This window comes from Ascidiella aspersa, chromosome 3 (assembly GCF_963924565.1).
Source record: "Ascidiella aspersa chromosome 3, kaAscAspe10.2, whole genome shotgun sequence".
Lineage (NCBI taxonomy): Eukaryota > Metazoa > Chordata > Ascidiacea > Phlebobranchia > Ascidiidae > Ascidiella > Ascidiella aspersa.
This window is the reverse complement of record NC_139449.1, coordinates 27280446-27405039: the sequence shown is the minus strand read 5'-3', so window position 1 is coordinate 27405039 and position 124594 is coordinate 27280446. Positions and strand designations below refer to the sequence as shown.

The 124594-nt window shown below is 37.8% G+C and overlaps 11 protein-coding genes across 15 annotated transcripts; 5 read left to right on the top strand and 6 right to left on the bottom strand.

Annotated features, from left to right (window-relative positions):
* Positions 1-672: 672 nt before the first annotated feature.
* On the bottom strand, positions 673-10399 carry LOC146161275 (retinol dehydrogenase 12-like). Its single transcript, XM_083384723.1, has 6 exons — positions 10140-10399; positions 8505-8643; positions 7736-7845; positions 4165-4336; positions 2336-2561; positions 673-2112 (listed from the first exon to the last, which is right to left on the bottom strand). Exons 1-6 carry the CDS (start codon positions 10347-10349, stop codon positions 1992-1994), a joined length of 978 nt encoding a protein of 325 aa, XP_083240849.1. The 5' UTR covers positions 10350-10399; the 3' UTR covers positions 673-1991.
* A 6908-nt stretch (positions 10400-17307) lies between these two features.
* On the top strand, positions 17308-26576 carry LOC146161274 (MFS-type transporter SLC18B1-like). Of its 2 annotated transcripts, XM_083384275.1 has the most exons (11): positions 17308-17823; positions 17887-18033; positions 18107-18202; positions 18289-18362; positions 18522-18735; positions 18837-18927; positions 19063-19202; positions 19531-19628; positions 21124-21324; positions 23212-23383; positions 24662-26576. In XM_083384275.1, the coding sequence occupies exons 1-11, from the start codon at positions 17419-17421 to the stop codon at positions 24779-24781; spliced, it is 1758 nt and encodes a 585-aa protein (XP_083240401.1). In that variant the 5' UTR covers positions 17308-17418; the 3' UTR covers positions 24782-26576. The 2 variants fall into 2 exon arrangements, with proteins under 2 accessions (XP_083240401.1, XP_083240402.1); XM_083384276.1 differs by lacking the exon at positions 23212-23383 and having other exon boundaries at positions 21124-21190.
* A 2436-nt stretch (positions 26577-29012) lies between these two features.
* LOC146161273 (uncharacterized) lies at positions 29013-38850 on the top strand. Its single transcript, XM_083384711.1, has 17 exons — positions 29013-29182; positions 29908-30017; positions 30324-30516; positions 30732-30937; positions 31605-31821; positions 32401-32570; positions 32814-32923; positions 33044-33161; positions 33337-33473; positions 33636-33752; positions 34230-34375; positions 35212-35332; positions 36192-36444; positions 36638-36731; positions 36814-36899; positions 36964-37053; positions 38643-38850. The coding sequence occupies exons 1-17, from the start codon at positions 29029-29031 to the stop codon at positions 38751-38753; spliced, it is 2433 nt and encodes an 810-aa protein (XP_083240837.1). The 5' UTR covers positions 29013-29028; the 3' UTR covers positions 38754-38850.
* Positions 38851-41950: 3100 nt separating this feature from the next.
* Positions 41951-42686, top strand: LOC146161272 (large ribosomal subunit protein uL11m-like). Its single transcript, XM_083384234.1, has one exon. It carries the CDS (start codon positions 42025-42027, stop codon positions 42604-42606), a length of 582 nt encoding a protein of 193 aa, XP_083240360.1. The 5' UTR covers positions 41951-42024; the 3' UTR covers positions 42607-42686.
* A 547-nt stretch (positions 42687-43233) lies between these two features.
* On the bottom strand, positions 43234-48766 carry LOC146161271 (uncharacterized). The gene is made up of 4 exons (XM_083385122.1): positions 48599-48766; positions 46777-47078; positions 45832-46020; positions 43234-44845 (listed from the first exon to the last, which is right to left on the bottom strand). The coding sequence occupies exons 1-4, from the start codon at positions 48764-48766 to the stop codon at positions 43234-43236; spliced, it is 2271 nt and encodes a 756-aa protein (XP_083241248.1).
* A 1633-nt stretch (positions 48767-50399) lies between these two features.
* Positions 50400-59089, bottom strand: LOC146161270 (sodium-dependent neutral amino acid transporter B(0)AT3-like). The gene is made up of 11 exons (XM_083385121.1): positions 58957-59089; positions 58006-58140; positions 57014-57111; positions 56050-56280; positions 54490-54600; positions 53768-54009; positions 53502-53661; positions 52191-52392; positions 51472-51631; positions 51042-51222; positions 50400-50693 (listed from the first exon to the last, which is right to left on the bottom strand). The coding sequence occupies exons 1-11, from the start codon at positions 59087-59089 to the stop codon at positions 50400-50402; spliced, it is 1947 nt and encodes a 648-aa protein (XP_083241247.1).
* A 2627-nt stretch (positions 59090-61716) lies between these two features.
* On the bottom strand, positions 61717-70917 carry LOC146161269 (sodium- and chloride-dependent transporter XTRP3-like). Its single transcript, XM_083385120.1, has 10 exons — positions 70755-70917; positions 69984-70216; positions 68835-69062; positions 68213-68327; positions 65332-65569; positions 64155-64326; positions 63700-63895; positions 63209-63368; positions 62635-62815; positions 61717-61929 (listed from the first exon to the last, which is right to left on the bottom strand). The coding sequence occupies exons 1-10, from the start codon at positions 70894-70896 to the stop codon at positions 61717-61719; spliced, it is 1878 nt and encodes a 625-aa protein (XP_083241246.1). The 5' UTR covers positions 70897-70917.
* A 2067-nt stretch (positions 70918-72984) lies between these two features.
* On the bottom strand, positions 72985-84846 carry LOC146161268 (uncharacterized). 2 transcript variants are annotated; one of them, XM_083384281.1, is made up of 13 exons: positions 84596-84846; positions 84421-84486; positions 83702-83822; positions 83498-83586; positions 83210-83341; positions 82302-82518; positions 80941-81086; positions 80727-80840; positions 80196-80306; positions 77751-77867; positions 77096-77265; positions 75917-76150; positions 72985-75053 (listed from the first exon to the last, which is right to left on the bottom strand). In XM_083384281.1, exons 1-13 carry the CDS (start codon positions 84639-84641, stop codon positions 74139-74141), a joined length of 2478 nt encoding a protein of 825 aa, XP_083240407.1. In that variant the 5' UTR covers positions 84642-84846; the 3' UTR covers positions 72985-74138. The 2 variants fall into 2 exon arrangements, with proteins under 2 accessions (XP_083240407.1, XP_083240408.1); XM_083384282.1 differs by having other exon boundaries at positions 72985-75050.
* A 512-nt stretch (positions 84847-85358) lies between these two features.
* Positions 85359-95009, top strand: LOC146161267 (zinc finger MYND domain-containing protein 11-like). Of its 3 annotated transcripts, none has more exons than XM_083384414.1 (17): positions 85359-85552; positions 86755-86914; positions 87217-87375; positions 88011-88100; positions 88444-88527; positions 88639-88767; positions 88926-89021; positions 89102-89220; positions 89584-89710; positions 90174-90260; positions 90389-90460; positions 90527-90599; positions 91870-91937; positions 92115-92183; positions 92534-92689; positions 93368-93484; positions 94491-95009. In XM_083384414.1, the coding sequence occupies exons 1-17, from the start codon at positions 85434-85436 to the stop codon at positions 94647-94649; spliced, it is 1884 nt and encodes a 627-aa protein (XP_083240540.1). In that variant the 5' UTR covers positions 85359-85433; the 3' UTR covers positions 94650-95009. The 3 variants fall into 3 exon arrangements, with proteins under 3 accessions (XP_083240540.1, XP_083240539.1, XP_083240541.1); XM_083384413.1 differs by having other exon boundaries at positions 91855-91937; XM_083384415.1 differs by lacking the exon at positions 91870-91937 and having other exon boundaries at positions 94491-94632.
* Positions 95010-95058: 49 nt separating this feature from the next.
* LOC146161266 (uncharacterized) lies at positions 95059-98937 on the bottom strand. Its single transcript, XM_083384412.1, has 5 exons — positions 98621-98937; positions 98106-98351; positions 97185-97370; positions 96836-96943; positions 95059-96251 (listed from the first exon to the last, which is right to left on the bottom strand). The coding sequence occupies exons 1-5, from the start codon at positions 98750-98752 to the stop codon at positions 96027-96029; spliced, it is 897 nt and encodes a 298-aa protein (XP_083240538.1). The 5' UTR covers positions 98753-98937; the 3' UTR covers positions 95059-96026.
* A 1602-nt stretch (positions 98938-100539) lies between these two features.
* LOC146161265 (chromosome transmission fidelity protein 18 homolog) lies at positions 100540-123871 on the top strand. The gene is made up of 22 exons (XM_083384498.1): positions 100540-100659; positions 103143-103316; positions 103394-103481; positions 104200-104353; positions 104703-104825; positions 104991-105083; positions 105683-105916; positions 106721-106891; positions 107395-107525; positions 107855-107978; positions 108300-108421; positions 108789-108882; positions 109249-109373; positions 109911-110015; positions 110461-110593; positions 112230-112454; positions 113132-113281; positions 114048-114178; positions 115633-115777; positions 116401-116535; positions 118841-118907; positions 123390-123871. The coding sequence occupies exons 1-22, from the start codon at positions 100578-100580 to the stop codon at positions 123509-123511; spliced, it is 2928 nt and encodes a 975-aa protein (XP_083240624.1). The 5' UTR covers positions 100540-100577; the 3' UTR covers positions 123512-123871.
* The last annotated feature ends 723 nt before the right edge of the window (positions 123872-124594 follow it).

The following is a 124594-nucleotide window of genomic DNA, read 5'->3' as shown; positions in this document are numbered from 1 at the left end:
GTGAGACGCGTTGTACTGCGCTGTAATTTGTTTTATTGAAAGCGGAGCTATGTTGAATTTTAGAATGTACAATATATCTATAAGAGACCTGACAAGATGCACTTCGAAATGCAATGGCAGTTTGTTTAGTTTTGATTTAGTGGAGTTCAGATAGCACGGTGGCCCTGTTCCTCTTTTGAAATACACGAGCATCAATAAATAGGCTACTAACCAATTAAAAGAGTTTTTTGGGGGCCGCTTATGAGCAGTGTGCCCTCTAAGAAAATTTTCTCCTGCGCAAATATTTTTTGTAGTGCGCAAGAATATTTTCCTGCTGCGCTTGCAGGGGCACGCGCCAAATCATTGTTTTTTGTATTGGGGCGAGGCGTGAAAATTCTAAAGATGACGTCATGAAACAAATATTTTCAACAAACTTGCACGTGCCACTGCAATGAAGTTATAAATGCGCAAAGGTAATGTCAACAATTTTCGTCCTAAAAGATGCACTTCGGTTTCATGATCCCAATTATTGTCAAACACTCCACTGCTGTGTTCGGCACTGTTCTAAACTTATTTTTTCTTTAATTTTCTGAGTAGACATTTAATTCTACGTGAGATAAAAAAATATACACAGCCGATTAGACAAAGTAATTTATTATGTCACAATCGTCAATGCGGATTTGATTTGTTTATTTGCTTTTAGCTATAAACATCAACGAAAAAATGACCAATGCGAAATGCTCAAACTGTTGTGACAAAATAGTAAACATATTTGAGTTTTAATTTGAGAACGATGTAAGTGCGCAAAAGCAAATTTTACGCACCTTAGAGGGAGCATTGCTTATGAGGCTTTGGCGGTTGGAAGGCCGCAGGTTTAACGCCCCCGATTTATAAATTTATGTAACGATAAATATTTCGTATCGTGACTGACAAGTTGCCTGTCTATTTTCTCCGCTTTTGATAATTTCCAAAACATTGTTATTTGCTCCAGGCATAAATAAAATCACTTTTCGCCATTGGGTATTTTTTGATTTGCTATTGCCAGCGTTAAGGGAAAACCAGTTTGTATTTGGACGAGATTTAGAAAGCTTTACAGTTTATGGAACTCAAAAACACGCCCTTCTTTTACACCAGTCGTTCTCAACCTGTTCCTCGCGGTATAAGTGCATACATAAACATAAATGTATCTACATTTGAGCCACTTATTTCTTGCTGGTTTACTTAACTCATTTTTACGTCATTAGCGCATAATACATTTTTGTTTATTGTGGCAACATAGAGTCGTAATAACGCAAATGGAGGCTTAAGCCATAGTGCTCTATGCTTAAACCTTAATTTTGATAAATAGTGCGTATTTTTTGGTGCAAAAATGCTGCAAAACAAATTATTAGGAGTACGATATTTATAAATTTTTGGTGGGAACCATGGCCCCTGTGCGCCCCATCCCTGGCTACACCTATGGTCGCCTAAGTTTTCGAATGCTGAAAACGGGGTCGCGAGAATATAAGGTTAAACACCCACCGTTTTGCTGACGTAGTTTGCCAAAGATATCCCATTACCGCAAGATGTCGATCATGGGTTTGGAAATATGCACTTTGTTGGTTTATCCTTGGCCTAACATAATATTTTCATGGCAAAAAAGAGGACAATTTTTATAAACAATTTTAGCAAAAACGAGGAAGAGTTATTTGGCAATTGTACATCATAAATTATGTCGTTTGAATAATTTTTGATAGCAAAACTTTAATCAGAACAAAATGAATGGAACTCATTCTGTCGCCAAATTAAAAACATTCCATTCAAATGAATTTGAGTGCCATACCAAAAAGTTACATAAAAATATAATTCTGGTAAAATGATAGACACGAAAGGTGAAATGTTAAAAGAAAGACATTTCGTAATTTTTCAGTGTCCCCGGAGAATTTGTTTTGAAAAAAGGACATATGGTAGCCCTAGTTTTAAAGTACGTTAGAGTCGTCAGAGTTTTTTAAGTTTTTGGGTAAACAGAAACGTTAGCTATTTATCGAACGCAGTCGTTCGTCTAGTTTGGTCAATTCTTCGCTGATTTCCCACAGGCGTTGAGCAGATTTGTCACTTTGCGCAGCCCTGCTTGGTCGGCTCACTTTGCAATTGCTGAAATTAGATAAAAAGATACGGTTACAGAATGAAGACAAAAATACAAATTATTGTGCTCAAGTATACACAAGCTCACGTATTTTCCATCGACTCAAATAAAGACCTAAATCAATCTGGTCCGTTTAATACTTCATCGTGCATTGTGATTTTGTTGTCCATTACAAAACCATACACATGTACCAGCATATTTTTTTTTAAGTTTTATACTACAGCCGCTTACCTGAAGTACTCTCCCGACTGATCTTCGACCTCGGGCGCAATCGAACAATAAATGCTGGTCTGCGCCCCGCGAGTACTGTCCCACCAGGTCAGTCGGCGAACGAGAGGCAAGTCAGAAAAGAGAACGATGAACTTCCACAGCAGGTTACCAGTGGGTGATTCGATATGTCGCGTCAGGTTGGTCTTCACTATTCCTGGGTGCACGCTGAAAACTGTCACGCCGCTTCCTGTGACGCCAAAAACCCAAATTTATTGAGTGTTTTAAGCCAGTGTTTCTTAATCAGGTGAGTACAATTTTTGCAGGGGTGAACCAACCAAAAGGGGTGTATAAGAGTAAACGAAAGTTCAAGAGCGTCACTAGTAAACAATTTTCTGCACTAAATCGACTACTGAACTTGTTTTTGGTGTTTTTTTTTTCCTATTGTAAAGATGAAGTTGGTTTGCAGTGAGTGTATAAGTACAAAAATTTGGTGACTGTGTTTTTTGCTTTTGTAGCTTTATATCTCTGGACTCGAGAAAATGTGCATTTGCAATGGAAAACTTGCTTTAGTTGTCAAAAAAATCAAGAAATTCCTTTAGTTGTCAAGAAAATCAAGAAATTGCTTGCCAAGAAATCAAGAATTATTTGGCTTGACGTGTATAGTCTTCCGGTATTCTGGTTAGGGATGTACGATAATATTGAATCGGCGCCGAAACCCGATATTATGTGGTAGTATCGGTACTTGTCCGATACTAGAGTGGTATCGATGGCCATCCGATACCAAATTAATTTGAACATTTTAGCTATGATTTACGATCTAAACCAGTGGTTCTCAACCGGGGGTCCGCAAAACGTTTTCAGAGGGTCCACGAAAACTTATAAATATACCATTATTAAATTAATTAACGCTAGGAAATAACTAACGCTTGATAACATGCCTAATCACAATCTTGGTAAGGGATAAAATCACAGTGAAATATGCTGTAAATCACATCGAGTGTGACAGAATACTTCCATTGTGATGTAACACAATAGATTGTAAAATGGAAGGTAAAATTAACAGTTCATATGTAGGCCTACTGGACTTTGGTTTATGCTATCATTGTAAAAGATGACGTCTAGCATTGTCAAAAACACAGCCAACATTTTAAGACTTGCTTCGGCGATTCAGCAGTAGAAATCACTTAAACGTGTCACAAAATAAATTGGTGTTGTGTTGTGTGTTACTTTACTCAACACAAGGTGCACTAGCCAGACACACTGATTTACTAAAAAGAATTAAACGCAGATATGACACAAGAAATATGTTAGGGGTCCGCGACCATTTGAAATCATCATAAAGGGGTCACCGGTACATAAAGGTTGAGAACCACTGATCTAAACAATTGTTTTTCACATTTTTTTAAATTGCATAATAACTATAATTGTAACTAAGTTGTTTACTAAAGCAATGTTTTCCCAATTTGTTGCCTAACAATGCGGAAAACCTCACAATTTGACCAGTTTGGGCTGGTGTGACCATTATAATAACGTCATTTTGGTTGCCCCAAATATCGGGTATCAGAATGAAATACAAGGTTTGGTAATTAAAAGGTTTTAACATATCGCGTTGCTAAACCCGGGCCACATAAAAATTCAGTTTATTTAGCGCCCCAAAGTTAAATGCTGTGCTCGCCTAACGAATGTATAAACCTTGTCAGGTTAAATAAGAATAAACAAGGAAATAATTAACCAATAATCATACAAGAATTAAAAACGACTTGAATAACTGATAACGCATTACCAAGAAAAATAGTAGTCTAAGAGTTAAAAGATTCTCAAAATGTCATCGCGAAGCAAGCGCATCCCACCTCGCAACACTTCCGCCAGCTGTCGCGTGAATAAAATATTCATGAGCTTGCTCTGGTAGTAGGCACTCGTCTGGTCGAAGTCTCGCCGCAGGTTGATGTCGTCCCAGCACACGTCGCCAACGCCCCAGTGCAGAACAGACGACAGCACCACGATGCGGCTCGGTGCGCTGCGCTACAATTTGTAAAAGTGGACGCTTTTGTAGCTGTTACGATATTTTAGTTCGAAAATATAATTTTGTTTTTTTTGTACAACAAACAATTTACCCATTTTTTGATAAAAAAAATTGGGCTTTAGGATCATGCCAAGTTAATATGCAAAATAATAGTTTATAATTGATTAATAAAGGTATATAAACTAAAATGTCATTGAAATGTTTATAAAATGTTGTTGTTGAAATGCATTATAAAATGTTGGATTTTATTTTTAATTTTTCGAGTTTTGAACATTTCCCAGTTATATAAACAAATCGGTATCGCTATCGGTTATCGGTTGACAAAATTGTAAACAATAAGGTGTCGATATCGGTCAAAAAATTGATATCGGTCGATCTCTACCATTGTTATAATTGTTGTGTTTTGATTTGTTTTTTTCGCAGTATATATTATACAGTCTATCGTGTTTTAAAGGGTGGCTGACATTGTAACCTTCAGGTCTTTCGTCACCCTACACGTTAAGTTCTACGTTTCGTTGCGTTTTCCTTTCAAACCTTTACAAACGTGAAAATAAAATATCGATCTACTCTACACGTACAAGTGGAAGTCTTATATGTTGGCCAGTGCAGTTGTTCGTTTTTCACACTGCGTATACTGGATGATTTCGGGGTCGGCCTTTTGACAAACATATATAACAGGGGTGTTCAAATGATTTGTTCCATGATCCACCACAGCCAAACCTGACAACATGATGATCCACCAAATACGAATAGTAAACATATTGGACACGCTTTAATTTTTGTGGTGCTTGATTTATGTAAACGCGTTAAGTTTAATAGTTAATCTTGTTTAGTGTTTGTTTAACGTGTGTAAGTCAGGGCGCACGTGGCGAGCGAAACGAGCGCGATTTTTTAGGTATACCGGCATTTCTTTTAAATTTCTTGCAAGTTTTTATTACATTGCCGAAAAAACAAAATGTTAAAAAATATATGTCCAACATTTTTTAACGCGTTTTCCGTTAACGGTAACAAAGCGCTGATCTAGTTCAAAAGACCGCATCTAAAAACGTAAACAAGCCGGACGTAGAAAGATGATTCGCGCGAAGCGGGAAAAGGTTTCGCACTTACGAGTTAAAATAGTCAAAAAGCATTTGAAATGGACTCGTATCTAGTTTGTCAAAGAGGCGGCGGGCCGAATGAATTACATTGGCGTGGCGTATCCGGCCAGCGGGCCGTGGGTTACCGATCCCTGTTTTTAGACATTAGGTCAGGTCTTACAATAGCATCGAATTGGGGCTTTCTGTCGCTGACTGATATCCTCAAACACTCACAAAGATTAGCATTTGGGAGTCTCGTTCTATGCTTGATTTTTTACAAATTTATTAACACTGACAATTGGTATTCACATGAAAACACTGTAGAAAGTTTATTTTTTTAAGACTACATTAGAAGATCCGCACAAAACGCTGAAAGATCCGGATCCGGATCGCGATCCGCCATTTGAACATGACCGTTATATAACCTCCTAATCGATACATCATTAGTTGATTTTTGTTCCGATTTGCCACCTTTCCAACGAGTTTTTCTGTAAACTGAAGGCACGCCGATATCTGACGCTTTTTTCTGCATGTTTCCCAAACTTATAGAGCATCGGATGTAAGGAGTTTCTCGGGTTTAAAATTGTAGGCCCTAATCGGATGTTTAAAGTTACCCAGAAGCCTTATGAACCCCGAAAATAATTTATTGAAATGAACTTTTGTCAGGCTGCCTACATAAAGTTTTATTAAATGCGCGGCTCGATAAAAATATGACCAACGAATGAATAAAAAATCATTTAAGTTGAAGATTTTATTTGAAAAAAACATTATTATATATTAGCAACGCGACTTTCACACATTGGCAACCAATTTCTAGGCAGCCTATGCGTGTGATATGACGAAGGAAGTGGGCTATAGACGCGCTGATAACATAACAGTTCTCCAGGGAAAACGATTGCCACAGACGTGTGGAAGCCATAAGCCTGCGTGGAAACAAAAAGCTAACAAGCGAATGCATTTGGTAGCCCTTAAGGCAGGGGTGACCAACACTCGGCTCATGCGGCTGTTCACCTAGTTATATGCGGCTCTTACGTTTATGTTGCACTTGCGATTTGGTTGCCATTTCCTTTGGTTAAGTTATGGGTTATTGTCGGTTTCGACTCAGACTGTTTGCCATTGTATTTGAAACGAGATAAAAAAATATATGCCCAAAATATATTGATGTACGATATTACATCGAGAAATGTGTATTTTTTCAATCAATGCGTCGCGTCTCCTTCTTCTAAATTGAAATTTTTATCTATTTAACGAAATAATGGCACTTTTTAAGCGCTTTGCGCGATTGCTTTGTGGAGTGAATAAGAAATGGAGTGTTAGGCCCATTCATTTCGTTCCAGTTGTGTAAGTAAGGTGTGGCTCTTAGCGGTTAACTAAATAACAAATGCGGCTCTTGGCATCTGATTGGTTGGCCACCCCTGCCTTAAGGCATCTACATAAAATAGGTTAAGGCTATTTTAGACAATACGTTAAATTAATTAGATAGAGACAATTGTTCTCCTTCCAGCAGCTTCTTCTATTTTATGTTGATCAACAAGATCTGTTGTTTAACGGCCCAGTATGGTGTGGTGTTGTTAGCAATGTTACCGATCCTAATTTTATCCGTCGGGTCATTGCGCGACAACCAGGTAACGCGCGTGAATCGTAAAACTTTGAAAAGAGAAAGAAAACTGTTTTTGTTTCTGTTTTTAACCAAATGCAACCTGAAAGCAGCTGCATTGTGAACAATATTCCAAACACGGTACCAACGACAAAAGGTTAGACTGCGCCTTAAACACCTAATTAAAACAATTAATTGGAATGAAATGGAATTTTGTCGTAAGCTACGGTCGCATACGATTAGTTCGCTAACTTAAATTATTGCGAAAAATGTTTTACTTTAAACAGTTATTCTTGAATCTAGTCCTCTATTACCGTTAGCATATAACCGTTTGGCTTTCGCGAGGTTTCACAGGCCACCATCACCAGGATAAAATTCTAAGGATATTTTACTTCTTTATATAGAACCTAATATTGTTTTCTCTATACCGGAAAAACGCCTAATAAACCCTTTGTATTCTGTAAAAAAAGCACCAATGATTTTCCCACGACAAAAATTAAGTGTTGCAGAGGATCCGTTGTGTTAAAACCATTGTATTGATCTAGTAAACTAAACAATGCTAACAAATAATCCTTAAACACCGCTAACGAATTGCAAATTATAGTAAATTTTCTAGTTATTATCCTTTTAAACATAATATATGTGGACTACTTTCCCATTATAATTTCAACAATAAAAACCATTATCGCACCATTACCGCTCATATATATTATTTTACAACTGACCTTTAGTAAACCTAAGAGCAGATTAGTGAGGAGAAAGGGCGCGAGATGATTGACTTGCAAATGCGTTTCAAATCCGTCTTCTGTGTCCGACTGGGCGCACATCATCACACCTGAAATTTAATATCTGTTAGAAAATGTTTGGTGAATGGGTGATTTTAAGGAGCGTCGCTTCAATGGAGGCGTATTAAATTCATTTTAATGCTTAAATCTAGGGCCGTGAAGGCCGTTTAAAGCAACTGGAGTCCGACTCAACCGAGAAAATAACACCGGAAAGCAATTCAAGCTAATAAACCGACCTAATTGCTAATTAAGTCTCGAGTTTAGAGTAAGGCTGCGACTCTACATCCTTCGTTGATCGTTGAATGGTAGCAGTTGTGATATATCACAGTTCAACGAGAATCACATTTTAAATAAACCGCCCTAATTGAGTCTCGAGTTCAGAGTACGACTGCTACTCCACATCCTTTGTTGATTTGCAGCAGTTGTGAATTTAGCCTACTTGTATTGACATTTGTTTTGCTATAACAGAGCGCAATAGTGTTTACCAACTAGCAAAGTATTATTATAAACCTTAGACCGACGCGGTTATATCTTGATTTCACTTCCTTGTTTTAAAAACAGCCTGAGAGGGAAATATAGGTACCCGGAACAACCCTTCTAAAGTGGTTTACACAGGTGAATGCACAGGCTCTAAACGTAAATTTACCCACAAACAAACGCACAAGTCCAGGCACTGGCATATATCCCAACATTATGCACATTTTGTAACCTGCGTTGTTCACCAGGACGTCCAACCTTTCCTCCGTATCGGTTACTTGCCTCGCAAACTCTGTAACACTCGCGAAAGACGAGAGATCCAAGCAGCGCACTAACAGCCCTTCCTCTTCGCACCCAGTTGCATCTATAATCTAAAAGTGGTATTGGTTATTAGTACGATTTTGCCTAACATAGAATCACCCGCCAAGGCAGGGGTTCGCAAACTTTTAGGCAGCGTAATTTTCGACTTATCTACATGTATGACGTACCACTTAAAAATAATGAAATCGAAAGACAAAACACGTTTTTTTTTAGTTGAGAGGCATAACTTTACTATATTTTTCCATACAAGTATGCAGCTAAAATCAGGGAGTCGAACCGTAACCGAACCGGAACTTTATGAATCGGTTTTGGGTCAATTTTATCCGAACCGTAACCGAACCTGAACCGGTTTTTATAAGATTTTAGGGAGCCGAACCGGAACTGAAACTAATAATTTGAAAGTAGCTGAACCTTAACCGAACCCGAACCTGTAAATAAAAGCGGTTCGCTCCTGTATGACGTCACAACTTCTATTTTACAGAGTCAAGTTACGCCATATTCGAAATTTTATGAAAAATATATGAATATTAAATAAAAAAATCGTTGATTTTCTATTTTTTTTAGATATTTCAATAATAAGTTGCTGTTTTTTTAATACGTCACGTAACTTAGATTAAATGACTTACAATTCAAACATTATTCTCTACATTTATCGACCCACATTTTGAGATTTAACGCAAATTATATTGTATCTGAACCGGAACTTTATGAACCGGTTTTGAAATAGCGATGGTCGAACCGGAGCTGAACCGGAACTTTTAAATTCCTCCGGACCGAAACCGGAACTGAACCGGATTCCGAAAAAATCCTTGAACCCGAACCGAACCTGAACCGGAAAAGTCAAACGGTTCGACTCCCTGGCTCAAATACCTTTTTGGGTCAACAAGCGCGTGTAAGCATGCCAGTAGATAAAATAAGAAAGACTACAGTAAGTGTAGTTGCAGCCAGTAAAGACACAAAAGCAATGTAAAATTCATTTGTTACGAAATAAACAATAATGTACGGAAAAATTGTCACAGTGCTAGTAAAATGAACTTGCTCTCGTCAAATTTATTTCGATGATTTCGCGGTTTCAAGTCTGCTAGTGGTGTGAGTTTTTGTTTGTTTGTTTGTTTAAGTACAGTAAATCGCTTAGTTTTACCAAATAAGTTGAAACAGACTAAAATGATTGTGGTAAAAATCTTTAGAGACCAGCCATTAAGAATATACCACGCAAAAAAATAAATTTCCTTCGTAGTGAAGTGCAGGCATTTCAAAAAAAAAAAAAAACTAAAGTGCCCTTTGGCTCATTTAAAAAGATTCAGACAAGTGGCCGAGATGAAACACGCCAAGCAAACACGTTTACAATGTTTTTATCAGCTTGGCAATTATAAAATAAATTCATGACGTATAGCGAGTCATGTCGTGCACCGGAAGTGCTTAATGATATCTCGTCCGCCGTTTATCTGTGAAGGCTCAAACTGCTGAGTACAGCTTAAACTGAAAACTGTTTATACATATTTTCAGCAGAAACTCAAGAATTAACAGTGCACAGTTGTTTTCTAACCGTTCTTTTGGCATCTTCCGCTCTCGTTTCAGATCTGCAGGCCAGAATCACTCTTGCACCTCGTCGAGCAAAATCCAGGGCGGTCTCATAACCGATGCCTGAATTACAGCCCGTAACTATAGCAGTCTTCCCTGTCATGGATATTTCTTTCGTCACCCAGCCATTGTGAGTGCTTATAGTGCTTTCGCCTGCCACAACTTGGCCACACATTTGCTAATGATGTATAGTTACACCCTAATAGTCAACCGGATGTTTTAATTGGAGTTATACATCAAACTTTTCTAAAAACAAAAATAGTATACAAAGTTTTTAACGATGTTTTCGTCGTACCATCAAACAGAGTGCTGCACAAAAACTATATACCGCCAGTTGACACTAAATATAAATCAAATTCACAATAACAAAACGATACATTAAATTCCTAGAATTAAAAAAATATATATATTAAATTCCTAGAAATATACTCACTAAAAAATCTCCATATCCTGAGACCGGGTAACCTAATCAAATGCTCAGGTGGCGGACAAAATGCTGTTCAAGTATAGGCGACTTGCTTGGCAAACTCGTTAATGTTGTAAGCGTGGCGCATTTCGATGAGTTGCTTTCAATTTTGCAAGTTAAACAAGTTGCTTACCCTAAGCTGGAATCATTTCTTGTGAATTTAACTTCGTTATACTTGCTGTATCTTTACATTGCAAAGTTCAGAAAAACGCTACCTAAAAATGATAACTTTTGTCTCAAAAATATATATGGCATATCGTTATGTAAAATGCTAGGCCTTAAAACAGCCAAAAAAATAGTATGATTTTACCTGTGAGCAAAATTTCATTTAAACGCAATGGTGGCTCATTTGAAACTATTACTAAAGTTTATGCCAATGAATCTCGTAAAAAGCTAACTGCTATTGCTTAACTTAACATCTCGAAATTGTTCAGTACGATGCGTGGGTAGCAGTCTGCCTTGGCCTACGCTTCTTTCTACAGCTGTATAGTATTTGTTGGATCCTAAAAAATGTGGTCGGGTACTGTTTATAACATCAGTTTAAAAAAGATTCCTGCAAAAGGTTTTAGCATAAATACAATATCTTTCGAATTTGCTTGCCGCTGAACTACCTTAAACTACATGGGTAAAATAACTGATGCACAATAACAAAATAAAAAAGTTGCCTGGGAGTATTTACTGCGCTTAGCTTGTGCGCATCCAAACTGATTATATTCTTGATGCTAGGCCTTTTTTCTGCTAACGCTTATATACCTTAACGTTGTAGGACTTAATGAGGAAATGAAATGCGCACTTATAACTACAAACGTCGGCATTTCTTACTGCTGGCTGTGCGTCACAATGGCTTTATGCGTTCAGGTTATCTCTTACTTCAATATGACAAACCAAATTGTAGGAAGAATGCTTTGTTTCTAGGTGTAGTCTGTTTGAAATTTGAATGTCCCATGGGAAGGTTCAAATGACAATCGCGTGTTGTTTTCAATAGTTGTTCAATGTTGAGTCAGTCTTTACCCTATACTGCGGGTCAAACAAGGGCCACCAGTAACGCTTGTCTCGATTCGAGTGGGCTACTTCAATGCGCGATGCAAAGGGCGGCATTTCTGCCTGCTGTTTTTTTAGTTGTGTATTTTTTTAATCCTTTTTGGTTGGTAATCGATTTCACAAGGGAAGTAGCACTGATGACAATTTATTTGACCTTTTCTGTAATATAGCTAAGTTTTTTAATTGATGTTTTTTTAAGGTGGTCCAAACACCCTAATGGTAAATTGACAATCAAGTATATTTTTCTATTTCTGTTAAATCGTTACTATAACTTTCACTAACGAAAATTGAAGTTGCTGTACGCTGATTGCGTGTCAACAACAGTGAAGTATCAAAATTTTTACTTTAAATTGGGTATTTAATAAAAGTTGTGCTGAAGCAGGGAATATGACGGAGGCTGTCGAAAAATAACATATTGAGGTTGTGCAGTACAGCCGTTGGGCGGTTTTGCAACAAAACAATAACAATTATTTTCGGCTGTGAGCACAACAGGGGACGTGGCGTTGTTTTGCACAATGTGCGCAAAAGTGTTCGCACATTGAAAAATGCTTTAAAACAAATACGCACTTTTTCCAGAATGTGCCCTCATTTTGGAATGAGGAGGAGGAGTTGAGTATTAATTAAAAGAAGAGTTTAGAATTTAGATAGAGGAAGAAGTTAGAGGGGAAGAGTTGGAAGCGGGAAGAGTTAGAGAAGAAGAGTAAGAAGAGAATAATTAGAGAATAGGTAGGCCTAATGGAAAAAGGTAGATGAGTAGAATGAAAAGACAAGAGTGAGAGGAGAAGATTAGGAGAACAAGAAGTAGGAAAGTAGAGTTAGTGGGGAAGAGTTAGAGTTAAAGGTTGAAGAGTAAGAGGAAAACAGTTAGAAGAAGCTTCATCAAATTGTGCCCGCATTACCTATCTTAAAATGTGATCACATTCTAAAAAAACTGCGCACATTTTTGAAGGCATCTTAAATTTCGCGCACATTTTTTGCGCATTTCCGCTGTTAGGGTGACGTATATGATTTCCAGGTAATCAATACAGAGGTCAAACCATTTTATTATATCTCGGAAACGTGTGCTACTCAAACTCGTATTTTTTGTATATCATGCTCGACAAAAATTCGGAATCATTTAACGTAGTTACGTAATTTTATAAAGCTAGTAGATATACAGTTTTCTCTGGATCTAAATATAACAAATCAACAGTTATGTTATTCCTAAAACAATCTAAGAAGTAATTTGTAAAACGACTTTTGAAAATTTCTAGAACAACTTTTAACAAGCAGCAAGTCAAGTTCAAGTAAAGTCATTATAGCTACCCAAGAAAGGTCCCAATCCAATTCATTGTCATAATAAACATACATACAAGTCACGTCACGGTCCTCAAACAAATAGTAGCCTATCTATAAAATAATAACACTCTATAATACACAGATTTAGGACATTGCGATTTACAAGGTTTTACGACTATTATAGTTAGGGAAGCGAAACGGAGCCTATACACTTTTCTCGTTAACGAAAATTGCCAGAGTCAATATTTTCTAACTGAACGGTGAAGGCCGAAAAACGTTTGAGGCCAAAAACTAGGCAGAGTTGATTTTGCACAAACCACCAGGGGGAGGAGAAAATGTTTTTAGGGGGCTAGATATAGGGATAGCACAGTAAAACTATGTGTTTGTTACGTAAAGGCGAAGTTACTTTTTTGCTAAATAATTTGTGGTTAAGGACCTGTTTAATAATCTGAGACAGCTGGACTTTTTAAGTTTATAAATTAAAAAAAAATTAGGGTTTCATGCGATACAAAGTGTTGTGGCAAAACGGACCCTTGAACGGGGCAAAACGGGCCCCTCACAAGGTAGTCCGTTATTACTAGTGTAACTCAACTTAGTCCGTTATTACTACTGTAACTCAACTTAAAACCTTAACTGTTTGTCTTTTAATTAGCCTTTTAGTAAGACATTTTGGAACTGGTATAAAATTACCCAATATATCACTATTTTACGTTTAGGTCATTTTTGCAGGAAGGTCACCCAATCAGGAATTTTAACAAGAACTGTTGTAAAAAAAAAGGTCGATTGATGTTGATTTTAATACATATGAGTTGGACTGTTATGTACGGCCTATTTATAAGCATAAACTCTTATATTGATGCAGTGCTATACTTACGTATACAGTGCTTTTTTGGTTTTCTTGTGTGATTCGGCCTACTTTTTTTAAATTTTTAAATTTATAAGAAAATTAGCATTTATCCCTAAAGATTAACGTTTTGCCCCGCCTTCTCCCTAAGTCGTATTTTGGATTTATTCCGAACTGCGCTTTATTTTGACGTTGATGTTATTCTTATTTCGATCTCATGGCTGAAGTCCGTTTAAAACTAAAGCTTTAGTGACAAATATTTTTTAGGGGAAGTAATAATTAAGTGTTGTTGTAAAGTTACGTAATTAAAGCCCGCGGACATACCACGTAAATTGTAACCCAGTATTCGCCTAATTCCGCGCAAAATTGTAGAATCTACGTTGGTTTTCGATGTCAACCAGTGGCTAACTTACAAAATACAACCAAAACAAATAGTTCAAATTCGCTAGAGAAAGCTGAGCTTTATGACAAAATAAAAATCTACATTTCCCAAAACGCAAATTGCTTTACAAGGGCTTTGATTAACGCAATTTCCCAGAAATACCTTTTTCTCCTTAAACGTAATTTTGATTTCTGCAGGTTGTGCAATTTTTATGCTGATTTCTATGTTGTGAACGACGCTGTTAAAATCCGTAATCCAACTCCAACGGAATTTTATTTTTTATATCTATTACAATGTTTCCAAATATAATTTCTAAGTAATAAAAGCCATTCTTCTAATTAATGAATGACATTTTGCATTTAAACATGATTTATGTCGGTTGGTCCAGGATTAAGTTATATACCAGATAAATTCGTACATTCAGCCTGATATTCCAAATAAAAAAGTTGTCATGTTTTAAAACCATTTTTTTATAAGGTGGTGTAGAGCAGTAAGCCAATAGGTAAACTATCATACACATTAAACATAAAAAATGCATGAAAAGAAATAGACTTTTACTGACTATCACAAAATAAATGTCAGCGCTAAAACTTATTTCACACTACGAATAAAACAAGCCTAACTTTTCTCTTTACCTTTAATTTAATAACCTCATTATTTTAAGTCAAAATGCTATTCGGCCCAGCTGATATTGCCCTTTGGCTTAAAAATATACACAATTATTTAACGATTAAGCAGCATGTATATAGTGGTATATATCAATTATTGTATTGGGTGGTATTGAATACCGAAAGTTAACAGCCTAAATGATACCAAATGGTATACTACCAAAGTCGAATTTATCGCGAAGATATTCCGCGACAATAAGGTCGTGTACATAATTGAAAATGAGAATCTTTAAATACCGACTTTAGAGCCAGGGTTAATTATAGCTCTCTTGTCGTTTGACCCAGAGATAATTTTACGTGAATATATCTTACCAATTGCTACAGCGTGTTATGAGGAAAAAAATATATGTATTTATTTTCTGAGAAAAACATTTTGTTTCATTCTGACTATGCCACAATGTATCCGTTAGTAAGATCGATTCATCTTTGAAATGCGCACATTTTATTCAACGCCTTGAAAAGTTTATATCGGTCTGATAAGTTTTTAAATTTGTTTCTTTTTTTTCTTCAGTTATAAAACGGTTAGGTCGGTTCGAATTTTAACGGCGACATTTTTATGTGCGGAAACCACGCCCGTGAAACAGCTTAAATATTCGACTATACATAGCCTACTTTGGCTTCTAGCATAACCGAACGATACGTTGTTTATTTTGTGATTTTTTTGTTCAGGGTGGTATAATACCGATTCAAGACCAATACGGTATGTAAATATCGGAATTCGCAAAAATTTAAATTTGTTTGTGGCTGTTTTAGGCTTTTCTACTAGCTAGGGCCTGGGTAAAATACGTCCCTAGTAGAAAACCAAAAGTTCCATCCGGGGTCATAGGTAGTAAGCGTTGCTGACGGCTCCACTGTTGGCTGACCAGGTTTCGCAGTCATTGGGGAAGCAATCAATATTTTTCAGGGAGTCGAACAGTAACCGAACCTGAACCGTTTTTTGTAAGATTTCAAGAACCCGAACCGGAACCTAACCGAATAATTTAAATGAATATGAACCTTAACCGAACCTGTAATAAAAGCGGTTTACTCTGCAGACGTCACAACTTGTATTTTACAGAGTTAAGTTACGCCATGTTTGAAAGCCAAAACTTATAAATTTCCCCGAACCGAAACCGGAACTGAACCGGATTCCGAAAAAATGGTTGAACCCGAACCGAACCTGAACCGGAAAAGTCAAACGGTTCGACTGCCTGATATTTTTCAAATTACTGCTATTTTTTAAAACAATTCGGTATTCAATAATGGTTTCACGAGTTTCACTCGGTACGTTTTGGTTTCATTTGGTACCATTTGATATGCGTCTCTTCTATTTATACAATAATTCATAGAAAATTGTTCAAAATTCTTACTTCATTTTCACAGGACGAACAAAGTAATTGTTTATGCACACTTTATGTGGTATTCGTTTTAATGTTTTTATTTAGAATTGTAAAACTTTTATCAAAATTTAATTTATAAAAACCTTTGCAAAATAATAAGTTAACACTTACACTGTGGGTTGCAGACGCACTAAGTGTTTATTACAAGTAAGGCAAACCAGCTGTGTCTTGAATAGTTTCAGACTGACTCACGACGGAGATATTAACCATGTTGTTTTGGAAGCATAGTAATGGCTTTAATTTCGTTTCTATTCAGATTTAAGCGAACAATATAGGGCGCTCTTTCACTATTGTACGTAAAAATTAATAAAAAAATTTTTTTCTTTAAATACCGCTTACCACAACCCATATTGTTTGGGTTAGGGTGCGGGTTAGCGTTTGGTTGAGGGTGGTTCAAGTTATTATTAATAATAAACATAATATTAATTGACCCACCCTCACCTAAACGCTAACCTGCACCCTAACCCAAACAATATGCGTTGTGGTATGCGGAATTATTATTTTTTTTTTTGCATAACTTTTCACGTACAATAGTGAAAGAGCGCCCAATATAGTTACGTTTAAAGAATATTCACGACCTAAAATTTCTGTTGACCAAAATTTGGTATTTTTAGTTTATATTTTGGTTTGATATACATACCAGATTTACTTAAAGAGTATGTACTATGTAGTAGTTTATATCGTTAACATTTCAGTGATAAATCTTCATCAACAATTAAATGCTAATATGGCTGAAAAATAGTAATACACGTTTCAGAATTTTGATATATTTGCGTGTGTGCACTGGATAACTAAAGTCAATACAAGATTTGTGCGAACATTTCAGTTTAGTAACAACATATCTCCTGTAGATACTACACTCTGAAAATTTTATAGTGGGGCAGCCGGGGCTTACCTGGAGGCCTGACTGCATTCCATAATTTGTAGCCATAAGTTTTTCGGCTGAAATCCTACGCCAAGATAGGGCGATAAATTTGCCAAAAACGACAATTTTTTGGTAACTTCACTAGACCGTATCTTAAAATAGAAATTATTAAAAACTGAACAGAATTATTTAAATGCAGGAAAAGGAATCTGTGCATTTCTGATAATTACTGGATTGTGTTAAATGAATATTATTAAATTTGCTCAAATCTTTATCTAAAAGCCATAGCACCATTTTATAATTCCAAGTTTGTTAAAAAACATGGATGTAATAAACAAAGATTATGATTTGGCTGAACCTCTTTTACAAAATTCAGAGGATAACAAAAACGGCGAATCTGCGGATGTATTTCCCGATGACATTTCAAAATCAGTAACTATTAGTATCCCAAAGCAGAAAAAGAAGCGTAACAGTTCTTTAAGTGCATCAGTCGAAAAGATTGCACCTGTATTTCGGCGTTCAAACTCCATCTCGTTGCGTAAAAATTATCAAAGTCAACAAAGAGACCATGATAATTTTTCACAGAGTTATCCTACACATAGCTGCCTTCAAGCTTCTTCAGAGGGATATGGAAGCGTTGGTTCAATAAACATAAATGGTGAAGGTTGCCAACAGTACCAACAAATAAGCGAAACAGTAAAGCCAAATGATGACTGTGCACATACGGTAAAGTACATTTTATATATATGCGAAACCCATGGTTGTTATTTTCCATCTTGAAATTTTCAGGTTTATGATGAAGATTTACCTGAAAAGAAAGAAAAACTCATCTGTGGATATACAAAAAGACAATTTAAAGTATTTTTGTCTTTGGTTTTGCTATCACTTAATGATATCATGGGATATTCAGCTATCGCTCCTTTTTATCCTGTTGTGGTAGGTAGTACACATGCAAAATTATAGTAACAACACTTGATTGGCTTGAATAATAATAATTGTTTATATTCAGGCTGCTGACAAAGGCCTTACCCCAATGCAAATTGGATTAATTTTTTCTTCATTTTCAATTAGCGGAATCGTGGCATCATTAGTTATTGGAAGTGTGGTGAGTTAAGATTGATTTAATTTGCTGATGTAACATAAAATGTAAAACATTTATAAAGGTGGTGAAAATATTAAATATTTCTTTAGCTTGTTCGCGTTGGAGCAAAGTTTTGTGTGCTTGCTGGTATGTTTTGGAATGCAGGGTCTCTCATATGTTTTGGGTAAGATATTATATAAAACTGTAAAAGTACAATATGGATGTTATATCATTGCTATATAAAACAAAACTGAATGCATTTGACTAGAATTGATGATAAGTCATAAATTTTATTTCCATAAAATTTTATATCTAATCAAAAATGTATATCTTATGTGTATAGATTTCTTGATAAAATGGCTCCAACACCGTTTTTCGTGCTGAGTATCGCTTCACGGTCCCTGATGGGATTTGGCAGTAACACTGCCTTTACTGCAATGTTTGCAATTGTTTTCCAAGAGTTTAACGATCGTGCAATCACAGTGCTAAGTCTTTCGGAGGCCCTTGTTGGTGTAGGGGGTATGGTTGGTCCTTTAATTGGAGGTACTTTGTATGAAGTAAGTGTTGTTTTTTAACAAACATTTACATCAAAAAATTTTGAGTTATTTCTAAAATTTAACAGACATTTTCTCAACGAACTGTTTTCTTTTTACTCCAGGCTGGTGGTTATATCACCCCATTTATGGTACTAGGTGCTGTACAAGTACTCCTGTTGATAATGTGCTGGAAATTTCTTCCACATGTTCCTGGTACATATAAATTTATATGATTTAAATATGTGTATTTTTTTATAATTTTTTATTTGTTTTAATTTATTCACAACCGCTTGTACATATGTTTAACTCCCCATTTGTTAATCTTTGTTATAATTTCTCTTTTAATAGTGGAAAATTCATCAGCATCAGTTTGGCCAATCTATTTGTTGCGTCACTCCAGTGCCTGCATTGCGTTTTTGATTATTGTAGCTGTGTTCACTGTGAACAGCTTTATCACTGCTAACATGTCCGAATACTTGTTTGAAGAGGTAAGTGTTTCATAAATAAAGGTGACCAGGCCAAAAATAAAATCTTAGCTTGACCATGCATCCTATGAAAACCTGTTGCCAAGTGGCTCTTTTAAGAAATTTATTATTGGTATTGTATTTATCGTCTGGTTAATTTTAGTTTCATGTTTATACCACTGGGACTTAAGGCTAGTTGCCTCATTTTAATATACTGTTATTTTGTAACAAGCCATAAGTGGTGATGTAAAAACGTATACTTTCTGCAAGGGTGGAGAGTTTTTTTATAATAGTTAGATCATTATGAATGGTAACTTGAAAAAATAAAAACTCATATTTTGTTTTAATTAAGTTTCAATTGGATCCAGTGATGATTGGTGTTGTGTTCCTTGTAAGCAGTGTATTTTACGCTGGAATGACCCCTATCTGGGGATTTGTAGCTGACAAATGGTAAGGGTAGTTATAAGTATGACCTTTAAAAATAAAAAATATCTCGTTGTTTTTAAGGTCCTTAAAACTTTTAGGTGAACACACAATTCAGACTTTTATCACATCTGTTACAAAGGCCAATAACTTAGAAGTTATGAGACAATAATATATCGACAAACTGACCAAGTTTAGAACAATTACAGATTTTATTTTTATACATATTTTTGTGCATGTTGGCCGCTTTTGCAATGTGTTATAAATCTGATTAAACCATTCCGAATAAACAATTGCGTTTAACTGGTTCTCTTTTAATGAACTTTTTCTTAAGTAGAGCGATAATCTCACAGGGAAAAGTTCAAGTATGGGAAGTTATCAAAAGCAAATGCGACCACATTGGGCCCGTACGTTCTAGCACATCAGTGGCGTATCCAGCCCCCCTCTCGTTAGTGATATTATCGTTTTTGTCTCATCGTCCTAAGCGGCAATGTTTTTAATGTAATTAGGTCACGCGTCGCTAATGCGAAACCGAAATCAAATGCAAAACGCCGTTTTTCGTTTCTTGTCTGGTCGACAGTAAACGCAGGATTTTTTCTCTATCTTTATTTGTTCTGGTTGGCTGTTTAGCAAGTGTGTTTGACAGTTAAAAACAATAAATCAAGCGGTTTTCGTAATTTCTCGCTAAAAACGTTGAGTTGGGCGCAGCTGATGTTCCTTTGCAGGTGGCGACAGACGTTCTTGTAATTTAGCTAGTCCCGTACATGGATCTACCGAAATAAATCACACATATTTCAAGGTCTAGGTCTACTTTCTCGCCTAAAGTTAACGATTGCATGGAGCGGTTTTGCAGCTGCCACCTGGCAGTATTGTTGACGACGCACGTGTTCGCTTTGCGTCTAAAATTTCGCTTTTGCTGGACGTTAATGGACGGTTTTTGATTTGCGTTTTATTTAATTATGGCGTCATTACAATCACCATTTTATGACTTCATACCCGTGACTATTTTATGACGCTATTAACGTCAGACGGAAAAACGGGGAGTCCACTAAGTTAAAAATTCGTACCCCCGCCCTTTTTAGATTTCTGGATACGCCCTTGTAGCACAATTAAAAAAAATAGACTAATTTAGATTCGATTTTACCCTCGTTATGACACCTAGACCTAATTTAGTTCAGCATTTTCTGTTCACCTTAGAACAGTGTTTCTCAACCAGTGGGTCGCGACCCAAATTGGGTTGCTGTTTAATTTTTTGGGTCGCCCACTGCAGTATATTATTTCGTTAGAATAATTGAGATTGGTCCTAAATCAGATTTGAACCAAATTAGTTCTGCTAGTGACTTATTTTTAGTCGATTGAAAAGTTTAACGAAGAGAATTGGTTCGCCAAAGCTTTGCTGTTATACCTCACTTAATACTTGTGTCGCCGCGAAAAAAGTTTGAGAAACACTGCCTTAGACCGACAGATATAAAGCCCAAACATAACACGAAAGCGATGTTGTTTAAGTTTGATTGTTTGGCAGGCGCAACTCTTACCTGATGGAAGCGGGAATGGCCGGGATGGCGGTCGGAATGGCACTTGTCGGCCCGGTACAGTTCTTCAAAACGCTGCTTGGCTGGGGCCACCAAAAGCTCTGGCTGCTCTTCGTTGCCGCGATAGTGAACGGATCGTTTTGCGGCGCTGCTCTGATGCCGACCTACAATGAGATGCTGCTCGCGGCAAAGTAAGGGCCCGTTAAGCTCGTTTAACGAACAGCGACCAAGACCGGGCGTATTCCTGAGTGCCCTTCTAAATCGAGGGTCGCCGTAATTTTTTTCATATAAACGGATGCATAATTGTAAAGATTGAAAATCGCGGAACGGATGTGAAATTTTGTGTCCAGCTTCGTTATCTTAATTATTATTAAACGAAGAAAACAAAAAATAGTTTCCAAAAATCTTTATAAATTTGTTTTTCAAGTTTATCGTTGATTTGCATCTGACAAACACTGTTAATAAAGTGCTAATAATATTAACCGATTGCCGTAGTTTGGTGAGACCGTGCCCCAAATGAAGCACTTGCTTCAATTTTAGTGACATAAACTCGTTTAGAAAGTTCATTTAAAAAATAAATTAACGATAAAATGCCGTTAAGTAACAAGTGTGGCGTTTTTGTCGTCGGCTGGTATACGACGTCATCGCAAAATCTCGAATGAATTCATGAGATAAACTATATAGATTCATTCGAATTAGGAGAAACTGATTGTGCCATTTATTTATATGGCGAAATGCATATTTACATTAAAAGTTTAAGACCTTGCTGACTGATTTTTGTTCGAAGCGGTGCGCTTCTTAAGCTATTATTAAATTTTGGAACTTTTATCAGTGGCATTATGTGTTCTGATGGAGGGCAAGATTCTGTTGTGGAAACACATACCAAGCTCATTTATTTCTCTATTGCGAAACATACCCCAATGCCTCTTGAAAATTCCAATAATCGTGGTACGCTTTCGAAATAGTCGTATTCACGTTTCGCAATCGTGTTCACCTTCGCCCCACCCAAGCACGCCGCGTCACAGTTTTAATTTCAGATTCTACCTTGTGCAAGTTTTGCTGACGGAACAAATCGCCAGTTACGAAATCGAGCGTGTCAGTTGCACCGCGCGTGCGCACATCGTACCGCTGATCGAGCAAATTTTCCCGCACTGGTACATCAAAGCACCGTGTGTGTTAATGAGTCTCCGTTATAGCTTGATAATAACTAAACCGTGTCCGTGGGTGGCGGCCTCGCGGGCGGACATCCGTGTGAAATCTTTTATTGCTTTATTGCTCGGCCCAAGCATTGTGCTAGAATGCGACATGGCTATACTTGTTGCCAAAACATATGCGACATACAGCACACTACTTAATGGGTTGTCCTTGTTTACCGACTGCATTTGTTAGTTATGACTTTGTCCTCCATTCAACCCATGACCAGTTGACACTGGCCTGCTTTATTTTCCCGATGAATATATTATATGTGCAACTTGCGATTTGGAAATAATAAGTGGTAGAAAAAAAGCGGGTTTATTTGGAGTATTTTGCATCGTCCAAATGCAGTCCATTATTTTATATTAAATTATCATTGCTGGACTGTAGCGAGAATGCAGTGCTCTTATCATGACTGGGCCCTTTGTCACAAATCCGCTGCTCTCGTTTGCGGCTTGCAAAGTTCTTGAAACGCATGTGAATGGCATGTTTCTCGTTGCGTTTTTGTTTGAACAAGAGCGAATCTCTCGCCTGTCAATAAGTTGCAAATCGACCAACACATATTTGGGTAATATTTCGCTCGAAGCAGGTTATGCATTTATAAAACTACTTTAAATCTTAGTTTGTATTGCAAGATTTATGTTGAAAATAGTGGTCTCGTGCCATTCAATGTGCCTAACAGAACCAATCCATCTTATCCTAATTATGGGGGCCTTTACCGCAACACATTTTCAGTAAATTCGGCTTGCCACAAACATTTACCTGAAACAACATGACCACGTTTAGTAAAATGGGTAAAATACAAGTGTGTTTTAAGAAGTTGCCTTCGATAATTGCTACAATTTCCGGCCTGTGTATATGAACCTTTGCTTTCTCGATTTCAGTGAACTTAAGCTGCATGAATCGGTGCTTGCCCAGTACGGCCTGGTATCTGGCCTGTGGAACATGGCCTTCTCGGTGGGCGACATTGCTGGGCCGACGCTTGGAGGGGTGCTGGTCGAGTCCATGTCCTTTCAGGGCGCTTGCAGTGCTTGTTCGGTTCTCTGCCTAACCCTGGTAATTTTTTTCTTCTTTTTTTCCGCTCTTTTTTCTGAAAATATGTGGTAGAAATAAAAGCGCTTACGCCTGTCAAAAGTTTACAAAAATAGCACAACATCTAAGCATATAAGGTAAACTGCCATGGTGATGTACGTATTTTTTTGACTAGTTTAGTGCTGGAAAATTTTCACTAGCACACGGTGTTTTAGGGGTTCGGACTCTCCTATTTGTAAGTGATTTTGTCGATTTGTCAGGATTTAGCTTTTTTTGATGCAATTGGGTCTCGCGTCTTATGCTAATGCGAAACCACAAGCACAAACCGGCGTTTTTCGTCTCTTGTTTGCACAGCGGTCGACCGTTAACGCAGGATAATTTTTGTTTTTAGTTATACGTTCAGGTCCGCTAATAGCAACTGTGTGTTCGAGGAAAATTGATAACGCCAAGTCAAACCTTTATTTTTTCTCTCTAAAAACGTGAGGTTAGGCGCAGCTAATGTTCCTCGCGGTTCGCTGTCTGCAGAAATATTTGATGGAATGGCATTTTTTAACTGAAGCAGATATGTCTGTCGTGCGCGTTTAAAAGTCGCCATTTTTTCCTCGAAATGCACATTTTAAGAGCGCTTGTTTAGTGTGCAATTGACACAACTTATTTTCCATCAACCGCAGCTTATATTTTAGCTGACTTGGCACACAGTCCGCGCAGATGTTGCTCTAATCGTGGCATAATAACACCTGGGAAAAACAATCTTCGTTAAGTATTGCAGTTGGCGAAAGATGTGCTTGTAATTTAGCGTAGTCCTTTGCATGAAACTTAGCAAACTGCGCTTCTGAAAGTCGAATTATGATTCTACTAAAATTATTCACACATATTTTACTGTCGTGGTTTAGTTTTTCGCCTAAAGGTAACGATTACACACTAAGCGGTTTCGCAGCTGGCACCCGCCAGAAGTGTCGAGTACGCACGTGTTCTCTTTGCATCATAAGGTTCGCTTTTTCTGAATGTTCATTGGCTCTTTCTGATTATAGTTTTTTCCTATTTTTAACGTCATTAAAATAAATGTTTTTATGACGTCATACCCGTCACTATTTTATGACGTCATTATATATTAACGTGACGGAAAATAAGGGAATTTCCTTTGTTGACAATTCGGGACACCCCCTTTTTGGATTTCTGACCCCTGTCGTCACTGCAACTCCTCGTGTCTCCTAAAAAGGCCTTTAAAATGGATTCTTTAACTGTCGCAGAGGACAAACAAGCTGTCCCTAGTTAACGCCCGACGTTATATTTTGCCTTTAGCTGGGCCTGCGACTGCTGCAGAGGCTATGGAGGCACTGTACACGCAAGTCAAGGAGCGAAGATTCGGAAAGCGACGAACGAAAGCCTTTAATGGACCACTCGACGCCGGCGACGCAATAACGTACCCGGATGAAACCGCTTTGAGGGTTTGCCTAACCTGCCCCAACCAATAAGAGTAGTCGAATCCCGAAATGTGTTTTTCGTCATTCTGTGTGTTATGGCGCGTCTGCAATCTGCCAATATCACTGATCGGTCGCTTGGATTGCATTGCTGCGTCGCCGGCGATAATCACGGCATGCGGTAAAGCCTGTAAACTCTAGCGTCCAATACGCTTTCTGTAATTTACTTTTCGATTCAGATACCATTGGTACTCGAACTTTATGAGCGTACGGCCCCTATATAAACTATGCTTAGTTCGTGGCACCCTTGGTAGCATTTTTGCCATGTGCTTTAGTAAAATGTCACAATAGACCGAATAAAAATCACATTACTGAATATCAAAAAGCTTACAAAAAGCTAAACTAGAAATCCAGGTAAATTTTTATAGTATCTTGGCACCCCAGCGTACCACGGCTCCCGTCGGGAACCACTGCTCTACACTAATACACCTTTTGTGTAAAGGGAATGTGTGCCGGTGTGAGGCATGGAATAGCGACCGTGAGTACCTTTCATCCAATTTAAGACTGTAAAGATTTTTCAAAATGAATGAGGACTATTATTGTAACTGCGTTTACCGTAGCCATGTCATATTGTTATCTTGTAATTTGTGTTACGTTCAAATGTACCTTAAACTGTTGACTTTGCAGTGTTACATTGTGCCTCGCCATGACATGACGTATATAGGGATTTCCTTTTATAATTTACGTGATTTCTCAACATGCCTTATCTCATGCACTTAGGCTTTAGATAAGTATTTTTTGTTAGACTCTATTTTATGCTCACATTCGTGATTTTCATAATTTGTAACTTTTATAATATCTTTTTTATTAATTTTCTCTTCAATTTAATATATAGTTTCTTACATGACCAGAAAAAGATTTTACATTTGCTTGTACATGAAAGAGTGTTATTTTAATAACGAATAGTATACTTAGATCCAATTACGCTAGTCGAACACCTAATTTTAAATCTTTAGTGAAGTATTATGCTCTTCCAAGTATTTTTTTAAATATGTTGTTCGACAATTTTGCAAGTGTTATTATGCGCATTTTACACTGTAAGGACAAAGCCTAATTAACCGTTAGGGCAAAGCCTGAAAATTAACGTTTCTAAGAAAATGAAATAAATTATTTTAAATCAAATCATTTTTTTTTTAATTTAAGGTTTGGAAATGAAAATATATTATTCAATAAATAGAGAGAATAACTGTTTCGCCAACTGGTGCATTTTAACTCTTATTCCCCGCCTGAAACTCGCAATTTTTTAAAGCGGATTACTATGATTCACTTCAAAGCTGTTTGCGTTATAATTGTTTCCTTTTTTGGTGTTATGCTGTTCAAGGTCCACGATTTTAGATTGCATTACTGTAATTTAAATCAGCTGGACCAAAGGCTTGCTTAAGTCATTCAGACAAAACTTGGCTTGTGATGGTTATGACCTTAGACTGAAATGGAGCTTGACTTGGTGCTGATATATTACTTTGTATTTGTAAAACGAATTTGTACTTAGATGATTTATCAAATAACAAACCTACCTGTTAACACTGCTACTTTATGCAAAGCTAAAATTTCACGCGATTGATCAAACATCCATATTGCAATTGTACATTACTGTCCCTTTTTATGGCCATAAGGGTTCTTAAGTGTTTTGACGACCTTACTTCATGCAAGCACAATATATCTTGATTTCTTTTCGCTTTTTCGTATTTGTAAATCTGTATTTTCGTTACAATCGAGTATCATTCTTTATGACAGTACAACCGACTTGTAAAATTATTACGAATAAACATATTTAACTGTGCATCACATGTTGTGATCTAGAATTACAGCTTATGGAAAAATATTAAACACAGAGCAGACCTTTTCCAAAACGTTCGAAAATGAAAGACCAACATTCGAACGACAAATTCGATACCCAGTAAGCGCATCATTACATCAACACAACTTAAATTTATGGTTGCAAGCGACTCAAGCCCGACTCTCTCCAAATTTATCAAAAACGTCGTGTCCCGAGTGCGGCTCCAAAGCAAAAGCGTTGTATTTCACCCATCAATGCAACTAAAATAGAATAAATATAGAGCGACATGCCCATAGAGTTGTCATCGGTGTTCCCTCAATTTTGGTACCACGTACGCAGTTTTTTAAATGTTGTGCTTGAGCTAAAAAGTAGTCCACACGTGCTCCCAAACGGCCGCAGTTTGGACAAATGTGATTTTACGAAGTAACTTTAAAACGTCACGTCACAAAATTATGTTTCGATGCGGCGCCGTACAAAAGTAATTAAGAACACCACGCAATTTCGTTTATTATTTCATCCCTCAAAAAGAAGACAAAAAGTACAATACAATTGGAGATCAGCGTTTAAAGAATTGTACCTCTTTATCCATGATTATATATACCTATTTGGCAAAGTAACATCAAAAAAGACATTCAACAGATAGTTAAATTTATTTGGAAGATTCAAACCTGTTTTGTGCGCCTCTGTTCTAAGCGCATTTGAGCTATAAAAATGACACCCAGTTGGAAACTACTGATATAAGTGAATGATGTTGGTTTTACCAATTTTCTGAAATTTCGTCTAAACTTAATGTTAAAAAACACGATTGGTAGACTGGCTCACACAGGCGTTCACAAATTTAACACAAAATGATCTTTATATTACTATATAATAAAATATAAATTGCCGCATGAAGTTTTAATAGGTGAAACGCAGCGCAGAATAAAAGGTTTTGGAATGGTTAATAGTAAAGACGTGACACGATTTTTTGTTTATAAGATACACTGTTACAGCGGGTTTAAATGGGTTATTTTCAATCCTGTCTTACCTATATTAATATTAACCTTTGAATTTAATAAAACCAACGACAATAGTGAGAGTAATTTATTCGAACAGCGTCGCCTACTGGTTGTATAAAGTCACGCTCTGCTACAGTGAATGATAAATACAGTTTTTCATAGAAACGTTAAGTTGTTTTTTAATTTATAAGCTCGTCAAATTGTATTATTGTAAATGTATTACACAACTTATAGTTTTAACACGCAATATTTGGGTTAGGGTGTCGGTTTTCAGGTAAGCGTTGGTCAAATATTATTAATTAGTAATATTGCTTAACCTACCCAACTCCAAATGCTAACCTGCACCCTAACCCAAATAAAGTTCGTTATGTGTTGAAACAATTATTATATCAACGCACAATATTTGGGTTAGGGTGCAGGTTTGCGTGGGTGGGTCAAGTATTGTTATATTTATTATTTAATAGTAATACTTGACCTACCCCAATTCAAAAGCTAACCAGCACCATAACCCAAATAATGTGCGTTGTGGTAAGATTCTAGACCAGCGCCCCCTTTTTATACAACATATAAATATAAAACAAGTAAAATGCATATTGCATGGGTTCTTATAGAACAACTTTTTTAATTGTGTAATCATTGTTTGACACCCTTGGAAGTTAAATCAGGGCAAGTTGCTATGTCAGCTGAATGAGGCAGTTAATCATGGCAATAATACTAAACTCAGGCAATTGAATTTAATGATTCCACCACATCAACCCAAATGCTTACCTCAACCCTAAACCCAATCAATGTATAATTTCCAATGGTTGTATGCATATACTCAAGCGAACCGGCAAATGGCCACTTCCTTGAAATCCAGGCTGCATTCAGTAGCAGGTACACACCACTGGAAAGTATGGCAAGTGCACCAAGATTTTTTTTCAACTTTTTAGAAGTGCAACCCAAATATCTAATACCCTTGTGCAGCATACGTTTGCAGTGGAAAATATGCAATACAGAGTGCATCAGAAAATCATAAAGTCCACCAGAAATTTGAAGTGCATTTTTTTTACCTTTGTTGCACCCGGTCACCCTTATATTTTCAGCCATACACCCGTGAGATCCGTCATACTTACCAGACTGGGGTACACACCCATTCTTTATTAAAATAATTATTTTACACAACTAAATTATGGTATGCAACTATGCATATTATGCATACACCCATTAGTGTTTATACTGTGAACTAAACTGTTTGGTTAGTCGGGTAGATAGCCTCTTTTCAATCTTGAAAATAAGATTTCACTATTCATCCTAGATTAATAAACAGGATTGCTTTCTCGAACACTAAACATTACCAAGTGTGTGGAGTGTTTTATACGAAATATATATGGTCCACAGCTACAATAGTGCATTAATGACTCATCTAAAGTGATGGAATTTACAAATGATGAATCCAGAACAGACCTAATTGTTGCCACTCCTGTGATTAGTCAAAATGACCTAATTTCTGGAGATCTAAAGGTGGTCAACAATCTTCAACAAGGATCATCTATTGATCATGTATACAGCAACATTACAGCATCTGGTAAGTTTTTTAGTACTATGTAAATAAAATAATATGTTAAACTATATATAACCCTTACTATGGTCAGGTTTGGGATGACTAAAAGTGTTTTAGTTTTATGTTGGTTTGCATATAAAACATAAAAATAATGCAAAACTGGAAATTAAATAACATCACTACCTGAAATCAAACTCTATCCTGAACAATGTATAATTATATGGATGTATGTCATCCAAGCGATTCAGGCAAATAGCCATGTCCTTTATTTACTTGAAACAATGATTGTACCCACTACCCAAGCCTGGATGGAAATGGCTAGGTTGTTAGCTGCTTCACAAGCTACCTTTACTTGTTGGGTACAAAACCAAATATGGTTGAAATGTCTGCAGAAACATAAAACCTTTAACAAAATACTTTAAGTAAAATAATCACAAATAGTTAAAAAACTGTGCTCCTGTGTAATAGCGCAGCACGCTGTTAAATCACAATTGCAATCTGTGAAAAACACAAATAATCAGTGATATGTTAACAAAAAATGAATGAAAAATCAAGATACCAAGTTAACGGGTTTAGACATCAACATTTGAATGCATTTATATACATTTGTACTATACAAAGAGTTTTAAAATAAGCATATCTTAATATTTTACTGAACACATTTAAATACAGGCACTAACATTCACCAATCAACAATGAACAAAAATAAATAGCATTTTAGATCTTAAAATCTTGGTCTAATGTTTTAGACTCTTTAAAAAGTTCTGTTGAAGGATCTGATGTTTCTGTTGTGCCAACAAGCATTCCATTATATTTGTTTTCTTCATCCTCCAATGTTGCAGATGGGGAAAATATTGAAGTAAGTATTTAGGCTTTAGTTTTTGGGTTATAGTCTAACTAATATAGGTAAGTCATTGTCTCCCCATACATTTTGGCATGTTGTATTCAAGGGGCACCAGCTTGGAGTTATACATTTAAATCTATTTAACTATGCAAGTTAAAAAACATTTTTAAATATTGTGCATCTTACTTGAATATTGCAACTATGTGTAACTGAAACATTCAGAAGCCTTTTTAAGTCATCCACTGAACTGCACCCTGCAACTATATGTATCAGAGTTTTATCATTATTCTTTGACAGCCAATATTTACTTTTTGTTTTCAGGTTACTTCCGTTCCACAAGAAGTTGTCAAAGAAGGGCCAGATGGGGGATCCACACTTCACTCGCTGGACAGGTGTATTAATTTGCAAATTCCATACTTTGATGATACCCAGGGACAAAGCTTAATTTCAATTGCTCCTGTTACGACCATTTCAAGTGAACTGAACCATGCTTCTAACATGAAAGTGGTTAATGGTAAGCTTTATGTAACAAAACTCGGGCCTTTTTTTTGGTTCAGATCGTACAAATTAAAAATGACCAAGCATTTTTTTCTCTCAATTTTATTTGTGTAAGTTATATGGTCAAAAATAACAACTTTGCTAATTCATTACCTTAGATGTGTCACATTACTATTGTTTTGAGTATCATGGCAATTTAATTTTTTATGGAACATTTGACATTTGATGTAGACACACCTACTGAGCTGTCAGAAGAGATGATACGAAGTTTTGTTGTTGGTGGCTCAAGCCTACCAAAGAGAATATCTGGCTCGCCACAACAAAATACAGATGAAGCATTAGAAAAGACTAAAAACAGCCTGCCAATTACAGCAATTATCTCCACTGGGGACATTCATCCTACAGATGATGAGGAAAGCATTCCAGAGAAGCAAGTTGTAAGTATTAAACAACCTTGTAAGCTGTGGCTGTTTTAATAATAATTTCAGTTTGTGGTTTTCAACCTTGGGTTTACAAGTGTTATGCTATCCTTACCATTTTTATTATTTGGTTCGGTTGATATTCTGTCGTAACTCTGGGTTACTTGTTAAGAAAGAGTGCTAAACCTGATCTGAGGATTACATTTAGTTCATTTGAGAATTTTTTAGTTACTTTACTTATGACAGGCATACTTTACCAAAATAATTGTGTCATTATACTGTGAAAGCACTTATTTTGCGATGAGTTTTAATACTTTATTAAATGAGATGTGTTTTTATCCCAATGATTCGATTAAAAAAAATGTTTTTTTTAAACTGGAAGATATATGGACCTAGGCCAACTTCACTTTCCATTGTAAAAAATTGTCAACGTATAGTTAATGAAAAATTTACCTGAAAAGCCTACCTTTTTCTAAAACCTGAAATATCTCATTTTTTAGTTGGTATTTATTAAGTTAAATATGATAACTAATTTAGTGCAACAATAATAAAAACATTGTAGTGGAAAGTTAAAATTTCACAATATCACAAAAATGAGTTCTCAGTTTAATGCTAATTCATTAAGAATATTAATTGCGGATTACATAGCAAGCAACTTTTTGAACCATTTCTTGTACCTTTAAAGATCATATTAACTGAAGATGGTGGAGAGATAGGAGACGATGGTGACGGTGATGATGACATGGTTGCTGCTGATAGGGATTCAGTTGACAATGACAATGTTATCATGATTAATGGCAGTGAAGACAATGAAATTTTAGTGACCCTTATCAACAACAAATCTGATGTCGGAGTTGGCCACAGGACAGATTTTATGGAATCCAATGTGTTTCCTATGACAAGTATGTCCACTTTTAAAGGATTGGGTTAAATTAAATAAAAACAATTTTCTAAACATGATGTTTCTCGGTATTGCGCAACAAAAGTGGTCTCCCAAATAGGTTTGGCATGTAAAAGTACTAGGTTTAATTTTTTTGTGTAACATACTTTTAAAGCGGTAGACTGTGATCAAAAGTATCGTTAAAGGGACACTTAGATCAAGTAGGATAGAAAATCAAATGTGATTAGCATGAATATATGCCAATTCGGTTGGCCTCACCATTATCAGATCTATGGAAAATAACTGTTTGTGTGTTTTTATAGATCTTTTAATAGCAATCTCAAAATTAAAACCATTAATTAAAATGCGCCAAACCATATAAAGTTTGGACAGTAACAGTGTTTGTTTACATGATTGGTTTTAAATTCTTGATCAAATATTTTATAAATGTGGAACAGTTCTGGCCTAAAAGCTATGTAACAGTTAAAATTCCACATTGTCTGAACCTCTATAAATTAAATCCCAACTATAGTTCTCATCCCATCAAACTACCAGATTATCGCGGCAAATATAATCCTAGCTTTAAATCATTTTTATTTAGCACTTCCAAGTGCAGAAGAGATCCTGCAAAACCAACCTGTCCTTGACATGAGCTTTGAGATAGTGAAGGAAGTTTTGGATTTACATGGTGCAATTAAGAGTCGAGAAATTACAACACAAACTAAACCAATCAGAGGGCATTCAAGAAAAAGAAAGGCTAGCATGCAAAAAGTTAGTGCTAGTATTCTAGTAACATTTTTATGCCTAATTTGTTTTTAGAAGTTTATATAAAAAATGCTAAATAATATAAGACAAAAATGTGACTTGTGAGCGCAAATCACTTTCATCAATTTATTTGTGGCAACACTTACACTATTTTTGTATATATGCCCCTTACTGGAATAAATAAGAAATAATTGAGTTACGGTAAGCATAATTTTGTATTTGATTTAGTAAAGAATACGTTTTGTTTAGGTGGTTGATGTTTCCAATTTCTGTATTAACATTGACAACAACGAAATGGAACAAAATCTTGCATTAGATTCACCCGAGTCTGATGCTTACAAAACTCACAGATGTCCAAGGTTGGTTATTTTGCTTTTCATACCTCTACAAGAAACACTTTATTTGTTGTAACTTACTGCATTGTTTTAAACACATATTTTGAAAATATTTTTCTAACAAAATTTTTAAATATATCTTAGATGTGGCTTGAAATTTATCAATTTGGATACCTTGTTTATTCACACAAAGTGCCATACCATATTGGACAAAGAGTATAAATGTTATCAATGTGAATTCACCGCACCACATTGGGTTAAGGTGAGATTTTCTTGTGCTAAGCAAAACATAGAAACTTAAGTAAAGTAGGGCTTTGTAATATAAATCAACATTCGATTCAGGAAATTATCTGATATTGATACACCACCCATAAAGTAATTTTCAAATTAGTCATTTTACTTTTCCTTGCTTTTGTTTGAAATCTGTTTTTTGTTAGATGTATCACCACCTATTCACACATGGAATTGAAAAGCCCTACAAATGTTCTCAATGTGTATTTTCTTGTGTTAACAAAAGCGATCTTACTGCCCATATGTTTGTCCACAGCAAGACCAAAGACTGGATATGTGATAAGTAAGTTGTTGATATGATACAGAAGTAGTTTAACAAAATTAATAAGAACTAAAATATGAATTAATAAGAACTAATATTACGCCTCTGCAATATGATAGAGTTTAAATTTGAACAGTTGGTTTAGTATTCCTCTAAAATGTAAGTACTTTGTATTCGATTTAGGTGTAACCGCTACTTCAAGCACAGGAGAAACATGGTAGCACACTATCGAGTTTGCCCTGGTGTTGACTCATCTGGGAACTTGAAGAAGAATGTCAGCTCACCTGTATTTCCATGCCAGTATGCGATTTTTGTTATATAGAAATACTTGATGTAACCAAATTGAAAACAAAATTACTATTGGGTGATCAATATATACCTAAACCCCAACAACATTGCGAAAAAAACATGAATGTAATCTAGCCTTTAAGAAGTCAAATTCTTTGGGTTATCGGTAAATGCACTCATATCTCATTACACCAAATCAGTCAGTTAATTAGCAAAGCCAGTCTAAGAAGAAAACTAACCTGTGGTGGGGTTCAAATCATAATTTCGGCCATAATGGGAGCGTTGCTTTACCAACTGATCTACGCAGACTGAGAGGAAGGCGGGTTGGGTAACAAATTAATAACCATGGCACCAAAGCCTAGTGCGTCCTATTAATACCAACCACTTCATACTGATAAGTTGATAACAAAATAGTTTGACAGAGCGAAAAACTATGTTAATTAAAAGTAAATACTTATCAGTTATCACTTGATTATGTATCTTCCTCAGAGTGTGCAATAAACAACTTTCCAACAAACGCAACCTGGAAAAGCACATGGAAATCCATAGAGATATAAAACCTTTTGTATGTGACCTGTGTGGCCATTCAACCAGACTAAAGGAGTCCCTGAATATGCACAAGCGACTTCACACAGGTTTGTATCTTGAAACTTGCATGAGGCATTTCAAAAAAATGAAGGCACAGTTCAGGTGTAGTAACGTAAAATTTGCGGGAGAGGGACACGACTACAGCCATTCACACAAATTAAAGCACCTAAATAATATTTATTCTGTGATAACTAGGGTGATTATTTTTTTACCAAAATTTTGACCTATTACAAAAACATAAAACAAAAAAAATATTGATTAAAAACATATTGTTGTTTAAAGTGCTGCATTAGTGTCTTGGTGTCGTCAACCACACGTTTTTGATGTTTTATTGACTACCGGTCGCACACAAATCAGTAGTTTTTGCGGGTTATACAAAACTAAAGAAAATGCTTAGTTAATCTTTTTGTCATTTCAAAAAGACAAACAACTATAAAAATGCCAAAGAAAAACAAGACGCTAGTTATTTTAGAATGTTGTGTAAACAGAAAACGAATGCAAAAAAAGCAAGAAAGGACATTAAATTTGTCCAAACCAGAGATAAAAACTATATAATGCAAAAACGAAGTTCAAGCTGAACCTAATGCGATTAATCAGGCCTATGTGGTGAATTTTGACAGCTCGCGTATACCAATACTTTTAAAATGTTGTTGAATGTAACTCAAAACTTTTTTTTTGAGCGACATTTTCAAAAAGCTGACTATAGTTTTTTTTAGTTTGTAAACGATTTAGGTACATTTTTAATCGATTTTGACTTTAACTAATTTTGACAAATTTTTTTTTTTTTGACAAGTCAAAAAATAATTGCCATAGTGATAAACATCCTTTGATATAACTTTTGCTTTGCCAGATGTTGGTTGACGCCTCTTTTTGTTTCACACAGGGGAAAAGCCATTTAAATGTGATCTATGCGAGTATTCCACACCAGACAAATCATCACTAAGAAGACATAAAAGGCGTCACACCAACGAAAAACCTTACTGCTGTCCATATTGTGATTATAAGTGAGTGACATCTGATGAGCTTAATATACTTTTAATTTAATACACTTACTTGAATGTGCAGTGTGCACTATATAAAAGATAACTAAATATAATCCAGTAGTTGTATTGGATTTGTCTTAAAATATTTGAAACAAAAGTGTCTTCCTTTTACTTCAAACGGATTGTTGAATTACTAAGTAGTACATTGAGTGGCAAGAATATGTCCTTTGAGCCTAACTTTAATTAAACTGGCAGAGATAGATTCTGACTTTAATCTTCCACAGTGGTGCCAAAATTTGCACTAGTTACGACGTAACAAAAACCATCGGTATGGTGATTTTATATAAGCAGTAAAATACGTTTAACTTTTATTGATACCTAAAAGGTGGCTAGCCTTATAAATTTTCAGTGAGCTTTGAAAATTGTTGGCAAGCGCCTATTAATGTTAAGCGAGGGATATTAATGTTAAGTGAGAAAAATACATGGTAAGTGAGGGTCGCTGTACTACAGCTATATGTAAATTGCTAGATGGCATGCAAATAATACAGTAACGCTTCTGATTTCTGGTGGCTGAGCTGAACGTATAGGAGTAGTGCTAAAGTTGAAATGTCTTGTTAGTCATGGAAAATAATATTTAATAGATAGTTTACTAATTCTGTCGTAATTTACTCAGTTATAACAGTCAAAATCATATGCATTAAGGTAAATTCATGTACTTCACAAAAAATTATCTTTGTTTAAGGGAGGCTGATCACCCCAAGTTTCTGTTAGGCGTGCTCAGAGCACCCTAGGCACCTCAAATTCGTCTTCCATGCCGACATATTTGTTTTTGTAATTCTGTTTGAAAAAATATTGAGCCATTTATGTTAATCTGTTGTAGGTCAATTCAAAAGCATTGCTTAGACACGCATGTGCGGCGAAAACACACTGGCGAGCAATTTGTGTGTGGACTTTGTCACTTCACCACCCCAGACCGGTATGCCCTCAACCAGCATTTCAAGCAGCATCAAACGAATATTATTGATGATTTACAACAACCGAACGTTTTCACGAATTTGCAACAATCAAATACCATTGTGTCTCTGTGTAACAATGTTTTTAGGTCGCTGCCTAAAGCTACTATTCTGCCAACAGTAAGTTCTTGCTTGTCTTTTTATTTTTCCACCAAAATAAGATCTATTTTTTATGTGTAAATTGTAGATGTATAATAGTGTTCTGAATTAGACTTAAATTTTCATCATTTGCATTTGTTATACTGTATTTGATCTGTAACAAATTTCTTGTAGACTCAAAATAAAAGTTTCAACATTTGATCATATTTTTTAGCATGCAGAAGGCGAAGAAAACACAACAGTTGAAGAGGAAAGCAATATTTATTCTGAAAAAGCTGCTCCAGTTGTCAAAAATTCAAATAAGCAAGGTTGTTGTGTAAATTTAAATAAGCAAGGTTGTTGTGTGTACACTGTACAACTAATGTTTATTAATATTAATTGTATTCTCAGACCTTGAGGTTGGCGCACAGGCCGTTGTAAACAAAGCAGAAGAGGAACAAAGCTTATCTCGCGAGTTACATTCAGAGAATGTGGCTGTAAGTTTCCTTCAAACTCATCTATAAATCAAAAAGTACTAGTGCTTAACTATTTCTTCTGCAGGGTACTGAGAATCGCACAATTGAATTAGGCACACAAGAATCCCTAATTCTTCAACAAATCCAGGAGCCTGGTGATTTTGTCTTTTTGCAGGTAATATTTTGATGAACCCTTTTAGTGCAATGCTTTAGTATGTTGTTAGACTTGATGCAAGTCACTATTTTTAAGTGACTAGACCTTAACTTAACAGTTGTGTTTCACTGCATTGTAAAATTATGTTGCTTACATAAGTTACTGGATGTATAAATACTAATTTGCTTTTTATTTTGTTTTTCAAGGTTTAATAGATAAATTATTTCTGTGGCTTTGACTGGTACTTAAGTCATGTCTTACTTTTGGGTAAAAATAAATGGGGTGTGAACCTGCAGCTTTTAATGCTAAAATATGTTGCCTGCAACATATTTGGCCCATTAAATAAAACGTGTTGATTGCAAATTTACCAGGAATAAGAGCACTAATTCTGTTTGATATGTTGGCGTTTACTTTTTTGCTTTACAGTACATTTGTCCAACTCCAGTGTCTTTAAGTTGGCATTTGTGTAAGGTACTTGGGTGAACATTTTTAGCAAACTAGATTTGTGGAATTTCTTATCAATTAGTACTGCCACCTGGACGATAAACTTTAGGACTCTCCAACTAGGGTTGGTAAGCCTGTCTATTGACCGGTCAAATACGGTCAATTGACCGCACTTTACTTAACCGGTCAAATACTCATATTGGATTCAAATATGTAAAGTTTTTAAGGGTTGTTTTTAGTGATTTGAGTTTTTAATAATCTTGATTGTAACTTTTTTAAAGAATTCAAACATGAAATGGTAGGGTTTACCTGATTCAAACACATGTTCTGTGGTAATAACAAAGTGTTTGTAATAGCAAAGTACATTTATTTTGTTAAGAATAAATGCATGTATATGATGAATTGCATTTGTCATAAAAGGAAACACTAGTTGGGGTATACCACAATATTAGGCTACCTAGAAATTTAGAAGAACCAAATCCCTTGCTTCCAGGGGACCCTGGTGATGATTTAGAAAATTCAGAGTTGTGTTGGAGTAAAATTATTTTTTTTACTGATGCATTTACTTGTTGTTAAATTTTGGTAATAAACTTGATTGCTTACAAGATGGGCATGTTCTTGCAAAAATTCTTATTGTTAGTCCAAAAATAATTGTTTTGGTTTTACAAACCATTGTACTTGACCCAAAAAGCTCATATATTTATTTAATGGTAAAATTACGGTTTAGTTTTATTTTCAATTGCATTGTGATAGTGCGTATAGTATTTGACCAATATTTGACCGGATTTTATTTGACTGGTCAAATGCCCAACCCTACCTGCAACATCAGACAACCTAAATCTGTCAACAGAAAATGCATTTAGGCCATGGATATAAATTTTTGGGCCACAGCTGCAGAACAATCTGCATACAGAGTTTTGCCTGTCAGTAAAAAAGGTGGCACACTTTCGACTTTAAAATTGTAAGTCAAAACTGGAAATCAATATAATCATGATTTAGGGCTGCAGTAATTGGTAAAAATTGATTTACTTCCACAATTATGTTTGGCAATAAAATTTGTTGCCCAACGAAGACCTAATGTATTAGACTTTTGTCATTTTGATGATTCCAAGTAAATAAAACCTCAAATGTTTAGGAATTGTTATTCAATGCAGCTATTTTTTTAGGAAAGTGGAGAAATTGTTATTAAAAAGCAGGACGGAAGAATTCTTATTATTCAACAGGAAGAAGAATCTGAAACGCCGCAGAAATCTTTAAATTCAGACATAATTTTGTAGTATTTTTTATTGTTCTGTTTTTCGAACTCGTTATTCATTTATTGTTGTGTTTTGGCCGGGCAACTCTTGGATATTGGTCAGTGCTTTTTGGAAATAATTTATTTTGCAATATTTGTTTCAGGTATACTGTGAAATTAATTAAATTATGAAAGCAAGTTTTCTCTATTTGGCTAACATTGCACTGGCATCAGTTTATTAAAGTTTGTGGGTTGTAAGCTAAATTTATGTTCTTCAGTAAACTGTGATGCCAGTTCTGCATTTCATGGCACTTTGGGCTGACATATCTGGTGTGCAGTACCAAGTTTTGAGGTGGTAGGTGTGCAATTATGTTTTTGCACACCTTGGGTTGGAAATCCTACCACAATTTGGCTTTTTTTCGTAGTTTAAGCGTTTACCAAATTCAATTTACCAATTCAGATGTGCACAACTTCTTTGGAAAAAAAGCGTGTGCACTGCCACAGAATGCAAACTGGTTGTTATGCTGTGATGGACATCCTCCCTTAAATTAAATTCCTTTGATTAGTGTTGGCGGGAAAAAGAACAAAAGTATCTTCTTATCTGCTGACTGTTTAGTTGGTTTACCTGAGTTTGTTTTCTTACACTGTGCCTAATTTTAAACTGAGTTTCTGTTTTTGTATAAAAAAGGTTTATGGCGCTAATGGAAAAGTGTGCTGCAAATATACTAATTGAAAAAGTTGCCTAGTAAGCCAAACACCACTCAACGCATTATATGCTTGCTGTTCTTGCACACTTGATTTCAAATATTTATTATTTTGTTTGCAATGTTTAAGCGTTTCAAATACAAAACCCTTCAATGAATAATGCCTAAAGTCGGTGGCGCGACAACCAGACGCTTGGGATAAATACGTTATTTCTCAAAAGATTTCAAGTAGCGGTCCCAGTGCCGCGGTGCTCCATACTTTTTGTCAAAAGGATCAAGCCATCGAAAAGCATACGGTCTGTGAAAACGCTGGTTGCTGCGGTCAAAGTTTTGCTGCAGCTGGTTGTGCCTTGGGTGGGTTTCGCACACGTTGGCCAAGCGTCCTTTAATCCGGGTTATCCGGCAATCGGGGCAACGTCGGTGCACCGCACTGTGCCGCTTCAAACCTGCCGAGGGAAGGATTGTCAACGCGGCGCCGTAAGGCTCCAAAATTCTCGTCTGAGTGGCTTTAGCCATCCTGGGAATAGGCATGGATTTAAGCCAACTTTGACGAATGGTGGTTAACAGTCGTCCAACGATCATATTTGGATTTAAAGAATAAAAGTATTTCTAACAAAATACTTTTGTACTTTAATCGGAATCACAGCACAAACACAATAGTCATTATACAATAACCGACTGGCCTGCTGAATTTCAGAGAAGAGTAAAGTGCATTTGGTGGCGCTGGTCTAGAATCCTACCACTTTTTTACTGTCACGAAACGAGTTTGTCAAAAATGAAAGTGAGAAATGATGTGGGACAATAAATATAATGATAATAATAATTTGACTACCCAAACACTAACTCGTACCCTAACCCAATTCCCAAATAATGTTAGCAATAGAAACCCTCGGACGAAAATGTTGTAGGGTTCTTGACCAGCGCTTATTTGGTTACTAATTAGATATGTTAGACGTTTCATACCAAATCATAACAATTTCTTACTAAAAACGAACCGCTTTAACGTAAGTTTATACGAGAAAACATTGCTTATAAAAATATAATAATCCGCACCAAAGGAATCGGTTTTAAAAATTTTTCTGTAATACAATGGAAAACTATTTGCCTATTGAAATATAAATTAATTTTTTTAGCATTTAACAAAATCATTTAAAACGATTTATTCATAAAAATATAAGGTTTGAAACATTATTGAAAAATATTCAACTGCTGATTTCAAACACATGCGACAAAGTTTCTATAGAAAATTTCTATGGACTTTGACATGCGATATTTTGACGATGATACGTCAACTGTAGGAGGCAAAACGTACCCAGAAAAATGTACACGGTAAATATTTACAACGATATTTGAAAGAATATGGTTATGGCCATAGTGAATATAACTTTTTAGTTTCCAGAGTGTTGGTACGTAATTGATTAACCGACGTGATAAGACCACCTGCGTTAAAACAGGTTGTACATTTAAGTTGAAGTTGTAATTTAATGCATAGCGTGTAGCTTTTAATTAGTTTGTTTATAAGTTACGGGTTACGGCCAACTATGCTCGAAGAATGTGCACGGAGTGTGCAAATATTATTAAATATTAATAATTGACCCACCTTCACTAAAAAACTAAGCGACAAGCCGACACCTAACCCACACACTGTGCATTATTGAATAACTCTTTCAACACTGTGAGCTAAGGCGTAGTGCAAGAAGGAGCTTCTTAGTTGCAAGCTCATTCTATAGCTGTTTGCCGAACTTTAAATTTTAGACTTCAGAGACGGGCTCATTCTTCCATATATTGGAAATGGATCAGTTACCGAACTTCAAAAAAACGAGTTGCTGGGCAAATTGTCTCTTCCAAAATGTACTACTGAATTCTAAGGTGGATATTTTGCCCTAGTTCACGTTATGCGCACAATGTGCACCAAAGCTTTTGGTTTTCAGTCCTGTAGCAACCATGGGCCTTTGGTACATCATTTCGGCCTCAATGAACTGCATATATATAAAAATGTCTATCCAATAATTAAGTAGTAGGTCTTTTGTGCAAAATCTATAAAAAAAATTGCCTAAATTAATCTATATTTGGTTATTTTCCTTAGACCCAATCTTTGTGTATTGTTTGGTCCTCTAAAATCTATAGAAAAATGTCTCTTCATTTACATCAGCCATGATCTATTTTTTTAAGCCTTACCTGACCAAAATTGAACCAACAATATTAACTGCAATTTATAAAACGTTTGTTTTACACTTTTGAAACCCCTGGTGTTTATGACAAACTTGTTAGTCTGTTAATTGTAGTTTAAAGTTATTTTTTTGTAAATTTAATATGTAACTTACCATGCTATTTATAATGCAATACATGAGTTGATGGTTTATTGCATCTCACTCATAACTATTAATACTTAGCCGACAGTTTTTATGCATGAATTATTTAGGGGATTTACATCATTTTCTGATTAAAACATATAGTGTTTGTGGTACTGGTAAAGATAAAAAACAACTCTGAGTTGCAGTAGTCAATGAAACAATGTTTTGTTCATTTAGGTATATTCTAGACATGTAGAAAACTGGTTCTAACTTATTGTCTTTCACTGCTTATTCTTATTAACAGCCAAATTTGACAATGTCTAAGCTTAGCAAGACTACCCAACAAGTCAAGAAAATATTTCACCCCAATATCATCAGGGCAATCATACCCAGTGGTGGCGCAACAACTGGGCCCCCACTTGGAAGTACCTTAGGTTCCTATGGCTTGCCTGCTGCCAAGTTTGTTGAGGAATTTAACAATTTAACCAAAGACTACAAGCCTGGCATTCCTATACCTGTGCGAATACATGTGCAGGGCAAGCGCTTTCAGATTGAATTGCGTGAGCCGAGTCAGTCTTATTTGATTCTCCAGGCAGCTGGCCTTGCGAAGGGTGGCTTCCGATCTTATTATGTCAGTGGCAAAATTACTTACAAACATGTTTACGAAATAGCCAAGGTGAAAATGCAGGAGGACAATTTAAAATATCGCAGTATTTCAATGAAAGAAATGTGCGAGCTTATTACTCACCAATGTTGGACAATGGGGGTTCATGTGGTGCGGGACATAAACCCTGTTAAATATGAAAAGTATTTAAAACAACAACAAGAAAAAGCGGAAATCCAAAAGGAATTAAAAAAACAGAAAATGCTTGAGGAAAGTCAACTGAAAAAGAAGTAGCTGTTTTACCATTTGTGGTTATTATTTGTTTGTGAGCATTTTATAGTTGCTTTTGCAACTAATAAATGAATATTGTGATATTTCCCTTGGTTTTGTTTAGTGAAAAGAAACTCTATAATTTTTCAAACCACCCATTTTACCATAACTATTTTGGAAAATGAATTTTTTTTATGTACATATAGCGGTTTACCATAACGTATTATTACGTGTTGTAAACTAGTCGTAAGTCCTAGTCAAGCGTTTGTAAAATAACTTAAATCCAAGTCAAGTCTCCTTGCATAAATAACAAATAAAGTCCCAGTTATGTCGTAATTAGAGCAAGTCAATTCCAAAAGCCTGTAACAAATCTTAGAAAAGACGTTAAGGAAAAACTGATGACGTCGCCATCCGTAAGATATATTCGTAAAAAAGTTGAAAAAGTATCGTCCATAAGGAATGCTTCAATTCGATGAAACTTTCGTTTGCATTTTAATGACGATTCGCCGATATTAACCACGCTATGGTAGATGTCCTGAAAGAAATTATAATAAAAATAAATTGTTTATCCGAAACGAGACAGGAACAGCTTACAATAACAATAATAAAAGACAGTGTGAATTGTGTAATTGTTTATTTGAAAAATTATTACTAAATACTTGGATCAGTAGTAACTGTACAGCCATCATCGTACAACATCTTTGCAATATCTTTTCTTGCTTGCAACACCCTTCTTCTTCGAGCCCACGTTGCAGCAAAAGCCCAGCTGGCTGCGTCGGCTGTGGAAAGGACTGGTTGCAACACGAGAACTAACAAGACTATATACAGAAATATAAGAGAGTCTGAGTTCGGCAAGAAAAAGCGCTGGTAAATCGCAAATCCAACGCCACCGAAGGAGATCACTAGTCCTAGAAGTGCCACCAAACCTGCCAGCATTGTTGGAAGGCCTGAAAAGAGAACTTGGCCAGGCGGGGCGTGCTCTTCTTCGTTTACGTAGTTCTGAATGGCCCCAGTTATAACCGTCTCATGGTTTTTGCTGAAGCAGCAGCCCGCCGGAAAGATGGTACAATCGTACCGTTCCAAAAGGGCTCTGTGATGTTCATCGCCGCCTACTGTGCTTTGGACCCAGACCTTAAACTGATCGTCCCAATTCGGAGCGGTCTCGTACACATCCGCTGGTCTTCTTATCAAGTCGAGCTCGGCCTCGGTCTTGGCAGATCGAGTGGTTATCTCCTGATCAGACTCGCCCTCAGAAAGGGAGTCGTACTCGTGCATTTCCCCACGATCTAATTTGTTGGACGCGTCGCCGCCCGATTTCGACCCTTCCCCAGCCAAGTTTGAACGATCGCCGCCGGACACCCTCGATTCAAGCGAGGTTGAAGAATCGACGCGAGCCGACACCGACGGGACCACGTTGTTCAACCTTTGAACCTTCCTGGTTTTGGGCGGTTTCCTCGCGGAGAACTTGCGTAGCCGCTGTGAAGGGAGCGGCGCGTTGCTGTTGGTTTGCTCAACATCATTGGCCGGGTCTTCGTGCGACTCGTTGGGCTCAGCCATCGCGATGCTTCCCAACGTTTTGTTCCACAAATCCTTCATTCCGACCTGTATGCTGTATCTATAGCCGCGATCCTGCTCTGGCGGCGACGCACTTGATTCTGTGTCAGAATCAGTAGAAGCGCCGTTCGCATCCTTGTTCTGCTCCAAATTTTCTTCAAGGACCTGATCAGCAGGCGCTTCGCTCTCGGAGCTCGTTGGCACAACTGGGCGCTCCGTCCGAAAGGCGCACGACTTCTCCGGCGGGCACTCGGGCCTGTTCAGCATGTCCTTTCCATGGCAGGCCTCCTCCCCGCAGCGCGTGATCTCGTGCAGGACGCGTATCTGGCGCGGCGTGAGCCGGTACCGCGCGTCACAATCTTCGTTGACGACCGGTGCGCGCACTACAGCGCCGTCCGCGTACTGTAGTCCTTCCATTAGGTGCGCGAAGTCGTCCTTGTCGTCCACGCGCGTCCACTTTGTGCCCCCGGCCGCCAGACGCGCCGCAATGCGCAGAACCGCCCCGGTCAGGACGCCGCCCGCCGCGGCCGCCAGACCTGCGGCCACCACCTGGTTGGCGTTGAAGATGGGCGTTGCCACTTTGCCCTCGGTGATGTTGAAGAGCTTCTCCGGGTTGTAGGACATGAAATGCGCGATGGTCAGTGCCGCGTTGGTCGCCGTCCAGTGGATGACCACTCGCTGGAAGCACGTGAACGACGAGCCCAGGGCTCTGTGGACGCAAACACGCTGGTTTAGGTCGAAATAAATGCCTTGGCAGGGGTTATCAAACACTTTTTTCTTAGCATTGTTAAGCAATATTTTCCTTGTATTTTCACCATACTGTAAAGTGTTGTTGGAAATGTATATATAGATATTTAGAACGACATATGGTATAAAAACTCCACAAATCAAAGTTCAGGTTAGAGGTACAAATATCTAAAAACATTTTAACGCCTGCATAATGTTGTTAACAAAGGCCATGCAACTGATTTGATTGCTTTTAATCGTTTTGTGTGCAGGTTGAACTTAAGCTTGTTTTTAAAAACAACGCTTCGATTTTTTACGTTATAAAGGAAATGTCAATTAAGGAACGAAAGTTTTGTTTTCGTAATAGCGCTAACATATTTTTGTCCAGTAGGCCTAAAGTGTATTCAAACTGTAGGTAAGTTTTGAATCAGGGCTGCGGAGTTGGAATCGAGACTTTCCGGAGTTGGTTTGTTTTGCTGGAGTCGGATTCGGAACTCGAGAAAGACTACCCGAATCCCGAGTCCGACATGCGCAGTACCAAATTTAAAACTATGAAGGCCCCACACGGTAAATTGTAAAGATCGAATAGCAAAAGGGAAATGTTTTCCACCCATGTATTGTATGTACATGAGTTGTTTGATTCCCTAGGGGTGGATTGCTGAATATCTACCTTGGTTTAGTTACCGTACGTAAATGGGTGAAATACAGGCAGTATAGTAGGAGCCGTAATCGGGACTCGGCGAAATCGAACATTTGGCCGGAGTCGGACTCGAAGCTCGGGAGTCGGACTTGACGCCGCAGCACTGTTTTAAATATCGAAAATATATTTCACGTCATTATACCTTACGGAAAAAAGGTTTTATTACCAAATTTAGTTTTTTTGGTTTAAAAGCATCAGAAAACGTACGTCCAAGCCTTATCGACCCTTTAGAGTTTGTAATCCCGCGCAAAAGTTTTTTGCCGACTTACCTGTACCAAGGAAACAGCCAGTTGTGGTTCTGCTGTATAACCTTAACGAGGTAGTTTCTGGTGCTCAGCGCGCCGATCATGTCTGCCCTAATGCGGTAGGGCGTCTTGTCTCCACGCAACCAGGCGCCCACCCTGCTCTTCCAGCACTTACGGTTGTCGAGGCACATTACTCGAATGCTGCGCAGAAACCTGCGAAAAAGACGGAGTACGATGCGTCAGTACGACAAAGCGGCTTTTTGAATACGTCAGGGGTGATCAAACTATTTTTATGCCTTTTACCGGCCCGGCGTTCCTCAAACAACCGTGTTCATTTTTCTTTCCTGAAACAACCGTGCTCATATTTGGCTTATACCCTTACGCTTTATATAAATATCATTTTGCCGATACAAAATACGAAGTGGGCTAATACATTTATTCGATTTATAGCGAAAAATGTTATGATTTCCATTTGCAAACTGAGTGTTGCGATTTCATTTTGCTGTCTGAATTGTCAGTTATCGAAATGTCTTGAGTCGAACAATTTTTCACTGTTTAAACAGGGTCACAACGGCCAAAGCGTGGGCCTACACAACGACAAATTTAAACCAGTACCAGAAATGCATGCTGCCTTATCCGAAAACGTATAAACCTATACAACATCGATCTTGTGTGCAAACTGACACATATCTTAAAAATTAAACCTACGATAGGTGGGAGCAGTGTTGTAATGAATTAAGTCAACCACATGACTTAAGTCACTGTTCTCAAATGACTTGACTAGACGCTGTTTTTCAAGTGACTTGACTTAGTCTTTTGGGAAAAGTAACTTGAATTGACTTCCGGCCAAATGGCTTAACTCGACTTAAATCTTTATGACCAATGACTTTGTTTGAAATGATTTTTGTTACTGAGCAATTGGTTTTATAAATTAGTTTATTTATCTTGAGTTTTGCCTTATTGACTTACCAGGGTGGGCATTCGCCGCGACGGTCGTTCACCACTTCAAAGGCCTCGATCGAGCCGAGGTAGTGCGGCAGCGCGACAATGAACAGGTCCTTGTTGTTGCTGCCGAACAGTCGTCGACTGCCGCCCTTGCGGTCTTCGCTGGTGCAGGTTAGTGTGAATGCCGGTGACGTAGTCAGCTTGCCGCACATGCGCAGAAAGACGCGTGACGTTGTGCCGCCCGCCGGACTCGCGCCCGTCTCCAGTAGAATGGCGTAGAGCCGGAAGCCACGCGGCGGCCGCTTGGGTAGGAACGCTGGCTGACACTGGAACAAAAATATTGCGTTTACAAGTGAGCGGACAGATTTTACAAGTGTCCGGGCGGATTTAAAAGTGGCCAAGGCCCATAACTGTATTTTTTGCCTATTTTAAACAAAAATGCCAAAAATTTTCGCGCTCCGCGAGAATCTATTTAATATATCTATTTTATTTCCCTCCAAAATCAGGTGGCACTATATATTATTATATCCTGCCACCTGATCACTTTATTTAGAATTAGACGAATTTATTTTCAATATATAAGTTTGGACAACTTAAACGATATAAGGAGGTTTTGTGTCATGTCAGAAATGAGAATCTATAACATCGTTGTAGCTTCTGTATTGAAGGTAACATCTGTCCAATCTTCAATTTAGCAAAATAAACCAACTGTGTGGTGTTCATGACGTAACTTTTTTATGACGTCACGTTTAGATATAATTTTATGACGTCACATTTTGAACGAACTTCTTGGCGTCACCCCATTAAAAAAATTGTCATGCCCCCCCAAACAAGCGCTAGACAAGTGATCTTTAAACCTTTTCACCTGACGGACACCTTTCGTTTCATAAATCTTAAGGACCCATATGCTGGTAAAACAAGAAAAAAAAATACGGTTTTAAAATTGCCCCAACCTACAAATCGGTAGTCATATGCATAACATTTACTGCTCACAATTAACTGTTAAATGATTTATCATCGTTGTATGTTGCCACATGATGGGGGACATTGGGGCACGACTAACTGCCTCGACGACTCAACGTGCAGATTGCCAGTTTGCCGGATTTAATATACATTTCGTTAATTCAGCATAACTATGCTTTCAACGACTTTAGTTTGCAGCGCAAAAATCGGTTATCATCACATTAGAGAGATCTGTATGTTCCGGTGCGTTTTCAATGCAAATGTATGTCTTTGTCTGGCTTCTATATAATTTATTAGTTATTGAACTTAAAATAAGTTTCGTGGATTCCTGGAAAATCATTTATGGACGGTAGTTTAAGGATCATAAAATTAACTTGACAATTACGTTTTTGAACAGCTTTTTTAGTGTGATTCGTATATTCAAGAAAAATATGTATGAGTTATTTTAACGTGTAGCACAATCTGGCCAATCAAAACGGTCAAATTAACCTAACAAACTGCGTTGGGAAATAGATGACAAAACTAAGACATGTACACTACAGTCTGACAGGTAACATTTTACCTTTTCTAAAATAATTCAACCAACCTGCTTTTGAGTGTTTTTCAATTCAACGTAATACCACCAGTTTGTTTCCGTAATATTTTTTGGTGTTTGGCACAATGGCCATTATTTTTCTTTTTAAATAAATATTAGTACCTGATTCATACTAGAACTCTTTTAAAACAATTTGTAGGATCTTACAAAAAAGTTTTCAGGTACCAACATTGATAAACATTTTTTTAAATATCTTAATTCTGTGAATTAATTAAAATTACAAACCAAACATTATACTGTTTATAATGCTGTTATTTCAACGACTTAATAGAAAAAAATTAAACAAACCTCTATGTTCCATTTTATGTCTTTGACGACAGCTAAAAACGACATAATAACGTAAATCATCATGACGTCGAACACGGTAAATATGGTGACGAGTTGCCCCCATATGTCCACGTTCAGCTGGTCTTCTTCGTTGAAAAATATACGCGCAGATATATTCAGGTCTCTCATTATATTTTTGCTGAATTTCGTATTTTACAAAAATTAAACTCAGGCAAACATTCCTTATTGTTATGTCATACCAAGCAACAACAATGGGCAATACAAGGCTTAAAATGTCAATTTTTATTTATGATAAGCTGATAGTCAAATGTCGAAGTTGTATGTTAACATGGGGGGGGGGGGGGGGGGGGGGGGGGCCAAGGAATTCTAAGGGGGCGCGAGCTCGACTTCAATATTTTAACTTTTTGCAGTGATTTTAATGGTTTCGTTTGGGTTAGGCATAATTCCTACATACAAACTCTGTTTTTTGCCAACTTTAACATTAAAACTGCAAAAACTATATTGTTTTTGCAATATTGCCGTTGTATTGTGTGTCGTTACATCTTTTGAAACACGGTAACGCAATGTTTAATATTTGCGCTTGACATTTTTTGCGCTCGACATCATAACTCTTACAACTGTGGAGTTAATGCCCTCGCAACACGTTTGTCAAAATCAGCTCGATAAAATCAATGTGTCGAGCTCGCGCAATTTGTTGAGTGCCCAATGTGAAACGCCTCTTCGGTTGCAGTTTAGCCAATTCGACCAAATAAAACTCAAAGTATTTCGCGCTTCGCGCGACCAACGACACCCTTCACTATTTTCCTGTTTTCTCAGTGATATTTAATTGCAAAATGTCGAAATATTTTCATAGGGGGGCGCAAGGCATGAGAAAATTACCAAAGGGGGGCGCGGCTGAAAAAAGGTTAAGAACCACTGATCTACAGCGTAAAAATCCGAATTGTATTGATTGAAAAGTGATATAATGTTTGTCTAAAATTCTCTATTGGTCTGAATGCGGCATTGGAATGAGTTTGAATCTTGAAGACGTAAGGTTATACATTTAAAATGACGTGCAAGATTCATACTTTATTTAAATAATAACTGTTGAATCACATCTACATACAAAGTAGCACATAAGTAAACAAAGAACTATAGTTACAATATACAATGAAACATATGTCAACACATATGAGTGTTAACAACTGAGATCTAGCTATGCAGGCTCAGAAGGGAACGAGTCGAGAAACAACCATGAAGTTGCTTGTACTAACAGAGTGAGTAAGCATTGGCGTATGGTTGTTTCTCGACTCGTTCCCTTCTGAGCCTGCATAGCTCAGTTGGTAGAGCGACGGTCCCGGCTTGACCGGAGGTCCTGAGTTCGAAGTTTTTCTAGTCTGCCCTGCTTGCATGGTCTACAGATTCGGTGAATCTGCGATGGCTTTCAGTGTACTATATTTACAATATGAAGATTCTGTATATTACGTAAACACAAGGCCAACGTCACAAAACAAAGGGCACAAAGAAAGATATCATAAGCTGAGGGACATGTTGTTGTATTTCTTAAACCGAATGTTGGGAACCTTATCAGAAGCAACAAACCCTAACCGAGAAGTATTAAGTCACAAGTTGATCTACAACTTTACAAAACGCAAATCGAAATTATGTAATGATCTATTTCACGAGTTCCATCACAACAATGAAACTGAAAAAGGGTTCGTAAAAACAGCTGACTCGTTTTGTACGCTATAGAAAATGCCTTCTGTCGTCTTTGGTTTGCTGAGAAAAACATGATGTGGGCTTTGCAAGTTGGCCCGTTACCCTACTGGTCAATGTAGGGTATGTCTTTTTCGTTCGACTGAAAGCTGGTCTGCGGTTTGGTGCTTGCCCTGCCCTGGAAGCTTTCGTTGTAGATTCCGACGTCTTTACTCTGAACTTCGGCTGGCTGTCCGTTGTTTGCGTCCATCCGTAATGCACTGGTCGGGTTTTTGCGACGCATTAGATACTTTACCAGCTCGTACAGGGCGCCGATCGGAATCCAAATCGTGCAGACCAGAGTAATTAGGGCGCTGACGCCGACCACGAACTCGGGAAAAGGCTTGACCACGTTCATTCCCTGTTAAAAATAACTCGGTGTTTGAATAAAAAACATGTAAGTTTTGCGGTTTGAAAAAGTCTGCGTAACATTGTTCTGAGACAACACAATGAAAGATTAGATGCAGTTAGCCTATACTTATAACTTATAATGCCAAATATTATCAGCTAAAAGTCAATCAGGTAAGCGAGTTTACTATCGATATTGATTTTTATTTCTGATGCAGCATTTGTTTAATTTGATACAGAACTAGTAGCCGCCCTGAAAATACAATGTATTGTATAGAAAATTAGACTCGAGACACTATTATTCAATCGAAATAGTGCTTTAATTACTAATTTGAATTGTAAATAACTATTTACGACATACCTCGGGTTGCCACGCTGAATAAGATGAAGGCTTCGTGGCAATGTCGTAAAGATAATAGATAAACACAGCCAAGAGTAGCAATGGGCTGATGATCGGAATTGTCGCCCACCAGAACCAACCCAATGCTTTACGAACTATTCCGGTTCGTGGTGGTAAGATAGCGCGCAGTTCCCTTTCAAAACTAAAAAAGGTGATTGGTAAAAAAAATTTTCTTTTAAATCCCTGTGATAATGCAAATTTGTCAAAGTTAAAGGAAAACTGCTCAGTCGAATTTAATCATGAGCGCCCAGTGAAGTCAACGTAAGTTAAAGCCCTGCACGGCATTTTTGTCAAAAAACAAGCAACATACGTAAAAAATGAAACGTCCAAATTTTGTTGCAATAATTATGTTTATTTATAGCATAGCCTGTTCTAAATGCGTTTGGCTTACTTGCTGTATCTGTAAATCCATCCGACCGTAATCAGCTCGAAGAAGGCAATGATAAGGAGTGGCAACGAACCAGCGTATTCGTTGAAAATATCCAGCCAGTAGTTGCCGGATTGTATGATAAACGTCAAAGACACCAGGAAGGAAAAAATTATAATTCCAACTACAAATATAGGCTGAATTTTAAAACAAAAAATTAAAACCAGTATAAAATGTGGTAAAATCAAAATTAAATGCACGATCAAAATTATTTGTTTTGTTAAAGGATAAATGTTTAAATATTTTTTTATAAAAAAGATAAACGATTTCACTAGAGCGAATTATATATTTTTAAATATTTGATCTTGTATTATTTTTTGAATCAAAAATTTATTTTGAAAATACCACTTTAAAATGCCAGTACACTACAAAGATAATGACTAATCTAAACGCTATATAGGCTGCATGTTTGAAAACCCGGGTATCAGGCATGAAAATAGATTAAAAGGCAAGAAGGGGTTTTAAAAATAGTTTCTTCACCATCACGACAAATACGGACGATAACCAATTCATTCAATTACCACCACGTACATAAATACAAGTTTCCCACAGGCAAAATTTTAATATTGTCTCAGTGAGACATTTTAAATGGTTGCGAAACTCTGCTCTAAGCAATTGTATGACATATGTGCTACGCGTTATTGGAGCACCAATCGACAAGCTAAAATATTGCGAAAACTTACTGACGACGTATTCATTCCTGAACCTTTTGGTGAGACCGAGATCATTAAGAGGAGTGAGGACGCCCTCAATATTGCCGAACATGGAGTCGAGACCCAGCGTAAGCAGCATCAGGAAGAAGAGAATCGCCCAGAACGGCGACCCCGGCATTTCCAAGATGGCGTCGGCGAAAACAATGAAAGCCAACCCGGTTCCCGACGCACCCTGAAAAGGGTTTATATTAGCTTTACGGCTTTGAATAAGATGGAGCCATTTCTATTTTGCGGTGTTTTTCTATTCTGTGCGAGGAATTCTTACTTGGTTAATCGGCCAAAGGTCATCAAACAAAAGAGGATATATCAATGGTTCCCAATCTTTTTGTTGTCGCGACACTCTTTCCAGTTTTTGATGACATACGTGACCCTCCAATTTTGGCGTATAACACGTAAATCAGAATAAATCTTTTTACCTTTTGCAAAATGTTTAAATTTCTGAACAGGTATTAAATATTGGAAAGAATTACCGAAATTACGCTATATAAGTAACTAAGTAAAAGGCTTAAGGTTTATTTCTGTCATAAGAATCTTTTATCCTCAAAACCAAAAATGTGGTTACGTGATAGCAACAAAAAATTGGCTGCCGTAATCTTGTAAAATACCTTAACAAACCAATAAGAATTCATACAAGGTTTTAAAGTCTAAAATTAAAGTCATCTTACTCAAGATTAAATGATTTTTATAGCAGTAATTTTTATATTGTGTTTTTATATAATATCGTTTTCCTCTGAATCATTTAAATAGGGAAATATGTTACTTAGTCAGGAATGCCAAAGTCAAAAACGTTAAGTAAATCGAATCATCTTAAAACGGACGTTTCGATACACACTTTTAACATAACTGAAGATGATGTTGATTAATTCGCCATTTTGACTTTGACATTGACAGATCCGTGCATAGACTATAGGGAAAAATATTGTTATAGAGGATTCAATTGTGTATAAATGCCATGGCTGGAGGTGGCATTGCTCTTCAACTGCTAAATTTTTAGTTTACATTGTATTTCGTTTTGTTGTAAATTTTTTTTATCAGTAGACGGCGACCCCCTGAAAACCGCTTGCGACCCCTATGGAGGGCGACCCCTAGGCTGGAAACCACAAGTTAAGTCATTGACTTGAGTCATTACAATTCTGGCTAACTGGCACAAAACTAAAAAAGCCTTACTTTCGCGCATTGTAGAAGACACGCCTAAATTTGTGAATTGAAACCTTTTTTGTACGCTAAGTCTAGAGTATTTTAGGACTCTAGAGTCTAGACTCTAAGAGCATTGGTTCTTACGTTATCCAAATTTTTGGTGACACTGCACTCGGGCATATCTAGCAGGGTGTGCACCCCGTCGACGATCGTTATATTGTTGTCGTCAAGAAACTGCTGGTAGGTGTCAAGCGTAATGTTTCCCTCCGGTAAATCGTAGTGGTCAAGCATGGTCTGAATGTTTCTGAAAAAACAACAACACGGGTGGTATTATTACCTCTATGAGACCAATAAACAGCCGGCACTTATGTTTTACTTCATTGTGTGGTATAAAAACCTGCCAAACTCACTGGTTGGCGCATTCCTCGAAGTCGACGGTCGCCTTGAAGCCGAGTACAGAGAATATGACGACACTGGCCAGCAAGCTTGTGACGCTGTTCGTGACGCACACGATGGCAGTATCCAGCTCCACGTCACTGTCCTTGCTGTTGTAGCTCGAAAAGGCGATCATGCCGCCGAAGGCCAGACTCAGCGAGAAGAATATCTGCGTAGCCGCCGTTAGCCAAATTTGCGGATCGGACAGGACGCTCAGCTGGTGAAAAAGCGGATAGGTTACTCGTTGCTGATGTGCCTAACATTTTTAAACGCCTGTGTTAAACGCCACAGAAATAAAGAGATCTGACACGTTTTTCATTCTTTACGGTAATTGGCAGTTTGTAGCCTGCTGGCTGCTTTTGTTTGGGCGTGCATGAAAGAAACGTCTATCAGAAATGAAAATGCATGTTTTAGATTATGTTTTTACTTCGGTGTCACTTAACCAGGCCTTGATAAGCTCATAACCGACTTTAACCAAATTGATCGGCCTTCTTGGTTTTATTGCAGTAAATGTGTTATTCCCTACAACAGGCTAATTAGGGGGTGGTAATCTCGCAATGTACTAGCAATTTAAATGTCTTGGCTTCGAGTGTTTTTTTAACGTTTAACTAAGCGTAGTAAATGGCAAGGTTTTTTTATCGTTAAACAGCGAACCCAATACATATTTTTTGTCGCTAGGTGGAGACATAGCACTTACGTCCGGATTAAATAGGTAGGAGAGTCCGGTGCTGGACCCAGGAAGGGTTAGTCCGCGAATCAGAAAACAAAACATCACCACGTATGGAAATGTTGCCGTAAAGTACACCACCTAAACATGACAAAAAAGTACTATTAAATTTATGCCTCAATTTGTTTAGGGTGTAATGTTTAATGTTTTTTGAAGATGTTTGTTATAGTGCTATTCCACCAAATTTCACATTGCACGACTCTATTTATAAGAATCAGTATACGTATTTATGGCCATGTTTCCAATATTTAATTAGGTTTTACGCCAGCTGCTTTGCCAATTCAGGGGAGCAAGTTTGGGAAATAAAAGTCAACTTCCAGATACGTTTGTCAAAACCTACCATTTGTTATGGTATATTTTAAAAAAATTTTAAAAAGATAAATAAAGTCTATCATCAATTTGGACAACATGACTGTTTTGAAATAATTTGCTTGTTTGAAAAAATGGCCAAATTGGTTTAACAGCTATTGGTAAATAAACATCACCTAAAGAAATAGCTTCAGAGGTCCAACGTTATTTTCCTAAAATAAAAACATAAATGTGACGAGCCCCGGGAAATGTTGTCCAATTGAAGGCGAAAACTAAATAAATCCAGACTATCGCCGGATGACGTTAAACGAAAAGGGTTGTTTACAGTGGTAATAAACACTAAAAATGTTATCGGTGATCTCCTGCCAAACTGTTCCTTAAGGTAAGCTCCTAAAAATGGAAACCTCCTTTCTCTTTCTATTATCCCAACTGCTTTGTCATCTGTGGCAGGGCAGTTTTCGTTTAATAATTAACCTAAATTTTTGTGCTTTTTGTGTGCGTTGTCATCACAGTACTTTTATGGTTCAAACCTGTCATAATAGTTTTCTAAGTTTTTAATAAATTTTTCCACACCTTTGTTGACTTTCGTGTGAGCCAACGCTCAAAACGATTTTTTCAACGGTCGCTTTTTTCTGCTGTTGGTCATTGGTCGCAACGTAAATTGCTTTTAAAAATAGGCCGAGAAGGATTTTACGCTTTTGGAGTTATTCATTGCATATATCCTTAATAGACATTATAGAGCACTGAAAACATATTAAAGCACGATATGTGGATAATACAAATACAGGAATGGCGTTAAAAATTCAAAAAAAAAATTCGGGATGCAGTAAATCACAATTACTTCGAAATGCTCATTCACACTACCAGCCTAACTTGAAATACCTGATATGCTTTTAAGAGGGCTGCCTGCCAATTTTTTCAGGGCCTAGAACCTTTGGGGGTGTGTTGCCAATGAGGCAGTACCGGGTTGTGGAGCAAAAATTCAATTTTATTATTTCGTGTCGCATATGATGCGAAACACAAAGAAGGCTTAAGCCAGAAAAGGGCCGGATGCCGTGTTTTTCAGTCCGACGGGAGCACCGCGCCTTGGCAGCGTCAGGGCGACAATAAACCTTCTATATATTTTCGCTGCTGATTTATAGCCTGCCGAAATCGTGCGATGCGCCGTGCAAACACTACGGCAAGAATAGGCGCATGGTCGGACAAAGCGGGTTCACTCACCTTTCCCGATGACGCGATGCCCTTAATGACGCAGAGGCACACGATGAGCCAGGCGAGGACCTGTGCTGCGAGTAGATGAAGCTGGACTTCACCGGCCTCGGCTATGTCGGGCGAGATGTTGAGGGAGACGCGGTACCAGTAGTACTCGGTGTTGGACGATGCACTGCACTCGGCCACGTACGATGTGTTGTCGGTCGCGTTCACCGGGCACCGGCTCCACGGAAGCGGCTCCTGTCAAAAGTTAAAGGAGTTTTTTCCTCTGTGATTGGAGGTTGCCTATCAGCGTTGAGAGGCGCGGGATCTACAATTTTTGGTTGTGAGGGGTGCGATTTAAATTTTTTTTAATATGGCGTCACATATTTACGTTTTTTATGTAAAAACATGACGTCGCAAAAGTAACGTCACAATGTTACGTCAAAACGTGTCGTCACAAAGGTACAACTAAACGTGGCGCCGCCATAAGAAAGTAATCTTAAGAACACACAGTTTGTTTATTTTTTGTATTAGGTTGGAAAAGTGTTACTTTCGAAACAAAGGCTATATTACAAAGTTATAGATTCGCACAAAGCGAAAAAACGCCTTTATATACTATAAGTCGGCCAAACTTTTATTTTGAATGGTACGATGAGATGCATGACACCTTTGGGCTGAAAAAGGACATCAGAAATGTAGGCTAGCCACATAAGCGCTGACGCTAAACATTTTGCATTTACGTAGTTAAAAAGGCCAGAAATTCCAAGGCACCTGTGTTCCCCTCTGATAGTGGGTTGATTTTATTTTATGTATAATTAAGGGCCTGTTTAAATAAATGTGCTCTTTAAAGAGTTTAACATGCAGTTTCCAAAGTAATGGCAATTTTTTATTGCGCCAATTTACTGCTTTATATTGGGAGGTTCATTGCTCTCGTAAATTCAGCGTCCCTTTTTACTGCGCCATGAATTCGTTGTTCGCGTTTTGCCTTTACCTGGAAGGAATTGCAGAGGTACCAAATGCACCAGGCGATGATCGTATTGTAGAACATGCCGACCAGCAACGACACGAACAAACTGCAAACACCGACACCTGCGCAAACGCATATAAAGCACACTTAAACTTCTTTGTGTAAATATACGGAAAGGTACAAGGAATGTCGCGTAATATCGGATCGAAGCTGATACCGGGTATCATCAGGTGTTGGCATTGCTATTCGTTTGAAACTAAGTTGGTATTGGTAGAAATCCGACACTAAATTATTGTGTGAATTTCATTTAATTATAGTAGTCCAATGCAACGATTTTTAGACACCATAAAATATAATTGCACTTCTTAAGTCACCATTTAAGGCCTAATATTGTAGTTCACATGGCCTCTGCAGGTTTCAGCCTGAAGATTTGTTTATTTCACCTTTCGTGGTACTGACGTAATTGATTTTGGATAGAATAGCAGTCAATTTTGCTTACTTTATACAGTTTAACAAATGTCGATATGTCGTCAATAAGGTGGTAGTTTTAAGTGCTAAGTATTCAATGAACAGCAAAGCTAGCATCCAACACTACCATTAAATTTATTTATTCAAATAGCTGTATTGCCAGCACGAGCGACGCTTTTTGACAGAAATATGTTACTGTGCACGTATGTATCGACATTACCCCTGACATGTGTCGATACACCTCCAGGTGGGCTAGGTTGACAAATAAACGCAATGTTCAAAAATATATGATCTGTTGTTCGAATAAGATATATACAAGATGTTTCGTTCAAATAGAAAGATCAGTTTCTTCACTGGAACAACTTTCAATGCAAGTTTGGCTTGTTTTATAATAGGCCTCAACAGGGACGCTATTGGCAGAGGCAAACCTACTAAGATAACGGTATTCAGCCATCCCAGCATGTTAACGAACATCGATGTATTTTGTCAACCGACTCACCCTGACAGTGTTATCGGCTGCAAAAAAGGCGTTATTGATGGCAACTTACCGACCATGTATCGGCTCAGCTTTTTCCAGGCGCCAACGCTTCCCTGTCTCAGCCATTGACCGACTGCCAGCTCAAGGTACAATAGTGGGAAGCCCTCGAATACCAACATGATCAGATATGGAATTAGAAAGGCACCTGTCAGATGAAAGTTTTAGTTCTTCCTCACTGAATTAGAAAAAAGTAAAAGTCATAATTGAGAAACGTAACATGCTGTAATTTCTAGTTGCCTAAATATGGCGTCTATTGAGAACTTATACCTAAAAACGTTAACGGTCTCGTCTCTTAAACAAAACGTTCCTTTTATATAAAAAACGGCGACTAGAAAAATGGTTAGCATGAGGGGCATTGGTGTTTAAATTGGTTTTTGCAAATGTTTCTTTTGTCTCACTTTAATACAAGTTATCTTGTCGACTTCAAAGGATCAAAGCAATATCAGTTGTATAGATTTCAACACGGCCGATATTTTTTCAATGGATATCCGTTTTATTGGAAAACTGCCATGTTGTGCGCAAGGTACTTAACAGGCGACAAGTGCTTAGCCACCTCGAATTTAACTATAAAAATTCCTTATCACATTCTAACTCAGGGATGGGTTCTTATTTGGTTTTGAAAATATTATGTGGCTTACTTTATAAAGTTCTGCTTAAATTGGTTACATAACTGTAATGTGTAAGAAATTAAGAATAACTTCACAATGTGAAAAAAGAAGAATATTTAAACTAACCTACACATAACGCAATTATTAATGCGAACCTTTGAGGAGTTGAGAATGTACTGTAAAATGAACTAAAGAATTCAACGAATAACACTATAATGTTCACCAACTTTACAATTTTCCAAATGCTTTGTGGTCCACCTTTAAACGCTCATGTGGTCCAACAGGGGCCTTGACCCACAGACTAAGAACCCATGTTCTAACTGCTGTTTAAAAATGAAAACAGCACTTCTTACCTCCACCATTGCTCTGCAGTTGATAGGGAAATCGCCATACGTTCCCGAGGCCCACCGCAAATCCGATGCAGGTGAGCAAAAACTGGGCCTTGTTGTCCCACTGAGGGCGCTCCTCCTCTTGCGATGCAGTCATGACGTAGCGGTGACGTATATTCTCTCCGTATACTTTAATCCGTCGCTGATGCTTTTACCAAGATCTGATGCACCGACCCTATTTGATTAGGTAACGGGTAAAGACTCTATACAGTTTAAACAAAACCACATTAGTGAGGAATGCGTTATGGGTGTTAAGAGCAAATGACGTAAGGTTGTACGACAACATGTTTTTTCGAACTCGTTGCGATGTCTCGCCAATGTTGCGCCGTTTCGGATCCGAAACCAGGCGAAAACACTTTCAAGCCAATATACTAACGTTCAAGGCGGATCTATATAGGAGCATTAGGTCGTGCCCTAAAAACTATATTTTTTCTAACTTTCACTATATAAATGGAAAAAAAAAAATCTATTCATCCCTAAGACGCCATGTATACTACAGTATGTTACACGCCGTGTTAACGTAAAAAACATAAAGTGCAATTTTCGTTAAATTAAACTACGAATGCTGTAATTTCTTGCATCACGTGCCTTTTTATATTAAAAGTTTTGCCAACTTAGACCTTTGTGATATTAGACTTAATTCTGCTGCCATTAACGTACGACTTCGCTGAAAAACCTCTAGTGCTTTTGATATTAGTTGTTTTATGACGTTATATTACGACGTAGCTTTTGTGACGTTATAACAAAAAAAAATTCATGCCACGCCCAAATAAAAATCCCGGACCCGCCTTGATAACTATCCGCCCTTGGTTACTGTTATATTCGTAATCTATTACAAAAGTTTAAGGGCCGTGTGTCGTTAGGTGTGTGGCCACATCCAGACGACAATCTATAACGATGTCCTATGAACAGCCAAAAAATATATAGCACCATAATCCCGGTGTCGATACATTGCAGTGATTTGTACTAATTTTAAAACTACGATACCTTCAAGCTGACTTCTTTAGTGTTTTTAGGCGGATTTTTTAGTGTGCTGTTTCACGCATAAAAGACTGTCACATATTGGAAATAACTCAAATGTACTTTTGTCTCCTTCCATAAATTTCGTAATCAAATGTTCACCTGGAAATTGTAAAACGGCTTTCTATTTATTTCCGACACATGTTAAATCTATAATACCTATAAACAAGACGATACCGTTTATCGGAACAATCATCTGAAAACAAAATTGTGTTCGCATATTAACGTTGTTTAAGCTGATTTAACTTGTGTTTGGACCAGTACAAAGTATTTTTTGTTAAAGCTGAGTTTGTTATACCATGGCCTAAATTTTTGGGAGTATATAGTTATCTATTTTAAAGTATCGTACTGACAGCTGGTTCTCGTATCGGTTGTGATTTGACGTTGTCGGACATTACAAACATGTACCTTATTATTTAATGGTTTTAATTTATTTGTAAACCAAACTGAAATATAAAGCAAATACAGTTTTTAATCCAAAAGACCCGTTTTCTTTGCAAGTGTTGAACTGACGACTAACAGTCTCTTATTCCATAGTAAAAATTTCACCATATATATTACCCAACTGTGCAAATTTGACGTAAACGCGATAAAATTTAAACCAACAACAACCTGTATCAAATTAGAGTATATTCGCAAGCTGCTGACAACTAGCTCTAAGGTGGGTTGCGATACGGCAGCACGAATATAAACATCTCGGCTGTTTGCCTAAACACCATAGTTAGGCATCGGGAATTTTTTATGATGTTGGCACAGCGAGGTTTTGTGAGAAGTTTGGGAAAACTTTTCTTTTGTCCTGTTTGACTCGAAAAGAAGACGAATGATCTGGGAGTGGTTTTGGCGAGGAGCGCGCGCAGAAAAACAGGACATTTTCGTTTGACGGCCTGCAGTTCAGGGCACACTACATCGTAAACTTGTTGACCGACGGATCCCGTCGCAATTTACAACGTTTTATTGTCGCATTTCACGTGATGGAATCTAATATCCATTCGCAGTTGGCACGCTGACACCGATATGAGGTACAGTAAAATAAAGTTAGACTCGAACGTCGGACAAATATGTACAAGGGCGCCCGCAGAAGTTTGATAACCGGTATGAATCATCTTTAAACGCTTCATATGGACGTTATTGTTTCCAAAAAAATTCAAATCAAAATTGGATATATTTTAATGCGTTAGTTGTCAAACAGTTGACTTCTACTGGCGCCCATGGCTTTCATCTTCTACAAGTAAAAGCAGGGCAACGTAATGAAAATGGATATCTAAACAACATAGTCGCAGTAATATTTTTACTTTAATACTCATTTCAAAACAATAGAAAGTGCGAGAAAACACCAATATACCCCTACCTAGGCCAATAATGCAACCGAAGCGTAAAACTAAATAAATGAAAAATAAACTTATTTCACAATAGCTAATTAAATGTTGTCAGAGGATCATCCAACAAACATGTCGCAAACAACAACCCGACCCAGTTAATGTGTAGCGAAATGCTCGTGAGACAGTAAGAGGCTTACACGAGGAATGAATAACTAATTTCCGATGGCAGACGGCCAGATTTCCAAACACGGTTGTACTGCGTTCGTCATCCTGATGAGTGCAGTTTGAGTCATGAGATTGGCAGCCGCAGCGGACAGAAAAAAGAGAAGACAATCTCTTTGCCGCGCGACGCGTCCAATCAGAAGCGCACATGTGATCATGCGCTTTATTCGGGCTTGTATTTCCAGAAGGCCATGTGGCCCCAGAACTTCTTCCAGTCCTTGTCGACTAGAAGGCCCTTGGGCTCTTCCCCTCCGAAGTAGCGGCACTTTATCCAGCTGTAGATCCATTTGATGGGAATGAAGATGCAGGGCAGCACGATAAGCAGTACGATGACCAAGATGGCGAACCAAGGATAGGGCAAGGTCGTCGTGGATCCCTGCACACAAAAAATAGAGTAAACGTAAATGGATGACAAACTTAATATTTATAAATAAGATATCGCCCTTCAAGAAAAATGAACACATTCTGTAAACTGTTTCTGTCCTAATTTTTTTATTTTAATTTATTCGATTTAAGAGACTGAAGATGATCTTTTTAGCGAAAATATATCTTTTTGGCGAAATATATTTATCTTAGTACTTATAATATGAATTAGTTTGATTAAGACCGAAAGGTATATGAGCTTGACGGAGTTAAGAAAAATGCGGCGGAAAAATGCGGCAAGACCTATTGACCTTTATAATTCGATTTGGCGTGCCTAAGCTAAACACATATGGTCATATGCATTTCGGTAGCTGAAATACATTTCACCACTCCCAACAAACCGCAATTTGTCCGCGCACGGATCATCAAAATTATTCAGAGAAACGTAGACGGAAGCAAACAGAAGGCCACATGTAACAAAGGGGCCAAACCTTATTATGTCAACATATAGGCTTGGGCCAGGAAAATCCAATTTGTCAACTGTGTGGCGTTAAACACCAAATTGAAACGCAGGGCAATTCAATGGCGAGATTCCAGATGCCAAATCGCTTTTCACCTGTGCATACTGCAGATAGACCTATACCGTGCAACATACCAACCAATACTTATTTTTTAATATATATTTTTCCTTTCTATTTGAAACTCCGCGAATACTTACATCGCCGTCCCAGCCGGGATACTCGAAAACCCCAACGATGGTGGTGTAGAGGTATGCACCGGTCACCGCAATGAGAATGGCTGGCGAGATAATTAGCCAACAAAGCCGGAAGTACCAGTAAAGGATGTGACCCATAATCGACTTGGGAGGTCCGATCATCCAGGTTAGGTCTTCCTCGAAACTAATAAACACAATATACGGTGTTTGATGGCGAAACTGTTTTCAAACTGTCGTAGTGTAACAGCACGAAGTTTTAAAGAACAAAATCACAAACTGTTTGCATCAGTGATAATATAGAAAGGTAAACCCTTGAAGTCCCTCAAATAAACAAAAACCGACTTCGTTCTTTGGGTTTTTGGTGTGTACTGAATACTAATGTTTTTTGTTTTTTTCTTTGGACGGTGTTAGAACACAAACACATTTTAACAGAAAAAATAAATTTGTTACTACAAAAGTAGGACAAATAGACATAAAGTATTAACACGATGTATCTGTATAACAAGTATGGATAATATCACTTGACCTCTTAAACATATAATAATACAGGAGTAGGACAACATTTCAGGTCGTTTACTTTTTTAATCCGTATCCCCACGCCACGACCGTGATCTCAAAGAAAGCGATCACCAGCAAAGGAATCGACCCGGCGTAGTTGTTGAAGATGTCCACCCAGTAGTTTCCAGCTCGCGTGCAGAAAATAATTCCGATCGCACAGGACACGAGACAAACCATTCCTAAATAAAATAAAATAAATGGAATTTATTAAGCCTACATGTCACTTTCACATTTTTTAGAGCGAACGCAGCATATTTGTGAGGTCTATTTGTAATGTGACGTCAATTTATGACGTCATTTTAGTTTAATTCTTGCTTACCGTGGTCCAAGCGAAACAACACGAAATATTAGAGGTCCGCGGTAACAAAAGTTAAGAATCCCTGTTTTATATAAAGTACAAAGTTGTTACGATAATATTTTTCGCCATTCCCAATTTTCACTAATACACCACATTATTCTGTCAATGGTTTGCGGAAGCTCGAGGTCAATGTTGCGCAACTTTAACGTTACCTGTTAATACAGGCTTGGGCACTTTAAGACCGAGATCGAAGAGTGGCGTTACGACTCCCTCCACGGTGCCAAACATAGAGCCAAGTCCCAGTGAGAGCAGCATAAGGAAGAAGAGAACCGACCAGACCGGGCTGCCAGGCATGTTAATGATGGCCTCGGTGAAAACAATGAACGCCAAACCAGTTCCTTGCGACGCCTGAGTTAAAATTTGTAATTTTACGCCCTGAATAAACACAAGTAAGGGCGCATCTTAGTAATCTTTTATTTCTATGTGAATGATTCTGTATTAAATTTGTTTCCAGAGATCCGTAAAGGATTTAAACACTACCAAAATTAAAAACTATAAATCACAGACATTTTGTTATTACTAAAACTAGCGGCTCAAAGCAAACGACAACTTTCTATAGGATAAATATTGATAACATATTCTGTATTAAGAGAACACGTAAAGTAACCTCGCTGAGAATTTCCTGCACATCGCATGTCGTTAAATTGAGAGACTCGATGGTAATACTCTTGCCTTCCCAGTTTGATGTGTTATTTAAGTCGACTAGTTGCTGATCGTAGTTTTCATACGTGATGCTTCCCTCGGGAAGTTCGTACGTTCCGAGAAGTATGTTTATGTTTCTACATAAAACGCCGCAAAAAACGATTATTTTCATGATTGGTTGAAATGTTCTGATGCCAGAATTCGTGTAGGGAATACTTAATAAAACCTACAACAACAATATCTATATAGGAATTTTGTATAGTAACATATTTATAGGACTAACACCATATTAAAATAACACCAAAATTAGATATAGGCCTACACATAGCGCAGCACTACCGACAGGCATAAATCACCAAACTACAACCTGTGGGGACGCGGTATTGGACGGCTTAGTAATTTGTTGAAGTTGGAGGTGTCACGAATGGCAACTTAAGAGTTTAATTAACAGTTAAGTTATAAGTGAAGATATAGGGATAAATTATAAGCAAAATAGAAAAGACAACACTTTATGTTTAGTTACTTTATCTTTGTGACCGAAGAATATTTTTATTAATAGGTCCGGCCTAAATCGAGATAATCATGTGAGCCTTATGCCGCTGTTTCAATGACACTCTGAGTTTCAATGCTTTTTAGTAAATGGTGAGGGTGCAGCATCGTGTTCATTTCATAAGTAACTCAAGTCCAAGTCAAGTCGTTTTTAACTTATAACAAAGTTCAAGTCTGGGTAAAAGTTGTACCCAAGTGCCATTTCAGTTATTGTCACAAAAAACAAATGTAACTTTGGAACATAATGATTGGGGGTTGTAGTAAGAAGTAATAAGAATATAAAGCCCATACAGAAGTAGATATCATTTTAAATGAACGAAAAACTCTTTATTCATTTTCAACATCAATAAATGCAACCTATTGAATTGGTAAACTTTTTCCGTTCAAAGCAGTATTTTGTATAGGCTACATCGAAATTTAAATAAACAACTAACAACTGGTAAACATATACGAAATTGGGGGAAATAACTGTACAGTATTCGAATAATTTGCCGAAATGACTAAAGTTAAATTCAGTTGTGTTAAAATAGTCACCTAAACGAGTCTAAGTAGGGCCGTTGACTTAATTAATTGCAACACTGCGGGGAACTCACGTGTCAAGACAGCCCTCGTACTGGACGTTGGCCTTGTAGCCGAGCACAGCAAAAATAACGATCGAAGCGAAGACGGAGGTCAAGGAGTTGGTTAGAGCAATAATGAGAGCGTCACGTTGGCAGTCCTGCTTTTTTGGGTTGTAACTGGCAAAGGCGATCACGCCGCCGAACCCAAGGCCGAGAGAGAAGAAGATTTGCGTGGCCGCGTCCAGCCAGACTCGAGGATCGGCCAGGATGGCTAACTGCGCGTAAAATACGGTTGTAAATCGTGTGTTTAATGTATTTGTATAGAAAAATTATTATGCCGGATAGACCCGTTTACTTACGGCTTCAAGACCTATAATGTGTTTCTAAAACGGTATACACGTGCTGCTGCGGGCAGGCGTATTACCTTATTTGATATAAGCCAGTCGTTACCTAACCGTGAGGGCAACTCGTAGTTTCAGAGCACTTAACAATGGTGGTTCATACAGGGTTAAAAATTTGTACGATAAATCTGGTCAAAAAGCAAATGACAAAGAAAACTTTCGCATAACAATCTGCGCCCACCTTAAAGAGGAGAAAAAATCAGATCCCAAATAATGCATTGTCATATAAGAAATGAAGAAAACGCACCGCTGTACAGACTTCAAAGGTCAGATACACAAGTGAATGTTTGGGTTGTGGCGGCGCTCTATTTAGCTCTGTCCACTGGAGGTAAATAAAGTCGGCTTGGCCTGAATTTATAAGTCGTACCAACCGCGCCCGAAATCGCGACCGTCAAATATTGACCGCCGGACGGTAAAGTACACATCGACCGCGGATGCACCAGCAACTTTTATGCACCACCGGGGATGGTTTGACGATAATAAATGGTCGTCGGCAAACGGCATTGCTCCGACCGAATCAACAGCAGACTTTTCGCCCCAAGTGTTATATAACCGTGGCTAACTTTTACAAAGGATATTGAGTGAGGGTGGCTTTAAACCTGAATACTTGGTCAAACTTATCGCGATTTTATATTATAACTTTGGAGATAATAGTTCTATTATTAAAACTTAGACAGAACGAATCCCAAAAAAGTAATTCAAAACTTCCGGTTCTTTCATGCTTTTGGTAATTCAAGCTTAATTAAGCCATTCATTGGAATGACAAAACAGTTCGGTGGTGTGCGAAAAGCGGAAAGGTTTCACTTACTTATAGCTGTATCAGACATTTCATTACACAGTGCTTTGTGTTACAAACAATTCTACGCATTATTGGCTCTTGGAACGCACCCTAAGATAAGAGCCAGTGTGAGTCATGACGAAGACGACGATTATTAACAGCACAATTACCATATAAAAAGGCGTGTAAATTGCGGCGTAAATTCGACGAACTAGGCTTTAAAAACACTTCAGCAAAGGCCAAAACAAAGGTCCAGCTTGCATGCATTCTGCCAAACACTCGAACCGCCGCAACATGCTATTACTGTGTAACGGGGACGGTAAACACTTATACGTGAGCAACTGGTTAAACTAATGGCGAAAATATTTTGTTTTCCGTAAAGGGTTGCCAGTGTCACAATAAGCGTCTAACTTATCTTGTGTGCACACATAACTGGGTGTAATGACACGACAGTTTTCGTTCCGAATTTTAATAGTATAGTGTGATTATTTTTACTTTGCAGTCCAGAACACAGAGCATTGGCAATTTAACCGGGGTCATGACCTGAAATTCCACACATATCTTTCTGAAGCCCAACTGTGATATCCGCAAACTGTATCTTCCTTGTTGAAGTCATCAAGAAAACTACTATGCAGAAATCAACAAGTTTGCACAGCCACATTAAAGTTAGCCGACTGGATTCCAAACTATATGGAAAGTTGTTAAAAGTGTGGGGCTTCATGTAGACGCCATTGGTATTAATGTCTTACTTACCAAAATCGAGATTCTCAACTTGTTTCGACACCCCCAAAACTAGAACTTGCTTATTAAAGGGCAGGGGAAACCAGTTCACAGCCGTGTGAAACAGTTTGACAAATGCAAACAACGACGACATGGAAAAGTACAACATTCTATGGAACTGTTGTGGAAATTTTTACGAGGCCACCGCGACGAGCCAAGTTGGTTAATTAATAACGTTGGCGGCTGACGTAGTAAAACAGCCGCAGGACAGCTAACGAAATATTATATTTCCTATTAAAACGTCGCGTGATGTGACAGTTTGTTGCTCTTTGGCGACACTGGCGGCAGAAGTTAACCCGCTTTGATTTTGTTTTTGTTCAATTGATACCGATATAACTTCAAGGTTTATGATTAGGAAGTAATACTGCAATTGTATATGCGGAGGAGAACAGTGCTGGATAATTCTACTCAAAATAATTACAAGAAAATTTCAACCAAGTATACAACCATAAAATGAAACACATTTGTACAAAACAAATTGCAGACCTATGTAAGTAAAGTGTGTCATGTTTTAATGCATCTGATCACGTTCGGGAAAATGGCAAGTTGCATCATGCAATCGTTGTTTGCATTAGAACGAATTTTCTTGCATTAATGCCTCCATTGTTCGACCATGTAGACAGCCCTTTTGTAAATGACGCATTTTGTTGAATGACCACGCCTAGCACTTTGATCAGAATTTTAGCCAAATACAAAAGTCGGTGGCAAGATAAGAGAATGGGAGCTTGTATTTGGCAAGAGTTCGGCTTGAGAATCAATGTAAAATGCTCTTACTGCCCTAGTTTACTTAAAAGCGAAAGGCCACTCGGTAACTAAATACACCTAACTTTCTCTTATACGAAATTTAAAAGGAGCTAAAAGTGCAAATAGTTTTTGTGAATTAAGCTTTAAAATCAACGAACGAATCATTCAATCACGCACGCAGCAAATTCTAAAGCAATATCTATAAATATACTTACGTCGGGTGTGAATAGGTAGGTGACACCCACTCCTGATCCTGGCAACGTTAATCCGCGAACGAGGAAAATAAAAAGAACCAAATATGGAAAGGTAGCAGTGACGTACATCGCCTAGAAATGAAAATTGTTTATCTAATTCACGGCACATGTTAAACCCAAACTAGTTTGCTTACAATCAGTTGGTTTCCCAAGGAAAACCAACACTAAAATCTATCTAAAAAGCTTTAACAAAAACGAAGGTTACGTAGATTCAGAGTACATTTTTAGTCGACATAATTTTGTTTAAAAGGCGTTTTTAATGGTCGATTTTATTTCGAACGTTCTGTTTGTTTGTTAAGCAAAAAACTACCCTGTTTAAAATGAGTTTAATCCAGAAGAAAAACGGAAATTTATAGATTTTATGTACGTTGTTTACGCGGCAGATTAATTATATTATAGGTCGATAGAAGTCTACATCAGTTCAACCTTATTCTGAACATTTGGATATTGTCACTTATACAGAGCTAAATCCATGGCTCATACACACTACCGCAAATTCTGAACGGCAAAGTTGTCAAGTTTTTACAAGAAGCTGGAATAGCGATTAGACGCCCGCTGTCTTACAAAAACGCCACTGACCTTTCCAGAACTTTCGATGCCCTTGATCATGGCCACCCAGACGACGGTCCAGGCCAGGATGAGGCAGAGTAGGATCCACCACACGATGCCCCCCGTTTCGTCAATACTCGGGGTTATGTCGAGGGTTTCGCGGTACCAGAAGTAGTCCGTAACACCGCTCGCCTCACACTCTTGAACGTAGCCCGTCGAATCGTTGTTTATTGGGCAGTTGGCGTAAGGCAGCGGATCCTAAGGGTAAATGACCAAGTGTGGGCGGGCTTATTACTTTATTTGATTGAAGCCAGTCGTTACCCAAATGTGAGAGCTCACGTGGCGATTCCCAAATATTTTTTTAATGCTTCACGACCCCTTTACAAATCACTTGAAAGGGAATATCGTTACTATACGTAAAGCAATACAAAATGAAAAAAATATAAAAGCAACTAATTTAGCATAGGGTTACCATAATTTTACTTTATAACTTTTACAAAAAATAAGTTTGATGGTGTTTAGGAATAATCCCCCTAAAACAGCTTTACCTATTTGGCTCGCAAAACCAACGTCAAAAACGGCCAATCAACATTTCCGAGTTTTGCGTAAAGTGTTGTATAAAATACGTCATTCTATTTCGTTTTTATTTTTTGAATTTGTCTGACTCAGTATTTGACCGCATAAACGGTTCTACACAAACAAAATATAATCTAACAAGCGTTGTTTTAAGGAAGCAGAAAGCCAAAACGAAACTGATTTTCTGGCATATTTACATTTGAAATTAGGTTGTTCGTCCGTAATGCATGGCCAAATAGAGCGCCTTGTATTATTTGACTTGAAAAAGAGCCTAACAAATGTTTGGCTTCAAAAGAGCCTAACAAATATGTTTTAGTTAAAAAGTTCTTTAAAAAAACCTACATCTGAATTGTACGGTCTGTGAAACAACCTGTCCAAAATTTCAGCAATCGCAATACCTAAAATACCTTAATTGTTGACTACACTATGCACGGATCTGTATTGAAGCTTGATAATGAATTTCAATCTACTAGACCTTTTTGGCTTTGAAATTCATTATCAAACAACCCCAATTGTTTATCTGCAACTAACCGTACGCAATGCTTAGCCGGCACACCTACAATCTCGCAAATCACTTCACCTTACACTTCGGCTCAAACTTACCGTGAAGGAATTGCAAATGTACCAGAAGCACCAGGCGATGATGGTGTTGTAGTAGAGGCCCACCATAAAAGACACAATCATGCTGCCGATTCCGATTCCGCCCAGGTACGGGTGGAACCGCATCCAGGCTCCGATGGAACCCTGGCGGAGCCGCTGGCCAACCGCCAGCTCGAGAAGGAACAGGGGAACCCCCTCGAAAACCAGCATAAGAATGTAGGGGATAAGGAAGGCCCCTGTAAGGAACAGAACAAACTTGTAGAATACAAACCAGCTTATCCATTGTTAGACATTAAAAACTTAAATAACTCATGCGTCATAACGATTTATGCATGGTAAATTGAGTGCTTTACACTTTTCGGGATGCCATATTTTGTTTAGACAGCAAACAAATTGCAGATAAGGTGCTACATCACGCAACAGTTTGCCTGTGTTTTTTTAATTTTGAACTGTACGTTGGAGAAAAAAAAACATTTATAGCACTCTATTGGCTCGATTATGGAGAATTGCCCGAATATTGTTTCAGCTCTTAGCATGGTATTATCTTTTACATTGCCTATAAATTCTAGAATGTTTTCTCTTAAATAAATTGTGGTAGCCTACATTTTCAAAAGGTATAAACTGAAACTGGGCAGTATTTTCTACTAATACCCAATCGATGCGACGTAGAAAATGCACATCCTTGTCGGAACTGATTTGCTTTTCCACCAGTTCAGTATATATGCCATACAAATACATATAAATGCCATACAAATAAACAAGCGATTCGCCCACCTCCGCCATAAGTCTGCGCCAGATAGGGGAAGCGCCAGATGTTGCCCAGGCCGACTGCGTAGGCGATGCAGGCCAGCAAGAACTGGACCTGGTTGTCCCAGGCGGGCCGGCCGCCCTTTTCCTCGGCCACATGGGCGCCCATGCCGATGTCGCGCCCGTCCAAAACGTCGACGCTCGACCCTGCCTCGCTGTCATCGTCACTTCCCCGCCTCGTCTTGTTCGTTTTGATCACGACGTCGTCCGGAGCACCCTGGAAGCCGGCGTTATCGTAAATTCCCAGCTCGGTTTTCTCGCCGTTCATCTTCGGCTCGGTCATCTTGCTTTCCAGCAGCAAAGTTTAAAGGTTAACAATACAAAGGCTGCGTAACAAAAGTACAAGAAAAAAGAGTAACGCGGCGAGGCATTAGTGGCTTTTCTTTAGTGTCATTTTTATTTATAGTTGAGAGTACCCTTTAGCTGAGGATCCACCTTAGTTTTTTTTTTGCCATATTGGTAACATGCTCTTTATTTGTGACAATTCGAGCAAAAAAATCACGTTTTTTTTAACATTTATTATTTATATCGACGGGGTAGCGTCGGTAGGTCAATGTTGCAACTTTTAAACTAAGTTTTTTTCGTACGTTTGCGAAATTGCTTTAAACTGATTTTCAATTGATCCACCTAAGGCGGTAAGCCGGTAATAAGTACGAAGTTTTCTGAATTTCTTTATCCTACTTTATGTGTCTGTACATATTTAATAACTCCCATGTTGGGATCTAGTTTAATAATCAAATTACCTTACTTGTGATGGAAAATAAACAACTTCTCTGTATAAAAGAAATCACCTGTTCATCATCGAAATTTAGGGTGGCACTCAATAATAGCAACCAAAAGAAACTGATTGATTTTACTTCCTTTGTTCTAAATAAAATTTTACTTTCAACCCGTATTATATCGCTTTAAAACATGTTTTTGTTTACCTATATATTTTCACGTGTTAGTTTAGGCAAGCAACACCCGTATCGCTAATCTGAGTTACCAAAAGCGGCCACTTTCTGAAAGTGCGCCGACACTAATTGCCAATTACGGAGACTGCATGAGCCGGCGAATACGGACAGCGGATAAACTTCGCGGGTGATTATTTCATTTTTTCGCTCGGCGCAGAGCACACAGAGTAAAATGTCGTGTTTCGCAACCCGGGCGCTGTTTGCTTTTCACTTCTGCGGCCAGCGCGATATGACACGCATTAAGGCGACTGCACGACCCGAGTTGGAGGTTAACGCATTAAACTGCACCTTTTTACGAGGCTAAAGTCTACGGTTTAGGTCAAGGTAACACGCGACCGGTCGACGCTTCCATACACCAAGTTGGCTTGATTTTAAACAGCCAAAAATGTCGTACAATAACAACAACAGCCTTACGTTTTCCTGCAGCCAGGCCTAATCAAAGTCAAACTAGTGGTTAAGAAAAGGTTTTCGCTTTCACAAAAGTAACAATAAAACAAGCAATATATTAAAAGTTTTTTTAATTAAAAAAAATGTTTTTGCTGTTTTTCTAAATTTAATTTCTGTTGTAAAAAAGGTTGGCTTTACTCATTGCGAATCTTTGATTGACAGTCGCGTATTCGGTGATAGTTGATCACAATATAATGCATGGTTCTAAAAAAATAAATTTGAAAAATTATTTCATACTTTTACGAAATTCCAGCGTCATGTAACGCTGCCCACGTAAAGTATAGTGTGAATTAGTTTTACAACGCAGTTTTCAAGTGTCTGTGCAAATATTTTCAAGTTGAATGACCCGCCAGATATTGTGTCATACTTTAACTTTTCCAGACGTGATGTGTGTAATAAGTAATACAACCAACATGTGTGTCATAAGCGCGTACGAATTTTCTTCCGTCACGGTTACTAATATTTTAAACAACACAAAGCGATGTTTTTCTGTTTATAATTCCAAGCGGATTTGCAGTCCACTGGTAACTAGAATTGCACGATAAACTGTTTCCTTCTATCCTTTGTCAGTTAAGGTATGATATTTGTCCAATGTTGAAGATTTTTATTTTAAATTTCTAACCATTTTCGGTTTTACATCTCTGTAACCATTCAGTAACTCATTTAAAAATCGACTAGTCACCGAAATCAGGCATTGCGAGCAGTAGCAGTAGCATGGTTTTCATTGCACTAAAAGGCTCAAAAAAACAAGACGATCTTCTTTTTCGATTTTTCTTTGATCAGTGAGAAACGGCTGACGCAATACTGACATGATAGATACGCTAACGAAGAGATGACTGGAGCAAAAAACACAGGACAAGCGATAAATCTCAGCGGTGAATTTGCGCCCACTAATTATCACTAACAGGCTATATAATGTATCATTTTAACGCAAAATCAGAAAGAGGCGAAATAAACCTAGTGTCATTTTTTACCGTCGAAAAATCGACAACGCTGTAAAAAACACGCTCGCTCTATTTTAACGTTTTTTTTTCAATATTCCGTTATATTAAGGATATCGGCCGTTTCGTATTTGATAATTTGATAATTTGAGCCATTCAACCACACTACGAAGTGCAACAAACAAACTTGGTAAAAAAGGGAAACGGGAAACTTTATGGGCCGTTTCGTTCGATTGCACAATGTGGCGGTGCTTACACTCTTCATTCTTATAAAAAGGGGGTAACAACATATAAAACACCAGCCTTGTTGATTAACTTACAGTAAAGGTGTTTAGTGAAAACAGGATTCGCCCGACACAGATCAGGAATAAACGCTTGAAATGAAAAGTGCGAAAAAATCACAATTTTACAGTTTTTTTTTATGATATAGGTTGCCCTTACAATAAGTAACAGGTGTCTATTTCTAGATCTTGGTAAAAACAGAAGGAAAAATTGTACGACAGGAGTTGAGTGGCATCTTTCGAACGATTTACGGCGATTTTGAGCGGGTAAAAGTATATATTTTAAAATCGCCAATCGTGCGAGGCAAGAACTGAAGGGTACAGGTGCTTTTTTACAAGCCCATCCGCTTTTAACTCAGAGACATATGCTTTACATCAACAAACCAAAGACTTTACAACTACTACTAGTAAAGTGGTTATGTTTATTTTGAAACAGAAAAAGCTAAAATCTAACACAGATGAAGATTTTGGTTTTAGTAGCGCGAAAACTAAATCTGTCTTGGTTCTAATTTTAAAAGTCTACGACAAAAACAGTCACAGGATAACATAATTGAGTTGTGAGACTAGTGCCACAGCCTAGCTAAAAAGTGATAGAATAAACGTCGTTTTCATAAAAAAAGACGCACAACGTTTACATAAAAACTTTGCGTAAGAAACTGTGTCACGAGTGCCGGGGAAGCAAACAAGCAACGAAACAACGCGACAGAATAAAAGAATAGAAAAGGAAAATCAGGACTGCGAGGTTTGCATATTAAAAGCGGAATCGTCGGTTTGCGAGCTCATTCCGATTCGAAAAGCGAGCGACGAAGTACTGGAAGAGTGCGCGTTGTTCCGATGCGAGTTCGCCTCCCTTCGTTGGATGTTGGTCATCTCAAAAGGATGACGTAAGTTGGTCGGATGCGGGAGATGGTGGTCGAAGGAGTCCTCTTCGTCATCGCTCACTGTAAGATCCACAAGAGGAGGATGATGATGGATCTTGCTCCCGGATGGCTCGCTGTGAAACGGAGGGGAGACGCGTGACGTGGACGGGGGTGAATTCACCGCCACTGACGTCATCATGGACATGGAGAGCACGCTGTCGCTCTCCGCGCTCACAGAGTCCGCTTGCTGCTCGAGTTCGTGGAAGGGACGGTAGGCGTTCGATCTTCCGAAGAGACTCCCCCAGAATCCGGGAGACTTGTTCGGACTCAAGCGATACACGAGACGCTGGAGAAGATTCCGCGGCTGGTGGCTGCGCTCCTCAAGGATCGCGTTCTCCTGGAAATTTTCCGCGGGAGGATCCCCGTCCCCCATGCTCCGGGCATCCGTGATATCCGAATAAGCTGGAGGATTCGGGTAGACACAGTTGGGAATATCCTCCACCATCTGGTCATTGCAAGGAGCTTCGACAAGAACCGGTCGGATTCTTCTTTTCTTTGGAAGAGGAGGAGCTTGCTCGGTTTCGGGGGGATTTGCGTTACCGCCGCTTTGAGGTTCGGCGCTCGATGACCCTTCGCTTGTTTGAGGTGGATTGGTTGCGGAAGAGGTTGTTGTCGTGGGAGAGTTGTGCTGAGGGAGCGGGGGAGGGTCGGGAGCGCTTCTTGGAATGGGAGGAGGGACGGTGGGAGGAGCCTGGACCACGTTGTCTGTGCGACTGTCGCTCTGCTGAGTAAAAAAGGTAGTTTTATGTAATTGATGTGTAGCGTTGGTGAATGAAGCGTCCTATAGATGTCGATTAAATAAAACGTTATACTTCAAACGGTTAGGGCAGTGGTTCTTAAACTTTTATTACGACGGACCCCTACAATCTATTTTTGGTTTGCACGGACCAGGGTAGGCAAGAAATTTTATATGTTACGCCATAAATCGACGTTACATTATCAATAGACGTTAGAAATCTGCTATTTCCAGACCAAAACATGTGAAAGTGAAACACAACAAAAATACATTCAGTGCAGAAACGTTTTATTTTAAACTATTTCTTTGAAAAATTGATTACTTTTCAAATATACACTAATATTTCAATTAGGCCTTCATGGACCCCTAAAACTAGTTCACGAACCCCCAAGGGGTCCATTGACCCCATTTTAAGAACCCCTGGTTTAGGGTCACGAGAAACTGTTTGTAATTAATAAAATATATCCTAAACTATTTTGCCTGATGCGCTAGGTACTTTACGTTTGCTGAGTGCTACAACATACCCGTAGTTCCGCGCCCTAACCAATAAAGTCGAGCGGTGTTTCGGGCATTAAGTATGCACAGATTTGTTTTGAAGTGTTAATATCCGTTGCAAAACGGACATAATATTACCAGCCAGATTTATATTTTAGAATTAAATTTTAATGAATTAGGCGATTTAAATCGGCCTTAGGTTAACCGTAACCCTTAATTACTAGTTTTCTCAGGAATTTTTAGTGGGAAAAACAAGACTTTAACCAGATAAAAACAAAGGTTAATCGTTAATAACCGAAGGTTCTCTATCAAAAGCTCATTTACAAAACCACCAAAAACAACAAAACGCGACAAACCTCGCGAGACGGCTCCACGGCGCCACCGTGCGGGGGTGATGGCACGACGTCGGGCCGGGCGCGCCTGATCTGCGGGTCGCGGTTCCGGTTGCGCCGCCGGCTCCGTCGCTCCCTGTTCCCGCGACGCCGCTGGCGTGAGCCCGAGCTCCTTCTCAGCGAGGAGTCGGGACTGTCGCTGTCCACTCCGTCCACCGTCATTGAGTAGGAAGGCGGTGCTTCACGCTGTAGAAGTTGCTGTTGTCGGGAAGAGAGGGTGGACGTTAAGCTGCTGCTGTTTTGTTGCTTTTTTATTGATTTAACAACAATCAGGTGGCAGTCTTGCGACTGAAGAAAACCTTTTGTCGTGGCACCAATAACAACAAACGGTTTTCAGGAACAACACGCAATAACTCAATATTGGACACTGGGAAGAATTTACATCAAAATCTACGAGAAGCTATCAAAAAGTCACGCACAGCGTTAAATAAAGTGAGAAATTCCGAGAATTAAATCGATGTCCGAACAGAATGTATATCAACAAAGTAGCATGAGATGGACTTTGTCTCGATGCGGTTTAGAGAAAAACCGGATCGGGCCGTTAAAGCTGACGACAAGCTATTCATTGTAAAGGTTTCTGTTGTACAGTGTTGCCACACACTTTTATAAAATAAACACATTCAAAGTCTTTTCAATTAAAATTGGTAATTTTTTAAGACCTTCAAGTGGATCGCTCGACGTAAAAAAACCTAAACGCATTTTCAAAAACAAATAGCTTAGGCAGGACATAAAATAAAAATACAAAGAATATTCGAGTACTTTTGGTAAAATATAAAAGGTTTTCAAAGACTTTTCAATACATAAACCAATTCAATGACATCCAAAGGCTTTGTGGCAAACCTGTAGAGGTCTTGTTTTTGAACTTTGGTTTTAAGTTATTACCTGGTCGTTTCGCTTTTAGTGTTAAAATACCTTTGAATTTAGTGTTAAGTTACCGTGGATTTTCTGAAAAATCGATAAAAATGTGTACGAGTTGGAAAAATCTTACCTATAGCAACCCCTGTTTCACAAATTTGCCCAGAACTACGTTTCGTTTACATGGCAATATTTAAAACTTCAAAGACTTTGAGGCAACCCTTATATTATTTTGCAAATAATCGGGGGAACGTAGTGCTCCGAAATAAACCGACATCTCTATCTCACCCGGGCAATACGTCCCAGTGGCGTGGGCACCACTTGTCTGGTCCTCCGGTTCCGCGTGGCGCTTCGTAACGTGTAAAGCTTGCAGGAGCAGCCGAGAGCTACAGCCAACAGTAGACCGCATACCAACGATCCGACGATGGCCGCGGTCACCACTTGGCGACTTGCCGAGTCTGTGAGCAACACAAAGGGTTATTTGGGGTTATAACGCAACTACAGGAATATCAATAGTTTCGTAGCTGAATTTGCGGAACAATCTAGATATCGTAAAAGTGTTGTCCACAGTATGGCTCAATCTCAATAATATCATTTTAGCCTAAGGCGTAGACTTGTTGTTTCTTGTCGAAAACAATTTGGTTGGAAACATTACCTTTTTAGGCAAGGTAATGTTGCCTTGATAATTAAATGAACCAGGATGGGACATTTACTAAGCCAATGCTAGTACTACAAACCAGGTTCAGAGCATCACACCGGAAAAATTGCAGAGCACCCCGAATCAGAATTTTACGCAGGTTAGTTCGGCGCATTATTTAACTTCAGGGTATTTAAAATATTCTATACCAAACAGTCAAAATAAGCCCCAACGCTCAATAAGGGTTTGCGAAGTATGCTATGAATTGGCAATTTCAGTGTGTATTCGACTTCCAAGTAAACTTACAAACGCATCCTTCTTCGTCCGACTCGTCCAAGCAGTCGGGCGTTCCGTCGCAGGTCCACCGCTCGAAGATACAGTTCTTGTTGGTGCGGCACTGAAAGGCGCCCGGTGCGCAGTGTTCTTTAAAAGACGGGGAAAGTTTACAAAGTGGACTCGGTTCGGCAAATGTTTCTACTCGTTTGATGGGACGTAATAGATAAAAATAAGTAGCGGTCAACGAACACGGGACCCGGCCGCAGGTCACTATTGACTCGTGGGGGTAAGACTTAGGGCCCGCGTCTTAATGCCATAACAAATTATTAACGGAAAAGTTGACAGTATGCAAATCAAAACAAAAGGCTGATGTAATCAATTATTATGTTCTTTTTGTAATCTAGTACAGGGGTGGGCAACTTTTCAGCAACGCGAGCGGTATTTTTAAATTCAAGTGTTTTAAGGGTTACATGCAATGGTAAAATAAAAGAAAGTTTATTTTTGTACCATTACGTGAGAGTGGGCTTTGGAAACCACGACTGATATTTCAAAACATAGAAATAAATGATAAACACTGTCATTTTTTTATATAGTTTTGTTCTTTAAGGCAGTTAAACTATACATTGTTACATCACAGTGTAAACTAGTGTTATAATGGGTTCTATAAAAAAAAATACTATTTTGCCACAATGAAATTATTACTAATAATAAACGAAAACATACAGTTAAGTATGCGATACACTTGTCTATAATTTTTTTAGATATCCTTTTTTTAAAGTAAAACAGCCACAAAAACATATAAAAGAACGGAATGCGGCTCGCAAGCCGCAGTTTGCCCACGTCTGTATACAACTGTACGTAGTCTATAGAATTCGGAACAAAATTTTGTTTCTGGACCGCAATATCTCGCCTCTGTGAAAAGTTTTGTGATCCCTGGTGCAAATCAATATATCATTATTCCCCATGGAGCAATAGGGTGTTCTCCGGGGGGCCAAGAAACATGGCCAATTTTAAACGTCTTCTCAAGGCAAGCAACAAGCATGTTTTGAACTATCGTGTTGTTCATATTTGAATCGGATTTTGTCTGGCTAATTTTCTTTGACAATACAGACTGGAGAAACAGAAATACATGGTTTTCGCTGATGATAAGGAACCACAACGGGTTATGTGATTTTTTGTAAGGTGTCACTCTATCAGTTAAAAAACATTAGTGTTGATAGCATTTGTAAATATTGCCTACTTTCCTTTTTTTCGCCTCGTTTTGCCACCTTGTTTTTTCGTCGTTTTTTCTTCACTGTATATATACCTCTGCAAGGTTACAAGTTTATATGCCCTGATGAAGATTACCTGGATACGTTATCGAAACGTCGGTACAGAATAAATAATTGTCGGAAGAACCCTCTTTATAATTGCATAGTTTATCAACAACAACGCACAACTGAAACCGCCTTTTATTGCGTTTTGACGTTACGGGTTTTATAAGTGCTTATGTTATTTCCTGCAATAGCGTTTATTGTGTTTTTTTAACCGTTTTCGTCAGGCTCCTTACAACAACAAACATGCATATTGTATGTGCCCAAAGTACTTGCTTCGCGGTACGATGCTACTGGGCGTCTTTTTATTCGCTTGTCGCTTTTACAACGGGGCGCCATGTACGTGTTACATTTACACGTGAATTAACGCATTTGGATGCTGACGGCGGTGCGACTGAAACGCTTATTCACTTTGTTGTCTCACTGACAAGCGCCTTCCGTTTAAACCGTAAAGCAATGGCGCGTGAGTGATTGAAGTGTTTACGACTACTGGCCTAGATGATGTATTTCTCCGCTTTGGCTTTCCAACGCGTTAGCACAAACGGCCAGCGACACACATTGTAAAATATAAGTGCATATCAACGGCAAACAGTGCACTATTTCGGTGTCTATAGAGATCGTCAAAGACAGTTACACAAGTTGTAGCTACATTTGTTCGACTTGGCTATTCGTTGTAAAGATAGGGCGCAACGCGTTATTCGTCGAGCCGCGTCACGCAAAAGCGTCATCGACATTTATGTTGTGAACCACGACGCATTAACAACGACGATGTGTCGGGTAAAGCAAGCCTACGTCACTGTCAGTCAAATCAATAGAAGGACATAACACTGCCACAGGCGCGGTCCAGTGCCAGCCTTGAGCCTATATGTATTTGGTTTTCGTTAAATCAACTTTTATGTTGTTAAGACTTCAAAACGCGGCAAGCCGTTTTTTTTATATCACGTCGAAAAAAAAAATTATGCACTCATTTCGGGTTGAAATAAACATACATCAAGCGCATTTTAAATTATCCTTTATCAAATAAGAATATTTAAAACAAAAGACGCCAACACCATTTAAGAAACGCTTTTGTTGGTCAACTGCTTCAGTACTATTAGTACAAGGGGCACAAACAAAACTCTAAAGTGGGACACATTTTCGACAAGTATCCTGCGGTACTCACTGCAATGTGCTTCGTCGGCTCGGTTGCTGCAGTGCGCCTTGCCGTCGCAGTACTGCTGGGTAGAATAGCAGTTTCCATCCCCGCAATTGAACAGTCCTTCTGCGCAGTCACCTGGAAATTGGAGTTGGTGAAGCTACAAAATTTTTATCGACCGCTAACTGACAGAAAAGGATTTTGGTTTTGTAATGGCTCAAGTCGCCATAATACATTATTTTACCAAAGTGGCGTGTCTAGCGGGCGCAAAAACAGGTTGTACTCTTCCGCAAATTGTCTTGAATCAATACACATGAGAATGATGTAAACCTTCTATTTACAAATGTTTAATTATATTTTGAAGAATTAAAAAAGTCAAATGCGTTTTAATCTTTGAAGAAAATTGATCTTTAAACAAATACCATGTAAAAGAGAGACCAATCCAGTGCATTAGGCAAGTTTATTTTCTAAACCTTTCAATTATTTACCTTAGAAAGAAGAAAACGTGTAGAGGAACCTAATTTTTTTGCCAGATTTAATTGGCAAATTACAACATACCACATTTTAATTCGTCGAAACCAGAAGGACAGTCACGATTGCCATTGCATTTCTGCTCTGCAGTGTAACAAGATTCCTGATCGCCACAAGAAAATGTCCCTGGCAGGCAATAACCTAAAATAATACCATTTAATGACAAAAGCATTTTACAAAAAGCAAACACTGTATTTAAAATGCTTGAATTAGAATTGATACACATTAAAAAAAAACTTACCTTTAGCTTTGACTGTGGCATTAAATCCTTTGAATGGCCAACCACCACCGCTTATAAACTGAACAAACATATGGGGACCTGTAGTGGTAACACTGCCCAAGCTATCACCAAGTGTGCGCTGGGATACATCGATGCAGTTGCTGCTCCTAAATATCATTAGTTTGTACATAAGCAATTAAGCATCTAGTCATTGGTCAAGTGCTACAAACATATATATAAAAAAAAAATATATTAACATGGCCAGAAGAACATAAAAAGCTTCTTTAATTTTTGTTATTGGGGTCTGAATATAAACATACTTTAAAATCATTGACTTACAAAATACATTTAGTTTGTGCATATTTTTTTTTATTAAGTTTTAATAAGAATTTTAGAGCTTGTACAGAGTAAGTAGTTTATATGAGTACAGATTTGTATGGGGGTCCACCAAGTGAACAACGAGCATTCAAACTACATGACAAAACAGAAACCAATAATTTTTTTTTGCAAATGGCTGTTAAAAATATATGGGCATTGTGTATGAAATAAATGTTTATTTACAAGATTAAACACCAACTTTTAAAATTAAAGTTTTTTTTTTGTCAAACATGTACAAACATTGTGTACATCACAAAAATAATGTCACAGTCTAGTAGCAGTTTACTTGGCTCATACTAAAGAAACATCCCTGGGCACTTTGTCTGTGGTTGAACAATGAAGTACCCCTGATACACAATTATTTTTTCACAGAATCACAATATCAAATTGAAATCATTTAAACAACTTATTTGTAAAAATATCAGTCTTGTGGTTGCTTGAACCAATTGTAGTTTAAATATTAGCAAGGAAAGTTAATGACTTTGCTAACACTTGTCACAACTTTTGTCTCTTCTAAGTTTCTAAGTAGCCTCAGATTGTGGTATACCCCAACTAGTGTTTTCTTTTATGGCAAACGCGATTTATCATTTACCTGGATTTATTCTAAACAAAATAAATCTATTTTGCTATTACAAACACTTCGATTTTATATTTTAACTCTTTAAAAAAGTATTATTAAAAACTTATATCACAAAAACAACCCTTGAAAAATTTACAACATTGGAATCCAATATGAGTATTTGACCAGTTAAATAAAGTGCGGTCGTATTTGACCGGTCAATTGACAGGCTTGCCAACCCTAATTTTACGTTACAAAATTTTTAATGCCTTGCTTTAAAAATGTTTTGTACACCTACACTCCTACAGGCAGCACCTACGTGCAAAAATATTATTAAACATTAGGCATTTTTTTCGGAAAACGAAGTCATTATGAAGGGTTGACAGTATTGCTAATCATCTGTTTACAATTATAATACAACATTTAAATAAACTCACAAACCTACCACAAAAGCTGACTTGAACTGTTTAAACCATCGTAAATGTAAATCCAACTGGTGCCAAGCAGTTGGCAGTCAGTGAGTTCAAATTCCAATGGCAAAGTCCCAGCGTCAGGATCCAAGGAAATAGTCCAGGCACAGTCAGCCTGCACAGAATTGGGATACCCAACACTGGTTATGAAAGTGTAGGACTGGATCTCCTGATGCATTGCACAAATGTCATCTGCAAGTGTTAATCAAATAAAGTGAATCCAAAAAGCTTGCGCCACATTACACTTAGGAAAATAGGGTGAAAGGACTTTTTGTTACCCCCTCTATATTAAAAAATAATTTTAAACAAAGGAATACCATCTAAATCAGACCTGGGCAACATATGGCCCGTGGGTCGGATCCGGCCCGCCAAACACTTTATTCCGGGCCCCCAGCTTATTTTTTTTGTATACACAAGCTAAACGAAAACAAGGGTGAGTTGCTACATATTTGAACTTAAACCCTCTAAAGCAAAAAATACATTGTAAGTTTTGTGCAATTTTTTTTTACAAATTTTAACCCTAATTTTGAGGATCGTGCCTAATAACTTGATAAACGGGTCACGTCTCCCTGTAAGTCCACATTAATGTTTACATTTTAAAACAAATGCAATGCATTTTTTTTCTTTAAATTCGACTTAAACTGAACATTCGCACACAATTCAGGTATCAAAAAGTTTGTTAGTTTATTTGTTTTATAGCGTCATATTGCGTGTATTTGAGATCCTATTTTTAATCCGGCCCGCCACAACATTTTAAGTTTCTCATCCTGCTGTGTAAAAAATAATTGCCCACCCCTGATCTAAATGTATCTATGCATTTTGGCAACGGAAATACAAATTATTACTCTTTAACAAACACCCGTACAAAATATATCATACATACCAACTTTGTAGTTCAGCGTAAACATTGGTGCACTGTACTGTATATCTTTAACAACCAATTCTATTAGGACCCTTTCAGACCAGAAAACAGCTACACCAGGTAAACTGTTTCCGCACCAGTAACGCACATGAACTAGAAATGCAAAAAATATATATTAAAAAACCTTTGTTTACAGAATATTATTATTGATAAATTTTGAAACAAAATACTAATTACAGTTTTTTTTGTCAAAAAACGAATAAAATAAAAAATAAAATAAATATCAACTAAACAAAAAATAGAACTTACCATTGCCATTATACTGTGAGTTTCCTTGAATACGCAAATAATTACTGCAGTCTCTAGCGTTTTGATGTTCTATATGAAGATAAGATGCCCTGAAAAATGAAAGATAGTCATTAAGGCACAAGACAATAGTGTTGATGTTAACAATATTTCCTTTAAATTATTAAAACTATATATTGTTCATAGAGTGATTTCCAACATGCATACCTTATTGTTACATATTGAATTTGTGGCAGTTTGATAATCCAGCATACATGGCCGACTGTATTGTTAGATTGATACGCAATGACACCTTCAGTTTTGTACAGTAGCTGTGATGAAGTGCAACCTGAAAACAAATGGAATAAAAATAGCTTGAAGTCCAATCTTAACTGTAATTTGAATTTCCCAATATACAAAAACCCAAAGGCAGGTTTACCATTGTAAATAAAAAAGGGGACACTTGAATTTCTTTTACAGGTCTAATGAATAAGTTTGATAAAAGTGCATTTGAATAACGTCATTTGATATCCGGGGTTATTCGGCAGCTTTTTTATTTTGCACTTGACGGAATTTGATTTGCAGAATTTATTATATGATTTTAGGTTTTAATCTATATCTGCAAAGCAGTGGTTTTACATGTGGTACAGATAATACTAGTGGTCTAAAAAACTTTTGAGGTGGTAATTAATGTAGGGCAAACCCATTGAATGGAAAAAGCTATCTAAATAAAGTGGTACATAGTAAAGATAAAGAATGAGATATAGATTTCTACTTCACAGTTGAATTGTTTGGCCTGCACCATGGAATAATCCCTTGGATACTCAGTTTTTTTAAGCCTAAAAATTGTGCAGCTGTAATGAAGCCAAGTTTTTAGATTTGGGTCCAATTTTTCCGTTTGTACAATTTATTTCACATTCGAGTTCATGTAAGTGTAAATAAATTACCACTTTGGCCGGTAGTAACGCCATACTGAGAAATTGAAGGTAGAAATAGAGAACATTCAGTGTAAACTGCAACAAAAACAAATAATGGGTTAAATATGTTAAAATAAACGTAAGTATACAATATTAAAATTACAACGTATATAGATGTCTAAGCCACATTTACAAAGTTACTTACCAATAAAAATCCCAATCCACACAGAAACCAACTTTAAATTCGCCATGTAAAGAATTAAAAGAAATCAGGGCCAACTTGGCAGTTAGCCAGGAAAAATCGTATTTACAGCACACAGAGATGTTGGTCCAGTAGTTTGTCGTGGGAGAAATAAAATTAGTGCGACACGCTTTTCTTTAATCGTTATTCTACGGAACTATATATTATACCGGTTTTCCATTGTCAAGGGCTTCAGGCATTCTCTTGTGCAGTAACCTCACACTTATTGAAATAAACAATTAGCAGTTTCCTGGAAAAATATCTGAATACGAGTGTCTTTGTAAGATCAGCTGGCTATTCGGGTAATAACCTTAGTCTCGACGCAGAAGTATTTGATTTGCGTTGTTGTTAAAAATATGAAATTGTAGAAAATGCCAATGGAATCTTTTTAAAAATTAACCCTGCGAACCATTTATAAAAACCTAAACATTGAATAACATTACATGTGACGATAAATGGGCTTATAAAACTTTTTTTAAAGGTGTGATTCGAAAATTAAAATGTTTCACACTAGTGTATACAAATCTAATTTTAACTAGCTGACTAATGTAGGTTTTATCAAAATCTATAGTTTCTATAAACTTTGGGTTTTTATTATTTACAAAACATATTATACAATAATTATTATTATCATCATATTACCATTTCAAAGAAACATAACCAACCTTAAAATTCGCTGTAACGAGCATCAATACACGTTGTTGATTTGTTTTGATTTCTACTTCACCATCGTACGTAAAGTGGGACGCTTCTGTTATTTTGCTAGATTTATTGCTGTGAAAGCCAAACTGTGTAAGACACAATGATACTGGAAGAAAATAGAAGACGGTCTTCAAAACCAAATGTAGTCCTGGAACTTTATCACGCCATTGAAATGATTCGCAAACAGCGACAGATTGCGAACTTGCACCGAATTGTGAAGTAAGCGTATATCCTTACTAATGTTAATTATCTAATCGTTATTGCAATTACGTTATGTACTGCACAAAAATCACCAAAAATATTGCATTTCAATAATCTGTGAAGAAAGATTGTATATATAAACTACAATGACATATTTATGACATCAATCAACTCAAGAAATAAAATGTCTTGGAGTTATAGTATTTTGTCAAATCACATCACTTTCATATGAAAATATATTGTATGTATAATAAATTGAGTCAACCATTTTGTTATTTATTCTAAACTTTGATTGATAATCTCATTGACTTATACTAGGACTGCCTATTGTAACTATGGTTTGGTAATTGGGTCACAGTCTCCTCTGAGTCTGCATTTCATTGCACATTTCACCAATATTTCAGGTGTACAGTGCCAAACTTAAATTTTATTCAAAATTTAGGAGAACAATTTACTAATACAAATGGGCAAACCAATTGCTTAAAAAAATCTAAGGTGGACAAATGCTAAGCTTTTACAGAATGCAGACTGGGTCTCAAGTGTGCCAGATCTCGAAACTTTTAGGGGTGCAGGTTTAGTTAAAAAACTTTCAAGTGGACTTCACATTTAACAGCTAGGTCACTGTCATTTAACAAGTTTATGTAGTAACTTGTTTACTAGTTTGGTGTACACTAGGGTTCCTCTTTTCCCAGATTTTTTCACTCTCGAAAACGGGATTGAAAAATTAAAATTCCCGGGAATCGTGACGAAAAAATTATACCTAATTACGTCATTTTGATGTTTAAAATTATTTTATATTAGCTCCAAACTTTTAATTCAGCTCATTTATGTTCTGGAGTGTTGCTTCTGCAATCTTACTAGGCCTTTTTGTATTAAATGCTGCACCCTTATTTGTTTTTATTTAAAAAAAATCGCATGCAGGGCGCATTTTTGTTTGTAGAATAAATTTAATTAAGTTTTTCCACTGGTAAGCGCAAATAATGCAACTCAGGCAACCACTTTAATAGGTTTAGTAATATTTTTTTCTTTATATCAGTCAAAAACGACAAGTTTTGCTATGTTGCTGAGTAACCGAGATTATAAAAGAATTTCCCGAGATTCGGGATCGTTAATTCGCGGGAAATCCCTGGAATTTCCCGTTGAAACATTCCCGGAGAGGAACCCAAGTGTAAACTACTATGCATGGTAAAACAACTTTTTATTGTTTTTAATTTATTTAGATTTACTGACAGAGAATATGGCCTCTCGGCCAAGGAATGTCTCATCAACCTTCACAAAGCTATTACCGACAATCTAATAGTTGAAACTGTTACTATTGGCTGCAAAGGTGCAAAAGCTGGTGTTGAACAAGAAGGATATTGGATACCCGAAAAAGAAAATGTATAACACTTTTTTTATTTTTGTTTTCAATTTTAGTATGATTGTTGTAGTTGTTCCAGAAATATTTTGTAACGACCACAGAACTGTCTTTTCAAACACTTCAGTGTTTATTTGAAAAACAAATATATAACCCTGGTTTTACAATAAAACTGTTTTTTCCAAAACTAACAAACGTTTTTAGTAAGATGTTAAACATTCTATAAGAAGACGGACTTGCCTTAAATGTTAATTTTAACTTGTTTAAACTACTCACACGATTTTTTGTGCACATATAACAATTTCTTTTGGCCATTTGGTTACAGTTTATTAATGCAATCAAAGAAGAGAGCCATGATTGGTACTGCTTTGACTGTCATAAGCCCGGAGAGGTGGTCGGATGTTCAGCATGCTTTCGAGTTTACCACAAAGATTGCTTGCCAGATGTGAAAGCTTTTAACAAATTCACATGCTCTTGGTGTAAGGTATGTTTTTTTAACATGACGTATATATAAATCGATTAAAAAGCCATCGTTTAATTAAATAATTTGTATACACATCTGGTCTGAAGACTGTTTATTTATTAAAACAGATAAATAAACAGTCTTCAGATCTTTGGATACGAAGACAAGAGTCTTTCTTTTACATTTTATTGTCCGCGGGAGATCCTTACTTTTCTAAAGTGTTTCATCTTTGTATACACATGTGTGTTTCTATTTTTTTTTTCACTTTTAAAAATGTGATGCCCAGATGTTGACTCTATCAGTAGTAAAATATTTAAAGGTCATTAAATGCACAACCAATATGCATTCTAGGGAATGATGTCTATTTCCAGAATGCACATAATTTACTTGCCACACTCAATTACTTGGTCTATTCCTAAAGAAAATAAAACTTTCGCTATACACTTTGTCTACTTTCTCATGCATACATATCATCAATTACTCATCATAAATTTGGTGTTCCGTTATGCAAGACTAGTTTTAATACAGTATTATATAGTTTAGATGAATATATCTACCCTGACATAGCTAAGTTTACTGGGTTGAGTCTCACTAAATTAATTGCCCACTAACAATAAGCAATGTGCTAACTTTTTTTCTTATTTTATGTGTTTTAGGCCAGCAGCTGCTCTGCAAATGCAGGTGATCAGGAAACATTGGCACTTGGTAAATGCCTGCATTTTGTGGTCACTCAACAAAAGGAGCATGTAAGAAAGTTTGAAATGCAGCCATAAATATAGAAAACTTATTTAAACGTTATTGTCCAACTCAGTAAGCCCCCCTTGATTTTGTCTATAAGGTTATATGTGCAAAAACTGGATACAGAATGCAATTCTAACTGTGAAAATGATGACATGTTGTATCATATGTAAACCTGTTTATCTTAGCTGTTTGACCAGTTGACCTGGTATTGCCAAGGTGTATAAATTATTTTCTTATACTATTTAAGACGAACTACATAACAAAATACCTTAAAGCACAACCATACATGTTACATTCTATTTGCATCCAAATTTTATAACAGTACACATTCTAAAACCAAATTTTTAGTGGAAAGAACTGTCAACTGCAAAGGATTTTCCTTTTTATGACTACTTTGTTCACTCTCCCTACGATCTAGAAAAGCTGCAAATGGTGAGTAAGAATTTATCAGCAAGTATTCGTTTTTAAATAAACCAACATATCGGAGCTTTTCACTTAAAAGTGCACAGCAAACTGTAATTTTTTACGTTTATATTTTTTAAGGACTGCCACAATTGTATCTTCAAATGCACTGAGGAGTTCCAAGCCAAAGCACTTCAAATTCATCACAACTGCGTGGTAGCGTTGGGTTTCGATCATGCATTAGCAAAGTTGGCCCAGCAATTTATTGAGGTTATTGATTTAAAATCCTTGCCTAATTTAAATAGGTTTCATATTTACTGATTACTTTTTTAGACATTTTTATAAAGCACCACTGCTATTTAAATCCTACATATATCACCAGCCACCTTTTTCTTATTTTGTATTTTAGAATAGTATAATTTTTGCAGGATTGTTCCTATGAACTACAAGAGCTCAAGTTGTGCAGGAACTGCTTTTATCTTTCCAACACTAAACCTATGAAGGATTGGTTTTGCAAGCCTTGTGTAAGCCAATAAAAAGTTATCTTAGATGGTACAGGTATCGTCCTTTTTCTTTTCAATGTTGTATGTTTTGTTCTATGCAGGACCCACCACATCAAGTCGTATGGGCAAAGCAAAAGGGCTTTGAGTATTGGCCAGCGAAAATCATTCAAGTAGAAAAAGACAGAGTCGATGTTCGTTTCTTTGGCAGACATCACCCAAGGTAAAGAAGGCATCATTGTTTATAATATTGAAATAATTGCAGTAGATACACAATTTAAATACATTTAGGAAAGACTATCAGATTGCCAATTGGCTAAGGTTGGAAATTTGCAGCAGATTTGGGATTAAAACTTTTATTTTAACCTATTTTAACGACTCTCCTTTAACTTGCAAGTAATTTCCTGCTGCCATAAATTCCTATCCCTTGTAAAGCTGTTTTAACAAATACCCAAGCGGTTCATACTCCAGTTAAGGCTTCCCAGCCAGAGAAACTGTAACTCACCGGCAAAAAATCCGGCTTACCAACTTTACGGTTTCTTTGGCTGAAACGTAAACGATTTACGACTTAGATTGTTTTTTCCAGGGCTTGGATTCCAATCGATGCAGTACGCGCTATCTCGGTGAGCCCCACTGAGCTTAAGGTAAAACGCAAACAACAGTGGAAGCAGGCCAGTGATGAAATGAAGGAGTACATTCGGCAGTGCGAATGTGTAAGTAAAAAATCTTCGTTAGATGCTTGAGATGCGGCCTATGTTATCGTGGAATACTGCGCAACAAAATCTAGCTTGTTAAAGATTGAACCAGAGATAGCCAACCTGTTAGTTATTAGAAGGTTGAAGCTAATACGGGCAACAAAATATTTGATTTGACCAGGGATGGCCAACCAATGGTGTTGAATAAATATAAACGGCCTATTATTATTCAAAAAGAGTTCATGATCGTGCTTAAGCAAAAACAACTTAGTTTTTATAGTGATGAATTGTATGCCCGGAGAAGTAAAACTGTGTAGGCCCTAACTGTCAACATTTCTATTACTAAACTACGGCTAAGTAAAATTATGTACAACATGCATCATGTTCTCCTGGATTATAAAACTTATCGTCAATAGGCAAACTTAAACCTCTGACCGAATTTGTAACGCTTCCTGTGATATTTATTTGTTTTAAATTACAGGTGTTGGGAAAAGACGAAGCATCCAAAATAATCCTGTACGATTCGCCGTATGGCATTGGCAAAAATTCTGAACTGGTATCTGCAATGGTAAGTTTCAAAATAGGTTTAGTCATAGGACGACTGTTAAGTACGCAACTTCACTTGTGCAACTATTAACTTCAAATGTACTTCCGGTCAAAGTCGTTATCTGATTTACAGCAAATTTGACTTTTTAGGAAGATAGAAATGATTCTGTCAGTTCTCCCCAACCTGGAAGTGCAAAGAGCTCTCCCGCTAAAGAATCTAAGGTAGCGTTATCTTACATGGTTAAACAGGTGTTTTATTTAAAGTATAACTCCTGCTTTGTATTTTAGAAAAACGACTCCATTGAAGAAAGTCCGACTGTTTGTATGGAAAACGAATCGATGAAAGTTACGGTGCTTGACGGTAAGGAAATCACATCATGATTATACTGCACCGGTGGCTTAATGTAGCACAATGGTTCATAACCTTTTTGTTGCCGCGACCCCCTTTCCAGTTTTCACTAACCTACGCAACCCCCCAATTTTGGTGTATTGCCATATTAAACCATGTACAATTTGGCAAAAAATCACATTTCTTGACAGATGGTTTTAAAATTTAGCAAAAATGCCCGGATAGTTGAATTTACGGTTTAAAGGTTTTTTTTGTCTGATACCAATTTTTTTTTAACTAAAGGTCCTTAATATAGATTAAGAAAGTATTTAATAGGAAAAATGACGTAACAGAGAATTCAGTTGTATTTAAAAGTTGTTCCAAGGTTTGATCAAATGTCAAAAAACGAGTGGTCAAATGGCCACTGTTCCTTTTTTATTGGAATGGCGATTAAATTGGAGCAATAATTCAATCAATAATTAACAACAAGATTTATGGTGACATCATTAACCCAACTGATCACTGAAACAAATGTCATAAACAGAATTATAATGACGGCGGTTTTTGTTGCTCTTACTGCAGGGGTTCTTTAATTGGGGTCCGTGAACCCATTGGGGACAAGAGGGCTAGTTTGAGGGGGCCCTTAAACGCTTCATTTAAAAAAAGATGTTTTCAAAAGAAAGTTCAATTGCATTGGTTGGACCGAAAACAGCAGGTTTCCTAAGTCTACTTGATCAGGTGAAACCAAAAAATTTAAGGTGTCCACGTTACAAAAAGTTCAAAAACCACTGTTCTACTAGTTTTTAGTTTTTTTTTGTTGTTTTTTAGTTTATATCCTTGTCAATTTTTTTGTTAAAATAATAGTAAAAATGCTGCGTTTCACCATTTTTAGAAATCTTACTAAAAATTCCGTTTCCTTTGAGCTATGACTTTTAAAGTAGATTGCTAAATGGAAACTTTTTCATTTAGAGCAGTGGTGCAAACTGAGGGGCGCGCCCCCCTAGAGGGACGTGTGAGGTTCACAGGGGGGGTCGCGAGAAATTGACAAACTCTGTATGAATTATGACTAAACGTTAAGGCGAAGTGAGATTTTCCTGCTACTAATCCTCGAGCCTTCGTGGGGCGCGAGTTTTGGTAAAATTGTAAAAGGGGGCGTGTCTCAAAAAGTTTAAGAACCACTGATTTGCGTGTGTCCATGTCATATCAATTTTACATTTGCTCCCCATTAAAGCCTTATAGAAACGTGACTATATAGTAGCATCCTGGTTTACGCCGCATAATTGTTCAGATTCGGTTAACATAGAATCTTCGCCGGAGACAAAAGGTCCCGTTGCATTGGCAAAGAGAACCCTGGACAATGATAACGAATCGGTAAGCATGTGTGACCAACCTTTGTCTGGCCAGGTTTACCTGTTGTTTTTTGTGATTGCTTCGGCTCAAGAGCTTTTTAACCGCATTTACTTCGAAGTAGTTAAATTATCTGTAAACTTTACCCAGAACGAAGAGAACATTGGAGCCAGATTTTAAGTTATGGCGTTGTTTTTGCAGGATGCGATTCCTGCAAAGCGAATAAAGCTGGAAAACTCGTCGCCGGAGAAAGAAAATGCTCCAAGCAACGTAATTTTCCTGGTTTTGAACTACATAGGCACCTCTAAATCTAGGCGTAGCCTATATCCTTGGTTATTGCCTATCACCCTGCTATTTCTGTTAAAGATGAAAACTTAATCTAATAACGCTATTTGTCGAACCATTAAAAACAGTAAACGTTACAATTTCCGGACTGTAGTTTTTGTATATCATCGAAAAGCTTTATGTTTTCGGTATGTACAACAAAATTTATTTGCAATGTAACAAAAGTTGAAATTTTATTCCGTAAGAGAAACTGTTGTTTTTATCATTATACGCGCGTGACTCGGGTTCGATTCCCGGACTCTTATCCCTAATTGCCTCAAAATTTATATCGGTAGCTCGACTCGCGCGAAAACTCGATTTTGTCCGAGTTGAACACCACCGACTGCGGCTGCAAGAAGCGCTACGAGTCTATTCTGATGAAATTCAAGGACTACGTCATCGAATCAAACCGCCTCGACAAATCCAAGCTGATGAGGGCAGCCGCAATCAAGGTATTAGGTTTAATCTGCTGTGTGGAAAGCCAAATATTCCTATATTAACGGGTTTGCAATATTATAGAGCAGTAATTCCCAAACTAGTGTGCCTCGAGAGATTGTCAAGTGTGCTGCGAAACTTTTTGTAATTTCCGAAAATAAGTTATTTGTACTGCCAATAGACATACACGCAAGCATTTTCGACTTAAATACGCTCTATCCATTACGAATTATTAATATTGAGACTTTTACATATAGTTCGTCGTGTGTTAAGTGCGATTGTTAAATGACTCTATTCTTTTCTGTTAAAAGTATGCCGCGAGCCAAAAAAGTTTTGGAACCACTGTTATAGAGGGTTGTTTTGTTTGAAAACTATTGTGTTACCTCGGTTTATAAGTATTACTCGACTTACTAATTTAATAAATATAATGTCAATAAATGGCCATGTAGGACGGTAACATACAGCTTTTGATAAACTATACGTTTCTGTGGACATTACTACAGCCGACTTAGAGCAATATACCATTTTTTTCAATAGTTAATTTGATTTTGTGCGGGATTCTGCAAGTTTAGTGCCGACAGACCGTAAAAATCGCCACTTTACCCACCGCTATGCAAAGTCGTTAAGTTAAAGTGTTATAAACAGACGTTAAATAAACACTTTGCTTCTAAACGCGTGATTTCATTTAAACGCAGTCGGATTTCGAGCGCGACGAAGCCACCGCCAAAGTGACTGCGGAGTACGAGGAAAAGTTGAAGGATCTGCGGGAAAGCCACGAAAAGGAACTAGCTGAAGCTAAAATGCAACGATGGGTAATTTGCATGCGACCAAACAAACTGCGACGAAACCGTTAAAAACTAATTGGGGGCGTATCATCTCGCATATACAATTGCAATAAAATTTCGTTCCTAAATAACTGTAAAAAAAGTAAAATCCATAAAATGGTTTTAACTGATTGTTATGTTCTTTAAATCAAGGAAAAAAATGTGTTTGTGCTTCTATTGTAAAAATAGCGCTAGCTTATCTTAGACTTAAACGGTTGTTATGTTTAATTAAAAACGTTGAAATAAGATGGGTGTTTACTGTTCAGCGTACACGCCACGAGAAATTTTACCTAAATCAAACGGCAAAATCAGGTTAATATCGCGGACTCACGAATTTCGACCAAACATGGCCTCGCTGTTCGACTGAGCCAATGTGAGCTCGCCGAGAAACGATTAATTAATTATTATATAGGACAATTTTCCGCTGTATCCTGTTCGACCATTCAAAGGAGATCCACAGCCCGCATTAAGCAACTGAAAATTCATAAACAACATGTGTATGTTCTGTAACCAAGCCCTTCTGGAGTCGTACTGACCAACTATAACGACACACATTAAAATTCTGACAAGGCCGACTAATTTTGGTTAGCCTTTCCAAAGGCATTCGTTGTACTATATAATGCTGGTCGTTAACCAACGAAAACGGCACACATTATAGTACACCTGACCGACTTTGCGAAGGTATCAGTTCGATCCGTTTCGCATGCAAAAGTTTTCCAGCCTTGCCTTGGTTGCAGGAGAATCCTGATAAGGCCGCCTGAACTTGGTTAACCTTTTCAAAGGCATTCTTTGTACTATATAGTGTTGGTCGTTGTGCTATATAACGTTGGCCGTTATTGTTGGTCAGTACGACTTCAGAAGGGCTTGACCACAGGACATACCCAATTGTATTCGTATGTTTCAGTTATATGAGGGTACTTGCAGTTTCCCATTGACGAGCTTTCCCAAAACAACCGCGCTACTTTATATATGAATTATTTCTTATTTCGCGCAGTGCCAGACCTGTTTAGTCCCAGCGACCAACCCTTGCTGCAAGAACTCGAGCTACTGCGACGAATGCTCGAAAAAGGTTAGGCCGGGAAGCGGGGACGATTGTGCGACCCCTGATACCCCTACAGCGCGCGGACGCCGCCCCAAAAGATCCCGATCGTGAACCCCAAGTGACCCTCTTTATTTTCTTGCTTGACTTATTTTCTTTTTCGCTGTATTACTGCCATTCGTTTGAGATGTGCCAACTTCTGTTGTTTGTGTTTTCATTCGCATTCAGGCCTATTTGCGGTATAGTGCTATGGTATAGGTCATATTTTGTTATTGATATGACTCGCCAAATACATTTAGCTCGATTAAGTCGAAAATGGTTCTAAATCACATCTCAGCAAAACCCTTTAAAAAAATACCTGACTCAGCTCAGCATATCTGTCGTGTATACTAGCAGTCCTGCCTGATCGAAATTTCCTGCTAAGCAAAATCGTTCTTCCCTTTAAAATATATACAGCGCAAGTATTAGTGCCAAAGTGTCAAAAGTATCCTTATGACACTAATATAAAACATCTGTCCGGCTACATATCTTTGTTTAATCGAGCTTGCTTAAACTGTTTTTTTTTGCGTAACAAGTCCGGCATAATTTTGATATCAAAAATTTAATTACCACCCATTTTAAAATTCGGCGTTTTTCGCGTGCTATTTTACAACGTGTACTTTTTTTCTCGCACAAGACTGTATTTTGATTGCGTTTTTATAATAAACGCTTTCGTGCGTGCTTTTTTCAAAACTACCCACTCGTGTTTCTAGTTACACATAAAATAAACATTTTGTAAATTCGTTTAAGATAAAAGTCGTTTTTGTTTTTAACATTAACAACATGCCGTCTGGCCAATGACGGGTACAAGCGCGAAATTGGATTTACGACATAAAGAGAAAATATAAGTGCTCGTCAGAAACAAAACGATAAAGTTGCGTTGAACGCTGACATACGACAAATCGATGTAATTAAAGTTTGCATGAACGGAGATTAGACGGGTTCAAAACAATCTTGCAGCGAGTGCACAATATAGCATTTGACTCTTATATTTCATAAAAGCATTGGTTCGTCAACTTTTCGGAATCATTAACCTTGCCAAGGACAGTTTTGATTTAAATTACCACTTTTTAATTTAAAAATGAATAACCGTTATCAGCTAATAAATAAACACAACCAAATTGCCATATTAACTTAGATTTAAATAAACTGTTAACAGTTGGAAGCACTTTGGTATTAGTAAAAGATAAGCGCCTCTTATCATGGTCAAAATACCTCTTGGGGATAATTTGCCTCATTGAATGAATGGGGCATTGCTTAGATAAAATAAACAAAAAGTGCTCTAAAAATGGCACGGATGCCTGCGTATGCGTTTTCATATGAGCAAAGGCACGCATATATGTCACAAGAAAAAACAATACGCCGTTAAACGGAAAAAAACTTTGCCTTGCAATCAGTCGAGCCAATAACGTTTCGGTCAACGCGCGAATTCAATTCTTAGTCAAAGGAAGCTCATCGAAACTTCTTGAAGAGTCCGGTCAGAATATGATCGTGTTCAGCCGAGCTGAGTTCCACGACAAGCTGCTGCTGAGTAGCGCGCAATTCCTCGCACCTTGACTCGACATGCTCGAACAACTGCGAGAGGCCAGCCTGACCCGAGGCGTTGGTTCTCTCAAGGAAGTCGACCGCTCTGTAGGCCTTGGGTGGCTCCAGATTGCCGTCCTTTCCCTTCCACTCCTGCAAATTAGAAAACATCCACTTAAAAGCGAGTTTAGGTACATAAAAATTGCGAATTAATTTCTTTAGCATTTGATCTAAAACTGTTTATATAAACATATGACACATAAAATCATTTCTCAACATTTACAAAAATACAGTATATATTTCGCCTATAAGGCATCGTCATGTTTCTGTAAATTTCTGTAAATTTTAAGAAATTATTTTATGTTTTATCTTTTTATAAACAGTCTTAGATCATCTGATACGAAAACAAGAATCTTTCTTTTACATTTTATTGTCTGCGGAAGATTCCTTTCTTCCTAAAGTGTTTCAGCTTTAGCATTTAATGTCCAACTAATATCCTTGTTTATATAAGCTTTGTCTTCTTTTTATTTACGAGGAGTTTAGTTTTAAACTTAGAACCACGAAGGGGAAATTTACTGGGTGAAAAATCGAAGGTAAACGCACATTACAGTTTGCTCTGTAGCGGAATTTTACAACAACACAAACTATTGTTTAAAATTTACCACCTGAGCAATATTTGCACAGAATGCCTATTACGCTTTTATGTCATTCTTCCTAAAGTAAACTTTTTCGCCAACCTCCATGACGAACTGCAGTCGGGCAAAGTGAGTAAGGAAGAGTTTAAATTCGCCAGGAAACTCGTGGTTGACAACCAAGTGCGCGTTTTCACAGATCAGCTGTTGTGCCTAAGACAAAAAAATGTTTAAGTACGGGTGGTAATTATTAGTTAAAATGTAATAAATTCAGTAAATTTGATAGATTTATCAGATTTCGTTACAGTTGTAGGCCTAAAGCAGTATTAAATTTTGTATGGGCATTTTCAGCCAAAAATATTTTTTATTGTGAAACAAATCCTATAAAAGCATTGTCCTCCAATCAAGACAAATAGCCTGGTCGCAAATTGGCAATCGTACAAGTCATATATACCTCCTTGTCCAGTGGGTAGAGAACGTTCCAGACGAAGGACCTCCATTTCTGGATCATTTCCGCGTTCTTCTCTTCTTCGGCTCTTTTCAGGTAGTCCCTCAAATGCTTGTGCTCGCCCACAACCCCCTTGAAGCTGGCATCCTCGACTAGACGGTTGCCGTAGAGGGGTCCGTAGAGATCGCGGATCTAAACGACAACTATACCGTTACACTTTTGGATAAACCAGTTTATAAGGTTATTGGCAGAAGTCACCGTCGTGAAACTTAGTGACTATATAGTTTTTATTTTGTAACTATACGCCAAATTAGATTTAGCGTTCAAAATTTAGTTGCCTCCAGTTGTTAAACACAATACTTTTTCAATTCGTATTTCATGTAAGCAGTGTTTTTTTTAAGGTGTTTTAGGGCACCGAAACGGTCCCCCAAATTTCTCCAGCGATTCCCAAATTTTGGACTTGCAACTTTTTGGTATTTAAATGAAACACTTGCGGTCTCTTAAAACTACTTAGCGGTCACCCAAACCAAACCTTAAAAAAAATGCATGTGAGTATTCCAGATCGGTATACTGATACTATCGGGCGAGTACCGATAGTACCATTTAGCATCGAAAATGGGCCCAGATTCGCAATTATTGAAGATCTCTACGAGTAAGTATACACGTGCTTTTTTTTCTACATGTTGTACACTAAATCTTTTAAACCTATAAAAGTAGTAAAGCACTCATCGGGGTTTATGCGATCTTATAAGAAAAATTACACTGCATTCGGAGGAATAAAAAGCTGATTTCAGTTGAATTCGTCCTACCAGGAGTGCATAATTTCCAAATATGAACAAAAAACCTAACGATCTACTGTTTCACGTGTCGTGTACCTGATGTAACTCAAGTCGTACAACGTGAACTGCAATCGATCGGGCAAATTACCTGTTTCGTGATCAGTTCCAGTTGGATTTCCTTTCGCGCGTGCCTTTTGTCCAGGTAAGTCGTGACGAAATAGGATACGAGACCGAACAGAATCGAGCTGAAGACTTTTGTTTCAAAACTCATCGACCACCACTTTTTCTGCTTGTCGTGCCCGGTGTTGCCGTTCTTCCTCGTCTGATTTTGGTCAACAGTGGTGCTGTCGTTGGCTCGCGAAGAGGAAACGGCAAAGTTGCGCGAATGAATCACCTGATATTTGACAATTTCACAGTATTTAGTGAACTGTACCATGTGCGTGCAAATACCCAACTAGTTATGCAGCTTTAGTTTTTCACTTGAATTTTCGTATGGTATTGTATTCAGTATAAAGTGAACAAAAAACGCATTTTACTTTTTACCGATTTTGAGTAGCAAACAAGACAACCAAGCTATAAGTCTTGCATGGACCAACACACAAGTCTAAATAAAGTCACTATTGCTAAAAACATTTTTTAGCGAATGAATGGGCTTTTTCTAACCTTTGCTTGTTGCGTAGCGAAGCATGATTTTTTCACCAAAGAGATCCTTCCGAGCGTTTCGCCGCTCGAATTCGCCAAAAGCCTCTGGGCTATGGTTAAGAAGCATCTTGCTTGAAGGCTGGGCAAAGCCATGCTGTAATTCAACCGTAGAGCTACGGATTTAATGCTCAGTGGATTCGTTTAGGTACAAACAAACTGATTTTCACACCGTTGTTTATAAGCTTCTTGTTCGAGATAATGGCGGTTTCGACTGGAATTGAAAATATCACGTTCAATTAAATAACAACTTTTTGAAATGATTATTCGATCAGTATTTGTTTTCGTATGATAGAATGAACAAACATGTCGTTTGTCTCGCTTATATAGTTGGTTGCACATATTTTCTCCTGTCGTATTGAGAAACACGTTTAATGTCGCATAACAACAATAACATTTCAAAGGGCGATGACAGCTCTAACGTCTACTATGTTTTTGTAGCCCTGCCGTTAGGTCCTACTTAGTTGCCTGTCACCCTACCTGCTGCCATTCTTGTACTGACCTATGCTGGCGTAACGGTACAAAGTCTGCCGAAGCGTAACTGCTATACTTACCCTGTATCTCATTTAACTACAGTCTAGTTAGCCGGCGCAATGCTCTTATTGTTGATGCTACGCTATTCCCGCGACAAAGCGGAAACTGTTGATGGCAAAACACGACACATCGCACCGAGGTTATTTCCCGGTCTGACAAGTGTTGTTGTTAAACCTAAAATACAGCGATCGAAGAAATTGCGGAATGATTTTAAATTCCACTGAACTTGCTAAGACACTCCCTTTAGCGATTTCTCTAAAAAAATCGTTATGAACTTTTTATTGTTTTACGATATAAGTCTAAGAACTATCTGGTTATATAGGCAATAGGCCAAACTTGTTTTTTTGTAATTTCGCTATGTGAATACAGTAGACAGGTCAGCAGGTATAGAGTCATATTTTAAGAACTTGCTCCATTGCTACAAATCTTAGAGAAAAAGTTTACCATCCTGCGTTACATGGTTCTGAGTGGGCTGCTGCAGCTAGGACGGTTCGATAATATCGGATCGGAGCCGGATTTCCTCTGCCAAGGGATAGTTTCGGTACTTGTCCGATACTCTGGTGGTATTAGTGCGTTTTGCTTATTTGACTTCAGTAATGACATCATTTTGTATCGGATCAAAACGCGATAACTTTTTATCAAAATGTCGGGTATTGGTATCCCAATAAAATAGCACGGATCGGAGTTTAAACACATTCCAGCTGAGGTAAAGACATGGCCTATTTGTTACATTAAAGTTTTTTTAATCAGTTTTTATTAAACTCAAACAGAACTTGAATTTCGACTATTCGGGACACTCATGGAGAAAACCCATTGCTGGTTAAGAACCCGTATGCCATAAACACATACCAAGGATGGCCAACCATCCAGAGAGCCACAATAAGGCTACTATAAAGGTGCTATAGATTTTAGTTCACTAGTTAACTATATTTTACTAAATAGGCTAAATTAGGGCTGAGGCATATTATTATAAAGGTATTGATCAGGGGCGGATCCAGGATTTTTGTTTGGGATATGACCTTTTTTATGGATGATGTCGCCAATTTACGTCTTGATGTGACGTCTTTAAACAATTATTCCTAAAAAGCATTCATGGTTCTCGAGCGAAATTGTACGCTATTTACAACTGAATCCAGTCTAATAGCCTAAAATCCGAAAAAAAATGCGTTGACATTGGCAAAATTTCGATAAAAACCGGTAGGTGACGATTGTAATTTTTTAATTTTTATGCTGCTATTCCGACATGCTTGACTGCCTATTTTAATTTTATGCTCATTTGGCGGGAAATCGTAAAGCTGTTTTCTATTAATATTAATAAGGAACAACTGGAGTGCATTCTATTTTATATTTCAAAATAAACCTGTTAATTAAACTGGTGCAACTGAACATGGCTGACTTCGGTTTTGATGAATATGATTTGTATGAAACAGAGTATGCAGATGATCTAGATGCGTTGGACGAGCTAGAAGGTGAGTTGAATTTTTCAGTCAACGACAATCCGCTATTCAATTTATTTCGTAACTTATCAATATTTAGACTAATAAAAAAACTCGGCGCTCTTTCACTATTGTACGTAAAAATTAATAAAAAAAAGAAAAAAATTTCTTCAAATGCCGCATACCACAACGCATTTTGTTTGGGTTAGGGTTCGGGTTAGCATTTGGTTGAGGGTGGGTCAAGTTATTATTAATAATAAACATAATATTACTTGACCCACCCTCACCCAAACTCTAACCCGCACCCTAACCCAAACAATATGCGTTGTGGTATGCAGTATTCTTATTTTTTTCTTTTTTGCATAACTTTTCACGTACAATAGTGAAAGAGCGCCAAAAACTCAGTTATGTTAAAGTAAATACAGGACAAAAAGTCGAACCTTGACCCCTAAACAACCAATTGCTTTGTATATATACCTAATAAGGCCTAACAGTGTTTACCATTGATTGATAACCAGATTAAAAAACTTTGTATTTTGCACGACATTTTTAGAAATCCTAAAATTGCCGTACTAACATTTTTTTTAAAGAACTGCATGGTTGTTAATGAATTGCCCACTGTGGAAAGTATAGCAAGTGCACACACAAGTTTTTTTATTTGACTCAACATATACCCCAATATTCCTATTGTTACACAAGTGGGGTGCGCTGAACTTTTGTTCACCCGATCAACTCAAATTTTCTTTTTCGCACCCGGAAGACCTCGTTGAGATTTTCCATACTTCCCTAATGGATCAATTACTATCAAAAGTCGTAAGCAGTACTGAAGTTTTCAAAGCTAAACGTATTTCACAGCAATTTTCGTGAAATGATTGGGTACGACAGGAGCTAAGAGTGCAAATGGTAGGCGATTTATTCCAAACTTTTTAACCTCGGGGCAGACTACATTTGAAACTATGGATATTGTGGGCGATCATGTCTAAGCAGTCTAAATGTGTGCGGCTGTATTGAAGTTATTCCTCTAATTTGTATGGCTGTAAACTAATTACTACTAAAAACTGTATACGCGACTTTTTAGTTGGCTTGTGTTTTAATCTGTAGTGCAGTTGCCCGTTCATTCGCAGTCATAGCCGCTCATTTTGTGCAAAAGAGCTTAAAATTCCTTCAGCAGTAAAAAAAAAAAGCTCAAATGTGCAAAATTAACTTACACATATGGATTTTCAGGCTAGTACTTAATTTTCAGCTCTGCATATTTTAAAGATAACATTACAACCCCTCAAATTTTAGCAGAAGCTATACTACAGCAATGCAATTTTAGGCTGCATAAACATCCCCGCAAATATTTTTAATTTGAAATTTGGTGCAACTAAATTCAGCGCATTTGCTGACTCAGGTTTACACGGCTAATGAATTTCAATTTTTTATGAAATGTATGTCGAGGCTGAAAATACCAGTAAAGACTTTAGCACATCTGACAGCATATAGAGTGATTTAATGTACAGGAAGAGTTGGTTATTAAGTCTTTGGTAAATATCCGGTCTAGGCTTGGGGGCACAAACATGTAAGGTCTAGTGCAGGGGTCGGCAACCTACGGCCCGCGGGCCGGATCCGGCCCGCCGCCTCTTTGACAAACTATAGGCACGATTCCATTTCAAATACTTTTTAACTATTTTAACTACGTAAGTGCGAAAAATTTTCGCGCTTCGCGTGAATTATCCTTCTCCATTCGGTTTGATTACGTTTAGACGCTGTCTTTTCAAATATAGATTAGCGCTTCTTTACCGTTGTGCCGTGGAAGGTTGCCAAGTGCGTCGCGGACAAACGGAAAATGTATTCACAAATATTGGACATATATTTTTTAGCATTTTTTTTATTTTTTATTATCGGCAATGTAGGCTAATGAAAACTTGCAAGAAATGGCGTTATAAAAAAAAAAAATTGTGCTCGCTTCGCTCGCCAGGTGTGCCCGGACTTTAAAAGGTTGACAAACACTTAACTAGATTAACTGTTGAACCAAACAAACGCATTTTATTCGCGCTTTGTGCCAACACTTTATTACTGCCTCCTTAAATGTATTTAAACACGTTTTTAGGCGCAAAAAAGATCCAATGTCCGCCTGATTCACGGTAGTTTTAACATTTTAATAACTTAATTCCTAGTTAACATTTTGTGCGACCCGCAGAGACCTTTCTCAGTTTGGTTTTGGCCCGCGACTACAAAAAGGTTGCCGACCCCTGGTCTAGTGAAATATATTACTTGAAATTCAAAAGCAAAAACACATGTAGCATACGCAAAAGCAATTTGTGAATTAAACTCCCTTGAAATATAAATAACAATAAATTTAAAATGCATACATTTCCCTTTTACTTAAACAAACTGATGTTATTGTCATTTTATTGCAATTTGTCATTTACATAGTATTTTTTTTCACTTGTTTGGTTCAAATTATGTTTGTTTAAAGGTATCTAGTATTTTATTCTAATTTTAGGTTTTCATGTGTACTGTTATTTTAACAGGTGTTTCTAAAACCCAATTACCTTCAAAACCAAAAGAAATTTCACAACCAATCATCCCAGAAGAAGAGCTACCTGAAATTGGTATCAACAAAAGAAGAAAGTTGTTTTCTCCTATGCAAAATATTGAAATTGATTCTAACTTGATAATTGATGAGGAAGATATTGTGCCTTTAAGTATGTTGCTGTTTGTTGATATTTTCTGTTTAATATTTTGTATCGCTAATTAGAGTTGTGTATATTATCTAATTTAGGCCCCCAAAACAAACGTCCAAGATTGGATTTTCAAAGAAAACCAAGCATGCCAACAACACTTGACACAGACAGGGATATTGCCTTAAAGTGGTATGTATAATAAAATGAACAGCTGTTCCTAAAGTTGGGTCGGGGAACCAATTTGGGTCAAGTAGTTTTAATGTTGCTTCAAAAGAGAAACTTTTTATTGATAAATGCATGTATGCAACTAAGAGGTTTGTAAATCGAATAAAGGGCAGTAAGTGATCTCATCTCATTAAAATTCACTATAGATTATCTAATTTTATAATTATAAAATTTTTCCAATTATTTTCATTACAATCTTAAAAAAAAACGTGGTTGCCACATGGAATAAAAGAGTTTGGAAACAACTGGTATAGATAAGTTAAGTGCTACATAAAGTTGCTTCCAAACATTGTTTCATCTTTAAACTATTTTGGCATTTTTTCTAGTAAAATATATGAAGCAGTTTTAACGTAACGTTTACAAAGTAAACTTTTGCTTTGCCCATAAGAGATTTTCATTGTAAAATACCAAAAATTTGATGGAAGTCTGTAAAGCAATACTATCTTTTAAAAAAACTCAGAGCTGAGTTTAATTTTTTCAATTTTTTGAACAGCGGTAGCATAGACAAAAAAAATTAAAAATATGGTTTTCATCCTAACTCCTAAGCCATGCTTCGCGAAACATGTTGTGGCTTGATTTGGTTGGTTGGATGATTGAACTAGTTAACTTGATTTTTTTGAACAAGATTGCTTTAAAGAATAAAACTGCAAAAGCAATGTGAACTGAATTTATTTGGCAGGAAAGAAGAACAAAGACTGAAAGAAAATAATATTTTATCAACACCACAAATGATTGACAAGATTTTAAGATACCGTGAAAACAAACATGACTCTAGTGAGTTTCTGCCAGCAGGTATGTGTTTAAATTTTATAAAGAAAGGTTTCAACAGAAAAGCGTGTAGAAGTTGTTTTTAAAAAATGTAATAACTTTCACTGAGTTTTTTTCTGTCTGCATACTAAGCAGTGGCGTTTAACTGTTACTGCATAGTTCATAACCACTTGGCTGCGACAACACTTTGCTCAAATTTACTTAAGTTTATTTAATCCTTAAATAAAAAAGTCGCTTTCAGTGCTAGCCACTAATTACAGATTTTAAAGGATCAGTTTAGAATTCCGCTCAATGTTTTCCACTTATTATTTTATTAATCATTGAAATATGGAGTGATTTTTTTGTTAATCCTGTGTAATTAAAATACAAAAACTTATTTTTTTTTTTTTTTTTTCAGTTGAAACAGGGATTAAGACCCCTTTTCAATTGACAAAGGTGCTTGTCTGTCCTCCAGTTCACAGTGATTATGTTTCTGCAACTTCCTCTGATGGTCAAAGGGTCTATATGAGACTCCGATCTCATGAAAAAATCACACAGGTACTTTGCAGTCTTTACCATTACATAACTATATACACTCCAGGGTTAGACTGGTAAAAAGCTTGATTGCTCTAGTTTAATCGAATCTAGATGGTATTAATACGTTTTAATTGTATTATAAAATGAATGTTCTCCCACTTGTATTTATTGTATTTTATTTTACAGGCTGTAAATACGAATGAATTGATTACAGGATCGCGGTCAGCACAGTTACTACCATATTCAGTGGCTGAGCTACGACAAAGTATTTTTGAACAGGTAACTGTAAATCCACCTAATAAGGTGGAGAGGCCAAAAATAAGAAGTGTGTGTTATTTTGCTTCAACAAACTAGAATTTTTTCAGTTTTTTGCATTATTAAGTCAAAATTAAAATTAGAGCGCTCTAGTTTTCCCAATTTAGATCAGAACTAATTCCTGCATATCTGATAATATGTTTTGACCAAAAACTAAAACATGAAGTCGGACAAAATGGCGTTTTTGGTCCAAGCAGAATTTAGATTAAGACTCGAATCATAAAACACAAATAATTGAAAAAATAGCTTTAGAATTGATCGAATGTCGCTTTAACTAATTTACTAGTAGTTTAATTAAGTTGCCCAAGTCTGTCTTCAACCCCTTAATACATGGACACCAGAATATCTAATTAGGATACCCTAAATTATATTTGAAAAAGTGGTATTACAATAGAGTCACTGCTTCAATTGGATGTTAATTAAACTTTAGCATATTGTTTTAGAATCGCTAATTATATTGTAAACACTATATGTTCCTTTTGTTTTTTACATTTGCTATTTAAATAAGGCCCTATTTCTAAAAAGTAGTCCCCGATTTTGTAAACTTTGTATTTAATTTGCAGGAACAACGCAAGGCAATGCTTGAGAGCCAGCGCATAACCGACGAGGTCCGCAGTTCATCTTTGGGTCAACTGGACAGCACTTTGGCCAATCAGATTCTGTCAGACAGCACGCTTACCACAGAGTTGGACAGCCAAGAAGATGAGGGCATTTATAGCAGTGAGGAAACCCCGCAAGAGGGATTATGGGTCAACAAGTTTGCACCCACGCATTACACCCACCTCCTCAGTGACGAGGTATTACACTTTTGTTGAATGGGCAGATTAATGTAAGGGACATTGAATTTTGGATTTTTTTGCAATGCAAGATATGAGCGTGAAACCTACGAAAGTGTATATGCAGGGTGCACCAGAAAAACCTTTTTCAAATTGTCACTGTACCAAAGCTGTAGCAGTCTGGCAGGAGGTTGAATTGAAACTTTGCAGCAGAGGACCGCTTGTGTTTTAGGTTTTAGTTTTTAAAAGTAAATAATGTTTTGTGCAAATTTTTAAAATTTTGTATCTGTACGTAAAATGGCCTGCACTGGTAAACACGGTGCATTCATTGTGTAGTTTAAATCCTCTTGCCGTGTTTACAAATAGTTAATGTGTTGAAACACCACCAAACTTAAAAATGTTTGAAGCGGAAAAGCGTGTATCACGAATAGTTTGTGGGATTTGTTTAGTTGAAAGGAACTAGACTATGAACCTTTATCATGGAGTTAGCTCCATCAGGCAACATATTACTAGATTGAAAACGCTGACGACGGGGTCATCCGTTGCAGAACACATAAACGCTCGTTGTTCGACGCGCCGGATGACTCCGTCGCGTCACAGCTTATCGCATACTTCAGCGACGTCTAGATTTCTTACTTTAATCTATAGTTTTTTATTTTATACTTTTAAGTATATAAGCTGGATAACGCATTCCCCTTTTTAATTAAATTACTAACCCTGATGAGGTCAGCTGGTATCTGCTGCTAAAACGCCATTTATAACTTCGTTTACATCAGAAAAGCGATTTCTATCTATAAACCTTACAGTCAAATATTTTCTTTGTAGGGCGTGAATCGTTCTTTGCTGAAATGGCTGAAGCTTTGGGATCACGTCGTGTTCGGCCGGGAACTGCCCAAAAAGAAACCAAAGTCCAAAGAGGAAAAGGAAAAAGAGGAAAAACAACAAATCCTTAAAGCAAAGTTCGGCAAGAACTTCAAGTCTAAAGATCTAGAGGAGGTCATAATTTACCTAAAAGTTGTCTTTTTTTTTAATCGGTCTAAGTAGAGTTTATGTGATTCTTGCCTAATTAGATATATATTTTAAAACCGTTATATTATGCAACAGTTATTAAGAAAATGTGTTGACATAATCTAAAGCAGTAGTTCTCAACCTTTTTATCTTTCGTGGCCATTTTCGTTGCACAAAAATTCTGTGGCCCAATAAATTTTATTAAATGGACAAACTATAAAAACCTTATAGCGGAGCATATAACAATAAATTTACATTTCTACTTAATTCCCCTGCAAGCCATTATTCCTGTAAATTTAGGTATAGGGACACAAATGAAACTAAATTCTTCATTAAATTTAGCTTTTTTAAATTGGTCTGTGGCCCATCTAAAAAGTTTCCATGGCCCACCAGTGAACCATGGTCCACTGGTTGAAACCGCTGATCTAAAGTCAATCCGGCGACTGCAAACGTACATTGAGTTTTTAATGCATCTAATATTTTATTTTTAGGAACTGGATGAATTCAAGAGGCCCCACTTCAAATTCGCGCTGCTCTGTGGCGCTCCCGGCTTGGGAAAAACTACCTTAGCCCACATCATCGCTCGACACGCCGGATACCACGTTGTGGAAATGAACGCCAGGTACAAAAAATCACATTCTGCGAAAAAGCACTCTCTTTTCTCATAATTGAATAGGAAGCACGTCTAAAGTTTACTTTGTCTTTTAAAGCTGTACGGTGCAAAATATTAGTCAAGTAGATATTGCAATAATATATGTATAATATTAATAGAACAAATACCAAACGGGCGTACGTTGCCTAAAGTTAAATCTGTAGTCACCTAATAATTTTGGAAAGGTAATATATTCTTTTCGTGTTAAAAACGAAGTATTCGAGCTCACTCCAATTTCTGGTCTAAGCTTTTTGTGACGTGGTATGACGTAATCATAAGCCAGTCTCCCATCGTTCCAGTGACGACCGAAGTGCGGACGCTTTCAAGAGAAAACTGGAGGAGACGACTCAGATGAAGTCGGTTCTTGGGACAGATCAGAGACCCAACTGTTTAATCATCGACGAGATTGACGGTGCACCTCAGGTAACCAGCGACAACAATACGTTTAACATGCCGTGTGATTTACATTACTCGTTGTGCAGCCCCAGGTACAATTCTTAAAGCTCATTGATTCAGGCAACTTATCAATTCATGTAATACTCATTTTCTGTGTGATATAATTTAAACCACTTAATGTTGAGACGCTGTGGATCGGAGTATTCGACTTTCGCTATAAAAAAACAAATGGCAAGGCCAATGCGTTTTGGTATTGTTCTTGTTTAAGTTTATACTTCTATTTCATAGATTTGCCATTTTTAATTCAGGTGAACTAATATACCCAAATGACATGTTTTATCCGCGCAGGCTGCCATCAACGTTTTGCTGAATGCAGTCAACCCCATCAAAAATCCGGAGAAACAGAAAAAGAAGAAAAAGCAATCGAAGAACTTCTTGCAGCGCCCTATCATCTGCATCTGCAATGATCTGTGAGTAAAACTCATTATATAGTGCGGAAGGTTTTGTATAAATTATTTGGTTTTATATTGCACATTGTGAGACCGTCGTTAAATTAGATTTTTAAAACGATGGTAAAAGGTTATCAAAACATTCGGTATAAACTATTGTATTTTCTATCAATGTTGGCCGATCCCTCATCCAATCATGATAATTGTTGTATATAGTTAACTAAACGATCATATTTACATGAAAAGCTCCTACAACACACTTTCCAAGCTTGTACCTTCACAGAGCAAGACCACTCTACGACGATACATTATGCTATTACCTCGAACAAGAAAAATAAACAATAATAATTCATAAAAGAGCCTTTACCTTTGCTCGTTTTGCCAACAGGTACGTCCCCGCCTTGCGCCTATTGCGCCAGCAAAGCTACGTCCTACAGTTTCCAGAGACAACCACGGCGAGACTGGCCTCACGTTTGCGCCAGGTATACAACCAGTGCGAAGTTTTTATATTATAAATTACTAGTCTAGTTTTCCGGTCATTTGTCAATTTTTGTGCAGACTCGTTTTTTTGCACCGGTTGCTGGCAGCGCTTTTTTTATTTTTTTTTATTTTGTGTTATATTAGTTTTGACTAATTTATTTAGGTAACGTTTTACATTCGTTACGAAAAGTATCAGTATCGTTACGCCTGTCTGTCACTTATAATGCTTAGGTCTAGGCCCCTACCCTATCCGTATTCCAGTACGTTTATCATTATTGTTTCTGAATTTATTATGCACTTCTTACACTATTTCCTTAAAATAACAACGCTTTGCCCTCAGTAACAACCTCAAGGTTTCTTTTTCTCAGTTGTGCAGTCACCAATCGTTGGAGTGCGACCTGACCAGTCTCCTCGCTCTATGCGAAAAGTCGGGCAACGACATCCGCGCCTGCATTAACACTCTGCAGTTCGTGCGTTCTAAAGGAACAACCAGGTAACATAAAAATACAATATCAGTGGCCCCTGCACAAGGATGACACGCAAAATCGTTTCTTATAAAAAACAAAAAAAAAATAATAAGAAAAAAAAATGGAATATAGAAATTGTCATTAGAAATTCTATTTTAATGACTTTTTGGCATTTCTGATAATGCCGTTTTTGACTTAACTGCAGTATTCTGTGTTTTAAATAAAGTTGTTTCGGATATTTTAACTCTGTGGTTTTGTTGGGATCTATCCAATTTTAACTTCAATTATTTTAACTTGTTGAAGAGTAAGGTATTTTCGCAAACATGTCAATAGGTGATCATCAGTATGTGAACGCTTTTTATCATGGTATGGTTCAGGCCGCTTATTTTCAGTCCGTCAATAATGTTGAAATTTCGTCAATAATGTTGAAAAAGAGATCTACTTTTTGTTTAAATATAAGCTTCTGCAATATGGCACATTGGCACGTTGTGTAGTTTCAGAGTATGTTTTATACTAAAACGCGAAAACTGTCCACGCTATTTTTTTAATGATCTCGTTTGCAGACTTAGCGTTGATATGGTAAAGGACCTCTCGATCGGACAGAAGGACCAGCACAAGTCGATCTTTCACACGTGGCAGGAGATATTTCAGCTGCCAAAAAACAAAAGGTTAGTTTGGCGACACTTGCTCTATTGGCTGGTCACTATGTTGGCATTGTAAGATTACGGCTATTAAAAAAGTACAGCCAAATTGCGAGAGCCACAGTCAACTAATGGCACTTGAACGGGAAGCATTATATTGATGTCAAACTATGTTTATCATGAAATGTTTACTATTGTATCTCAACTTAATTTTATCTAACATTTTTTGTTACATAATTTTCCTAAATGTTGTCATGCTGTGTTACTAATATATTTAAGTCCAACACGGACGGTTTCTGGAAAACGTTTTGTCTCATCAGTAACCGCTAAGTATAAAATAAATATATTTCCCCATACTTTTAGTAATATTTATATTTTTTTAAATTAAAAAAGCAAAATCCCGCGGTAAATGCCATAAGTTCGGGCATTCTTTTTAATAGGATGAAGATTATTGTTTTATATTTACACCCAGAAAAATGGATCGCGATTCGCAAACGGTTAAGCGCAATTTGGAAGACGGCCAGAAGGTGTCGCTCTTCTCCACGCGATTTTATCACATCCTGGACGTAGTGTTGGCAAACGGAGAATATGAGAAAACCCTGCAGGTTCGTTGAACCGCCTTAACTCGTGGTTGCCACAAAGCTTTAACACATTTAATTGTCTTTAAATTGATATCTTTTTTTTCTTTAAATTGATATAAGTTTAGAAAATACCGTTTTAAAACTAAGCTATGTTATTGTATTATTGAGAATTTATACTGTTTTGTTTTCGATTTGCATTTAAAACACGTCACTTTATCCACCTTGGCTTCGAAAACGTATAAGTGTTTTTTTTTTTAATTTATTTTTCATTTAATTTTGTGCCAACTCTGTGGATATGCGATAGTGGAAATTCCCTTTTGCAGATAGACACCAGAGATAATGGCGCCTTATCGGATTTTGATTTATGGACAGAAACCGCGGCGATAACGGACATGACAGACATGTTCGACAAATAGGGCGGGAGCTGAATGGCGGATTTACCGCCATGTACGAGCGCCGAGCCCGTGTTTCGCTATTAATACCATTTCCCACGACATTTATGATCTGGACTGTCATAAACCGAAAGCGAGATGTCTGGTCACATACCCAACAACCCATCCTTTTCTCGTGTTTACTGTAGCTGGTTTTGACTTAATTTATCGAATCGAACATGTTTGACTTCTGGTTGGTTACCAACGAACAACTATCCCCGCACCCTTACCTTGTCTTTTCAACCGCCGGGTATTACGTAATGGAACCGAGCCCAGTCAGCGCCGCTCCTCGTTTAAAAATTGCCCAGCTTTGCAGTTGATTACCTATCACGTCTCATAAGTATTTGTTAAAAATCACCTCACACGTCGACATGAATAACCTTAACACGACTTTTATCTAGCGCATATTCGTCATTATCCACCTTCAAACCCTTAACTAAATTAAATATGTTTTGCCTATAGGTTTAGTTTGGTTTGACAGAGAGGTATCACAAGTCAACACGACACGAGTAGTGCATTTCTATGATAAACGAGGCATATTGAAACACTTCTGAAACGTAACCATCGCCGATACAGAATCTAAAAAAGTAGTTGGTTAAACATTGAAAATATAGCTAATTGACGTATAAAACACAATCAAATAGGTTTAGGTAATATTAGTAAAAAAGGATGTCAGCTGCGTTATTGGCCCAACGTTTTAAGCCATTTTCGTGTTTTCATACCTAGCGTTGTGTTTTCCTAACTCTTTATGTCCCACGTTACGTAAAAGACTGGCTTAAAAGCTGCCACAGAAAAACATCTCAAGCCTCTGTGAAATAGGGATGTGCGATCACATTGGCTCGAGGCCGACACCCGCTGCCAAGTTGTAGTATCGCTACTCGCCGGTTAATAGAGTGTTATAGGTTCCCATCAGATTCAAAATTAATACAGGAGTTCCAACCATGTTTTGTTTCCAACATAGTGATTTCTAACTTAAAAGGAAATTTTATCAAGAAATTTTATCAAGAAAAATAGTATTTTACCTGCTTCTCAACACAAAAGCGATTTTTTTAAATACCTTTAAAAGTTTCAATTTCATCTATTTTGCTTGATTGCTCGTGACGTCATTTAGTATTGGGTCGGATCGCGAAACTTTTAGTCTAAAATATCGGGTATTGCAATAAAATGTCCATCTGACCCTACTGTAAAAGTTTAACTCACAACCTGTGCAACAACAACAACAACAACAGGGCGTGTACGAGAACTTCCTCGCCATGAAGTTCAAGGACCTCGGCATGAAGACGGTGAGCAGTGCATTCGAGTGGCTGCTGCTCTACGACCGAATCAACCAGGAGGTGGGCGTGCGTCAGGAGTGGGTGCTCATGCGTTACGTCCCTTACCTCTTCGTCGTCTTCCACCTGCTTTTCGCCTGCGTCCAGCCTCCCCGCATACAGTTCCCGCAGTCAGCCAACGAGGTGCGAAAATTTTAAAGTTGCAGTTTTTTTGTTTTGAAATAGCTCTACTAATCCCTGTCAAGCTCTCTCTCCCATCTTATAATATTTTATAATTGTACATAGGGACCTATGGGGTATTATGTATTGGTAAGTTAAATACGAAACTTATTTTACCGTCTATAGAAAATGTTAAAAATGAAGCAAACTTTTTTGTTTCATTTGTTTGGCGCTACGAGATCAATAAAAATAGTAGTTTTGCAAAGTTGTAAGTGCAACAGTATGCTACTATGCTTGATGTATGACTGTTGTTATTCTCGTTACATCAGCAGGGTGGTCAATTTTTTCCTCCAGGTTCTATAACAAACTTCATTTCCATGCCATTGATTGTTTAATCTTCGGGGAATTGTGCTTTAAAACTTATCTTGTTCCTGCCATGGGGCGAAAATCACTGAGCAGCTACCAATGCCCGCTATCGTTTAAAACAGTTTAAAGCCAAGGCTTAAAAGAGTTCGATTTGGTTTGCGATACGGGTTCAATGAAATCCCCATTGAAACAAATGTTTCGGGGCTAAAACAAATTGAAACATTTTGTACGTGCTTTGAGTAGTTTTGTCTTTACTCTTATTAGGTTTTAAAAACTATTCGTACTCTATACCGAATTTTTTTTTTACAAATCAACTGTCGTTTTTCGTTCCTCAGAATCGCCAGAAACTGCAAAAGAGCGAAAACCTTTTGACATCGCTGTACCAGGAAATGCTTCCCAGCGCTCGATGTTACACCTCACCTTCCGTGGCAATTTGCGACCTCGTGCCCCACCTGCTGGCCATAATGACGCCGTCAATGCGACCGGTAGGTGGCCGTAGCGAGATGTTTAGGAATGAAAAACGCTAAACCGTGCATTTAGTAAAATAGTCACTAGTTGCATAAGAGCTTTCCTATTCTAATTTGTATTTCTTGTGCTTTTTTGCCATTTTACTATTAAAAAGTCGATATTGTGCCATGCATGGCTAAATTTTTAATGACATTTTTAAAGTTGCATGCTAGTGGTATTAAAGCGGTATTATGATGCAGGAAACCATGGTTTTATTTAGTTTTGAAACCGTAACGACTTTTCATTCCAATATTCGGTTAGGAAATGTAGCGAATCGAATGATCCTGGGTTCAACTTTGGGACACACTTTGATATACAACTTTTCATACATTTATTACATTTATCAGTATTGTAATGACCAAAGACTTGACTTAACTCTTTTGAGCGAAATGACTTGACTTGACTTAAGTCTTTTGGTAAATGTCGTGGGTTGATAAAATGGAGTTATAATCTTAATTGCTGCACATAAAAAAAATTGATTGCTTTACGTGTATGATTTTTTTACTTGAGTTATTGCTCATATATATAATCGGATGAGTTTATATGTTAACCTTATATGTTTATTACCAGGACTTGGCTTGAAGTTGACTTTCTCTAATTATGACTTGACTGCGACTTGACTTTGTGATTTTTGACTGGGACTTGGTATTCATTTGAAACGATTTGGCTGTAGATTGACTGGAATTTAAAAATGACTTGATTACAACACTGCATTTTATATATTGTTTTGCATTTTCACTCTAGGTCAACATGCAGTTGTACAGTAGCGCTGAAAAGAAGCAGCTTAGCGACTTGGTTCAGTCGATGCTCTCCTATAACCTTACCTACAGGCAGGAGAGGGACCCGGAGGGACAATACCGCTACGTGCTTGAACCGTCAGTTTACACTTATTCGTTCAGTTCCTATAATAGCTACGGATGTTTTGCATTGTTCGAAATGTAGAACAAATATCACGATACCCCCCGGGTTTGTTAAGCTATCGCGGTTTCACTTTGTTTGGACACTTTTAAATTGAACTTGGCTCTGATCAAACATTCTATATGGTCTTTGCGGAATTGTAAGGCACTTCAAGTTGTTGGACGATAAAACAACGTAACCCTAACCTTGTGTGCTTCACACTTATGAAGTTTATATTGTGACGCGTTTTTGCTCCCAAACCACGCGTTCCCATACACTTGAAATCGACCACCCGCAGTTCCTTGAGAAACAATTCCGTTTTATACAATGCCAGATAACGCGCGCTAAATGGGTGTAAATCGATGTGGTCAAAAAAGCTTTCAGGCACCAGGCATGACTCAAGTCGTTGAACAAATGCTGCCTTGTCAAAAACCAGTTTTCGAGTTTTCCGTGGGTAATGTCACGTCCAATCTCCCACCACGTTCCACTTTACATCTGCAGAAAAAATTGGCGAATATTGATGTTTATTTTTACATGAAACTATTGGGGTCCTGTGTGTGTTTAACTGTTGTATACAAATACTCCATTTGCTCCAAACCAGTATCCTTTCATCTGGTGTATGGTTATTGGTCATTTAAATGACGCCATGTGGCTACAAATGGGCGTTTTCCAGGGTTTGATCAGTGTCTTAACTTAATAGCGATCTTCGAGTATAAAAGCAATTTTTGTATTGCTTGTGTGAATTGATTAAAATTGATTTTAATTTGACTTACCGTTCAATGTGACGAATAAGCTTCCAACGTAAATACCATGCAAATTCAGTTTAATAGGCCACACACAATAAAAGTGTTCTTGTAAACTTAATCTATCGTTGTAGTTCTCAGCCTTTTTGGCTAAATGCACCCTACAAAAAACAGAAATAATTAGCGGCACCCTTTCTGTCATTTTTGCTCAGTGGTTTTCTGTAATGTCATAACAAACGAAATTCGAACAACGCTCATCGACTGTTCACAATATAGAAAAAAATGTTAATTCATTGCACTTTTATCCTATATAAACGATTGCACCAAGAGACTTACCAATGAAATCTGGGCCCATGTTTTTGACAGTTTTTGACTCGTTGCGAGGATCGCTAGATCAAGAACTCTTTGGTTTTACGCAGCAATGGTTTATATGAGTAGTGAGTAACTGACACGAGTTAAGCAAAAAAGACTAATCGTATTCCTTACGAGTATCACTTTGGGGGTATTTGAACTCGATTCGCGTTTAGCCGTTAATCATTATTTTGTCAACTTAATGGTGTTACTGTATGCCATGGTATGGTATGTTTCCCGCTCGGCACAACTCATTAGTAAAAGCTTGTCAGTCAAAAAAATGTACTGTTTCCCACTTGATCCGCTGATGTTTTTCTACAACCATATAAATGTGGCAGGGATATGTCGGAGGTGTGTGTCTTCGAGGAACCGGGGAATGCTGCGCGACGGCAGCTTTCTTACGCCGCCAAGCAGATAATCGCCAAGGAGGTGGACAGCGAGCGGATGAGACGAAGCGAGCGCCTGATGACCAGCAGGTTTCAGGTGATCTTTGTTGCTATAACGTGTGACGATTGACTGACTCACTTTCGAAGTGTGCGTACGGAGCCTAGCACGCGAACATATACTCAGGTTGACACGATGTATAGTAGGGTTGTTCAAAAAAACACTTTTTGTCGATTTTTAGTAGGGACCCCCTGGAATTGTTAGGTTGCTTCTAAAACAACCACAAACCAAATCAGCGTATGTTAGGTTTAGTATTGACCGTGATACGTCAATTTGAAAATTCAGATTTAGGTGAAAATTTTTGAAAAAAATCATCCTCCCCCTAAAAAAACATTTTTTCCCTTTTTTTGCATTGCTTGCAATGGTATAGCTATAATAAATAAACCTGTTTTACAGTTTAAAAGTGAGTAGTCGAGGTATAGTTGTCTGTTCAGGATTGTAACAATCGAAGCCTAATTGTGATATAAACACTAAACAGCATGTAGGTTAAATCACTTATCCGTTCTTTATCCAGTTTGAAAAATGGCTTATATTTATCCTACGTTAATATTCGGCAGAGATGCACCATGTTGTTAAGATTAGTTTTTGTTTAGATAATTGCTACGACTAGTTGATATATTCCTTCTTTTAGTGTTTGAGATACGTTTAATTTTTCTCAACAGGGATCCCATAAACCTGAAGCCACCGCCGAGGCTATTTCTGCCAGCCAGAAAAAAGACGACTCGAAAAAACCCATGCCGAGCCACCTTCAGCGCCTCGAGGCTTCAATAAGCGCCGTTACGCTTCCTGCGGAAAAGGTAAGTTTTGAATGCCCTGTTGTAGTGTCAGTTCACATCTGATTCTTACTTGGCTTCCAGACGGGTTTGTATGGCTATAAACCGCTATAAATCTTGTTTGCTTATTTAGCCTTGAAACCGAGTAGTAGATTGGATGCAATCAGGTTATTCTGCCTGTGCATTTTAATTTGCTGTCGTAAATTTACTCAGCCATGAACGGAAGTGCAAATTTCAAAGTTCAAATCCAACTCAAACAATATAGCAAGTAACAGACACGGGGTTTGGTTTATACTAGGAAATGCAGACGGGCCTTTATAAAGTTAGGAAAGAATATCTTTTTGTTGGCATTAAAATTGATTTGTGCTAAGCTTTCATGGTATTTATGAGACATACATGACATATTTTTTGGATTATGGTTAGCGTTCGTTTTTTGATAGTGCCAGGGTAAGTATTATTAACCTAAACTACCCCATTTTTGTATTTTATTTATGATTTATGCCTTAATTGTGTGGCATAACTACTCTATTAGGACAGGTCACTAGTAACTACTTACCAGCTTTAAGGCTGTCCAAGGAAGAATTAACCTGGCTCGGACCGGCTGCAGGACATTTTTGAAACGAATCTATTTTGTTTTGCGAATTTTGAAGCGGTCCAGTCAAATGGCTAAAAGCTGAGGAGGCGTATTGTTAAAAAAAGGACTTGCTTTTTATACAGAAAAGTGACCTTGCAACTCTCGCGATGTTGCTTAAGACATTCTTCTATCCCGAAAAACCGACTTATAGTAACCGCCTCGCAGTCTTGTGGGCACACCAGCTTGTTTTGGGCTGGCGGATTATTATCGTTCCACTGTGAACCCAATGATGATAAGCAGACCCGTATAGGCCATAAAAGCCTGCCTGTTTTTGACATCTGTTGCTGTCAAACTTTTTATTAACTTTAAAGCCACTCCCAAGACACGGGAGTCTGTCATCGAGCCATATCTCGACTGTCATGTTGCGGCAAGTTTAGGCGGCTTATGTCTGACAGTTTCCATTCATCATCAGGAACTCGCAACTAGCGTTAAAACCTTACATTGTGTTTATTAGGCCCTCAAAAATGCACAAGCAGGTGCTATCAGCGCTTAAGTTGAATTGCACTGAGGCGCTAATTTTTCTGTATGACATTATTCGACTTCGTTGCAACGATGTTATAAATATTTTGGAAAACTTATATAGATGTCAAATATTAGAGACTTGCCACGGTAAATTTCCATTTTAGGCTGTTACGACAAAAAGGCGCACGCCGCGAATAGGAGGCCACCAAATGCGCTCTGACTCAACTCGTAAAATAAATTTCACACCGTCTCTGAAATCCTTTGTGCTTTAACGGCGACACACGGCGCAACACGGGTGGCATATGGAATTCCCGATTATTCCCCCCTAATAATCTCCCCAGACAATTGTGACTCTTTTTGCGAGCCATGCGTTTAGGTCGCGTGGACTTTGTACCTATAGCCTTTTCTTGTCATTACGAAATGTTCGTCGGTTAATATGCAATTGCTTGTAATCGATGACCAACTGAATGTGTAAAATATGAAGATATATCCTCGCCCTTACGACGTAAATAAGGACAATGACTTCAAATGGCAGCAAATATTATTTAGATTTAGACTTTCCAGTCGTATGGCAAAGTCAGTCATTAATAGGTTCTAGTCATTTAAAAGAGAAATATATTTCGCCATAAAATTAGGCATAGAATCTGGATTATAGTTGCACAAGAGACAGATGATGCCTTGTTTTGTGGCGAAACATATTTCTCTTTGAAATGACTAGAACTCATTAATGACTGACTTTGACTAAAACAGGAAAGTCTAAAGAATATTTGCTTTTAGTCGCTTTCCTTTCCTATTGTTTGGTCGTCGACATTCAACTCTTACACACAGTGTTGATATGTGTACACACAGAACGTTAAACAATAGCATTACCTTTATCACAAAAACACTCCCGACTCGTGTGTTTTATTTTTTACCACGATCTTGTGATATAATATTACGACTGTCTGGTGCAATGCAATCCTAAAAGTGTAAACTAGCCTTGATTTGATTTGTCAGAGCTCTCTATCATCATTTCTTTTTCAATAAGCCAGGCAAACGTATTTTATTTTACTTTTCCATTTCTAAATGAGGTTTTTGTTGTCGTCCGAAATGCCAAAAAAGTTGTAAGGAAACCAAAACAGCAACGCCGTGTTACTCGTTTTTACCACACGACGTTTTCGCGCATATATTTTTGTCTCAATACACATTTTTTATTGCTGTTTAACAATTTCCTTTATGTCCCGTTTTTTCCAGCCGGTCGTTGACTTCTTCAGCCGATTCACCAAGATCAAGAAAATCCACGTGAACAGCGAAAAACAAAGTAAGTGTCGTGAGACGCCTGATGCCTGTATAACTGTCCGATAGTACTTGTGTCCACTCGGATTGGTCAGCTAACTTAATCCGTCCAAGTAAAGGCCACGGCAGTCAAGTACCAATGGAATTGTCTATTTAAGACGACGTATGGTCGCGCTTTATCACTTGGTAGTGGCGCCGCATTGAAAGCCTTTGAAGGAGCCACAAATTTAGCGACCCATTTTCACAGTTGGATTCCAAATTAAAACTACGTTATGAATGGCAAAGGAAAAACCCTTACGTCACTATAATGCGGTTTCAAAATCTGTTCAGCGAAACTGTTGCATTACTTTATGTGAAAGGCGTTGTGCGGGGAATCCTAAAGCTACTATAGAGAGACCGTCACGTTTCAACTGACTTTCCCTTGTGTGACGCACGCTATGAAATTAAATTGTAGATTCCAACATAATCCTGATTTGGTCATCATTTTGACACATCGAATTTACATAGTTGATACCATGGGTAACGTTGAATGAATAGGTTTTAGAGCCGACACAATAATTTCAAATTTAACGCAACGAAATGCGTTTTAAATTTCTTCAGATTCTATTTAAAACTTCACATACACTTATGGATGCGGATTTTGACGTTTATTTCAAAAAAACGCTTATTTTCGTAAAGTTGCCGAAATCGGCTTTGAAATTCAATTTTGTCAAAATTTCGTCGCCGGATTACATATAACGGCTTTTAATATTATATTATGGGTTAATACGGCCTTCAATAAACAAGCCCCGTACGTATAAAAGTAACACTCTCGACCTTCTCGTGTGACGTGCCGTAACAGTTACAACGTCATGCGATGACGTCACTCGATGACGTCACTCGATTGCGTACCTGTCGATTTTTCGAACCCCGCCTATAAATCACCGACGAGCCCATTTGATCGATGTCGCGAGATCTCTGATCGATGTAAACTTGTACAGCGACTGCGCACAACCAACTACAATTGGTGACCACTGATTGGCTGCGGTGGTTGGCCAGCCACTCATGCGATTACGTAACAATGGCCGTCGCGCGTCAGCGCCGCATGCGCAAGCGTCAACAATGCCTAGGTGGGTCGCGGGGCCTTTTTGATGTGCCAAGTGACCGACTGAAGCCAGTCCATCGCCTGTCACTTCGATAGGCATTCGGCATTGTTGACGAGGCCTAATCCGCTTTTGTCGCCCGCCGATGCAGGACAGGTGCGGCCCCGCGTTCAACAGCGTTTTACACGCCGAAACACCTCCGGAATTTCGCTTTCAAACTGCTCCTGAAACCGGCGATTAACACATCGATCGCTTGTCGATTAGCGACTTGTACGTGGACTTGCGGTCCGATTCCGCGCATCAGCAACGGGCGCGGTTTCCAAAGCAAGGGGCGTTGTAGCTGTACGATTTGCCGCCGATCATCGACTAATCGCCCTAATGCTTGTCAAGTCAAGTCCCCACAACGCGTGTGAATCGGCCCAGCGCCTCATGTTCCGCCTCCGTGTACCTACACCCGGTTGCATATGCCCGCTGCGCTGTTAACATTGGCTTAACGCCGGTTCGTGCCTTGTTTTCACTTTAAATACGCCGCTTTTATTGGGTTTAATGAAACGACTTGTTTATGGAATGCCGCGCTTAGGCGTTGCTACGTCACTCGTACATGTGTTCGACACATGCAGCAGGTCCCGACCCGCCCTTCAACTATCACACGGTCAGTGCTTTCCTCCCAACGTTGAGTCATTGAGCGTTATGCTGTAAATACATACAAACGCAAAATTATGCTGGCAATATTAGAAACCTCATCCGTAATTGTAAAATTTAATGTTTTTAATACACTTCCTGTTTTTGTAATCCATGGTAACAACCTTTAGTACACAGTGTATTACAGCGGATGCCACTCCGTTCCAACAAGGTTCACTAAACATCATCTTTATATTACACTTTCATAGCTTCGAATTTCCATCATTACCAACAAGTGATTCGCAAAAAGTATAAAATATGTTAGTTTTTTTCCTTAGGTTTTGATATGGAATTTGAAATCACACATAAGATACTAAGTGACCGCACAGCCAAGTCTCCCGCTACCATCCGCGCCATTTACTGTGACGTCACTACCCGGGCCACCAACCCGCGGCTCGGTCCGACCTCAATCCACAACAAGCTCTCCAGAAACTTGCGTTTGCCGCTAACATGCGGTGCACGATAAGATAGTCGGAAGGATTGCTCCGTTCAATGTTGATTCGTTAGCCTTGCGTCGTGCGTGCTTGTGAACTATAGGTCGAACGCGACACAGCGAAGCACAGGGTTCACGCGAGACATTTGCAGTAGCCACCTTTTCACGTTGCTCAGTACGACTCGCTGACAGTCGCGCTTCAAACTGCGTAAAAATACTGAGGACAAATTTGGAGAAACAATCCAAAAAATTAACTGGGTGATTTTTTATGCTGTTCAATATAAGGACCCTGTGTAGTTGAGAAGATTGTACATATTGCACTTTTAAAACTTTTTCGTCAAAATGTTCGACATAAATCCATAAAACTTTTACAGAAAAAAACATGAAAGAATAAAATCTGTTAAAACCTATGCGAGTTCTTGTTTTCTTCTTGGCTTTCCTTTTCTGGCAAAATCTCAGATCGCAAACTTATTTGACAAAATTGACATTCTCATACTTTTAAAGTGCATTGAGAAAAGTTTTTTATTAGGTGGGAAAGGGCGGGGCAGTAAAAAAAATTGATGATTCGTCACCATTATAACCAGTTTTTTTTTTTATCTTTATAGTAAAACCGTCCAAAATATATTACGGATTGTGCATATACCAGGTAACCCACTCATCGGTAGCTTCGCGAAATGGCCAAGGGTACAGAACGGAACAAGAATTACCTAATAATAGGCAGGCGGCTGCAAAAGGGTCTGTGGTGTAATCATGCATGGGCATCAATCGTTCTAGCTCCTTGGTCTGCGACAGAAGAACAGCAGCAGTCAGGACCTCGAGGCTAAATTGCGTCATCGCTTTGCTGTGGAGAGTGTTAATCCACGATTCCTCGAACGCCGGTGGTTGTCCCACGGTCGCGCAATTGTTTACACCGCAAATTTGTGCGGGCGGTTTGAAATAGATTCTCCGCCGTCTCACCCGACTCGTTTTTTTTCGTCGGTGCAGCAGCGCTTCGTTTTTTTTGTTTGCCGCTGACCTGTTGGCTTTTAGAACGATGGAAATCCACTTTCGTTTGGGCAAAATCCACTTTGTCGCTTTTAAAAGCTTGCCGCAATTGGATAAGTACGCAAAGAAGCGTGCAGCCTCTTTTAGTACGGTAGTGGTCGACTGGTCGTATATAACACGGGCACATACAGTCCTTGGAGGGCCACGAGCGTTTGTATTTTAACTCTAGTTACCAGTTTAACTTTAGTTGGTGATTTCATTATGGCTTCGGGGCCCTGTGACGTTCTGTGACGTATTTTTATGTAACGTGAGCAGGGACATAAATTGTTTGAGAGCCTACTGGGGGCCATCTGCCACAAAAGGTTGAACGCCACTGAAATCAACGCCTAGGATAATATTTTAAATAATGGCTTATCACGTTAGTCCAATGGGAATTGTTAAGTCTATTTCCAAAACAAGTTGTCGGTACTATTTTAGTAAAATAAATGTTCCACATTAAGTGCATTTAAAATCATGTATTCGGCCTAATAATAGACATTTTCTGGACTATTTAGTATTAATACTAGCACGCTGGAATTCTCCCATACTTAATGTAAACACAGCGGCTTTCACAAAATATGCTGCATCACGCTGCTTTATGCTTACGTCAGCACGTGGCGGCACGACTCAGTAAACATACCAATCAATATCCTGCGTTTGGAGAAACTGACCTGATGCCTTTAATTGCTCGCGTTACTGTGCAATTTCTTCCGCTTTTTTTCTTGGCTTGGTTGACATGATCCCGTGATCGTGACATTGCCATCGCGCTACCTTGATTTCATCATTCCGTGACGTTTAACCTTTCATTTCCTGTGAGTTTCTTGACGTCATGTTTTGATGACGCCACTTAAGTTAAAAACCGGACTTCCTGTGTGTAGGTGTTGCATACCTTGGCGAAAAGTGGTAAACAACTTGTTGTTAATTGAAGGCCAATCTACTCAGAAAATACCCTGTGTACCGCTGAAGTATTTTTTGCAAAACATCTAGTCCAACCTCTTTTACACAAAATAACACTAGTCAACGCCATGTTTAGAGTTTTAACGGGGTGTTTTTTCTCACGTTTGCCTGCTGACGGAGCAGTGGTTTTTAAAACGGTTTACCGCCTCTTTCGTTAAACATTGTTTCGAAAGGCGTGGAAAGCCTGCAAAAGCTTTGATGTATAGCTGTTTGCGTGGAAACACGCCAAACGCCGAAAACGCCGTTTTGAGAAAGACTCTTTGCCGAAACCGCAACCGGTAGCTCGCACACAACAATTGGCGCGGCCCTAACGCGTGCTTTGCAACCGCAGATGAGTCGAAGAAGGTGAAAATCCGCGATCCCGGAATCGGAAACAGTGATCTGTGGTTCAGATACAACGAGGGCTTTTCCAACGCCATACGCCGCACCATGTACGTCAAGGACTTCTTGTGATGCGGCGCCAACTTTCAACTTCCGCCCTTGACCGCTTGCAATACAGTCGCGTGCCAAACTTTGCGCCAATTTGTGTGTTGTTTTTTAAAAGCCGCTTGCCGTGTGCGGCTGCACGTATCCTATAGCCCCATGTTTATGATGAATTGCAACTTTGAACTCGACACCTTGGTTCGAACTTTAAATCGAAAGACCTGAAGGACCCCTATTTTCAATCAGAACATACACTGGTTCGTATTTATGAGTAGAATTGCCATTTATTGCATGTAATCTGACAACATTTTTGTTCAGCGTCTTAGCATTCGTTTTCGTGGCATTGTATTATAAGTATATTCCCGTCGAAATATGAACACCAATAAAACAGAGCGTCTATTCAAGTAAGTGCGATCATCTAAGCGTGCTAACGTATTTTAAATTTATACAAAGGTTTGCAATCCGTGTGTCCGTTTGCATGTTCGTTTAAATTTAGACCGTTAGCGATTGCCGGAACTGGATTTGTAGGTTCTCAGCTGTCAGCATCAAAGATCGATCTTTTTAAAAAAATTACCCCCGCAAGCACGTTGTTTAGGAATTTTCTAATTCTCGATAGACCAAAGAAAAAATGCACTGTAATCTTAGGTTGTCACCTGTCCCGGATCGTGCAGCTTTAATGATTAAGGTGTATGCCACGCTGTAAAGCGGTTGAACTGAGGCCAAAGCTAAAATCACCACCTAGTGACGCAAGGGTTAGCGGCAGTCTTGACGTAAGCAATCTAGTGGATTTTTAAGTCGTGTTATCTGATCAGAAAACTAGCAGGGAACCTTCATGCCATCGCCAATCTCAGGAGAACAGGTTTGCGAAAAGGATTATGAATAACGGCACGAGTATTTCCCCTTGTGTAGAATGATGTTTGTTTAATGTTTATATCTAAACGTATGCGAGTTGTGTAGAAAAATACCCGTAGCGGCTAATTTAAAGTAAATGCTTTATACTGTCAGACATCTTACGTCGTTAATTTTGACCCCCGGGGATAGATTTTGTTTCGCGCCACCTAACCAAGTGCCGAATTTTTTAGAAGAGCAACAACTTTACCAAATCACAAACTA

Excerpts from the sequence above, each read along its gene's own strand:
- LOC146161275 (XM_083384723.1), bottom strand. The coding sequence starts at position 10,349 with ATGTGTGGCCAAGTTGTGGCAGGCGAAAGCACTATAAGCACTCACAAT. Across the intron at positions 8,644-10,139 it reads CGGAAGATGCCAAAAGAACG|ATTATAGATGCAACTGGGTG; the intron begins GTTAGAAAACAA and ends TACCACTTTTAG. Across the intron at positions 7,846-8,504 it reads CGTCCTGGTGAACAACGCAG|GTGTGATGATGTGCGCCCAG; the intron begins GTTACAAAATGT and ends ATTAAATTTCAG.
- LOC146161274 (XM_083384275.1), top strand. The coding sequence starts at position 17,419 with ATGGATGTAATAAACAAAGATTATGATTTGGCTGAACCTCTTTTACAA. Across the intron at positions 17,824-17,886 it reads ATGATGACTGTGCACATACG|GTTTATGATGAAGATTTACC; the intron begins GTAAAGTACATT and ends TGAAATTTTCAG. Across the intron at positions 18,928-19,062 it reads ATTTCTTCCACATGTTCCTG|TGGAAAATTCATCAGCATCA; the intron begins GTACATATAAAT and ends CTCTTTTAATAG.
- LOC146161273 (XM_083384711.1), top strand. The coding sequence starts at position 29,029 with ATGGAATTTACAAATGATGAATCCAGAACAGACCTAATTGTTGCCACT. Across the intron at positions 31,822-32,400 it reads CAATGTGTTTCCTATGACAA|CACTTCCAAGTGCAGAAGAG; the intron begins GTATGTCCACTT and ends ATTTTTATTTAG. Across the intron at positions 37,054-38,642 it reads GTGATTTTGTCTTTTTGCAG|GAAAGTGGAGAAATTGTTAT; the intron begins GTAATATTTTGA and ends CTATTTTTTTAG.
- LOC146161272 (XM_083384234.1), top strand. The coding sequence starts at position 42,025 with ATGTCTAAGCTTAGCAAGACTACCCAACAAGTCAAGAAAATATTTCAC.
- LOC146161271 (XM_083385122.1), bottom strand. The coding sequence starts at position 48,766 with ATGAGAGACCTGAATATATCTGCGCGTATATTTTTCAACGAAGAAGAC. Across the intron at positions 46,021-46,776 it reads CGCGGCGAATGCCCACCCTG|GTTTCTGCGCAGCATTCGAG; the intron begins GTAAGTCAATAA and ends TCTTTTTCGCAG. Across the intron at positions 44,846-45,831 it reads TGGCTGTTTCCTTGGTACAG|AGCCCTGGGCTCGTCGTTCA; the intron begins GTAAGTCGGCAA and ends TTGCGTCCACAG.
- LOC146161270 (XM_083385121.1), bottom strand. The coding sequence starts at position 59,089 with ATGACTGCATCGCAAGAGGAGGAGCGCCCTCAGTGGGACAACAAGGCC. Across the intron at positions 54,601-56,049 it reads GCATCGCGTCATCGGGAAAG|GTGGTGTACTTTACGGCAAC; the intron begins GTGAGTGAACCC and ends TGTCATGTTTAG. Across the intron at positions 50,694-51,041 it reads ATTCAGCGTGGCAACCCGAG|GGAATGAACGTGGTCAAGCC; the intron begins GTATGTCGTAAA and ends TATTTTTAACAG.
- LOC146161269 (XM_083385120.1), bottom strand. The coding sequence starts at position 70,896 with ATGGGCGCCCATGTGGCCGAGGAAAAGGGCGGCCGGCCCGCCTGGGAC. Across the intron at positions 65,570-68,212 it reads CCTATTCACACCCGACGTAA|CCATCCTGGCCGATCCTCGA; the intron begins GTATATTTATAG and ends ACGCGCAGTTAG. Across the intron at positions 64,327-65,331 it reads TACGAGGGCTGTCTTGACAC|AAACATAAACATACTTCTCG; the intron begins GTGAGTTCCCCG and ends CGTTTTATGTAG.
- LOC146161268 (XM_083384281.1), bottom strand. The coding sequence starts at position 84,641 with ATGGCGAATTTAAAGTTGGTTTCTGTGTGGATTGGGATTTTTATTG. Across the intron at positions 80,841-80,940 it reads TGCCACAGTCAAAGCTAAAG|GTTATTGCCTGCCAGGGACA; the intron begins GTAAGTTTTTTT and ends GTATTATTTTAG. Across the intron at positions 76,151-77,095 it reads CACTGGGACGTATTGCCCGG|CAACTTCTACAGCGTGAAGC; the intron begins GTGAGATAGAGA and ends TCCCGACAACAG.
- LOC146161267 (XM_083384413.1), top strand. The coding sequence starts at position 85,434 with ATGATACTGGAAGAAAATAGAAGACGGTCTTCAAAACCAAATGTAGTC. Across the intron at positions 86,915-87,216 it reads GGATACCCGAAAAAGAAAAT|TTTATTAATGCAATCAAAGA; the intron begins GTATAACACTTT and ends ATTTGGTTACAG. Across the intron at positions 89,221-89,583 it reads TTTGGCAGACATCACCCAAG|GGCTTGGATTCCAATCGATG; the intron begins GTAAAGAAGGCA and ends TGTTTTTTCCAG.
- LOC146161266 (XM_083384412.1), bottom strand. The coding sequence starts at position 98,752 with ATGGCTTTGCCCAGCCTTCAAGCAAGATGCTTCTTAACCATAGCCCAG. Across the intron at positions 97,371-98,105 it reads TGGAACTGATCACGAAACAG|ATCCGCGATCTCTACGGACC; the intron begins GTAATTTGCCCG and ends GTTGTCGTTTAG. Across the intron at positions 96,252-96,835 it reads GACTGCAGTTCGTCATGGAG|GAGTGGAAGGGAAAGGACGG; the intron begins GTTGGCGAAAAA and ends TCTAATTTGCAG.
- LOC146161265 (XM_083384498.1), top strand. The coding sequence starts at position 100,578 with ATGGCTGACTTCGGTTTTGATGAATATGATTTGTATGAAACAGAGTAT. Across the intron at positions 109,374-109,910 it reads CGTTCTAAAGGAACAACCAG|ACTTAGCGTTGATATGGTAA; the intron begins GTAACATAAAAA and ends TCTCGTTTGCAG. Across the intron at positions 110,016-110,460 it reads CAGCTGCCAAAAAACAAAAG|AAAAATGGATCGCGATTCGC; the intron begins GTTAGTTTGGCG and ends ATTTACACCCAG.